Source organism: Ranitomeya variabilis, chromosome 4 (genome assembly GCF_051348905.1).
Source record: "Ranitomeya variabilis isolate aRanVar5 chromosome 4, aRanVar5.hap1, whole genome shotgun sequence".
NCBI classification, from domain to species: domain Eukaryota; kingdom Metazoa; phylum Chordata; class Amphibia; order Anura; family Dendrobatidae; genus Ranitomeya; species Ranitomeya variabilis.
In genome coordinates this window covers 322993754-323137932 of record NC_135235.1, presented here as the reverse complement: position 1 = coordinate 323137932, position 144179 = coordinate 322993754, and the positions used below count along the sequence as shown (strand labels likewise).

At 46.5% G+C, this 144179-nt stretch overlaps 1 protein-coding gene across 1 annotated transcript; it reads right to left on the bottom strand.

Moving 5' to 3' along the window:
• Positions 1-54946: 54946 nt before the first annotated feature.
• Positions 54947-104184, bottom strand: LOC143767868 (uncharacterized). The gene is made up of 5 exons (XM_077256391.1): positions 103423-104184; positions 102653-102798; positions 58177-58262; positions 55990-56143; positions 54947-55898 (listed from the first exon to the last, which is right to left on the bottom strand). The coding sequence occupies exons 1-5, from the start codon at positions 104182-104184 to the stop codon at positions 54947-54949; spliced, it is 2100 nt and encodes a 699-aa protein (XP_077112506.1).
• Between the last annotated feature and the right edge of the window lie 39995 nt (positions 104185-144179).

Sequence of the window (144179 nt, the reverse complement as noted above, 5' to 3'; positions counted from 1 at the left end):
GAAGCGGGGTAGAGGGAAGAGTGCCAGGGAGGCTAGTCCTGATCTGGCACACCCCAATAAGTTTGCTAAGTTGACAGATGAGGGGGGTGCCAGTACAGGGGTAGCACTGCTGTAGCCAGGCATGTCCTCTGAAAGCCGTGGAGTGACAGCTACAGTAAGGAGGAAAACAGGAGAGCAGGGCAGGCCAGACAGGTGCTGGTAGTGGGGGACTCAATTATTAGGGGAACAGATAGGGCTATCTACAAAATAATAATAATGACACACTGGCGCTAAGAGTGAGTGGATTAAAGCTGCTGATACCGGACAGGCGCCGGGCCACCCCTGTCTCACCTACAGAGACCTATAGTCTTTCTTGGTCCAGTACACCGGGGGTTAACAGGTTAACTACTTTGGACGGCTATATATGGCAATCGGCAGGAAAGGGGAGGTAACCCTGACGAAGAGGGATGGAGTCCCTCGAAATGTGTTGGTTAGCTTTTTGCCCCAGTTAGGCTCCGTAGCCTCGTGACGTCACATGCTGCAGATCACTGTCGGCCATTTTTTTCAGCCGCGCATCCAGGGACGCCACCGGCCGGGGCGCTTCTGGCTCTGCGTGTCCTCTTACTACTCCAACTACTCCAATTACTCCTGTCGTCTGGTCATTTGGAACCCCCAGCAACAACTCCTGCAGGTATTTATACCAACTGGCATTATCTTTTACGACCTAGGCAAAGAGTGTTTATTACTATTTCTACACACGATTGATATGAGGATTGGTAGTCTCAGCACTAGTCGTTCATGGGCACACCTTAGTTTTTAGCATTTATAGTCTGTTGTAGCTGTTCTAGCGCGATACCTCACTTTTTAGATTTTCTTTCATTCACCTTGTAGGTGAGACAGGGGTGGCACGGCGCCTGTCCGGTATCAGCAGCTTTAATCCACTCACTCTTAGCGCCAGTGTGTCATTATTATTATTTTGTAGTTTTTTTCCGTTCTGTGCCTCACACACAGGCAGCTTTGATATGGCCCTCAATGCATTAAAATCTGATAGGGACCACCGATATGCTTTTATCAAACAAAGATTCACTCTCACTAGTCCCCCCTTGACAAATTCAAATAAAGCTAGAGATTTGCTTAAATCTCTAGAGAAATTATTAATGACGGAAATGAGGGACATGTGGGAGATTGCCTCATTGGAGAAATATGCGCAGGCCCACATAGCCCCTAAAGGACTGGTGGTTCAAAAGCATTTGGCAGCCGATTTTGGGGATCCTAGTATTCGAGAGGAATGGGATAAGATGTTCCATGATTTTTCTATGAAGGCATTACAATTTATCATAGATAAACGGGCCTTAAACTTGGACCAGATTAATCACCAAATTAATCGAATCTTTGATGAACTTAAAACGTGCAACCTTACAGTGGACAATCAAGATCTTGTTGACAGCATTTTACATAGGTTAAGAGAGAAAGAGAAGGACATCATAAATAAGAAAATGAGGAAGTTCTATAGAGATAACATACCGCAGGATTTATTAATTGATACCCCCACTCCTAATGTCTTACCAACTGTATCAGGCACGAGTACACAATCTATGAATAACCAGTTTATAGTTCTAGATGAAATCAGTGGTACGTCCAACCCAATTGATCACGATATTTCAATGGAGTTCTCTATATATGCAAACTCCAATTCCACACAATATACACCAGTCTCTACTCATATAAGAGATAGGGTAATGGTGGAAGATTCACTAATATTCACTAATTACGGTAGAAACCCTGGGGGATGGCCAGACACCAAATAACATGGATTGTAATTCGGATAATCATCCCAGAGACTACATAGAGCCTACCATAGAGATCAGTAATAGATATATACCCCTGTGTTTGGATGATAATAGGGAGCTCTCGAATGAGCAACAACCCAATCCAATCACCACCCAGACTCCCAAACCTATCCAACGCAAAAGTAATGCGTTAGGTTCCTCCACAATAATTAGAGGAGGAAGGGGACTCAATCAAACCCTGGTTAATGAGAACATCAGTAGAAGACCTAATCTAACACATAGGGGAGGAAGGGGGTCAGTTAGTCGCCCACAAATCAATCAGGATTTTTTACGGGTCAGACCTTTAAAACAAAAAGAGGCAAAAGAGGGGGGAAATTCACAAAAAAAAAAAAAAATGCCGAAACTGAAGCCCCACAGAAAATATACAATCTTAGCTCGCACCAGTTATCGGTTGGTGAGATGTCTCTTTTGCAAAAGGGTCTTAAGTTTGCACCCACTAAAGGAGCACAACCATTCAATCTATACATTACCATGAAAAAATACCTACGCAATCTCGCGCTCAAGAAATATTTCATCACAAAGGGACCATCTACTGTAGGTTGTACGCATCATGAAGCTTCAGGCCATACCAGTTTAGCCAACCCTTCAACGTTTAATCCGGTTCAGGAATATTCTAGTGCTTTCCACACATTTGACATGCTTGTATCTAAGGATATAAGGAAACTTAATCCTAGAAAACCAAGATATGCCCCACATAACCTCAATTCTCAGGAGAAGAAGGCAATTAAAGATCTCCAGGCCAACCAGGATATTATCGTACGGCCTGCAGATAAAGGGGGTGGTATTGTGGTTCTCGACCGATCCATGTACCATGAGGAATCAGTTCGACTTCTGCAAGATCGAGTGACTTATAGGCAATTGACGGGTGATCCCACTTCACATTACATTAGTAAACTTAATGTCTTAGCACAAAAAGGTAAATCCATGGGCATTTTGAACACGAAGGAATTTAAGTTTATAATGAATAAGAATCCAAGTAGGGCTTTATTTTACCAAATTCCTAAGCTTCACAAGAGCATGACTCGTCCTCCTGGTAGACCCATAATATCGGGCATTAACAGCTTAAAGGCCAACCTGTCCCGATATGTTGATGTACACCTACGGAAATGCATGACAATGATACCATCATATTTAAAAGACACAGGCCACACTTTACAGATTTTAGACACCATCAAGTGGGAAAAAGATTATATAATAGGTACATTAGATATTAGGTCATTGTACACGGTCATCGATTGGGACAAAGGTTGCCAAGCGGCCGAACACTTTCTTATGGCCCTTGACATATACACAAGTGAACAGACTCACTTTATTGTGGACTGTATCAAGTTCATTTTGCAATACAACTATTTCATATATGAAGGCCAATATTACCTCCAAACATGGGGCACCGCCATGGGCACGCGCTTTGCCCCTAGTTATGCTAATATTTATGTTGCAAAATGGGAGGAGTCTCACATATATAATGCGGGTAAATTATATCCTGGTCTGGTTATGTGGCGTCGGTTTATTGATGAAATTTTGTTTATATGGGAAGGCTCCCAAGTTGAGCTTAGCACCTTTCTTTTGGGGCTCAACAACAATTCCTATGGCCTGGAATTTACATCCCGCACAAGTCCTGTTGAGGTAAATTTCTTGGATCTCACTATCTATGTGGAGAACGACCAATTGTGCTCTAAATGCCACCGGAAGGAGGTTGATTCTAATAGTTTTATACACCTCACCAGCTGCCACCTTCCGGTTTGGCTTACAAATATACCAAAAGGGCAATTTACTAGGATTAGGTGCAATTGCTCAACGATTGAGGACTATAACATGGAAGCCAATTTTTTAACCAAGAAATTTCTGGAAAAGGGGTACCTTTACAGCAAAATAAAGTGATAGGGGAGCTTCTTCCCGTCCACCCAAGGTTCGTATATAGAAGAGCCCAGGGAGGGTATTCATTTTATAGGAGGGGAAGATAATGCTGATAGAGACCTGGGCACAAATAAGGAAGTTGGGGTGGCGGTGGCATGGGGTGTGGGGTTAGGACAATTATTATTTAAGAAAGAATATAGGTGCAGAGAGATACATAAAATGTATGTATACTAATGCCAGAAGCCTCGCCAACAAAATGGACGAATTAGAACTAATGTTGTTGGAGCATAATTATGACATGGTGGGGATATTTGAAACATGGCTGGATGAGAGCCATGAATGGGCTGTTAACTTGCAAGGCTATAGTCTGTTCAGAAATGACTGAATGGATAGGCGAGGGGGAGGGGTGTGTCTATATGTAAAATCATCCTTAAAACCCATCCTGCGTAATAATATAGGTGAATCTAATGAAAATGTAGAGTCCCTGTGGGTGGAGATAAGGGGAGGGGAAAAAAATAATAAATTACTGATAGAGATTTGTTATAAGTCTCCAAAAACAATGGAAGCAACGGAGAATATCCTCATAAAGCAAATAGATGAAGCAGCGACTCAAGAAGAAGTCATTATTATGGGGGACTTCAACTACCCTGAAATAAATTGGGGAACAGAAACCTGCAGTTCCAGCAAAGGTAATCGTTTTTTGACAACTATGAGAGACAATTAGCTTTCACAATTGGTTCAGGACTAGTGTTGAGCGATACCGTCCGATACTTGAAAGTATCGGTATCGGAAAGTATCGGCCGATACCGGCAAAGTATCGGATCTAATCCGATACCGATACCCGATACCAATACAAGTCAATGGGACTCAAGTATCGGGCGGTATTCCTGATGGTTCCCAGGGTCTGAAGGAGAGGAAACTCTCCTTCAGGCCCTGGGATCCATATTAATGTGTAAAATAAAGAATTAAAATAAAAAAAATTGCTATACTCACCTCTCCGACGCAGCCTGGACCTCACCGAGGGAACCGGCAGCGTTGTTTGCTTAAAATGCGCGCGTTTCCTGCCTCCCGCAACGTCACGGCTTCTGATTGGTCGCGTGCCGCCCATGTGGCCGCGACGCGACCAATCACAGCAAGCTGTGACGTAATTTTGAGGTCCTGGAAGCTTAATTCTAGACATTCAGGATTTTAAAATTACGTTCCGGCTTGTGATTGGTCACGTCGCGGTCACATGGGCGACGCGACCAATCACAAGCCGTGACGTCACGGAAGGCAGGACACGCGCGCATTTTAAAATTACGTCACAGCTTGTGGTTGGTTGCGTGCCGCCCATGTGGCCGCGACGCGACCAATCACAGCAAGCCGTGACGTAATTTCAGGTCCTGATGCCTATTTCTGCATTGAGGACCTGAAATTACGTCACGGCTTGCTGTGATTGGTCGCGTCGCGGCCACATGGGCGGCACGCAACCAATCACAAGCCGTGACGTAATTTTAAAATGCGCGCGTGTCCTGCCTCCCGTGACGTCACGGCTTGTGATTGGTCGCGTCGCCCATGTGACCGCGACGCGACCAATCACAAGCCGGAACGTAATTTTAAAATCCTGAATGCCTAGAATTAAGCTTCCAGGACCTCAAAATTACGTCATGGCTTGCTGTGATTGGTCGCGTCGCGGCCACATGGGCGGCACGCGACCAATCAGAAGCCGTGATGTCGCGGGAGGCAGAAAACGCGTGCATTTTAAGCAAACAACGCTGCCGGTTCCCTCGGTGAGGTCCAGGCTGCGTCGGAGAGGTGAGTATAGCAATTTTTTTTATTTTAATTCTTTATTTTACACATTAATGTAGTATTTTACACATTAATGTTGTTTCGATACCGATACCCGACACCACAAAAGTATCGGATCTCGGTATCGGAATTCCGATACCCGCAAGTATCGGCCGATACCCGATACTTGCGGTATCGGAATGCTCAACACTATTCAGGACCCAACAAGAAGGGGGGCACTGCTAGACCTAATACTAACCAACAGGCCAGACCGCATATCAAATATAAGGGTTGGGGGTCACTTGGGGAATAGTGATCACAAAATAATAAGTTTTCAGGTATCTGTTAATAAGATGTGTAATAGAGGGGTACAAGGACACTAAGCTTCAGGAGGGCAAATTTCCAACGGATGAGACATGATCTTGGTGCAATTAACTGGGACGATATCCTGAGACATAAAAATACACAAAGAAAATGGGAGACGTTTATTAGCATCCTGGATAGGACCTGTGCACAGTATATACCGTATGGGAATAAACATACTAGAAATAGGAGGAAACCAATATGGCTAGATAGAGCTGTAAGGGGCACAATAAGTGACAAAAAGAAAGCATTTAGAGAATTAAAGGAAGTAGGTAGTGATGAGGCATTAAATAAATACAAAAAATTAAATAATTTCTGTAAAAAGCAAATCAAGGCAGCAAAGATTGAGACAGAGACTCATTGCCAGAGAGAGTAAAAATAATCCCAAAATATTATTTAACTATATAAATAGTAAGAAACTAAAACATGATAGTGTTGGCCCCCTTAAAAAATAGTCTGGGTGAAATGGTGGATGAGGATGAGGAAAAGGCCAATATGCTAAATTACTTTTTTTCATCAGTATTTACACAAGAAAATTCCATGGCAGACAATATGATCAGTTATAACAAAAATTCCCCATTGAGTGTCACCTGCTTAACCCAGCAGGAAGTACGTCGGTGTCTAAAAATCACTAAAATTGACAAATCTCCGGGCCCGGATGGGATACACTCCCAAGTACTACAGGAATTAAGTACAGTTATTGATAGACCATTATTTTTAATCTTCAAAGAGTCCATAATAACAGGGTCTGTACCACAGGACTGGCGTATAGCAAATGTGGTGCCAATATTCAAAAAGGGGACAAACTGAACTCGGAAATTATAGGCCAGTAAGCTTAACCTCTACTGTGGGTAAAATCCTGGAGGGTTTTCTAAGGGATACTGGAGTATCTGAAGAGGAATAACCTCATGACCCAATATCAACATGGGTTTACTAGGGACCGTTCCTGTCAGACAAATCTGATCAATTTCTATGAAGAGGTAAGTTCCAGACTGGACCAAGGGAACCCAGTGGACGTAGTGTATGTGGACTTTTCAAAAGCTTTTGATATGGTGCCACACAAAAGGTTGATACATAAAATGAGAATAATGGGGATAGGGGAAAATATGTGTAAGTGAGTTAAGAGCTGGCTCAGGGATAGGAAACAAAGGGTGGTTATTAATGGAGCACACTCGGACTGGGTCGCGGTTAGCAGTGGGGTACCACAGGGGTCAGTATTGGGCCCTCTTCTTTTTAACATATTTATTAATGATCTTGTAGGGGGCATACAGAGTAGAATTTCAATATTTGCAGATGACACTAAACTCTGTAGGGTAATCAATACAGTGGAGGACAATTTTATATTACAGGATGATTTATGTAAACTAGAAGCTTGGGCTGATAAATGGCAAATGAGCTTTAATGGGGATAAATGTAAGGTCATGCACTTGGGTAGAAGTAATAAGATGTATAACTATTTGCTTAATTCTAAAACTCTGGGCAAAACCGTCAATGAAAATGACCTGGCAGTATGGGTAGATGACAAACTCACATTTAGCGGCCAGTGTCAGGCAGCAGCTACAAAAGCAAATAAAATAATGGGATGTATTAAAAGAGGCATAGATGCTCATGAGGAGAACATAATTTTACCTCTATACAAGTCACTAGTTCGACCACACTTAGAATACTGTGCACAGTTCTGGTCTCCAATGTATAAGAAAGACATAGCTGAAATGGAGCGGGTGCAGAGAAGAGTGACCAAGGTTATAGAGGACTGGGGGTCTGCAATACCAAGATAGATTATTACACTTGGGGCTATTTAGTTTAGAAAATAAAGGCTAAGGGATGATCTTATTTTAATGTATAAATATATGAGGGGACAGTACAAAGACCTTTCTGATGATCTTTTTAATCATAGACCTGAGACAGGGACAAGGGGGCATCCTCTACGTCTGGAGGAAAGAAGGTTTAAGCATAATAACAGACGCGGATTCTTTACTGTGAGAGCAGTGAGACTATAGAACTCTCTGCCATATGATGTGGTTAAAAACGTTACAGGGTATATATACTAGATTCAGTGTTAGGGTGTTGATCCAGGGAACTAGTCTGATTGCTGTATGTGGAGTCGGGAAGGAATTTTTTTCCCCAGTGTGGAGCTTACTCTTTGCCACATGGTTTTTTTTGCCTTCCTCTGGATCAACATGTTAGGGCATGTTAGGTTAGGCTATGGGTTGAACTAGATGGACTTAAAGTCTTCCTTCAACCTTAATAACTATGTTACTATTTTACTATGTTACTAAATGACAATTGGAACAGAATGTGTATGAGGCCCTACTTTATGCCTAATACTGGGTGTATCCGAGTGTCTCTTCCATCAATCTTTTGGCAGTTCTTGCTTCCTTCATAAGTTACACTGACATTTCCAATTGTTTAAGAAAGATTAAAATTTTGGCTTACGTATATTATAATTCTTTAAATCCTTTTTATATTTAGCCTTATATACAATTCATTATACAGGAAAGAATGTTTCATAACAAGTTTGTTCCTGTTAATTCCAATTTCTTGTTTATTTTGATCTGGGAGGCAGAGATAGTGATGATAGAGTGTTTTCGCTACTCCAGTTTTCCGAGCATGCTCGGGTATTCTCCGAGTATCTTGGGTGTGCTCGTAAATTATGTTTGAGTCCCCACAGCTGCATGATTTGCAGCTGCTAGACGGCCTGAATACATATGGGGATTCCCTAACAAACAGGCAATCCCTGCATGTTTTCAGGTTATCTAACAACTGCAAATCATGCAGCTGCGGGGACACAAACATAATCTATGAGCACGCCCAAGATACTCAGAGAACACCTATGCATGCTCGGAAAACTCCAGAAATGAGCAAACTCACTCATCACTAGTTAGAGATGCTTCTGGGGTCTTCCCCATGCAGTTCTACTTCCTTTCAGCAATTTTTCCATCTATTTAAACATTTTCACAGCCACCTAGACCACCTTGTAAGGTCTTTTGGAAAAATGCTTGGGATTCCTATTGACTCGCTTATTCTCATTACTCGAACCGAGCATCCGAGCATCAGGAATTGCTTAACTGAAGTATCGAGCATCTGAGCAATTCAGTGCTTTCTCATCCCTAATCGAGCACTAAAACGCTCGAATGCTCATTACTTGAATTGAGTAGTTCAGATGCTCGGACAAGCTCGACTTGAGTAACAAGTCAATGGGAAACTCAACCATTTTTCTGCAGACCCTAACAGGAGGGCAGGGGTGTCAGGGAAATTGCTGAAATGGTTGGAAACAGTGCTGAAATATAATGGGTACAGCATGGTGAAGATCGCTGCTGAGAAGTAAATAAATAAACAATTGAAAAAAATGAAATGGGGTACTCCCCATTTTTGATAACCAGCCTAGGTAAAGCAGACAGCTGGGGGCTGATATTATCAGGCTGGGAAGGTCTATTGATGTTGGCCACTTTCCAGCCTAAAAATATCAGCCCACAGCCACTCCAGAATTGACGCATCCATTGCATAGCTGACATCAATCCAAAAATATCACATCAATCAGACAAATGGGAAGAGCTGGGCTAATGTGATCCGTGTTCTGGGGTGGCTGCGGGCTAATATTTTTAATCTTTGGGAAGAGCCAATTACCAGGGAACTTCCCAGCCTGATAATATAAGCCAGCAGCTGTCTGCTTTATCTTGGCTGGTTATCAAATATAGGGGTGATCCCACGTCATGTTATTTAAAACTATTTATTTATTTTTAAACCAATGCTCTCCCTCCTATAACAACTCTCCTTGAACTTCTTACTGAGAACAGTGTGCCGGGAATCACATCTCCGGGACCCTTGTAAGACTCTATCACATGATACAGCTCACCATTCATAGTAATGCACTAGCCAACATGGCTACAGCATTACTATGTATGGCGGGCAATTCCTGTATGTGTATTGGATGTCTAACAGCTGTGAAACATGCGGCCCAGGGACTCAATTATTGCACTCAAGCACTCACTACTCGATTAAGTTACAAACGAACACCCCGATGCTTGATCGAGTACCGAGCAGTGCCAAGCATGCTCACTCATCACTAATTGTTACATAAGTGAGATAGGAGATGACAGTTGCTGCTGATGAGATTGTATGTGAGTGGGAGTGGAGGAGGAGATAGAGGCAGAGCCCCTCTCTTCTACCTTTTCCCCTCTACAGACAATCTTATCAGCACCAGCTTCCATCTCCTATTTTTAGTAATGGGAAAATCTCTCTTCATTGAATACAGATTTGACTAGTGAACTGAAAATTTTGAAAGTGAATGATCAGTCCTGGAAAGAAGCAAATTTCTCTGCTAAAATAGATTACAAAGAGTATTACTTTTATGTGTGCTACTGAATTATGAAATAAAAATTAAAACTATGGTTATGTTTTAAGTTTTCTTAACCCCTTAACGACTGCCAATTCGCCTTTTAATGGCGGCAGTTAAGGGTACTTATTCCTCAGCGCCTCTTTTTCATGACGCCGAAAAATAAAGCTATAGCACCCCCAAGCGTCGTAAAATCTCTGAAAACCCTCGGTAGCTGAGACCCCGGAGAACATGATTTGGGTCGGTTTTCATCGTCCCCAGTGTTGCGATCACCATTATTCAGGGAAAAACGCCAACCGCAAAAACCATAAAAGTCTGATTTCCCATTTATTTCTCTCTCATCTGATATGATCTAGTACATCAGAGGAGAGAGAAATGAGGTCCCCCAGCCACCCCAGTACCTCCGGTACCTCTGGCCCCTCCTGCATCCTTGGTCCTGTCCCCGGCCCTCGGTGTCTTCTTCCAGGAACCTATTACAGTGATCAAAATAAAAAATTGTAAATCAAACACCCTTTACCACACTCTTAGTTAGGTACAATAATAAAATTAAAAAAATATATTTTTTGCCATTTTTCCATTAGTGTTAGGGTCGGAACTAGGGTTAGGTTTGGGGCTTGGGTTAGGGTTGGGGATAGGTTTAGGGTTGGGGTTAGAGCTATGGTTAGGGTTGGCACTAGGGTTAGGATTAGGGTTGGGGTTAGAGCAAGGGTTAGGATCGAGGCAAGGGTTAGAGTTGAGGCTAGGGTTAGAGCTAAGGTTAAGGTTGGGCTAGGGTTATAGCTAGGGTTAGGGTTGAGCTATGGTTAGGTTTTTGGCTAGGGTTAAGATTGGAGCTAGGGTTAGGGTTGGGTCAGGGTTAGGGCTAGGGTTAGGGTTGGGCTGTTTTTAGGGTTGGGCTAGGGTTAGGATTGGGGCTAGGGTTTCGGGTTGGGGCTATAGTTGGTGTTAAGTTTAGGGCTAGGGTTAGGGTTGGGCTATGGCTAGGATTGGGCTAGGGTTAGGATTGGGCTAGGGTTAGTATTGAGGCTATAGTTGGCATTAGGGTTGTGCTGGGGTTAGAGTTGTGGTGTTGGGGTCATGATTGTGGTTAGGGTTATGGTTAGGGTTGGGATAAGGGTTAGGGTTGGGACTAGGGTCAGAGCTAGGCTTAGGGTTAGGCTACAGTTAGGGTTGGGGCTAGGGTTGGGGTTAGGGTTGTGTTGGGGTTAGAGATGTGGTGTTGGGGTTAAGGTGGTTGGGGTTTGGGTTCTGGTTAGGGTTGGGATAAGGATTAGGGTTTGGGCTAGGGTTAGAGCTAGGCTTAGGGTTGTGCTAGGATTAGGGTTGTGGCTAGTGTTAGGGTTGGGGTTAGGGTTGTGTTGGGGTTAGGGTTGTGGTGTTGGGGTTAGGGTGGTGTTGGGGTTACGGTTGTGGTTAGGGATATAGTTAGAGTTGGAATTAGTGTTAGGGGTGTGTTGGGGTTAGGGTTGGGGTTAGGGCTGTGTTAGTGTTGGAGTTAGAATTGAGGAGTTTCCACTGTTTAGATACATCAGGGGGTCTCCAAATGTGAAACGGTGACCACCATTAATTCTAGCCAATTTTGCGTTCAAGGCGTCAAACGGTTCTTCCTCCCTTTTGAGCCCTGCAATGCTCCCAAACAGTGGCTTTCCCCAACGTACGGGGTATCGGCGTACTCAGGAGAAATTGCACAACAAATTTTGTTGTTCATTTTCTCCTGATACTCTTGCGAAAATAAAAAAAACTTGGCTCCAAAGTAATTTTTTTGTGGAAAAAAGTAAAATGTTCATTTTTTTCCTTCCACATTGCTTTATTTCTCATGAAGCGCCTGAAGGGTTAATAAACTACTTGAATATGGTTTTGCGCTCCGTGAGTTGCGCAGTTTTTAGAATGGTGTCACTTTTCGGTATTTTCTGTTATATTGACCACCAAACTCACTTCAAATGTGATGTGGTCCCTAAAAAAAATGGTTTTGCAGATTTTATTGGAAAAATGAGAAATCACTGGTCAAATTTTAACCCTTATAACGTTCTAACAAAAAAAATTATGTTTCCAAAATTGTGCTGATGTAAAGTAGACATGTGGGAAATGCTATTTATCAACTATGACTCTCTGATTCAAGGGCACAAAAATTAAAAGTTTGAAAATTGCAAAATTTTCAAAATTTTTGCCAAATTTCCATTTTTTTCATAAATAAACGCAAGTGATATAGAAGAAATTTTACCACTACCATGAAGTACAATATGTCACGAAAAAACATTCTCAGAATAAGTGGGATCCATTGAAGCGTTCCAGAGCTATAACCTCATAAATTGACAGTGGTCAGAATTGTAAAAATTGGCCTGGTCATTAAAGGGAGGGTGCCGTGATTTTAGTTTTTGTATTAATAATTATTGATTATAAAATCAATTATTTTTAATACAAAAGTAAATGTACTACTTTCATACTTTTTTATTTATTCACTTTTACTGTTACCACTGGAGGCCGCCATTTTCATTAGTGTGGGTGTAAGTGTCTGGGCACGACACTTGCACACCTCACTTACGGCAGCCATGGACATAGGAGCCAACAGTCGGGCTCCGACTGCATCTCCTCCTGCCGCTCAGCTGTGACTTGGGCACGCCCACTGAGCTGCTACGTCACAGCTGTGAGAGGAGATCGCGGACATCTTGTTTATTTTCCTCTGACCTCTGTCATCGCACACAGCTCAGTGCGTGCGATGTCAGTTTGTGCCAGGGAGAAGCTGCTGCTGGGAAGCGAGGGTCCGAGGTGAGTATCTGCAGCGAGGAGCGGTGATTGCAGCCTGTACTTAGTATTACATTACAGGCTGCAATCACTACCGACCTGTTCAGAGCAGAGCAGGGAGATCGTCACACTGCTCTGCCCTGAACATGACTCAGCACTTCCTGAGAGAGGATGGAAGGTAAGTACAGGGTTTTTTTTTTCTTATGCATCTACCGCTGCTACCAGCCCCTATATACCACCTACCACTGCTGCCTGCCCCTATATACCACTGCTGCCTGCCCCTATATACCACCTACCACTACCTGCCTCTATATACCACTGCTGCCTGTTTTATATACCACCTACCACTGCTACCTGCCTCTATATACCACTGCTACCTGCCCCTATATACCACCTACTACTGCTGCCTGCCCCTATATACCACCTACCACTGCTACCTGCCTCTATATACCACTGCTACCTGCCTCTATATACCACCTACCACTGCTACCTGCCCCTATATACCACCTACCACTGCTGCCTGCCCCTATATACCACCTACCACTGCTGCCTGCCCCTATATACCACTGCTACCTGCCCCTATATACCACCTACCACTGCTGCTTGCCCCTATATACCACTGCTACCTGCCCCTATATACCACCTACCACTGCTGCCTGCCCCTATATACCACCTACCACTGCTGCCTGCCCCTATATACCACTGCTGCCTGCCCCTATATACCGCCTGCCCCTATATACCACCTACCACTGCTGCCTGCCCCTATATACCACTGCTGCCTGCCCATATATACCACCTACCACTGCTGCCTGCCCCTATATACCACCTACCACTGCTTCCTGCCCCTATATACCACCTACCACTGCTGCCTGCCCCTATATACCACTGCTGCCTGCCCCTATATACCACCTACCACTACCTGCCTCTATATACCACTGCTGCCTGTTTTATATACCACCTACCACTGCTACCTGCCTCTATATACCACTGCTACCTGCCCATATATACCACCTACTACTGCTGCCTGCCCCTATATACCACCTTCCACTGCTACCTGCCCCTATATACCACTTACCACTGCTACCTGCCTCTATATACCACTGCTACCTGCCCCTGTATACCACCTACCACTGCTACCTGCCCCTATATACCACCTACCACTGCTGCCTGCCCTTATATACCACCTACCACTGCTGCCTGCCCCTATATACCACTGCTACCTGCCCCTATATACCACCTACCACTGCTGCCTGCCCCTATATACCACTGCTACCTGCCCCTATATACCACCTACCACTGCTGCCTGCCCCTATATACCACTGCTGCCTGCCCCTATATACCACCTACCACTGCTGCCTGCCCCTATATACCACTGCTGCCTGCCCCTATATACCACCTACCACTGCTACCTGCCTCTATATACCACTGCTGCCTGCCCCTATATACCACCTACCACTGCTACCTGCCTCTATATACCACTGCTACCTGCCCCTATATACCACTGCTGCCTGCCCCAATATACCACCTACCACTGCTACCTGCCTCTATATACCACTGCTACCTGCCCATATACCACTGCTACCTGCCCATATACCACTGCTACCTGCCCATATACCACTGCTACCTGCCTCCATATACCACTGCTACCTGCCTCCATATACCACTGCTACCTGCCTCCATATACCACTGCTACCTGCCTCCATATACCACTGCTACCTGCCTCCATATACCACTGCTACCTGCCTCTATATACCACCTGCCACTGCTACCTGCCTCTATATACCACTGCTACCTGCCTCTATATACCACTGCTACCTGCCTCTATATACCACTGCTACCTGCCTCTATATACCACTGCTACCTGCCTCTATATACCACCTACCACTGCTACCTGCCTCTATATACCACCTACCACTGCTACCTGCCTCTATATACCACCTACCACTGCTACCTGCCTCTATATACCACTGCTACCTGCCTATATACCACTGCTACCTGCCCATATACCACTGCTACCTGCCCATATACCACTGCTACCTGCCTCCATATACCTCTGCTACCTGCCTCCATATACCACTGCTACCTGCCTCCATATACCACTGCTACCTGCCTCTATATACCACTGCTACCTGCCTCTATATACCACTGCTACCTGCCCATATACCACTGCTACCTGCCCATATACCACTGCTACCTGCCCATATACCACTGCTACCTGCCTCCATATACCACTGCTACCTGCCTCCATATACCACTGCTACCTGCCTCCATATACCACTGCTACCTGCCTCCATATACCACTGCTACCTGCCTCCATATACCACTGCTACCTGCCTCTATATACCACTGCTACCTGCCTCTATATACCACTGCTACCTGCCTCTATATACCACTGCTACCTGACTCTATATACCACTGCTACCTGCCTCTATATACCACCTACCACTGCTACCTGCCCCTATATACCACCTACCACTGCTACCTGCCTCTATATACCACCTACCACTGCTAGCTGCCTCTATATACCACATACCACTGCTACCTGCCTCTGGATACCACTGCTACCTGCCTCTGGATACCACTGCTGCCTGCCTCTGGATACCACTGCTGCCTGCCTCTGGATACCACTGCTGCCTGCCTCTGGATACCACCTACCACTGCTACCTCTGTCCTGTGTAGCTAATCTAGTCCTGTGTAGCTAATCTAGTCCTGTGTAGCTAATCTAGTCCTGTGTAGCTAATCCTGTACTGTGTCCTCAGCAGTCAGTATCACACAGGACAGGATTAGATACACGGCTCAGCAGTTGGTATCACACAGGACAGGATTAGATACACGGCTCAGCAGTTGGTATCACACAGGACAGGATTAGATACACGGCTCAGCAGTCGGTATCACACAGGACAGGATCAGATACACGACTCAGCAGTCGGTATCACACAGGACAGGATCAGATACACGGCTCAGCAGTCGGTATCACACAGGACAGGATTAGATACACGGCTCAGCAGTCGGTATCACCCAGGACAGGATCAGATACACGGCTCAGCAGTCGGTATCACACAGGACAGGATCAGATACACGGCTCAGCAGTCGGTATCACACAGGATAGGATTAGATACACGGCTCAGCAGTCGGTATCACACAGGACAGGATCAGATACACGGCTCAGCAGTCGGTATCACACAGGATAGGATTAGATACACGGCTCAGAAGTCGGTATCACACAGGATAGGATTAAATACACGGCTCAGCAGTCAGTATCTAATCCTCTCCTATGCACTCCTCTCGCCCCTGCGTGTCTTTCCCCATTGCGGTTTATTATTTTTGTTGTGGGAGATGAGGGAGTCGAGGATTATGCATTCGGTATGGTTTAAAAAAGATTAATAAAGGACTTTATTCTGGCCGAGTCTTTATTTGCAATACAACTATAGGATTAGTAATGGATGGGTGCCTTATAGACGCCTCTCCATTACTAAGCCGTGGGCTTGATGTCACCGGACAATATGAAGGTGACATTAACCCCACAAATATGAACCCCACTTGCTACTGCTACAGGGCAAGTGGAAATTGCCAGGCAAAGTGCCAGAAAAGGCGCATGTAAAAGGCGGCTGAGAGCTGATGTTTTTAGCCTGAGGGGGACAATATCCATGGCCCCTTCCTAGGCTATTAATGTCAGCCTGCAGCTGTCTGCATAGTATTTGATGATTATTAATTATAGGGGGCCCCACGTCTTTTTTTGGGGGTGTCCCCCATTTTAATAGCCAGTAAAGGCTAAGTATACAGTTGGGAGCGTGTGAGTGTGAGCACACCCTCCCCCCCCCATAGACCAGTACACTGCTCTCCTGAAATACTCTGTGCTCCTGTCACCCTGCTCCTTCCACCATACGTCTCTTTGACCTCCCTAGAGCAGCACAATACCATATGGATCACGTATAATGACGCTATGTATATTTATCACATAATACTCCATAAAGACCACACATTATGCCGAGATATAATATATATATAATATCACACATTATGCCAAGTATTGTGTCATCTATGTGACGGTATTATATGTGATCTATATGGCGGTATTATGTTTGATCAGTGTTGTGGAATGATGTAAAAACTATATGACGGTGGTATATGAGAACTATATTGTGGGATTATGTGTGATCTATGTGGCAGTACTAGGTGAGAATTATATGGCGGTATTATGTGTGATCTATATGGTGGTATTATGTGAGAACTGTATGACAGTATTGTGTGATCTATTTGATAGTATTGTGTGATCTTTATGGCGGTATTATGTGTGATCTATATGGTGGTATTATGTGAGAACACTATGGCAGTATTATCTTCAGAAAGTGGACCCATTTTAGGGTGGTTCTGGTTGAGCAGCTGCACACGGATCTGGGGTAATAGAGGGGGCAGTCAGGGCTCCTCCAGTTAGGTGCAGTCAGGGCTGGTGAGGCAGCTGAAGAGAGGGGTCTCATTTTTATCGTTACTATATGGCTAGATTTCCTTCCCAGCGTCACCCCAGACTGCGCTTGTCGCCTCGCTTTCACACATCGCCAGGACAGGATGGAGAAGACAGGATGTGAGGAGGGGAATGGGGTCTCTGCATGCAATGTCTGGATCAGAACAGGCCATCAATCCGCAGAAATGTTTCCTGGATTTCTGTGGAGCAGACGGTCCATCCATGTGTATAAAAGACAGCGTTCTATGTACAATCCCTGGCTGCTCCGCGCACTGAACAGGGTGCCCCCCATAGACCAGCACACTGTTCTCCTGAAATACTCTGTGCTGCTGTCACCCTGCTCCCTCCACCACATATTTCCCAGAATCCTTGCTGCCTGCCATCCTCGGTGACTGTCTACTTGTCAGTACAAGGCTGCCGTCACACATTCAGTATTTGGTCAGTATTTTACCTCACTATTTGTAAGCCAAAACCAGGAGTGGGTGATAAATGCAGAAGTGGTGCATATGTTTCTATTATACTTTTCCTCTAATTGTTCCACTCCTGGTTTTGGCTTACAAATACTGATTTAAAATACTGACCAAATACTGCTAGTGTGACGGCAGCCTTACTCTGCAGTCACCAACAAAATGGCTGCTCACTGTGTTCCTGAATATCATCCTCTCTTATCCCTTAGCAAACACCCAGAAGGGGAGGAGAGGAGACATCACACACGTCAGTAGACTCCGCCCATAATTACTGCAGTGCAGTAATGTGAGCTAGTTGTACACTAGGTTTTTCTGAAATTTCAGCAGCTGCTCCCCCTAGTGTTTAAAAGTGGAAATTCCAAAACTTTTCAAATTATTTTTCATATTTTACTAAATTATAAACAAATGATAATATTTTTTAAGAAAATTTAAACATTAATTCTTTACATTTTTACAATTGCTGTAAAAAAAATTTTTTGATGGCACCTTCCCTTTAAGGACAAAATTGGCGCTTTCACTAAGGGGTTAAAGACAAATCCAAGGCATGCCTAAAATACTGTATAGGTTAGCTGTATCACCAAAGTGAAGTAGAAGATTCTGAAAGCTTAATTTTATAGGTAAGTCTAGTGGTTTCCATACTTGTGGAACGCTCAACTTTGTAAAAGGAATCTGTCACCAGTAGGGTTGAGCGACTTTTACTTTTTCAGGATCGAGTCAGGTTTCGCGAAACCTGACTGTGTCAAAAGTCGGGTCGGGTGAAATCGGCCGATCATTGCGAAAAGTCAGGGGCCGACTGAAACACGAAACCCAATGCAAGTCAATGGGGAATAAAAGTCGGCAGTGAGTGGAGGACAGAAAAACACCTACCGAGCCCATTTTAATGTCAAAAACATCAATTATTGTTACTTAAAGGGAAGGTGCCATAAAAAAAAATTTTTTTACAGCAATTGTAAAAAATGTAAAGAATTAATGTTTAAATTTTCTTAAAAAATATTTTCATTTGTTTATAATTTAGTAAAATATGAAAAATAATTTGAAAAGTTTTGGAATTTCCACTTTTAAACACTAGGGGGAGCAGCTGCTGAAATTTCAGAAAAACCTAGTGTACAACTAGCTCACATTACAGCACTGCAGTAATTATGGGCGGAGTCTGCTGACGTGTGTGATGTCTCCTCTCCTCCCCTTCTGGGTGTTTGCTAAGGGATAAGAGGATGATATTCAGGAACCCAGTGAGCAGCCATTTTGTTGGTGACTGCAGAGTAAGGCTGCCGTCACACTAGCAGTATTTGGTCAGTATTTTACCTCAGTATTTGTAGCCAAAACCAGGAGTGGAACAATTAGAGGAAAAGTATAATAGAAACACGTCACTACTTCTGTATTTATTACCCACTCCTGGTTTTGGCTTACAAATACTGAGGTAAAATACTGACCAAATACTGATAGTGTGACTGCAGCCTTATACTGACAAGTAGACAGTCACCGAGGATGGCAGGCAGCAAGGATTCTGGGAGATATATGGTGGAGGGAGCAGGGTGACAGCAGCACAGAGTATTTCAGGAGAGCAGTGTGCTGGTCTATGGGGGTCACAGAGGGAGATATGTGGTGGAGGGAGCAGGGTGACAGCAGCACAGAGTATTTCAGGAGAGCAGTGTGCTGGTCTATGGGGGTCACAGAGGGAGATATATGGTGGAGGAGCAGGGTGACAGCAGCACAGAGTATTTCAGGAGAGCAGTGTGCTGGTCTATGGGGGGCACCCTGTTCAGTGCGCGGAGCAGCCAGGGATTGTACATAGAGCGCTGTCTTTTATACACATGGATGGACCGTCTGCTCCACAGAAATCCAGGAAACATTTCTGTGGATTGATGGCCTGTTCTGATCCAGACTTTGCATGCAGACCCCATTCCCCTCCTCAGATCCTGTCTTCTCCATCCTGTCCTGGCGATGTGTGAAAGTGAGACGACAGGCGCAGTCCGGGGTGATGCTGGGAAGGAAATGTAGCCATATAGTAACGATAAAAATGAGACCCCTCTCTTCAGCTGCATCACCAGCCCTGACTGCACCTAACTGGAGGTCATGCTGCCCCCTCTATTACCCCAGACCCACGTGCAGGTGCTCAGCCACAACCACCATAGAATGGGTCCGCTTTCTGAAGATAATACTGCCATAGAGTTCTCACATAATACCGCCATAGTGTTCTCACATAATGCCACCATATACACTCACCGGCCACTTTATTAGGTACACCATGCTAGTAACGGGTTGGACCCCTTTTGCCTTCAGAACTGCCTCAATTCTTCGTGGCATAGATTCAACAAGGTGCTGGAAGCATTCCGCAGAGATTTTGGTCCATATTGACATGATGGCATCACACAGTTGCCGCAGATTTGTCGGCTGCACATCCCAAAGATGCTCCATACAAGGCAGGATGGATCCATGCTTTCATGTTGTTTACGCCAAATTCTGACCCTACCATCCGAATGTCGCAGCAGAAATCGAGACTCATCAGACCAAGCAACGTTTTTCCAATCTTCTACTGTCCAATTTCGATGAGCTTGTACAAATTGTAGCCTCAGTTTCCTGTTCTTAGCTGAAAGGAGTGGAACCCGGTGTGGTCTTCTGCTGCTGTAGCCCATCTGCCTCAAAGTTCGACGCACTGTGCGTTCAGAGATGCTCTTAGGCCTACCTTGGTTGTAACGGGTGGCGATTTGAGTCACTGTTGCCTTTCTATCAGCTCGAACCAGTCTGCCCATTCTCCTCTGACCTCTGGCATCAACAAGGCATTTCCGCCCACAGAACTGCCGCTCACTGGATTTTTTTTCTTTTTCGGACCATTCTCTGTAAACCCTAGAGATGGTTGTGCGTGAAAATCCCAGTAGATCAGCAGTTTCTGAAATACTCAGACCAGCCCTTCTGGCACCAACAACCATGCCACGTTCAAAGGCACTCAAATCACCTTTCTTCCCCATACTGATGCTCGGTTTAAACTGCAAGGAGATTGTCTTGACCATGTCTACATGCCTAAATGCACTGAGTTGCCGCCATGTGATTGGCTGATTAGAAATTAAGTGTTAACAAGAAGTTGGACAGGTGTACCTAATAAAGTGGCCGGTGAGTGTAGATCACACATAATACCGCCATATACATCACGCACAATACTATCAAATAGATCACACAATACTGTCATACAGTTCTCACATTACACCATATAGATCACAAATAATACCGCCATATAATTCTCACCTAGTACTTCCACATAGATCACACATAATCCCACAATATAGTTCTCATATACCACCGTCATATAGTTTTTACATCATTCCACAACACTGATCAAACATAATACTGCCATATAGATCTCATATAATACCGTCACATAGATCACACAATACTTGGCGGCATAATGTGTGATATTATATATATATTATAATATCCCGGCATAATGTGTGGTCTTTATGGGAGTATTATGTGATAAATATATATAGCGGCATTATACGTGATCCATATGGTATTGTGCTGCTCTAGGGAGGTGAGAGACGTATGGTGGAAGGAGCAGGGTGACAGGCGCACAGTATTTCAGGAGAGCAGTGTACTGGTCTGTGGGTGGGAGGGTGTGCTCACACTCACACGCTCGCAACTGTACTTATAGCCTTTACTGGCTATTAAAATGGGGGACACCCCCAAAAAAAGACGTGGGGCCCCCTATAATTAATAACCATCAAATATTATGCAGACAGCTGCGGGCTGACATTAATAGCCTAGGAAGGGGCCATGGATACTGTCCCCCCCCCCCCAGGCTAAAAACATCAGCTCTCAGCCGCATTTTACATGCGCCTTTTCTGGCGCTTTGCCTGGCAATTTCCACTTGCCCTGTAGCGGTAGCAAGTGGGGTTCATATTTGTGGGGTTAATGTCACCTTCATATTGTCCGGTGACATCAAGCCCACGGCTTAGTAATGGAGAGGCGTCTATAAGGCACTCATCCATTACTAATCCTATAGTTGTATTGTAAATAAAGACTCGGCCAGAATAAAGTCCTTTATTAATCTTTTTTAATCCATACCGAATGCATAATCCTCGACTCCCTCATCTCCCACAACAAAAATAATAAACCACATTGAGGAAAGACACAAGGGGGGGAGAGGAGTGCATAGGAGAGGATAAGATACTGACTGCTGAGCCGTGTATCTAATCCTGTCCTGTGTGATACCGACAGCTGAGCCGTGTATCTAATCCTGTCCTGTGATACCGACTGCTGAGCCGTGTATCTAAGGCAGTGGTATACGCAGGCAGGCAGTGGTATACGCAGGCATGCAGTGGTATACGCAGGCAGGCAGTGGTATACGCAGGCAGGCAGTGGTATACGCAGGCAGGCAGTGGTATACGCAGGCAGGCAGTGGTATACAGAGGCAGGCTGGCAGTGGTATACAGAGGCAGGCTGGCAGTGGTATACAGAGGCAGGCTGGCAGTGGTATACAGAGGCAGGCTGGCAGTGGTATACAGAGGCAGGCAGGCAGTGGTATACAGAGGCAGGCAGCAGTGGTATACAGAGGCAGGCAGGCAGTGGTATACAGAGGCAGGCAGCAGTGGTATACAGAGGCAGGCAGTTGTATACAGAGGCAGGCAGTGGTATACAGAGGCAGGCAGGCAGTGGTATACAGAGGCAGGCAGACAGTGGTATACAGAGGCAGGCAGACAGTGGTATACAGAGGCAGGCAGACAGTGGTATACAGAGGCAGGCAGACAGTGGTATACAGAGGCAGGCTGGCAGTGGTATACAGAGGCAGGCTGGCAGTGGTATACAGAGGCAGGCTGGCAGTGGTATACAGAGGCAGGCAGACAGTGGTATACAGAGGCAGGCTGGCAGTGGTATACAGAGGCAGGCAGCAGTGGTATACAGAGGCAGGCAGGCAGTGGTATACAGAGGCAGGCAGACAGTGGTATACAGAGGCAGGCTGGCAGTGGTATACAGAGGCAGGCAGCAGTGGTATACAGAGGCAGGCAGGCAGTGGTATACAGAGGCAGGCAGACAGTTGTATACAGAGGCAGGCTGGCAGTGGTATACAGAGGCAGGCAGACAGTGGTATACAGAGGCAGGCAGACAGTGGTATACAGAGGCAGGCAGACAGTGGTATACAGAGGCAGGCAGACAGTGGTATACAGAGGCAGGCAGACAGTGGTATACAGAGGCAGGCTGTCAGTGGTATACAGAGGCAGGCTGGCAGTGGTATACAGAGGCAGGCAGCAGTGGTATACAGAGGCAGGCAGCAGTGGTATACAGAGGCAGGCAGGCAGTGGTACACAGAGGCAGGCAGGCAGTGGTACACAGAGGCAGGCAGGCAGTGGTACACAGAGGCAGGCAGGCAGTGGTATACAGAGGCAGGCAGGCAGTGGTATACAGAGGCAGGCAGCAGTGGTATACAGAGGCAGGCAGGCAGTGGTATACAGAGGCAGGCAGGCAGTGGTATACAGAGGCAGGCAGCAGTGGTATACAGAGGCAGGCAGCAGTGGTATACAGAGGCAGGCAGGCAGTGGTATACAGAGGCAGGCAGGCAGTGGTATACAGAGGCAGGCTGGCAGTGGTATACAGAGGCAGGCAGCAGTGGTATACAGAGGCAGGCAGGCAGTGGTATACAGAGGCAGGCAGACAGTGGTATACAGAGGCAGGCTGGCAGTGGTATACAGAGGCAGGCAGCAGTGGTATACAGAGGCAGGCAGACAGTGGTATACAGAGGCAGGCAGACAGTTGTATACAGAGGCAGGCAGACAGTGGTATACAGAGGCAGGCAGACAGTGGTATACAGAGGCAGGCTGGCAGTGGTATACAGAGGCAGGCTGGCAGTGGTATACAGAGGCAGGCAGCAGTGGTATACAGAGGCAGGCAGCAGTGGTATACAGAGGCAGGCAGGCAGTGGTATACAGAGGCAGGCAGGCAGTGGTATACAGAGGCAGGCAGGCAGTGGTACACAGAGGCAGGCAGGCAGTGGTACACAGAGGCAGGCAGACAGTGGTATACAGAGGCAGGCAGGCAGTGGTATACAGAGGCAGGCAGCAGTGGTATACAGAGGCAGGCAGCAGTGGTATACAGAGGCAGGCAGGCAGTGGTATACAGAGGCAGGCAGGCAGTGGTATACAGAGGCAGGCAGCAGTGGTATACAGAGGCAGGCAGCAGTGGTATACAGAGGCAGGCAGGCAGTGGTATACAGAGGCAGGCAGGCAGTGGTATACAGAGGCAGGCAGGCAGTGGTATACAGAGGCAGGCAGACAGTGGTATACAGAGGCAGACAGTGGTATACAGAGGCAGGCAGTGGTATACAGAGGCAGGCAGACAGTGGTATACAGAGGCAGGCTGGCAGTGGTATACAGAGGCAGGCAGCAGTGGTATACAGAGGCAGGCAGTGGTATACAGAGGCAGGCAGCAGTTGTATACAGAGGCAGGCAGCAGTGGTATACAGAGGCAGGCAGTTGTATACAGAGGCAGGCAGTTGTATACAGAGGCAGGCAGTGGTATACAGAGGCAGGCAGGCAGTGCTAGGTGGTATATAGGGGCTGGTAGCAGTGGTAGATGCATAAGAAAATAAAAACGCTGTACTTACCTTCTTTCCTCTACCAGGAAGTGCTGAGTCATGTTCAGGGCAGAGAAGTGCGACGATCTCACTGCTCTGCTCTGAACAGGTCGGCAGTGATTGCAGCCTGTAATGTAATACTAAGTACAGGCTGCAATCACAGCTCCTCACTGCAGATATTTACCCTGGAGCCTCGGCAGCAGCTTCTCCCAGCAGCAGCTTCTGCCATCGCACGCACTGAGCTGTGTGTGCGATGGCAGAGGGAAATAAACAAAATGGCCGCGATCTCCTCTCACAGCTGTGACGCGGCAGCTCAGTGGGCGTGGCCAAGTCACAGATGAGAGGCAGGAGATGCGGTCGGAGCCCGACCGTTGGCTCCTATGTACATGGCTGCCGTAAGTGAGGACTGCAAGTGTCGTGCCCAGACACTTACACCCACACTAATGAAAATGGCGGCCTCCAGTGGTGAATGTAAAAGTGAATAAATAAAAAAGTATGAAAGAGGTACATTTACTTTTGTATTAAAAATAATTGATTGTATAATCAATAATTATTAATACAAAAACTAAAATCACGGCACCCTCCCTTTAAGCTTGTCAATCTTAATTTACCTTATAATAATAGTTAGCCATTGAAAATTTGGGGGTAATTTGGCAACAGTTGTGGGGGGAGTAGGGCTGGCTCAAGTTTTTCGTGGGCCCAGGAAACGCGGACTACGTCACGGCGGTGGAGCAGGGAGAGGTAAGTATTTCAACTTTGCAAGTGCTGTGATCATGAGCAAGCAGGGGGGGCACACTCGTTCGCATTGCCACTGGCACAGGGCCCCTCAAAGTACAGCGTTGTGTTTGATGGCGGGGGCGCCTCCCACCGGCAGTGACACTTTTGCGTACTATGACGGGCCCTGTGACAGTGACGTCGGCAACGAGTATGCCCCCTGTTGTGAACTCTGTTTTCAGGCTCCCTCTTGTGGTCACAGGTGGTATTGTGTGACTTTTGTTTTGGGCTCCCCCTGGTGGCTTTGTTTGTTATCCTGCGGGTCTGTGGCTGATCAGCTGCCTCGTTATTCACTTGGGAGTTTCCTATTTAGCTCTGTTTCACTTCCACTTGTTGCCGGCTGTCAATGTACTCAGTGCTATTCTGATTACTCCTGATTATCTTCGGTTTCAGTCTCTTCAGGAGAAGCTAAGTTCTGTTTAATTATTTTTTGCTCATCAGTCTGCAATATGATTTCTGTGTATGATGAGTTTAGTCCAGCTTGCTAATATGTGATTTCTTCTGCTGGTTTGCTCTGGGATACAGAGTTGCTTCCCCCGCACCGTTAGTTGGTGCAGGGGCTCGAGCTATCTCTGCGTGGATATTTTGAATAGGGTTTTTAATTGACCGCACAGTTCCCTTTCTATTTTCTGCTTTCTAGTGTTAGCGGGCCTCATTTGCTATATCTAATTTCACCTCTGCGTTTGTGCTTTCCCCTTAACTCACCGTTAATATTTGTGGGGGGCTATTCTATATCTTTGGGGTCATTTCACTGAGGCAAGTGAGGACTTTCGTTCCCTCTAGGAATAGTCAGTTTCTCAGGCCGTGAAGAGACGTCTAGGATTTTCAGGTCACGTTCCACGGCTGCCTATAGTTGTTTGCGGATAGGATCAGGTTGCGGTCAATTCAGTTACCACTTCCCCAGAGTTTGTAGTCGGTTTAGTTACTTAGCTAGTCCTACTTGTGATCCTTGCCACTAGGATCATAACAGTACAGCCGGCCACTAAAGTGTTAATTGCATGGCAGAAGCAGGAGAAAAGAAGCCTTGAGAATTTTTTTTTTTTTTTTTTTGCCGTGTGTCTAGCTGCTGTGTGTCTAGCTTCTCTCCTCCTCTTAATCTTGGTGTGGCTCTGAACTCAGCTGCTGATATGGATATTCAGAGTTTGGCCTCCAGTGTAGATCATCTTGCTGCAAGGGTACAAAGTATTCAGGATTTTGTTGTTCACAGTCCTATGTCAGAGCCTAGAATACCTATTCCGGAGTTGTTTTCTGGAGATAGATCTAGGTTCCTGAATTTTAAGAACAATTGTAAATTGTTTCTTTCTTTGAAACCTCGTTCCTCTGGTGATTCCGTTCAGCAAGTTAAAACTATAATCTCTTTCTTGCGTGATGACCCTCAAGATTGGGCCTTCGCATTGGCGCCAGGGGATCCGGCATTGCTCAGTGTTGATGCGTTTTTTCTGGCCCTTGGATTGCTCTATGAGGAAACTAATCTTGAGAACCAGGCTGAAAAAGCGTTGTTGGCCCTCTCTCAGGGGCAAGAAGAAGCAGAGGTGTACTGCCAGAAATTTTGGAAATGGTCGGTGCTTACTCAGTGGAATGAGTATGCCCTGGCTGCAAATTTCAGAAAAGGTCTTTCTGAGGCCATTAAGAATGTCATGGTGGGGTTCCCTACGCCTGCAGGTCTGAATGAGTCAATGACTCTGGCCATTCAGATTGATCGGCGTTTGCGGGAGCGCAAACCTGCGTACTATTTGGAGGTGTCTTCTGAACAGACACCTGAGTCTATGCAATGTGATAGAATTCTGACCAGAAGTGAATGGGAAAATTATAGACGGCAAAATGGGTTGTGCTTTTACTGTGGTGACTCAGCTCATGTTATCTCAGCATGCTCTAAGCGCAAAAAAAAGGTTGATAAATCTGTCACCATTGGTACTTTACAGCCTAAGTTCATTTTGTCTGTTACCCTGATTTGTTCCTTGTCATCTTACCCGGTTATGGCTTTTGTAGATTCAGGTGCTGCCCTGAGTCTCATGGACTTGTCATTTGCCAGGCGCTGTGGTTTTGTTTTGGAGCCTTTAAAATTCCCTATTCCACTAAGGGGAATTGATGCTACGCCATTGGCTACGAATAAACCTCAGTACTGGACACAAGTGACCATGTGCATGACTCCTGTTCATCAGGAGGTGATTCGCTTTCTTGTGCTGCATAATTTGCATGATGTTGTCGTGTTGGGTCTGCCATGGTTGCAGACTCATAATCCAGTCCTGGATTGGAAAGCAATGTCTGTGTCAAGTTGGGATTGTCAGGGAATTCATGGCGACGCTCCTGTGGTGTCAATTGCTTCATCCCCTCCTTCTGAAGTCCCTGCGTTTTTGTCAGACTACCAGGATGTATTTAATGAGCCCAAACTCAGTTCTCTACCTCCTCATAGGGATTGTGATTGTGCTATAAATTTGATTCCTGGTAGTAAGTTTCCTAAGGGACGACTTTTCAATTTGTCAGTGCCGGAGCATGCTGCCATGCGGAGTTATATAAAGGAGTCCTTGGAGAAAGGACTTATTCGCCCCTCCTCCTCCCCTCTTGGTGCGGGGTTCTTTTTTGTGGCTAAGAAGGATGGTTCTCTGAGACCTTGTATTGATTATCACCTTCTAAATAAAATCACGGTCAAATTTCAGTATCCTTTGCCATTGTTATCTGATCTGTTTGCTCGCATTAAGGGGTCTAGTTGGTTCACCAAGATAGATCTTCGTGGTGCGTATAACCTTGTGCATATTAAGCAGGGTGATGAATGGAAAACTGCATTTAATACGCCAGAAGGCCATTTTGAGTACTTGGTGATGCCTTTTGGACTTTCTAACTCTCTTTCTGTCTTTCAGTCTTTTATGCACGACATCTTCCGCGAATATCTGGATAAATTTATGATTGTGTATCTGGATGATATTCTGTTTTTTTCTGATGATTGGGAGTCCCATGTTAAGCAGGTCAGGATGGTGTTTCAGGTCCTGCGTGTCAATGCTTTATTTGTGAAGGGCTCAAAATGTCTTTTTGGAGTCCAGAAGGTTTCTTTTTTGGGTTTCATTTTTTCTCCTTCTACTATTGAGATGGACCCAGTCAAGGTTCAGGCTATTCATGACTGGACACAGCCTACATCTGTTAAGAGTCTTCAGAAGTTCTTGGGTTTTGCTAATTTTTACCGTCGCTTCATCGCTAATTTTTCTGGTGTTGTTGAGCCTTTGACGGATTTGACCAAGAAAGGTTCTGATGTTACTAACTGGTCTCCTGCGGCTGTGGAGGCCTTTCGGGAGCTGAAGCGCCGGTTTTCTTCGGCTCCGGTCTTATGTCAGCCAGATGTCTCTCTTCCTTTCCAGGTCGAGGTTGATGCTTCCGAGATTGGAGCGGGGGCTGTTTTGTCGCAGAGAAGCGCCGATGGCTATGTGATGAAGCCATGTGCTTTCTTTTCAAGAAAGTTTTCGCCTGCCGAGCGGAATTATGATGTCGGTAATCGGGAGTTGTTGGCTATGAAGTGGGCATTTGAGGAGTGGCGACATTGGCTCGAGGGAGCTAAGCATCGTGTGGTGGTCTTGACTGATCACAAGAATCTGATTTATCTCGAGTCGGCCAAGCGGCTGAATCCTAGACAGGCTCGTTGGTCGTTGTTTTTCTCTCGTTTTGATTTTGTGGTCTCGTACCTGCCTGGTTCGAAGAATGTAAAGGCTGATGCTCTTTCTAGGAGTTTTGTGCCTGACTCTCCTGGAGATTCAGAGCCGGCTGGTATTCTCAGAGAAGGGGTGATTTTGTCTGCCATCTCCCCAGATTTGCGATGAGTGCTGCAGGAGTTTCAGGCAGATAGACCTGACCGTTGTCCACCGGAGAGACTGTTTGTCCCGGATAGATGGACCAGCAGAGTTATTTCCGAGGTTCATTCTTCGGTGTTGGCGGGCCATCCTGAAATATTTGGTACCAGAGATTTGGTGGCCAGGTCCTTTTGGTGGCCTTCCTTGTCGCGGGATGTGCGTTCCTTTGTGCAGTCTTGTGGAATTTGTGCTCGGGCTAAGCCTTGCTGTTCTCGTGCCAGTGGTTTGCTGTTACCTTTGCCTGTCCCGAAGAGACCTTGGACGCACATTTCCATGGATTTTATTTTGGATCTCCCTGTCTCTCAGAGAATGTCTGTCATCTGGGTGGTGTGTGATCGTTTTTCTAAGATGGTCCATTTGGTGCCCTTGCCTAAGTTGCCTTCCTCCTCCGAGTTGGTTCTGCTGTTTTTTCAAAATGTGGTTCGTTTGCATGGGATCCCTGAAAATATTGTTTCCGACAGAGGATCCCAGTTTGTGTCTAGATTTTGGTGGTCCTTTTGCGCTAAGATGGGCATTGATTTGTCTTTTTTGTCGGCCTTCCATCCTCAGACGAATGCCCAAACCGAACGAACTAATCAGACCTTGGAAACCTATTTGAGATGTTTTGTTTCTGCTGATCAGGACGACTGGGTGACTTTTTTGCCATTGGCCGAGTTTGCCCTTAATAATCGGGCTAGTTCTGCTACTTTGGTTTCTCCTTTTTTTTGTAATTCGGGGTTTCATCCTCGTTTTTCCTCGGGTCAGGTGGAGCCTTCTGACTGTCCTGGAGTGGATGTTGTGGTGGATAGGTTGCATCAGATTTGGAATCATGTTGTGGACAATTTGAAGCTGTCACAAGAGAAGGCTCAGCGCTTTGCCAACCGCCGTCGCTGTGTGGGTCCCCGACTTCATGTTGGGGACTTGGTGTGCTTGTCTTCTCGCTTTGTTCCTATGAAGGTCTCCTCTCCTAAGTTCAAGCCTCGGTTTATCGGTCCTTATAAGATTTTGGAAGTCCTTAACCCTGTGTCATTTCGTTTTGGACCTCCCAGCATCGTTTGCTATTCATAATGTGTTTCATTGGTCGTTGTTGCGGAGGTATGTGGTGCCTGTGGGTCCTCCGGTTGAGCCTCCTGCCCCTGTGCTGGTTGAGGGAGAATTGGAATACGTGGTGGAGAAGATCTTGGATTCTCGTATTTCTAGACGGAGGCTTCAGTATTTGGTTAAATGGAAGGGCTATGGTCAGGAGGATAATTCCTGGGTTGTCGCTTCTGATGTTCATGCGGCCGATTTGGTTCGTGCCTTCCATGTGGCTCACCCTGATCGCCCTGGGGGTTTTGATGAGGGTTCGGTGACCCCTCCTCAAGGGGGGGTACTGTTGTGAACTCTGTTTTCAGGCTCCCTCTTGTGGTCACAGGTGGTATTGTGTGACTTTTGTTTTGGGCTCCCCCTGGTGGCTTTGTTTGTTATCCTGCGGGTCTGTGGCTGATCAGCTGCCTCGTTATTCACTTGGGAGTTTCCTATTTAGCTCTGTTTCACTTCCACTTGTTGCCGGCTGTCAATGTACTCAGTGCTATTCTGATTACTCCTGATTATCTTCGGTTTCAGTCTCTTCAGGAGAAGCTAAGTTCTGTTTAATTATTTTTTGCTCATCAGTCTGCAATATGATTTCTGTGTATGATGAGTTTAGTCCAGCTTGCTAATATGTGATTTCTTCTGAAGGTTTGCTCTGGGGTACAGAGTTGCTTCCCCCGCACCGTTAGTTGGTGCGGGGGCTCGAGCTATCTCTGCGTGGATATTTTGAATAGGGTTTTTAATTGACCGCACAGTTCCCTTTCTATTTTCTGCTTTCTAGTGTTAGCGGGCCTCATTTGCTATATCTAATTTCATCTCTGCGTTTGTGCTTTCCCCTTAACTCACCGTTAATATTTGTGGGGGGCTATTCTATATCTTTGGGGTCATTTCACTGAGGCAAGTGAGGACTTTCGTTCCCTCTAGGAATAGTCAGTTTCTCAGGCCGTGAAGAGACGTCTAGGATTTTCAGGTCACGTTCCACGGCTGCCTATAGTTGTTTGCGGATAGGATCAGGTTGCGGTCAATTCAGTTACCACTTCCCCAGAGTTTGTAGTCAGTTTAGTTACTTAGCTAGTCCTACTTGCGATCCTTCATATGCACCTTCCTCTTTGTCCCCGTGTAAGGTGGTATAGTATGCGGGAAGGGGGACCTGACTTTCAGCAGGGTCAGATTCTGGCTGTGTAGAGTGCAAGGGGAATGTAGTGGTCTGGGTCAATGTACCAGCAGACCCATCAAGCAGTGGCTGAGTAATAGGCAGGATGAGGAGGAAACACAGATATAGGCCCAAAATAAAAAAAGGAGGCTAAAAGCTGGAAAAAAATGGTTACAGGAGTAAACAGGCAGCATTGCTTTGTTCAGTGGAGGACAACAACAAGCAGCAGCAGACACCGTTAGTAGGGCCCAACCAAACTAGTAGGCCAAATACAGTTTCAAATTCTAAATATAGGCCGAAAGCCTGTAGATTGAAACTCAGCTTTGTTTCTTTGAGGAAACCAAGAGGCAGCAGCAGACATAACTAGACCCAAAACAAGAACCAGGCCAAATGCAGTTTCATATTGTTGATAGAGGCTAAAAGCCTGTAGATTCAAACGCAGCTTTGTTTCTTTGAGGAAACCAAGAGGCAGCAGCAGACATAACTAGGCCCAAACCAAGCACCAGGGCAAATGCAGTTTCATATTGTTGATAGAGGCCGAAAGCCTGTAGATTCAAACTCAGCTTTGTTTCTTTGAGGAAACCAAGAGGCAGCAGTAGATGTAACTAGGCCCAAACCAAGCACCGGGGCAAATGCAGTTTCATATTGTTGATAGAGGCTGAAAGCCTGTAGATTCAAATGCAGCTTTGTTTCTTTGAGGAAACCAAGAGGCAGCAGCAGACATAACTAGGCCCAAACCAAGCACCAGGGCAAATGCAGTTTCATATTGTTGATAGAGGCCGAAAGCCTGTAGATTCAAACTCAGCTTTGTTTCTTTGAGGAAACCAAGAGGCAGCAGCAGATGTAACTAGGCCCAAACCAAGCACCAGGGCAAATGCAGTTTCATATTGTTGATAGAGGCTGAAAGCCTGTAGATTCAAACGCAGCTTTGTTTCTTTGAGGAAACCAAGAGGCAGCAGCAGATGTAACTAGGCCCAAACCAAGAACCAGGCCAAATGCATTTTCATATTGTTGATAGAGGCCGAAAGCCTGTAGATTCAAACTCAGCTTTGTTTCTTTGAGGAAAACAAGAGGCAGCAGCAGATGTAACTAGGCCCAAACCAAGCACCAGGGCAAATGCAGTTTCATATTGTTGATAGAGGCTGAAAGCCTGTAGATTCAAACGCTTTGTTTAGTAAAGGTAGAGTGGGCGCACCCACCTGTCCAGGCAAACGGCACTTGCACGGGTGCTTGCGCCAAGTGGTTACCACGGTCCTGTGGGGGGGAGTCAGCCCATTTAGGGAGGTATAAAAATGGCCTATGATGGACATTCAGCAGCTGCAAATGGAGGAATTGGCAAAGTCAGTAAGAGGTGGGCAAAAGCGAGTCATTTATCACCCAAGCTAGGTGTCAGCAGGGGAAGGTGGGGCAAAAGAATTGCCAATCCATGATTGGTTCATTTTAATGAAGGTTAGATCATCTACATTTTGGGTAGCCAAACGTGTCCTTTTTTCGGTCAGTATTGAACCAGCAGCACTGAAGACTCTTCCTGAAAGCACACTGGCAGCAGGGCAAGCGAGCTCCTGTAAAGCATATTCTGCCAATTCGGGCCAGGTGTCTAGTTTAGATGCCCAGTAATCAAAGGGGAATGACCTGAGAGGGAGAACATCGATAAGGGATGAAAAATAGTTTGTAACCATACTGGACAAATGCTGTCTCCTGTCACTTTTAATAGATGCAGCAGTCCCTGTTGTGTCAGCGGTCATTGAAAAATCACTCCACAACCTTGTCAGAAAACCCCTCTGTCCAACGCCAATTCGGATTTCGGCACCTCTAGCACCTCTGTCATGTTGCCCCCTACGGCAAGTGTGAGGACCATCACCGCCTCTGTGTGCTGGGAATGCCTGAACCAAACGGTCTACAAGAGTGGCTTGTTTGGTAGCCAATATTTGCTCAAGGTTCTCATGTGGCATGATGTTTTGCATTTTCCCTTTATAGCGTGGATCCAGGAGGCAGGCCAACCAGTAATCGTCATCGGTCATCATATTGACAATGCGGGGGTCCCTTTTAAAATACGCAAGGCATACTCAGCCATGTGGGCCAATGTTCCTGGTGTCAATTCACTGGTCCTGCTGGGTTGAGGAGCACTTTCTTGGAAATCCACATGACAAGTGTCCCGCAAGAAACCTGTACCTGACCTTGCAATGCCACCAGTTTCAAGTGGCCCCTGAGAAGCATCCTCCTCCCATACATAGTCATCCCCATCATCCTCCTCCTCATCCTCTTCAACCACCTCCTCGTCCTGGAAAGTTCCCTGACCAGACAATGGCTGACTGTCATCAAGGATTCCCTCCTCCTCGGCTGCAGACTCCAGCTCCTTGATGTGCATCAAACTTTGCATCAGCAGACGCATAAGTGGGATGCTCATGCTTATGATGGCGCCGTCTGCACTTGCCAGCCATGTGCATTCTTTGAAACACTGAAGGAGTTGACAGAGGTCTTGTAGCTTGGACCACTGCACACCAGACAACTGCATGTCAGCCATCCAACTGCCTGCCCGTGTATGCGTATCCTCCCACAAATACATGACAGCACGCCTCTGTTCACACAGCCTCTGAACCATGTGCAGTGTGGAGTTCCACCTTGTTGCAACGTCGATAATTAGGCGGTGCTGTGGAAGATTGAGCAATCGCTGATGGTTCAGCATACGGCTGGAGTGTACGGGCGACCGGCGGATGGGCGAGCAAAGTCTTCGCACCTTCAAGAGCAGGGCTGGTAACTCCGGATAATTTTTAAGAAAGCACTGCACCACCAGGTTCAAAGTGTGAGCCAAGCAAGGTATGTGTTTGAGTTGTGAAAGGGCTGTGGCAGCCATAAAATTCCTTCCATTATCACTGACTACCTTGCCTGCCTCAAGATGTACACTGCCCAGCCATGACTGAGTTTCTTGCTGCAAGAACTCGGCCAGAACTTCCGCGGTGTGTCTGTTGTCGCCCAAACACTTAATTTCAAACACAGCCTGCTGACACTTCCCACTAGCTGTTCCGTAATTGGACACATCGTGTGCAACACTGGCAGCTGCAGATGGAGTGGTCGTGCGACAGCACTCTGTTGACGAGCTTTCGCTTCTGGAGGAGGAGGAGGAGGTGGGGTGGCGAACATCTACAGCCAACTGTTTCCTAGATCGTGGGCTAGGCAGAACTGTCCCACTATTGCTGTCCCCTGTGGACCCTGCATCCACGACATTAACCCAGTGCGCCGTGATGGACACGTAATGTCCCTGGCCATGCCTACTGGTCCATGCATCTGTTGTGAGGTGCACCTTCCCACTGACAGACTGCCTCAGTGCATGGACAATGCGGTCTTTGACATGCTGGTGGAGGGCTGGGATGGTTTTTCTCGCAAAGAAGTGGCGACTGGGTAGGTCATAGCGTGGTACTGCGTAGGCCATCAGGGCTTTGAAAGCTTCGCTTTCAACCAACCGGTAGGGCATCATCTCTAACGAGATAAGTCTGGCAATGTGGGCGTTCAAACCCTGTGTACGTGGATGACAGGATGAGTACTTTTGTTTCCTAACAAGAGTCTCTTCTAGGGTGAGCTGGACTGGAGAGCTGCCTATGGTGGAACTAGCGGTGATGTTGGTTGTGGACATGGCAGATTGAGAGTGAGTTGGTGATGTTGGCCTACATACGGTGCTTCCTACCAATAACCTTCTGACTCCCTGACTGCTTTGGCCTAGCGACAATCCCTCCACATTTGCTGCTGCTGGTGTCCTAATCGGTGGGCTTACAGTGAGGGAAGCAATGTTGCGGTGCTGACTACCTTCATTCAGACCTGGTGCACCAACGGTACGGGACGTTACGTAGTTAGTCCAGGCTTGCAAGTGCAAGTGCAATGTCTATGCATGCACGTTGTATTTAAATTGTTAAGAATCTTCCCTCTGCTAAAGGTCTTTGAGCATTTTCTACAGATCACTTTTGACTGATCATTGGGATCTTGGTCAAAAAAATGCCACACTGCACTCTTCCTACTATGGAATTCCTTTTCAGGCATTGCACGCTGTGCAACTTTCACAGGATGGCCACGCTGTCCTAAAACTGGTTTTGTCAAACGTTTTTTGCCTGATACGGGCCTGCCAGATGACAGCTGTTGCGATGTAGATTGGTGCTGCTGCGGATAACCCTCCTCCGCTTCTGAGCTACGGGCAGCACCACCCTCTTCCCCCAATGGCTCATCAGGGTCAGATTGTGGCTCAGCAAACTGCGAGGGCAATGTAGTGATCTGACTCAATGGAACAGCATCATAATCTAGCTGTGGCTGTGCATCAGTGCACTCCATGTCCGATTCTTCTTGTAATGGGCAGGGTACAATTTCCCTTTCTAACCCAGGCATGGTATGTGTAAAGAATTCCATGGAGTAACCTGTTGTGTCGCCTGACGCATCCTTCACTTTTGGTTTGGGAGAAGGACACAAGGAAACGTCTTGTTCCTGACCGGGAGCATCCACTGACGACTGGCTGCTGTGACATTTCGAACTTTGGGAAGAGGAGGCCAAAGAGCTAGAGGCTGAGTCAGCAAGGGAAGCCAAAACTTTTTCCTGCTGCTCTGGCTTTAAAAGCTGTTTTCCTACTCCCAGGTAAGGGAGCCTTCGAGGCCTTGTGTAGCCAGACGATGACTCAGGCTCAACACCTCCAGCCTTAGGTGCTACTGTGCTCTTGCCACTACCACCAGATGCAGCACCACCATCAGTACCAGCTGACAACCCCCGCCCACGGCCTCTTCCACCAGACTTCCTCATTTTTTGGGGGGAGACACAGAACCACAACTCTGGCCCAGTGGTATAACTGTAAACTATGAACGTGGCAGAAAGTGGCTGCCTGATATATACAACACACTAGCAGTACAGCAGAATATACACTGTGTGCGAATTTTAATCTCCCTTTTTTTTGGGGGGAGACACAGAACCACAACTCTGGCCCAGTGGTATAACTGTAAACTATGAACGTGGCAGAAAGTGGCTGCCTGATCTATACGACACACTAGCAGTACAGCAGAATATACACTGTGTGCGAATTTTAATCTCCCTTTTTTTGGGCGGGAGACACAGAACCACAACTGTGGCCCACTGGTATAACTGTAAACTATGAATGTGGCAGAAAGTGGCTGCCTGATATATACGACACACTAGCAGTACAGCAGAATATACACTGTGTGCGAATTTTAATCTCCCTTTTTTTGGGGGGGAGACACAGAACCACAACTCTGGCCCAGTGGTATAACACAACACTATGAACGTGCCAGAAAGTGGCTGGAATTATTATTTACAAAAAAAAAAGGAAGCTCCCTACAATGAGCTCAGGACAAGTATGGCAGCAATAAAAAGGACTGCTGAACACAAAAATGTGGACAAATAAACAAGATAGGTAACTGTGCAGAAAGGAGCAACAGGAATTTTGCTTTTAAAAAAGCAGTTGGTTTGCACAGCACCGTGCACACAGCTATGCAGCTGCTGCACTAAAATACGACCTCCACTGTCCCTGCACAAAAAGGTGGTGTGGGACAGTGAAAATCGCTCCAGCACAAGCGGTTTGAGGGTTTATATTTCCTCCCTAACTCTGTCCCTGCTTCTGACTAACTGCAGCAAACTCTCCCTATGCTCAGATCGGCAGAAGTAAGATGGCGGTTGGCGTGCATGGCCCTTTATAGCCCCTGTGACGCCGCAGACAGCAAGCCAATCACTGCCATGCCCTTCTCTAAGATGGTGGGGACCGAGACCTATGTCATCACGCTGCCCACACTCTGCGTCCTCCTTCATTGGATGAAAAATGGCGGTGACAGCGTCATATAAAACGCGACTTTGGCGCTCTGATCGTGTACCGCATGGCCGATCCCACACTAGGATCGGTTCAGGTTTCATGAAACCCGACTTTGCCTAAAAATAGGCGATTTCTGAAAATGACCGATCCGTTTCGCTCAACCCTAGTCACCAGGCTTTTACTTGCATTTCTTACTGAACTGCTTAGTATTGAATATATAAAATCATTTTTTTTTATCAGCAGGAGATTATGACTAGAGGACTTCTTGACCTGTTACTATGTAGTCCAATCTCACCACTGATTGACAGTTTTCAGTTTATGCACAGTGTACACAAAGATGTCAATCAGTGCTGTGTGTGGGATAATACAGAGCTCAGCATTCAGAGGACCTGAAGATCTGTAGCTGATACAATAGTTTTTAATCAAAACTGCAGCAAATAGTAAAGTGGCGGATCACTGGAATTAAGGTCTTTGTAACTATCTCATGCTTCTTTCAAATAGGGTTGCAAAAACATAGTAACAGATTCTGCTTACATCTGGGCTACCCACATATGACTCTTCTAAGCGTTGCTGAATCAGCAGCTGAATAGCATGAAATCAACTGTTAGAGATTGCCAAACTCCAGAGAAGAAAGAGATGATTTACTACATTCCCTACCTTCCTTATCATCTGTGTAACAGCTATGAAGGCGTGCTGCGCATACAGCTTAGGAACCAATAATAGCACTTCCTTCTCCCCGCCTAGAAAACCTATGATTGATAGGACCCAGGAAGGTGTGGGAGCTACTGGTTACTAGCAAACCCAGATCTATTAGAGATTATCTAATCTTTTTAAATTTAAATTTGCCAGCTTTGACAAATGAAAAAAAAATTATATTGTACTGAAAATCCTTTAATTGCCCAAAAAATATGTATAACAGTCTAAGATCTGCTGGGCCTGTATTTAACCACTTTCAAGCACTTTAATACCAACACAGTTTTAGAAAATTTTTAGTTACCTTTAGCGTATCTGGCTGTGGGTAACTGGATGATAGCCAGTAGTAACCAATAGCCTGTGTAGAAACAAAATGCACTAATAGACTTTTCAGGCTTTTTAAATTGTAAAAAGTTCCAAAAATCATCCCTTTTTGTATTTAAACAAAATTGATGTACATAGAAGAATCCATGACTTTTTCATAAGCAATGGTATAAAAATTATCCCTCTTTGGGATGTAGCTTCTTATAGGGTTTGATGTTTTTCGAGAAGCAATAGCTTTTTATTAAGTCTTCTAAAAATTATCCCTATTTTGTGATTGGCAACAAATTACCCTAGCTGTTTTGGAAAGAAAGGAAGCAATAGCATCTTCAAGAGTCATGAAAACATCTTTATTGTTTTGGGTTGAGCAAGAAGTTTGCCCTTTGCAAAATTAAGAAACAAGCCATCCAATAATGATCTTTTTTTGTTAACAGGAATAGAGTTTCTATTTTGAAAGTAAAGAAGCAATGGCTTCTAAAAATGCCCTGCAACAAAGCATTCCTATTGTGGGAACTGTATCAGCCTCAGTCTTATTTACCCTAACCAGGGTAACCAAGCTGCAATACAGTATAGCTATAGAACACCTTGGACAGGCAAGGGATGTGTGTGGCTATGTATCAGTAGTGTCTTTGGATGTGGAAGCTGTTTATAGTCCTTTTACTAGGCACTGCTCCTTATAGCCAGTTTCCTACTCCACACTGATGAGGGGCAAATACCCCGAAACAGCTGTCTGTGGATGGATACCATGTTTTGGCATAGGTGGTTTTCCTTTTTGGATGCTGCCCTTCCCGTGGTTGTTCCTTCCCGGTGAAAGACCTGGCTATTTATTGCTTGCGTTGAGAATTACGTGATGGTGTCTCCGCGGCTTTTCTACATGCAATTGGATGTGGAAGCGACAGCAGCCACAAAGTAGGAGAGGATATAAATCCTACACAAAACCATAATTGAAACAGACAAAATTAATAAAAATGTATTCTATTGAAATCACGAAATACAAAATATGAAAAATAGTTTAAAGGAAATGTTCAAGGGCTTGTCCTGCCCAAATCTGTAAGTCTGCAGTCACTCTGTGTGACTGTACACTTATGAATCACTCCCGCACTGTGTGCTGGGGGGATTCATTGGTTTCTGAGCTGTGACCGAAGCCTATGCATTCACTATATAAACTCCTGGCCAGAGCCCATCCAGTGGGTGTGGCCTCACTCCATACACTTGTCATGGCCAGTAGACAGCCACCCCACTAGTCAGGGAGCAGCCTCGCTCAATACAAGTCTATACAGCAATGCCGCGCCCACTAGTTGGGCTCTGGCCGGGAGTATGTACAATTCATACATACCCTCCTGCTCCAGCTCAGAAACTGGCGAACGCTAGCAGCACACAGTGCGCGCACTGGACGGATTCATAAGTCTGAAGTCACACAAAATGACTGAAGACTTATTAATTTGGACTGGACAACGCCTTTAAAACAGAGGTGGACTCCACTCTGTGCATCTATACAAATAAGTTGACTGCTGCCAGTCCATGTACATAACACCATGCCATATTCTATGTTAGGCCGGGGACACACTTAACGTATAAAAAAACGGTCCATTTTTCACGGCCGAGAATCGCACAAATGTTTCAAAAACAGTGATCCGTGTGCAGTGCGAGGATGCGATTTCCTCGCATCAAATGATCCGTGTGACATCCGTGTGTCATCCGTATGGCATCCGTATGCCGAGATTTTCTCGCAAGCTTGCAAAATGGACATATAACGGTTTTGCCACCTGGAAAAATTTAAATCATCACCCAGAACATTATTTAAGGGCCATAAAACAGGTGGCAGCCACCAATCAAGGCAGCAGAGTCCCTGCTTGTGTTGGTGCACTTCTGCTTGATGAGCAACATGTCGGATCTACTGACTTTTAACACCACAGAGCGTGTGCTTTACAACTGGGTACTTTCCCATCGTTTTGGAGAGCCATACCCAGTAGGGTTGAGCGACTTTCATTTTTTTAAGATCGAGTAGGGTTTTGGGAAACCCGATTTTGTCCAGAGTCGAGTCGAGTGCAGTCGGCCGATTATCGCTAAAAGTCGGGGATCGACCGAAACACGAAACCCAATGCAAGTCAATGGGGAAGCATAGTCGGCAGTGAGTGGAGGCCAGGAAAACACCTACAGTGCCCATTTTAATGCCAAAAACATCCATTCTTGTTTCTGAAGCTTGCCAATCTTAATTAACTGTATAATAATAGTTGGGCATAGGGAATTGGGTGAAAGTTGTGGGGGGAGTAGGGCTGGCTCAAGTTTTTCGTGGGCCCAGGAAATGCGGACTACGTCACGGCGGTGTTGCAGGGAAAGGTAAGTATTTAAAAGTTGCAAGTGCTGTGATCCTGAGCAAGCAGGGGGGGGGCCCACTCGTTCGCATTGCCACTGGCACAGGGCCCCTCAAAGTACGGCGGTGTGTTTGCATGGCGGGGGCGCCTCCCACCAGCAGCGACACTTTTGCGTACTCTGAGGGGCCCTGTGCCAGTGACGTCGCCAACGAGTATGCCCCCCCACCTGATGAAGGAACCTGCACTTTCATCTGCACCTTCCTCTTTGTCCCTGTGTAAGGTGGTATAACATGCGGGAAGGGGAACCTTACTTTCAGCAGGGACAGATTCTGGCTGTGTAGAGTACAAGGGGAATGTAGTGGTCTAGGTCAATGTACCAGCAGACTCATTTAGCAGTGGCTGGGCAATGGGCAGGATGAGGAGGAAACAGATATAGGGCCAAAGAATAAAGTAGGCTACATGCAGTTCAAAATTGGTAACAGGACTAAACAGGCGGCATTGCTTTGTTCAGTGGAGTAGCAAACCCAAGAGCAGCAGACACTGTTTCAAGGGCCTAACCACACTAGTAGGCCAAATGCAGTTTAATATCTGATAGTATAGGGCGAAAGCCAGAATGTGGAAGCTCAGCTTTGTTCAGTTGAGGACAACACCAGGGAGGGGCAGACACCTTTAGTAGGCCGGAAAAGCCTATTGCATTTTTTAAAATGGTAATTTGGAGCAGAAGGTTGAAGCTCAGCTTTATTTACTTGAGGGCAACACCAGGGAGGGGCAGAAGCCGTTAGTAGGCCCTAACCACCATTTTTTTTTTTTAAACCACATAATGAGAGCCGGAAGGTTGAAGCTCAGCTTTATTTAGTTGAGGACAACACCAGGGAGGGGCACACAGACAGACACCTTTAGTAGGCCTGAAAAGCCTATTGCATTTTTCAAAATGGTAATTTGGAGCAGAAGGTTGAAGCTCAGCTTTATTTAGTTGAGGGCAACACCAGGGAGGGGCAGAAGCCGTTAGTAGGCCCTAACCACCATTTTTTTTTTAAAACCACATAATGAGAGCCGGAAGGTTGAAGCTCAGCTTTGTTCAGTTGAGGACAACACCAGGGAGGGGCAGACACCTTTAGTAGGCCGGAAAAGCCTATTGCATTTTTTAAAATGGTAATTTGGAGCAGAAGGTTGAAGCTCAGCTTTATTTAGTTGAGGGCAACACCAGGGAGGGGCAGAAGCCGTTAGTAGGCCCTAACCACCATTTTTTTTTTTTAAACCACATAATGAGAGCCGGAAGGTTGAAGCTCAGCTTTATTTAGTTGAGGACAACACCAGGGAGGGGCACACAGACAGACACCTTTAGTAGGCCTGAAAAGCCTATTGCATTTTTTAAAATGGTAATTTGGAGCAGAAGGTTGAAGCTCAGCTTTATTTAGTTGAGGGCAACACCAGGGAGGGGCAGAAGCCGTTAGTAGGCCCTAACCACCATTTTTTTTTTTAAAACCACATAATGAGAGCCGGAAGGTTGAAGCTCAGCTTTATTTAGTTGAGGACAACACCAGGGAGGGGCACACAGACAGACACCTTTAGTAGGCCTGAAAAGCCTATTGCATTTTTTAAAATGGTAATTTGGAGCAGAAGGTTGAAGCTCAGCTTTATTTACTTGAGGGCAACACCAGGGAGGGGCAGAAGCCGTTAGTAGGCCCTAACCACCATTTTTTTTTTTTAAACCACATAATGAGAGCCGGAAGGTTGAAGCTCAGCTTTATTTAGTTGAGGACAACACCAGGGAGGGGCACACAGACAGACACCTTTAGTAGGCCTGAAAAGCCTATTGCATTTTTCAAAATGGTAATTTGGAGCAGAAGGTTGAAGCTCAGCTTTATTTAGTTGAGGGCAACACCAGGGAGGGGCAGAAGCCGTTAGTAGGCCCTAACCACCATTTTTTTTTTAAAACCACATAATGAGAGCCGGAAGGTTGAAGCTCAGCTTTGTTCAGTTGAGGACAACACCAGGGAGGGGCAGACACCTTTAGTAGGCCGGAAAAGCCTATTGCATTTTTTAAAATGGTAATTTGGAGCAGAAGGTTGAAGCTCAGCTTTATTTAGTTGAGGGCAACACCAGGGAGGGGCAGAAGCCGTTAGTAGGCCCTAACCACCATTTTTTTTTTAAAACCACATAATGAGAGCCGGAAGGTTGAAGCTCAGCTTTATTTAGTTGAGGACAACACCAGGGAGGGGCAGAAGCCGTTAGTAGGCCCTAACCACCATTTTTTTTTTTAAAACCACATAATGAGAGCCGGAAGGTTGAAGCTCAGCTTTATTTAGTTGAGGACAACACCAGGGAGGGGCAGAAGCCGTTAGTAGGCCCTAACCACCATTTTTTTTTTTAAAACCACATAATGAGAGCCGGAAGGTTGAAGCTCAGCTTTATTTAGTTGAGGACAACACCAGGGAGGGGCACACAGACAGACACCTTTAGTAGGCCTGAAAAGCCTATTGCATTTTTCAAAATGGTAATTTGGAGCAGAAGGTTGAAGCTCAGCTTTATTTAGTTGAGGGCAACACCAGGGAGGGGCAGAAGCCGTTAGTAGGCCCTAACCACCATTTTTTTTTTAAAACCACATAATGAGAGCCGGAAGGTTGAAGCTCAGCTTTATTTAGTTGAGGACAACACCAGGGAGGGGCAGAAGCCGTTAGTAGGCCCTAACCACCATTTTTTTTTTAAAACCACATAATGAGAGCCGGAAGGTTGAAGCTCAGCTTTATTTAGTTGAGGACAACACCAGGGAGGGGCAGAAGCCGTTAGTAGGCCCTAACCACCATTTTTTTTTTTAAAACCACATAATGAGAGCCGGAAGGTTGAAGCTCAGCTTTATTTAGTTGAGGGCAACACCAGGGAGGGGCAGAAGCCGTTAGTAGGCCCTAACCAAAGTTGAAGGCCAAATGCAGTTTAATTTCTGATACTATAGGCCGAAAGCCAGAAGGTGGAAGTTCCGATTTAGACAGTGGAGGACAATTTGAATTAGGGACTGCAGACAGACTTAGTAGGCTGTCCCCTGTGGACCATGCATCCACCACATTAACCCATTGCGCCGTAATGGACACGTAATCTTCCGTGGCCATGCCTACAGGTCCATGCGTCTGTTGTCAGGTGCACCTTTGTACTCACAGATTGCCAGAGTGCATGGACAATGCGGTCTTCTACATGCTGGTGGAGGGTTGGGATGGCTTTTCTCGCAAAAGAAGTGTCGACTGGTTAGCTTGTAGCGTGGTACAGCGTAGTCCATCATGGCCTTATTAATAGTAAATAAAATATATAACTAGGCTCTATGAACTTTTAAATAGGTTCCAGGGGTACACGGGCAGCATTGGTGTGGTCAGTGGAGGAGTATTGCAAGTAGGGGCTGCAGACAGGCTATCAAAGGCCTAAAATAACAAACAGTAGGCAGTCATGGCAGTTTTACATCGGTTACATGGATACACAGGCAGGCACTCCAGGCAGCATTGTGGTCAGTGGAGGAGTATTGCAAGTAGGGGCCGCAGACAGGCTATCAAAGGCCTAAAATAACAAACAATAGGCTCATGGCAGTTTTACAGCGGTTACATGGATACACGGGCAGGCAGCTTGGTGGTCAGTGGAGGAGTATTTAAAGTAGGGACCGCAGACAGGCTTCAAAGGCCTAACATAAGAAAATGGGCTGGCTGTAGGCACTTTATAATTGGTTCCAGGGGTACACGGGCAGCAGTGGTCTGGTCAGTGGAGGAGTATTTAAAGTAGGGACCGCAGACAGGCTATCAAAGGCCTAACATAACAAACAATAGGCTCATGGCAGTTTCACAGCGGTTACATGGATACACGGGCAGGCAGCTTGGTGGTCAGTGGAGGAGTATTGCAAGTAGGGGCTGCAGACAGGCTATCAAAGGCCTAAAATAACAAACAGTAGGCAGTCATGGCAGTTTTACATCGGTTACATGGATACACAGGCAGGCACTCCAGGCAGCATTGTGGTCAGTGGAGGAGTATTGCAAGTAGGGGCCGCAGACAGGCTATCAAAGGCCTAAAATAACAAACAATAGGCTCATGGCAGTTTTACAGCGGTTACATGGATACACGGGCAGGCAGCTTGGTGGTCAGTGGAGGAGTATTTAAAGTAGGGACCGCAGACAGGCTTCAAAGGCCTAACATAAGAAAATGGGCTGGCTGTAGGCACTTTATAATTGGTTCCAGGGGTACACGGGCAGCAGTGGTCTGGTCAGTGGAGGAGTATTTAAAGTAGGGACCGCAGACAGGCTATCAAAGGCCTAACATAACAAACAATAGGCTCATGGCAGTTTCACAGCGGTTACATGGATACACGGGCAGGCAGCTTGGTGGTCAGTGGAGGAGTATTGCAAGTAGGGGCCGCAGACAGGCTATCAAAGGCCTAAAATAACAAACAATAGGCTCATGGCAGTTTTACAGCGGTTACATGGATACACAGGCAGCTTGGTGGTGAGTGGAGGAGTAGTGCAAGGAGTGTCTGTCCCAGTACTCCCAAAATATAAATAGATGTTAATGTCTCGCAAAACAACCAAAACAAAAAAAAAAGGTGGCATACTTAGGTACAGGGGTGGGCTCATCTACTGAGTTTCTGACATAGTAATTTGGCAGTAACTATTTAATGGTGCCAATATAGGACACAGACACAGACTACTTTAAGTTGCATCATAGATGTCTACAAATTTGTATTGTCAGTGCCAGACATTGAATGATGTCAGCGAATAGACTAAAGATTGGTGGAGCTGTGCGACATAATTTTGCACGTGGTAGAGCACATTTTGAGCTGGGGTAGGGGGGAACTCTCTTGAGGCCGGCGGGACCGCCCCAGGGCCCCTCATGTTACAACGGTGTGTCTGACGTTGGGTGCGCACCACCACCGCCAGAGACACTACATTGTACTATGAGGGACCCAGTAGCAATGCCGTCAACCAAAAGCGAGCACACCCACCTCTTCAGACAAACAGCAGTCTCACGGGTGCTTGCGCCAAGTCGCGATACCACGGCCCCGTGTGGGGAGTTTTGCCATTTAGGGAGGTGTAAACATGTCGTATGCTGTACAATCAGCTGCAGCAAATTAGACATTAGAAAAGTAATTCACAGGCAAGAGCTTTTCATAGGAAAGCTAGGTGTCGGCCGGGCAAGGTGGGGCAAAAGATTTCGAAATCCAGTTGTGGTTCATTTTAATGAATGTTAGATCGTCAACATTTTGGGTAGCCAGACGAGTCCTTTTTTCGGTTAATATTGAACCTGCAGCACTGAATACTCTTTCTGATAGGACACTTGCTGCCGGGCAAGCAAGCTCCTGCAATGCATATTCTGCCAATTCTGGCCAGGTGTCTAATTTGGAGGCCCAGTAATCAAATGGGAATGACGGTTGAGGGAGAACATCGATAAGGGATGAAAAATAGTTAGTAACCATACTGGACAAATGTTGTCTCCTGTCACTTTCAATTGATGCAGCAGTACCTGTCCTGTCTGCGGTCATAGCAAAATCACTCCACAACCTGGTCAGAAAACCCCTCTGTCCAATGCCACTTCTGATGTGTGCACCCCTAACACTCCTAGTCTGCTGCCCCCTGGAGCTCGTGTGAGAACGATCACGTGCGCTGTGTGCTGGGAATGCCTGAAGCAAACGGTCAACAAGAGTTGATTGTTTGGTTGCTAATATTAGTTCCAAGTTCTCATGTGGCATAATATTTTGCAATTTGCCTTTATAGCGTGGATCAAGGAGGCAGGCCAACCAGTAATCGTCATCGTTCATCATTTTCGTAATGCGTGTGTCCCTTTTTAGGATACGTAAGGCATAATCCGCCATGTGGGCCAAAGTTCCAGTTGTCAAATCTCCGGTTGTGATTGGTTGAGGGGCAGTTGCAGGCAAATCTACGTCACTTGTGTCCCTCAAAAAACCAGAACCCGGCCGTGACACGCAACCAAATTCCTGTGCCCCCGGGAAAGGTTCGGCATTAAAAATATACTCATCCCCATCATCCTCCTCGTCCTCCACCTCCTCTTCGCCCGCTACCTCGTCCTGTACACTGCCCTGACCAGACAATGGCTGACTGTCATCAAGGCTTTCCTCTTCCTCTGGTGCAGACGCCTGCTCCTTTATGTGCGTCAAACTTTGCATCAGCAGACGCATTAGGGGGATGCTCATGCTTATTACGGCGTTGTCTGCACTAACCAGCCGTGTGCATTCCTCAAAGCACTGAAGGACTTGACACATGTCTTGTATCTTAGACCACTGCACACCTGACAACTCCATGTCTGCCATCCTACTGCCTGCCCGTGTATCCTCCCACAAATAAATAACAGCACGCCTCTGTTCGCACAGTCTCTGAAGCATGTGCAGTGTTGAGTTCCACCTTGTTGCAACGTCTATGATTAGGCGATGCTGGGGAAGGTTCAAAGACCGCTGATAGGTCTGCATACGGCTGGCGTGTACAGGCGAACGTCGGATATGTGAGCAAAGTGCACGCACTTTGAGGAGCAGGTCGGAGAACCCAGGATAAGTTTTCAATAAGCACTGCACCACCAGGTTTAAGGTGTGAGCCAGGCAAGGAATGTGTTTCAGTTGGGAAAGGGAGATGGCAGCCATGAAATTCCTTCCGTTATCACTCACTACCTTGCCTGCCTCAAGATCTACTGTGCCCAGCCACGACTGCGTTTCTTGTTGCAAGAACTCGGACAGAACTTCCGCGGTGTGTCTATTGTCGCCCAAGCACTTCATAGCCAATACAGCCTGCTGACGCTTGGCAGTAGCTGGCCCATAATGGGACAACTGGTGTGCAACAGTGTCATCTGCCGATGGAGTGGTTGGCAGACTGCGTTCTGTGGAAGAGCTGTAGCTTCTGCAGGAGGACGAGGAGGAGGAGGAGGAGGGGGTGCGAACGCCTACAGCCAACTGTTTCCTAGACCGTGGGCTAGGCACAACTGTCCCTAAATTGATGTCGCCTGTGGACCCTGCATCCACCACATTCACCCAGTGTGCCGTGATGGACACATAACGTCCCTGGCCATGCCTACTGGTCCATGCATCTGTAGTCAGGTGCACCTTTGTACTCACAGATTGCCTGAGTGCATGGACGATGCGCTGTTTAACATGCTGGTGCAGGGCTGGGATGGCTTTTCTGGAAAAAAAGTGTCGACTGGGTAGCTCGTATCGTGGTTCAGCGTACTCCATCAGGGCTTTGAAAGCTTCGCTTTCAACTAACCGGTAGGGCATCATCTCTAACGAGATTAGTCTAGCTATGTGGGCGTTAAAACCCTGTGTACGCGGATGCGAGGATAAGTACTTCCTTTTTCTAACCAGAGTCTCATGTAGGGTGAGCTGGACTGGAGAGCTGGAGATCGTGGAACTTTCGGGTGTGCCGGTGTACATGGCAGACTGAGAGACGGTTGGAGACGGTATTGTTTCCGCCGGTGCCCTAGATGCAATATTTCCTCCTACAAAACTGGTGATTCCCTGACCCTGACTGCTTTTGGCTGGCAAAGAAACCTGCACAGATACTGCCTGTGGTGCGGAAAATGGTGGCCTTACAGTGACGGAAGGGATGTTGCGTTGCTGACTAGCTTCATTGGCCGAGGGTGCTACAACCTTGAGGGACGTTTGGTAGTTAGTCCAGGCTTGAAAATGCATGGTGGTTAAGTGTCTATGCATGCAACTAGTATTTAGACTTTTCAGATTCTGACCTCTGCTTAAGCTAGTTGAACATTTTTGACAGATGACTTTGCGCTGATCAGTTGGATGTTGTTTAAAAAAATGCCAGACTGCACTCTTCCTAGACTCGGATCCCTTTTCAGGGATTGCAGACTGAGCTTTAACCGGATGGCAACGCTGTGCTCCAACAGGTTTTGGCTTTGACACGCGTTTTGGGCCAGATACGGGCCCGGCAGATGTAACCTGTTGCGATGTTGATGCCTGCTGCGGCCCCTCCTCCACCTCCGCTTCTGAACTACTGCCGCCTGCACCCTGTTCCCCCAATGGCTGCCAATCGGGGTCAATAACTGGGTCATCTATTACCTCCTCTTCGAGCTCGTGTGCAACTTCGTCTGTGTCACTGTGTCGGTCGGTGGTATAGCGTTCGTGGCGGGGCAACATAGTCTCATCAGGGTCTGATTGTGGATCTGTACCCTGAGAGGGCAATGTGGTGGTCTGAGTCAAAGGAGCAGCATAGTACTCTGGCTGTGGCTGTGCATCAGTGCACTCCATGTCAGAATATACTTGTAATGGGCATGGCCTGTTAAATGTTTCACTTTCTAAGCCAGGGACGGTATGTGTAAAGAGCTCCATGGAGTGACCCGTTGTGTCGCCTGCTGCATCCTTCTCTCTTGTTGTAGTTTTTGCTGAGGAGGACAAGGAAGCGACTTGTCCCTGACCGTGAACATCCACAAGCGACGCGCTGCTTTTACATTTACCAGTTTCGGAAGAGGAGGCAAAAGAGCTAGAGGCTGAGTCTGCAATGTAAGCCAAAACTTGCTGTTGCTGCTCCGCCTTTAAAAGCGGTTTTCCTACTCCCAGAAAAGAGAGCGTTCGAGGCCTTGTGTAGCCTGACGACGAAACTGGCTCCACAGCTCCAGACTTAGGTGGAATATTTTTATCCCCACGACCACCTGATGCTCCTCTACCACTACCATCATTACCAGCTGACAATGAACGCCCACGACGACCTCTTGCACCAGACTTCCTCATTGTTTTAAAATCTTAACCAAAGTAACTTTATTTGTTGCTGTCAAACAACTTACACGGTGAGCTATAACTTCAGTATGATTTCAATATCCCTTAACAGGTTGGTGAGACCACAAGGAAAATCAGGCACAATGTTACACACTCTGTTTTCTGTGGCACAAAATCACAGAGATGACACACACGCAGGACTGTCACTCAAGCACTAATGTCAATATTAATCTCCCACCTAATTTATTTTTTTTTTTTTCTCAGGCAGACTTTAGAAACCAAATAATATTAAAAAAAAAAAAAAAAAAGGCTTTCTATGGCCCACAATTAGAGAGAGAGAGGTGGCACACCCAGGAGTCAAGACTGGCACACAAGCTGAGAGGGCAATATTACTCTCCCACTGTTTTTTTATGTATTTTTTGTTTTTTCAGGGAGACTTTAGAAACCCAATAATATTTTAAAAAAAAAATAAATAGGCTTTCTATGGCCCACTGAATGAGAGGGAGAGAGGTGGCACACCCAGGAGTCAAGACTGGCACACAAGCTGAAAGGGCAATATTACTCTCCCACTGTTTTTTTAGGTTTTTTTTTTTTTTTCAGGGAGACTTTAGAAACCCAATAATATTTTAAAAAAAAAATAAATAGGCTTTCTATGGCCCACTGAATGAAAGGGAGAGAGGTGGCACACCCAGGAGTCAAGACTGGCACACAAGCTGAAAGGGCAATATTACTCTCCCACTGTTTTTTTATGTATTTTTTGTTTTTTCAGGGAGACTTTAGAAACCCAATAATATTTAAAAAAAAAAATAAATAGGCTTTCTATGGCCCACTGAATGAGAGGGAGAGAGGTGGCACACCCAGGAGTCAAGACTGGCACACAAGCTGAAAGGGCAATATTACTCTCCCACTGTTTTTTTAGGTTTTTTTTTTTTTTTCAGGGAGACTTTAGAAACCAAATAATATAAAAAAAAAAAAAAAAAATAGGCTTGCTATAGCCCACTGAATGAGAGATAGCACACACAGCAGTGGCACACAAGCCCTGACTGAGGCCAATATTTTTCTCCCACTGATTGATGTAGTGTTTTTGTGTTGAGGTAGAATTTAGAACACAAATCACGGAAAAAATAAATAGGCTTTCTATGGCCCACTGAATGAAAGGGAGAGAGGTGGCACACCCAGGAGTCAAGACTGGCACACAAGCTGAAAGGGCAATATTACTCTCCCACTGTTTTTTTATGTATTTTTTGTTTTTTCAGGGAGACTTTAGAAACCCAATAATATTTAAAAAAAAAAATAAATAGGCTTTCTATGGCCCACTGAATGAGAGGGAGAGAGGTGGCACACCCAGGAGTCAAGACTGGCACACAAGCTGAAAGGGCAATATTACTCTCCCACTGTTTTTTTAGGTTTTTTTTTTTTTTTCAGGGAGACTTTAGAAACCAAATAATATAAAAAAAAAAAAAAAAAATAGGCTTGCTATAGCCCACTGAATGAGAGATAGCACACACAGCAGTGGCACACAAGCCCTGACTGAGGCCAATATTTTTCTCCCACTGATTGATGTAGTGTTTTTGTGTTGAGGTAGAATTTAGAACACAAATCACGGAAAAAATAAATAGGCTTTCTATGGCCCACTGAATGAAAGGGAGAGAGGTGGCACACCCAGGAGTCAAGACTGGCACACAAGCTGAAAGGGCAATATTACTCTCCCACTGTTTTTTTATGTATTTTTTGTTTTTTCAGGGAGACTTTAGAAACCCAATAATATTTAAAAAAAAAAATAAATAGGCTTTCTATGGCCCACTGAATGAGAGGGAGAGAGGTGGCACACCCAGGAGTCAAGACTGGCACACAAGCTGAAAGGGCAATATTACTCTCCCACTGTTTTTTTAGGTTTTTTTTTTTTTTTTCAGGGAGACTTTAGAAACCCAATAATATTTTAAAAAAAAAATAAATAGGCTTTCTATGGCCCACTGAATGAGAGGGAGAGAGGTGGCACACCCAGGAGTCAAGACTGGCACACAAGCTGAAAGGGCAATATTACTCTCCCACTGTTTTTTTAGGTTTTTTTTTTTTTTTCAGGGAGACTTTAGAAACCCAATAATATTTAAAAAAAAAAATAAATAGGCTTTCTATGGCCCACTGAATGAAAGGGAGAGAGGTGGCACACCCAGGAGTCAAGACTGGCACACAAGCTGAAAGGGCAATATTACTCTCCCACTGTTTTTTTATGTATTTTTTGTTTTTTCAGGGAGACTTTAGAAACCCAATAATATTTTTAAAAAAAAATAAATAGGCTTTCTATGGCCCGCTGAATGAGAGGGAGAGAGGTGGCACACCCAGGAGTCAAGACTGGCACACAAGCTGAAAGGGCAATATTATTCTCCCACTGTTTTTTTAGGTTTTTTTTTTTTTTTCAGGGAGAATTAGAAACCAAATAATATTAAAAAAAAAAAATAAATAGGCTTTCTATGGCCCACTGAATGAGAGGGAGAGAGGTGGCACACCCAGGAGTCAAGACTGGCACACAAGCTGAAAGGGCAATATTACTCTCCCACTGTTTTTTTAGGTTTTTTTTTTTTTTTCAGGGAGACTTTAGAAACCAAATAATATTAAAAAAAAAAAAAAAAAAAAAAAAAATAGGCTTGCTATAGCCCACTGAATGAGAGATAGCACACACAGCAGTGGCACACAAGCCCTGACTGAGGCCAATATTTTTCTCCCACTGATTGATGTAGTGTTTTTGTGTTGAGGTAGAATTTAGAACACAAATCACGGAAAAAATAAATAGGCTTTCTATGGCCCACTGAATGAAAGGGAGAGAGGTGGCACACCCAGGAGTCAAGACTGGCACACAAGCTGAAAGGGCAATATTACTCTCCCACTGTTTTTTTATGTATTTTTTGTTTTTTCAGGGAGACTTTAGAAACCCAATAATATTTTTTAAAAAAAATAAATAGGCTTTCTATGGCCCACTGAATGAGAGGGAGAGAGGTGGCACACCCAGGAGTCAAGACTGGCACACAAGCTGAAAGGGCAATATTACTCTCCCACTGTTTTTTTAGGTTTTTTTTTTTTTTCAGGGAGACTTTAGAAACCAAATAATATTAAAAAAAAAAAAAAAAAATAGGCTTGCTATAGCCCACTGAATGAGAGATAGCACACACAGCAGTGGCACACAAGCCCTGACTGAGGCCAATATTTTTCTCCCACTGATTGATGTAGTGTTTTTGTGTTGAGGTAGATTTTAGAACACAAATCACGGAAAAAATAAATAGGCTTTCTATGGCCCACTCAGTGAGAGATGGCACACACAGGGATGGCACTGTAGCAGAAATGCCAATCTTAATCTCCCACAAAAAAAAAAAAAAAAAAAAAAAAAAACTGTCCTACAATTACTATCTCCCTGCAGTAATGTAAGCCAGGTATGGCAGGCAGCAATAGGAGTGGACTGATGCACAAATTAAATAAAAAGTGTGGACAAACAAAAAAGATAGCTGTGCAGAAAGGAAGGAACAAGAGGATATGTGCTTTGAAAAAAGCAGTTGGTTTCCACAGTGGCGTACACACAGCAATACAGCTATCACGGAGCCTTCTAGGGCAGCCCAATGAGCTACAGCGCTGAGGGGAAAAAAAAAAAAAAATAGCTTCCACAGTCCCTGCACACCGAAGGTGGTGTTGGACAGTGGAAATCGCTGCAGCACAAGCGGTTTGGTGGTTAGTGGACCCTGCCTAACGCTCTCCCTGCTTCTGACGAAGCGGCAGCAACCTCTCCCTAAGCTCAGATCAGCAGCAGTAAGATGGCGGTCGGCGGGAACGCCCCTTTATAGCCCCTGTGACGCCGCAGACAGCAAGCCAATCACTGCAATGCCCTTCTCTAAGATGGTGGGGACCAGGATCTATGTCATCACGCTGCCCACACTCTGCGTTCACCTTCATTGGCTGAGAAATGGCGCTTTTCGCGTCATTGAAACGCGACTTTGGCGCGAAAGTCGCGTACCGCATGGCCGACAAGCACAGGGGTCGGATCGGGTTTCATGAGACGCCGACTTAGCCAAAAGTCGGCGACTTTTGAAAATGATCGACCCGTTTCGCTCAACCCTAATACCCAGTAATTGTTGATCCGAGGAGGCGGAGACGGATGTGGGTACATCCACTTATGAAGCAACGGATCAAGAAAGGACATTTCAAACGTCTGTATGCTGCTCTGAGGACCAATCCAGACAAGTTCTTCAACTATTGTCGGATGCAGATACAAACGTTTGATATTTTGTTGGAGATTTTGCGACCGGGGATTACCAAGAAGGACACCAGGATGCGACAATCCATTTCCGCAGAGGAGCGCCTTATCCTTACTTTACGGTATGTATCAATCCTCTGTTTCTAAAAAAAGATTTGTGTGTAATGCTATTACCCATTGTGAAAAGTAGCTACTTATAGGGTTCCTAAACTTCAACATACCCGTATTTTCCGGCGTATAAGACGACCCCCGATTTTTTCAAAGATTTTCAGGGGTTCAAAATTAGTCTGATACTTCTGAAAATACCGTAATTTATGATAAAGTTGGACTATTTAAGCAAATCTAACCTCAAAGCCATCGCATGTCCTTAATGTTTGAGGAATCATGCCATATTATTTAGCTAATTGTAGTTTTGGCCCAGAGAACACTGTAATGTTTTAAATTTGTATTGTAAACAAATTATCTGGTTTCTTTTAGCTTCCTTGCCACTGGACTATCATATGCGGCCCTGCATTTAGAGTTTTTACTCGGGAAATCTACAATTTCTGGAATTGTGCGGGATACATGCACGGAAATATGGAGAAGACTCCATCAAGAGGTGATGCCTGAGCCGAAAAGGTCCGATTGGTTACGGATTGCCCAAGGATTTCAGGACACCTGCCAGTTTCCGCACTGTATTGGGGCTCTGGACGGAAAGCACATCCGTGTGCGTAAGCCGCCGGGCTCAGGGACCCAATTCTATAATTATAAACAGTTTTTCTCTGTAGTGCTGTTGGCCCTGGTCGACAGCAACTACAGGTTTATAATTGTCGATATTGGGGCCTATGGGAGAACTGGAGACTCTAGAGTCTTCAGTTCTTCCTTAATGGGTCGGCGGCTGCGCACCAATGATTTGGATCTCCCACCCCCAAGTAACCTACCAGGGGCGAATTTAGATGCGGTGCCTTACATGATGGTAGCAGATGAGGCGTTTCAATTATCCAGGAACGTCATGAGGCCATATCCACGGAGAGGCCTGGACTACCGGCGTAGAATTTTTAATTTGCGCCTTTCACGTGCCCGCCGTCTGGTAGAGTGTTCATTTGACATTCTCACTGCTAAATGGCGGGTACTTCAGTCCGCAATACAACTGAGTGAAGGCAATGTCAATGGTGTCATCAAAGCATGTGTTGTTCTTCACAACTTTACTAGATACCATGATTGCCCATCATCTGCTGCTGTTGAAATTGATTATGCTAATACTGTATTGCCTACTCCACGTATTCTTCCTTCTCGTCGTCAGCCCTCAGGCCTAAAAGTTCGTGATGTGTTAACAAATTATTTTGTGTCACCAGAGGGAGCGACTGATTGGCAAGACAATGCTGTTGTGCTTTAAATTTTCTTTATATTGTTAGTTAATAAATAGCTTAATGTTCATGTGTGAATTGTATATTATGTTTCTACTTTTCCTTTCCCAAAAAGTTTTGAAGTTGCCACATCATCTTTGTAGTCCTAAGAAGACACAACACTTATATTTTGACCAACATTTTTACTGATCAAAGCATATATATCTTTGCCCAAAACATATTAACATCATATGTAATTTTCGGCCTAATAACCAGAGTCAACCAGAACAAAGAACAGGCAAATGGCGCCAAAAACAAAAAGAAATAACATAAATGACCTCCCGAAACTTTGGGAACCGAACTTACAGGTTCTGGTAGGTTGGGGGTGGCGATGGTGATGGCGGGTGTCCAGCATGTGCTGAACTTGGCCTAGGTGGTGGACCAACCAGACTGTCAACCTGTGGTATGGCAGATATATATGAAGGGTGTTGGTGCAAGTTTCGATCCTGAGTGTGCGGTACAACTGGATGTTGAGGGTAGAACGGCATAAAGTCCTGTGTACTGTATTGACCCATTTGGTCATACCCCCCAATATGGCCATGTCGAGCAGACACATGTTGGGACCAGCCTCCAAACATGTGTCTGTTCAAGTGGTCAGATTGGGCAGTGGATGGATATTCATTAATTGGCCTGTTTGGTTGTTGTTGGGTGTTTTGGGCAGGCTGTTGTTGTGGAGCTATACGTGGCAAGGGGGGTGCTGCAACTGTTGGGTTGGGTTCCTCTGGAAGGTCTTGCACCGCCAGAACATTTGTAGGTGACATTTGCCACTGTTCTAGGTAGTTGAACAAACGAATGGGGTTGTTTGGGGGTGTGGCCGCATCAATAACAATTTGGATACAACCTCTGGTCCACAGCCTGAGCGAGCGTGGAATGGGCCGTAAATAGCGGGCAAGACTGCGGAAGTACGCTTCCTCCCCATCGTCATGTGCAGCCCTTGACAAATAGTCCAACACCCCTGTATCCACTTGCCTCCTGGTGCCAGTGTTAGAAGCCACCCTTCTGCGCCGCCCACGGTTTGGTCTGGTAGTAGGCTGTGGTGATGTATCCAGAGCCAAGGTTGGACTGCTGCTCTGGCCTCCTTCCTCAACCTCTGGATTGGCCTCCTGTGTGGCAGAAGATGCTGCTGCTGGTTGTGGTTGGTTGCTGCTTGGTGCTTGCCCTGATGGTCCAGCCATTTCGGAATCTTCACCAATGGGGTCAATCACCACCTCCGAGTCAGATGCAGTCTCTCTTTCTGTCAGATTGGACTCTGTTCTGTATTTCACAAATGATTAGAGAGGAAAAAATTATAAACATATTCACGTTAGAAGATGTGTATAAGTTTTTGGGACATGCATCCACTTACGGTCTGAGCTCCATCACCGGGGCAAGAAAATTCAGCCTATCAAAATACAGATATTTTCTTTTTTTCGGTGCTGCATCACCACTCCCCCCAGAAACTTGACGTTCCCGCCGGTATTGATCCCGGCAACTCCGCCAGCGTCTAGTGACATCATTCACTGCAAAGAAGCAAAAGTTGTTTGTGGAATACCAAATAATAATAAAGAATCTTTAGTTTTACATAACGATAACATATTCAGCAGTTTGTAAAAAACATTAGCATTGCTGTCACCAATGTGGCTCCCAATATAAATTCCCGATGAGTATGTCTTTGGATTGTGGGAGGAAAGCGGAGTGCCCAGAGGAAACCCACGCAAACACGGAGAGAACATCCAAACTCTTTGCATATTTTGTCCTTGGTGGAATTTGAACCCAGGACTCATATCCACTGAGCCACCATGCTGGCCAAGCACATAACTACAACAGGTCCAGGGTTTGCAAGCACACACAGGCCCTGGAGCCTAAGGGGACATAAAACTCCCTTGGTAAGATCTGAAAGGACTCTAGCTAATATATTGGAACCATATTGGTGTGTCTTGTTAATGTTTTTGTATCCTCAACCAAGAGCTTGTAACATTTACATCACTCCTAAACACACCACATATGATGTGTTCATGCCTATTTTTCTCAAGACAAAAATGTTACAGCACATTTTTGGGTAAAGGATGGTACTTACAAATTTCTTGCTGAACCTCTTGAGGTCGCTCATCAAAATCGGGGAACATGTGGCGACAGATTGCCCTCCATGCTGCGTCTTTTCGTGCGCGGTCAGCATAATGTGCGTCGCGTTGGTCCCATAACTCTGGTCTATCATGGACCAGAGCAATCAGCATCTCAACATTTATATGCCTGGCCATGCTCCTACACAGTACACTCCGTGGAGGCGTGCTTCCTGCTTTGCAATCCAGCATGGGCCATAAATTAGCATGCCAAAGCTTCCTGATGATGGATGATTCAATTTCCTGTCACCTGGAGAAGTCTTCCATATTTCTCGCAATGCACACGCATGGTCCGTGTGTAATCCGATTTTTTCTCGCACCCATAGACTTGCATTGGCGAGTCTCGGCCGAGATACGCTGACAATCGCAGCCTGCTGCGAGTTCCCTCGGATCCGAAATACGGTGGAGAAAATATCGGATGATGGGAGCTGGAGCATAGATTAACATTGGGCCGAGTGCTATGCGATTTTTTATCGCATAGCACTCGTCCGTATTACGGTCTAGTGTGACCCCGGCCTTAGAATCCAATACGCAAATGTAAAACATACAGCTCTGGAAGAAATTAAGAGACCACTGCAAAATGTTCAGTTTGTCTGACTTTTCTCTTTATAGGTATATTTTTGAGTAAAATGTAAATTGTTCTTTTTTTCTATAAACTTCTGACAACATGTCTCCGAATTTCCAAGCAATACATTTCGTATCTTTTTCTGAAAAGGAGAAATGATCAAAATAAAAAAAGATAACCAGTGCTTTCAGACCTCAAATAAAGCAAAGAAAACAAGTTCATAATCATTTAGAAACAACAATACAAATGTTTTACTCAGGAAGAGTTCAGAAATAAATATTTTGTGCAATAACCATGATTTTTAATCACAGCTTTCATGCGTCTTGGCATGCTTTCCACCAGTCTTTCACACTGCTCCTGGCGCAAAAATGTAATCAGTTCCTTGTTTGATGGCTTGTGACTATCCATCATCCTCTTGATTACATTCCAGAGGTTTTCAATGGGGTTCAGATCTGGAGATTGGGCTGCCCAAGACAAGGTTTTGATGTGGTGGTCTCTTAATTTTTGCCAGAGCTGTTTGTGGTGAAAAACCTCTCAAGAAAATACCATCAAATAATGGATCAAAAGATTCAGCCAATATAGCTCAAAACCAATACCCTATGAATAAGGGCAAACAGGGCAAAAACAAGGTGATGGAAATGAGATGAAACCAGAGTGAATCGAGTTGGACGTATGCATGCAAAATTAAATAAACAGTGTCAACTAATCGATAATATATGCAAAAATGTCTGTATATAGGTAAGAAAATGAATGGCTCCCATAGTGTATAGGGCCCTTAGGAGACACTCAGGATTTATATGCAGGCTAGTACTTTGAGAAATATCGGCAAGAACATTTCATAGCAAAAGTGAAGGTTGAAGAGACAAACCAATGTGGATGTCCAGCCAGTAGAACACCCCTGACCCACGCTTTGTGTTCGGCTTCTTCCGAGGGGTGATCTGGAAAGGTGCCGACCTGGGAAGTGAGTATGAGTGTTTATATTTTAATGAGGGCAGAAAGTCAGAGTGAGAAAAGGTGCTCCTACTAGCGGACAACCCCGTTAACTGCAAAATATTTAAGAACAATAAACGTGAAGCAACCATGAGCCCATCATCCTCTTGTTCTGTCATATTCCAGAATTGCATCTCCACTGGAGTGCTCAAAAGTGAACAAAGTCCAGCTCACCATGATCGACATCCTTGGAAACTCAGAGTACGGAACCGCTGTGTCAAGGCGTGGAGAAGTCAAGGAAGAAATAAGGAATCCAGCTCAACGAGGTAGTGAAAAAACTCTTTTCTTTATTCACTTGAAAAATATGTTCAGTGGAGGATGAACCTCCACTGAACATATTTTTCAAGTGATTAAAGAAAAGAGTTTTTTCACTACCTCGTTGAGCTGGATTCCTCATTTCTTCCCTGAGTGCTCAAAATACAAGGTGTTCATAGACATGTGGTATACACCTAGGTGTATGCAGGTACGCGCTGGACTAATAGCACAACAAAATGAGAGCTATAAGTGTACTTGAGGACTGGCCACCTATATATATCCCATTCGGTGCCAGTATGATAACCGGATAGGTACCAGTATATCCTCAATGTACTGACCTCATATAGTCAAGGAGTTAGTATAGCAGAAGTCTTCCTACCTCCAAGTGATGAAATAGAAGACTGTAGCGATGCTCCTGTGTTTCCAGATATTCTCAGGTAGAGAGGGTATAATGAGCAGGTGGCTGCCCCGGCCGGCAGCAAGCCACCACTAACTAACCTCCAGATGAAGACGGGATCCAGTGGAGCCGACGCCGCATGTGTTTCTCAGAAGTAAGTGCGGGCGGTGCGCAGGACCTGTGTGACGTAGTAGGTCACGTGACCGTAATCCCCGGGAAGTGAGTACGATGTGCAGCTAGGACATAATCAACCAACGCGTTTCAGAGACACCTGTCTCCTTCTTCAGAGTTCAACCCTATCCGGTTATCATACTGGCACCGAATGGGATATATATAGGTGGCCAGTCCTCAAGTACACTTATAGCTCTCATTTTGTTGTGCTATTAGTCCAGCGCGTACCTGCATACACCTAGGTGTATGCCACTGTTTATTTATTCGTTTACAAACCATTTGTGGAGGTTTGTTGGTATCGCCGCAGGAATTTACATTAGTGGTGACACCTTGCGCCACCATTTTTAAGATTTTATGTTCATAGACATGGCCAAGGTAAGGAAGGCTGAAGCCCAACCACCAATGAACACTCATGAGTTGGGACATCAAGACTACTACAATAAATATTTGACAGATATTTTAAAGGTTTTATGGTCTGATGGAATGAGATTGACTCTTAGACAGACCAAAAGGTTGGATCCGTGGCTCCACTTTAACTCATAGGCCAGTTGGGAAGAGGTGGGATTCAGTTGTGGACTGGTATTATTCAAGATGAGCTAGTTGGACTTTTAAGGTTTAGAATGAACTCAAAATCAGCTCCTAAACCTAGATTTTAGAAAACACTTTCTTCAAGCAGTGGTACAAGAAAAAGGCAGCATCTTTCAAGAAAACCATGATGTTTATCCAGTACAGTGCTCAATTGCAGCATTGATTTTTCCAGGGTTGCCAGTAAAGGGCTTAAAAATGAAAGAATAATATCATTGCCCCTTCCACACGTGATCCAAAACCTATTAAGAACTATTGTGCCCACCTTAAACAGGAGATGTGAGATTTATGGTCAAGGAAAACAATACACGCCTCTCAACAGTGTCTGGGATGCTGTAATGTAAAGAACAAGGCGTGCACTCTGGGATTTATGAAATTGGTGCTGGTTGAACCCGGAGAAATCCAGATGATTCAGAAATAGAAGAAAACAACCGCACTCAAAATATGCTTTTGGGTAATAAATGTGAAGATTTTAATAGGAACACCACAGTGACAATATCAAAAGGTTGAGGTAACCTTTCGACCCTTACATGGGCCTTTATTAAACCTCACTTATAGGGTGGAGGACAGGGGAGGTGAGCAGTGTCAAGAGAGAACACAGCGGTTTACACCACCGCCGACCATCCTGCCTCTGGACCCACAGTTCCTACAGGGACCCCATCCCCTGTCCGTGCTATACCGGATGTACTCTTGTTTCTCCTGTCCCAGTGGAGCCGCTGTGTTCTCTCTTGACACTGCTCACCTCCCCTGTCCTCCACCCTATAAGTGAGGTTTGATAAAGGCCCATGTAAGGGTCGAAACGTTACCTCAACCTTTTGATTTTGTCACTGTGGTGTTCCTATTAAAATCTTCACATTTATTACGCAAAAGCATATTTTGAGTGTGGTTGTTTTCTTCTATTTCTGGGATGCTGTAGTTTGTGCTGCCCAAAATGTTGATCATTGATTGCTAGCTTCCTGAGTGCACTGTGCATAGGCAGAAATGTGCCAGTCAGTGATGAGGATGGTGTTATACAGAGCTCATGAATATGGAGGACTAACTGGAAGTAAGTTTACTAGTCTTTTAGTGATAATCTCTTTCTGACAAAACTGTAATTGTATCAAAATTACAGCTAGCAAAACTGTAAATGACACAACACAGGAATCAAGGTCTCGGTGTCTACAACATACTGTTCTCAGATTAGGTGTTGGAAACCAGTCCCAGATGAATGAATCCCACCTTCTACATTACTTTGAAATAAATTGAAACAGTGGGGTGCAGCATTTAGCAGGGACATATCAGGGTAGGATGAAGTTGTCAAATATCTTTGCATTCAGACCACAAACAAATTTGAATCCATGTGCAAAGTATACTTTTTAAACCTTGACATTCTAATTTATCCACATAGCATTATGGGGGCAGTGTCAAATGCCTTTGAAAAGTGAAAAAATGCAATAGCCACAGTTATAGATAGATCTATAGATAGATAGATAGATGATAGATAGATAATAGATAGATAGATCTATAGATAGAAAGATAATATATATATATATATATATATATATATATATATATATATATAGCTATAGATAGATAATTGATAGATAGATAGATCAATAGAAAGATAGATCTATAGATAGATGATAGATAGATCAATAGATGGATATATACTGTAGATAATAGGTAGATAGATAAATAGATAGATAGATCTATAGATAGATAATACCAAGATCGATGTTTAGTAATAAACATAATAAAATAGTACATAAACAGATAAATAAAGACACACACAAAATCTGCATCAGTCCGGGGTCACACGTGTGAGAAAATCGCACGATTCTTCCACCTCAGTACCCAGTACTCGGACCGGAGCATTCAGCTACATAGAAATACATGCAGCTGCACACTCCGGTACCGAGTACCGGCGGCAGTGCTGGGTACTGAAGTGTGAGACTCATGCGAGTTTCTCACAAGTGTGACCCCGGCCTTAAATGCAATATCTGTTTAATTTAATAAAAATTTGAAAAAAAAATGCTTTGGCTCCCGTGCAATTTTCTGCGCCAGAGAGGGAAAGCCAGCGACTGGGGGCAAATGTTTATAGCCTAGGAAGGGGTTAATTCCCATGGATCTTCCCAGGCTATGAATACCAGCCCACAGCTCTATATTTAGCCTTTACTGGCTATTAAAATAGGGGGACCCCCAAAAAAAATGACGTGAGGTCCCAATATAATTAGTAGCCAGAAAAGGCTATGAAGACAGCTGCGGGATGATATTCACAGAATACAAAATCTTAGGCACAGACCACATAATAAAAGAAGTGGTGTACGGCTACTTGCCACAACCACTCATTGCAATAGCTATGGATATACTCCCATCAAATTGTAGACATTCTCAAAAAAATAGAGTAGTGCATCCAAATTGAATTTATCACAAATAGGGTTGAGCGAAACGGATCGTTCATTTTCATAAGTTGCCGACTTTTGGCAAAGTCGGCGTCTCATGAAACCGATCCGATCCCTGTGTGGGGTCGGCCATGCGGTACGCGACTTTCGCGCCAAAGTCGCGTTTCAATGACGCTAAAAGCGCCATTTCTCAGCCAATGAAGGTGGACGCAGAGTGTGGGCAGCGTGATGACATAGATCTCAGTCCCCACCATCTTAGAGAAGGGCATTGCAGTGATTGGCTTGCTTTCTGCGGCGTCACAGGGGCTATAAAGGGGCGTTCCCGCCGACCGCCATCTTACTGCTGCTGATCTGAGCATAGGGAGAGGTGCTGCCGCTTCTTCAGAAGCAGGGATAGTGATAGGCAGGGTACATAAAGCTACAAACCGCTTGTGCTGTAGCGATTTCCACTGTCCAACACCACCTTTTGTTTGCAGGGACAGTGGAAGCTACATTTTTTTTTCCTCAGCGCTGTCGCTCATTGGGCTGCCCTAGAAGGCTCCCTGACCCTGATAGCTGCGTTGCTGTGCCTGTGTGTGTACGACGCTGTGCAAACCAACTGCTTTTTTCAAAGCACAAATCCTGTATTTCCTTCCTTTCTGCACAGCTATCTTGTGTGTTTGTCCACACTTTTGTGTTCAGCAGTCCTTTTTCTAGCTGCCTGCCATACTTTTCTGAGATAACTGCAGGGAGATAAATATTGGCAAGTCTGCCTCCGTGCCATTGCTGTGGGTGGCATCTCTCTCTCATTGTGTGGCACCGAAAAAACCACTGTGATACTTGGCCATTTTTTTTTTTTTGGCTAAATTCTCCCTTTTCAAAAAAAATAAAAATTAGTGGGAGATAAATATTGGCAAGTCTGCCTCCGTGCCAGTCCTGTGTGTGGCATCTGTCTCTCATTGTGTCCCACCGAAAAGCAGTGTGTATACTGGGCCTTTTTGTTTTTTGGGGTAAATTCTCCCTTTTCAAAAAAAAATAGTTAGTGGGAGATAAATATTGGCAAGTCTGCCTCCGTGCCAGTCCTGTGTGTGGCATCTGTCTCTCATTGTGTCCCACCGAAAAGCAGTGTGTAATACTGGGCCTTTTTGGTTTTTTGGGGTAAATTCTCCCTTTTCAAAAAAAAATAGTTAGTGGGAGATAAATCTTGGCAAGTCTGCCTCCGTGTCATTGCTGTGGGTGGCATCTCTCTCTCATTGTGTGGCACTGAAAAAACCACTGTGTGATACTTGGCCATTTTTTTTGGGGGGGGGTAAATTCTCCCTTTTCAAAAAAAAATAGTTAGTGGGAGATAAATATTGGCAAGTCTGCCTCCGTGCCATTGCTGTGGGTGGCATCTCTCTCTCATTGTGTGGCACCGAAAAAACCACTGTGTGATACTTGGCCATTTTTTTTTTTTTTTTTGGCTAAATTCTCCCTTTTCAAAAAAAATAAAAATTAGTGGGAGATAAATATTGGCAAGTCTGCCTCCGTGCCAGTCCTGTGTGTGGCATCTGTCTCTCATTGTGTGGGACCGAAAAAAACACTGTGTGATACTTGGTCATTTTTTATTTTTTTTTGGCTAAATTCTCCCTTTTCAAAAAAAATAAAATTTAGTGGGAGATAAATATTGGCAAGTCTGCCTCCGTGCCAGTCCTGTGTGTGGCATCTGTCTCTCATTGTGTCCCACCGAAAAGCAGTGTGTAATACTGGGCCTTTTTGTTTTTTTGGGGTAAATTCTCCCTTTTCAAAAAAAAATAGTTAGTGGGAGATAAATATTGGCAAGTCTGCCTCCGTGCCAGTCCTGTGTGTGGCATCTGTCTCTCATTGTGTCCCACCGAAAAGCAGTGTGTAATACTGGGCCTTTTTGGTTTTTTTGGGTAAATTCTCCCTTTTAAAAAAAAAAATAGTTAGTGGGAGATAAATATTGGCAAGTCTGCCTCCGTGCCAGTCCTGTGTGTGGCATCTGTCTCTCATTGTGTCCCACCGAAAAGCAGTGTGTAATACTGGGCCTTTTTGGGTTTTTTGGGTAAATTCTCCCTTTTCAAAAAAAAATAGTTAGTGGGAGATAAATATTGACAAGTCTGCTTCCGTGCCAGTCCTGTGTGTGGCATCTGTCTCTCATTGTGTCCCACCGAAAAGCAGTGTGTAATACTGGGCCTTTTTGTTTTTTTGGGGTAAATTCTCCCTTTTCAAAAAAAAATAGTTAGTGGGAGATAAATATTGGCAAGTCTGCCTCCGTGCCATTGCTGTGGGTGGCATCTCTCTCTCATTGTGTGGCACCGAAAAAACCACTGTGTGATACTTGGCCATTTTTATTTTTTTTTGGCTAAATTCTCCCTTTTCAAAAAAAAAAAAATTAGTGGGAGATAAATATTGGCAAGTCTGCTTGAGTGCTGCTCCTGTGTGTGCCATCTGTCTTAAATTATTGGGGCACAGAAAACCGAGTGTGTAACATTGGGCCTGATTTTCCTTTCAGTGTCAGGCACCTATAAAGGTATATATAAATTCTACAGAAGTTTGAGTTCACCTTATAAGTTGTTTTACAGTAACAAATAGCGTTACTTTGGTTACGTTTTGCAAACAATGAGGAAGTCTAGTGGAAGAGGTCGTGGCCGTGGGCGGTCATTGTCAGCTGGTAATGATGGTAGTGGTGGTGGAGCATCAGATGGTCGTGGTAAAAGCAGTACAGCACCTAAGTCTCGAGTTGTTGAGCCAAAAACGTCATCTGCCTACACAAGGCCTCGAACGCTCTCTTTTCTGGGAGTAGGAAAACCACTTTTGAAGCCGGAGCAGGAGGAACAAGTATTGGCTTTCATTGCTCACTCTGCCTCTAGCTCTTTCGCCTCCTCCTCGGAAAGTGCCAAATGTCAGAGCAGTGCATCATCAGTGGATGCTCCCGGTCAGGAACAAGTCGCTTCCTTGTGTCCTTCACCCAGAACAACAGTGAAGGATGCGTCAGTCGACACAACAGGTTACTCCATGGAGCTCTTTTCACATACCGTTCCTGGGTTAGACAGTGAAACAGTTAACAGGCCATGCCCATTAGAAGTTGAATCGGACATGGAGTGCACAGATGCACAGCCACAGCCAGATTACTATGCTGTTCCTTTGACTCAGACAAGAACATTGCCCTTGCAGTGTACTAAGGCAGAATCAAACCCAGCGGAGACTATGGTGCCCCGTCACGAACGCTATACCACCGGCTTACACGGTGACACAGACGAAGTTGCACACGACATAGAAGAGGAGGTCATAGATGACCCAGTTGTTGACCCCGATTGGCAGCCATTGGGGGAACAGGGTGCAGGCGGCAGTAGTTCAGAAGCGGAGGAGGAGGAGCCGCAGCAGGCATCAACATCACAACAGGTTCCATCTACCGGACCCGTATCTGGCCAAAAACGCATGGCAAAACCAAAACCTGTTGGAGGACAGCGTGGCCATCCGGTTAAAGAAGCTCAGTCTGCAATGCCTGAAAAGTTATCCGATAGTAGAAAGAGTGCAGTCTGGCATTTTTTTTAAACAACATCCAAATGATCAGCGCAAAGTCATCTGTCAAAAATGTTCAACTACCTTAAGCAGAGGTCAGAATCTTAAAAGTATAAATACAAGTTGCATGCATAGACATTTATCCACCATGCATTTGCAAGCCTGGAATAACTACCAAATGTCCCTAAAGGTTGCAGCACCCTCGGCCAATGAAGCTAGTCAGCAACGCTACATCCCTTCCCTCACTGTAAACCCACCATTTCCCGCACCACCGGCAGTACCTGTGCAGCTTTCGTCGCCAGGCCAAAGCAGTCAGGGAATCACCAGGTTTGCAGTAGGAAACACTGCATGTAGGGCACCGGCAAGAATACCATCTCCAACCCTCTCTCAGTCTGCCATGTCCACCGGCACCACCGCTAGTTCCACGATCTCCAGCTCTCCAGTCCAGCTCACCCTACATGAGACTCTTGTTAGGAAAAGGAAGTACTCATCCTCGCATCCGCGTACACAGGGTTTGAACGCCCACATTGCTAGACTAATCTCATTAGAGATGATGCCCTACCGGTTAGTTGAAAGCGAAGCTTTCAAAGCGCTGATGGACTACGCTGTACCACGCTACGAGATACCCAGTCGGCACTTCTTTTCTAGAAAAGCCATCCCAGCCCTCCAACAGCATGTTAAAGACCGCATCGTCCATGCACTCAGGCAGTCTGTGACTACAAAGGTGCACCTGACAACAGATGCATGGACCAGTAGGCATGGCCAGGGACGTTACGTGTCCATCACGGCACACTGGGTGAATGCGGTGGATGCAGGGTCCACAGGGGACAGCAATATTGGGACAGTTTTGCCTAGTCCACGGTCAAGTTAGCCCCACCTCCTCCTCTTCCTCCTCCTCATGCAGAAGCGAGAGCTCGTCCACACACCGCAGTCGCACATCCACTCCATCCGCAGCTGCCACTGTTGCACACCAGGTGTGCCATTATGGGACAGCTAGTAGCAAGCGTCAGCTTGCTGTATTGGCAATGAAGTGTTTGGGTGACAACAGACACACCGCGGAAGTTCTGTCCGAGTTCTTGCTGAATGAAACTAAGTCATGGCTGGGCACTGTACATCTTGAGGCAGGCAAGGTTGTGAGTGATAACGGAAGGAATTTCATGGCTGCCATAGCCCTTTCCCAACTGAAACACATTCCTTGCCTGGCTCACACCTTAAACCTGGTGGTGCAGTGCTTCCTGAAAAGTTACCCGGGGTTACCAGACCTGCTCCTCAAAGTGCGCAGACTTTGCTCGCATATCCGCCGTTCGCCCGTACACTCCAGCCGTATGCAGAACTATCAGCGGTATTTGAACCTTCCCCAGCATCGCCTAATCATCGACATTTCAACAAGGTGGAACTCCACACTGCACATGCTTCAGAGACTGTGCGAACAGAGGCGTGCTGTTATGTTTTTGTGGGAGGATACACATAAACGGGCAGGCAGTTGGATGGCAGACATGGAGTTGTCAGGTGTGCAGTGGTCGAAGCTACAAGACCTGTGTCAAGTCCTTCAGTGTTTTGAGGAATGCACACGGCTGGTTAGTGCAGACAACGCCATAATAAGCATGAGCATCCCCCTAATGCGTTTGCTGATGCAAAGTTTGACGCACATAAAGGAGCAGGCGTCTGCAGCCTTGGAAGAGGAAAGCCTTGATGACAGTCAGCCATTGTCTGGTCAGGGCCGTGTAGAGGACGCGGTAGCGGGCAAAGAGGAGGAGGAGGACGAGGAGGATGATGGGGATGAGTACTTTTTGAATGAGGAAGCTTCTCCTGGGCCAACAGAAATTAGTGGCGTTGCAAGGCCGGGTTCTGTTTTTTTAAGGGAGACAAGTGACGTAGATTTGCCTGTAACAGCCCCTCCAACCAGCACAACCGCAGATTTGACAACTGGAACTTTGGCACACATGGCGGATTATGCCTTACGTACCCTCAAAAGGGACACACGCATTATTAAAATGATGAGTGATGACGATTACTGGTTGGCCTGCATCCTTGACCCTCGCTATAAAGGCAAATTGCAAAATATTATGCCACATGAGAACCTCGAACAAATATTAGCAATCAAACAAGCTACTCTTGTAGACCGTTTGATTCAGGCATTCCCAGCACACAGCGCCGGTGATGGTTCTCACACAAGCTGCAGGGGGCTACAGGGCAGAGGTGTTAGAGGTGCACAGATCAGAAGTGGCGTTGGACAGAGGGGTTTTCTGACCAGGTTGTGGAGTGATTTCGCAATGACCGCAGAGAGGACAGGTACTGCAGCATCTATTCAAAGTGACAGGAGACAACATTTGTCCAGTATGGTTACTAACTATTTTTCATCCCTTATCGATGTTCTCCCTCAACCGTCATTCCAATTTGATTACTGGGCATCCAAATTAGACACCTGGCCTGAATTGGCAGAATATGCGTTGCAGGAGCTTGCTTGCCCAGCAGCTAGTGTGCTATCAGAAAGAGTATTCAGTGCTGCTGGTTCAATATTAACCGAAAAAAGGACTCGTCTGGCTACCCAAAATGTGGATGATCTCACCTTCATTAAAATGAACCACTCCTGGATTTCAAATTATTTTGCCCCACCTTTCCCGGCTGACACCTAGCTTTCCTATAAAAAGGTCTTGCTTGTGGACTGGTCTTACTGAGTGTTCAAATCTCTTAATTTTCAGCAGCTGTTTGACCAGCATACGACATGTTTACACATCGCCCAATGGGAAAACTCCCCCCACGGGGCCGTTGTCTCACTCTCGACACTTGGCGCAAGCACCCGTTAGTTACAGTGCTGTTTGTCAGAAGAGGTGGGTGTGCTCGCTTTTGGTCGACGGCACTGCCACTGGGTCCCTCATAGTACAATGTAGTGTCTCTGGCGGTGGTGGTGTGCACCCAACGTCAGACACACCGTTGTAACATGAGGGGCCCTGGGGCGGTACCGCCGGCCACAAGAGAGTCCCCCCCCCCCAGCTCAAACTGTGCTCTACCACGTGCAAAATTATCTCGCACAGCTCCACCAATGTTTAGTCTATGCACTGACATCATTCAATGCCTGGCACTGACAAACAATACCAATTTGTTTGCATCTATGATGCTAGTTAAAGTAGTCTGGGGCAGTGTCCTATATTGACACCAGTAAATACTAATTTACTGCCAAATTACTTTGTCATAAACTCTGCAGATGAGCCCACCCCTGTACCTAAGCATGCCACCCTTTTTTTACTTATTGTTGTTTTGCGAGACATTATTTATTTATTTTTTTTGGAGTACTAACTGTGTCAGACACTCCTTGCAATCCTCCTCCACTGACCACAATGCTGCCTGCCTGTGTATCCATGTAACCGATGTAAAACTGCCATGAGCCTATTGTTTGTTATTTTAGGCCTTTGATAGCCTGTTTGCAGTCCCTACTTCCATTACTCCTCCACTGACCACAATGCTGCCTGCCTGTGTATCCATGTAACCGATTTAAAACTGCCATGAGCCTATTGTTTGTTATTTTAGGCCTTTGATAGCCTGTCTGCGGCCCCTACTTGCAATCCTCCTCCACTGACCACAATGCTGCCTGCCTGTGTATCCATGTAACCGATGTAAAACTGCCATGAGCCTATTGTTTGTTATTTTAGGCCTTTGATAGCCTGTCTGCGGTCCCTACTTGCAATACTCCTCCACTGACCACAATGCTGCCTGGAGTGCCTGCCTGCGTATCCATGTAACCGATTTTAAACTGCCATGCCTGCCTATTGTTTGTTATTTTAGGCCTTTGATAGCCTGTCTGCGGCCCCTACTTGCAATACTCCTCCACTGACCACACCAATGCTGCCCGTGTACCCCTGGAACCTATTTAAAAGTTCATAGAGCCTAGTTATATATTTTATTTAGTATTAATAAGGCCATGATGGACTACGCTGTACCATGCTACAAGCTAACCAGTCGACACTTCTTTTGCGAGAAAAGCCATCCCAACCCTCCACCAGCATGTAAAAGACCGCATTGTCCATGCACTCTGGCAATCTGTGAGTACAAAGGTGCACCTGACAACAGACGCTTGGACCTGTAGGCATGGCCACGGAAGATTACGTGTCCATTAAGGCGCAATGGGTTAATGTGGTGGATGCATGGTCCACAGGGGACAGCCTACTAAGTCTGTCTGCAGTCCCTAATTCAAATTGTCCTCCACTGTCTAAATCGGAGCTTCCACCTTCTGGCTTTCGGCCTATAGTATCAGATATTAAACTGCATTTGGCATTAAACTTTGGTTACGGCCTACTAACGGTGTCTGCCCCTCCCTGGTGTTGCCCTCAACTGAATACAGCTGAGCTTCTACCTTCTGGCTTTCGGCCTATAGTATCAGATATTAAACTGCATTTGGCCTTCAACTTTGGTTACGGCCTACTAACGGTGTCTGCCCCTCCCTGGTGTTGCCCTCAACTGAATACAGCTGAGCTTCAACCTTCTGGCTCTCATTAAGTGCTGTTTTTAAATAAAAAAATGGTGTTTAGGGCCTACTAACGGTGTCTGCCCCTGCCTGGTGTTGACCTCAACTGAATACAGCTGAGCTTCTACCTTCTGGCTTTCGGCCTATAGTATCAGATATTAAACTGCATTTGGCCTACTAGTGTGGTTGGGCCCTTAAAACAGTGTCTGCTGCTCTTGGGTTTGCTACTCCACTGAACAAAGCAGTGCCGCCTGTTTAGTCCTGTTACCAATTTTGAACTGCATTTAGCCTACTTTATTCTTTGGCCCTATATCTGTTTCCTCCTCATCCTGCCCATTGCCCAGCCACTGCTAGATGAGTCTGCTGGTACATTGACCCAGACCACTACATTCCCCTTGCACTCTACACAGCCAGAATCTGACCCTGCTGAAAGTAAGGTTCCCCTTCCCGCATGTTATACCACCTTACACAGGGACAAAGAGGAAGGTGCAGATGAAAGTGCAGGTTCCTTCATCAGGTGGGGGGGCATACTCGTTGGCAACGTCACTGGCACAGGGCCCCTCAGAGTACGCAAAAGTGTCGCTGCTGGTGGGCGGCGCCCCCACCGTGCAAACACACCCCTGTACTTTGAGGGGCCCTGTGCCAGTGCCAATGCGAACGAGTGGGCCCCCCCTGCTTGCTCAGGATCACAGCACTTGCAACGTTGAAATACTTACCTCTCCCTGCTCCACCGCCGTGACGTAGTCCACGTTTCCTGGGCCCACTAAAACCTTGAACCAGCCCTACCCCCACAACTTTTGCCAAATGACCCCCAAGTTCCAATGCCCAACTATTATTATAAAGTTAATTAAGATTGACAAGCTTCAGAAACAAGAATTGATGTTTTTGGCATTAAAATGGGCACTGTAGGTGTTTTCCTGGCCTCCACTCACTGCCGACTATGCTTCCCCATTGACTTGCATTGGGTTTCGTGTTTCGGTCGATACCCGACTTTTAGCGATAATCGGCCGACTGCACTCGACTCGACTCTGGACCAAGTCGGGTTTCACAAAACCCGACTCGATCTTAAAAAAATGAAAGTCGCTCAACCCTAATCACAAATATTTTTATTATAATACATCAATTACAAAAAATGCGCAATATATTACTGTATATATATAAAAGCCAGTAGCGCTTGCACACTCTAAAAGACTGCAGCAAATAGTGTTACGTAACACCCGTCCGTAACTCAAATAGTTGTAAAAAGAAACAAAAAAGAACTATCTGCGCTGTGTTCAGAGTTTTTATGTGAAAAACCTAAATAAATGCCTGTTAGAAATCAATCACTTTATAGGGGGAATCAATGTTTAAATGAATGTCAACAATCAAGAGAAGAAAGGGTTAAAAAGTGGTTAAAAGATATAAAAAAATATATATATATAAATCCTGCTTCCACTATAAAATTCAGTAGTGGTGCACTTACGTGGCCCGGACGAGGATGGCGATATCAAAAAGGTGCCGTGTGCTAGCTTCAATCTTTGTCAGGTGAAGCTGTAGTGGCAATATGTTACTGGCAAATTTGCCCATTGACCGAATTTGAAAAAAAGGGAAAAACAGGTCCAGCAAAAGTGCAGCACCACTAAGCAAGGGTAAGAGGAAAATATATATATATAAATATTTCTCTATGTCCATCCGAGTCAGAATAAAGAGACAGTGCAATAATAAATCCAATACATATACAATAAAGTGACAGTGCAAAATTGGATCAAAAAAGCATCCAATGCGGTTGTCAGTGTAAATGTAATGAAAAATTCCAGTGATTATTTTTTATAAATGTAGACAATAGCTGAACATTAGACCACAATCAATAATTACAAATAAATCCTCTTACCAATGACTCTAATGGGTGCCACACGCTCCGCCCTGACGCGCGTTTCACGTGGGCTTCTTTCCGGGGCCTACTGCTATCCCGGAAGAAGCCCACACGAAATGCTCATCGGGGCGGAGCGTGTGGCACCCTTTAGAGTCATGGGTAAGAGGATTTATTTGCAATTATTGATTGTGATCTAATGTTCAGCTATTGACTACATTTATAAAAAATACTCACTGGAGGTGACATGACCGCATTGGATGCTTTTTTGATCCAATTTTGCACTGTCACTTTATTGTATATGTATTGGATTTATTATTGCACTGTCACTTTAGTCTGACTCGGATGGACATAGAGAAATATTTATATATATATATTTTCCTCTTTCCCTTGCTTAGTGGTGCTACACTTTTGCTGCACCTGCTTTTCCCTTTTTTTCAAATTCTGTCAATGGGCAAATTTGCCAGTAATATATCGCACATTTTTTGTAATTTATGTATGATAATAAAAATATTTGTGATAAATTAAATTTGGATGCACTACTCTATTTTTCGGGATGATATTCATAGCCTAAAAAGGCTCTCTTCCCACTGCCCTGTAGTTGGGGTGTGGCACCCCTGGGGTCCAGTCACCACAGAGATACTGCACCTCATCCAGAGGTGTGGTATTCTGTTCTCAGGTAAGGAGGGGGCACTGCACAGAGCCCTAACACCAGCATCCAACACTAGACACTTCAGTCAGGGAATCTGGGTGTACCCTTAGGGAGGATGGCCTCATCCCAGTCTGGAGAGGGTAAATAGGTAAAGGGTGTGGGTGGAGAAAGCAGAGATGTCATGGAAACAGTAGGCTGATATTTATAGCCTAGAAAGGCACTTAGCCTCTCTCTTCCCACTACCCTGTATTTCTGGTGTGGCACCCCTGGGGTCCAGTCACCACAGAGATACTGCACCTCATCCAGAGGTGTGGTATTCTGTTCTCAGGTAAGGAGGGGGCACTGCACAGAGCCCTAACACCAGCATCCAACACTAGACACTTCAGTCAGGGAATCTGGGTGTACCCTTAGGGAGGATGGCCTCATCCCAGTCTGGAGAGGGTAAATAGGTAAAGGGTGTGGGTGGAGAAAGCAGAGATGTCATGGAAACAGTAGGCTGATATTTATAGCCTAGAAAGGCACTTAGCCTCTCTCTTCCCACTACCCTGTATTTCTGGTGTGGCACCCCTGGGGTCCAGTCACCACAGAGATACTGCACCTCATCCAGAGGTGTGGTATTCTGTTCTCAGGTAAGGAGGGGGCACTGCACAGAGCCCTAACACCAGCATCCAACACTAGACACATCAGTCAGGGCATCTGGATGTACCCTTAGGGAGGATGGCCTCATCCCAGTCTGGACAGGGTTAATGGGTAGAGGGTGTGGGTGAAGAAAGCAGAGTTGTCATTTAAACAGTAGGGTGAGTCAGGAAAGATCTAGAAAGTTATTGAGTAAGTGAGAGGAAGTGAAAAGAAGCAGACGTGCTGAGAAGGAGGGAGCTAGAGAGAGAAAAAGCTGAAGGAAAGTGAAACTACAGAATGAAGAGAAGGAAGAGGTCCTAGAGGCATGGGTAGTGAGAAGTCCACCTGTGGGGATCGAATTCACGCTGACCAGAGTCAGGTGGAGTAACCAGGTCGCAGTCAGGGGACCGGCCCCATTCTAGTGGAGAAACTAAGGACTCAGCTAGATAACAGAGGCTGTGGCTTTTGCAAGAAGCACAGGCACATCTGCACACATTCGCTGCAAAGGCAGCCGTATAGGATCCAGGGGGACTAGAGCTCACCCCCCAACAACATCCGTGGCTGCTGGCTTGTGGAAGGCGTAGGGCAGGAGAGGCGAAGCCAGCGCAGAGAGACGGCCAGAAAAGGACATAAGAAAGAGGGTTCTGGAAAGTATACCCAAATTGCTTAAGAGCTGGCTGGACCACCTACTCGGAGGACACAGCACCCTGGCTGGGGCAACTAAGAACTGTGAGTAAAGCATTGGAAACTGCACCCTGCTGTGTCCTCAAACGTATTTACTGCGCCATCCCCCTGCACCACATCCACTATCAACATCTTCATTTTTTACAACCTAAGTGCCCTGGGACTAAAGCTCTGCCTGTAGAGAGCTGTACCAACTCTGCTGCATCACCATCAGCCCCAGCAGTCTCTTTAAGCAGTGTCGGCTAGCATCACCTTTATTGCTGAATACCACAGGTGGCATCACGAACATTTACAATTCCCCTTTTATTTCATTTACTCTTTTATTAGATGCCCAGGGTCACGGACCAGGTCACTGCTGCCGTGACCACTTCCCCTTAAGAACTGGCCCAGTACCGAGTATCCCCGCAGCCCTGGCAGGCGCTCCAGTGGCATACGGGGTAATAGGGGGTTAATGTCACCTTTGTATTGTAAGGTGACATCCAGCCGGCTTAGTAATGGAGAGATGTCAATAAGAAACCTATCCATTACTAATCCTATATTTGTTATAGGTTAAATAAAGACACAACAAGAGTAAAGTATTTTAATGAAATAAAACACTACACACATTTTTCCCATATTTATTGTTCTGCTAATCCAAGTGACGCCCTCGATCTCCTGCAAAAAAATAAAATAATAAACCAACACAAATACTCCCTGTTTCGACACAGTTCATCTAATAATGACTGTCCCACGATGATCTTCCTTATAGGCCTCCAGTGACACACTGACGGGAGAAAATGGCTTCTGCAGTGTTATCACTGAAGAGGTTACTGAGTTCAGGCTCTCACTTTATGGCAATGCTGTGTGAGAATTTTCACACGTAGCATTGCCGGTGACAGCGACCTCTAACGGCGGAGTGATACACTGTGGAAGGATACCTTCCGTAATTGTATCACTGGAGCACCTGGACAGCGGTCACATCTGCCAATGTGACAGCTCTCCATGGGAGATCATTGTGGGACACTTGTTATTAAATGGATTAGGTCAGAACATAGAGTATACTGTTGGCTTATTATTTTTTTTTTTTTACAGGTGATCTAGGGCGCCGGGGATTAGCTATGTGGAGAGTATGTACTGTATATGTGTGTATGTATTTTTTTTTTACACAGTAGCACCCAACTCCGCAGCAACACCGCAGATCTTTTTAAACCTGTGGTTTTTGCTGCAGATTTGACTGAATCAATGGAAGTCAATGGGTGCAGAAGCGCTGCAGATCCGCAAGAAGAATTGACATGCTGCGGAAAAAAAAACGCTGCAAATCCGGGTGTTTTTTTCCGCAGCTTGTGCACACCAATTGTCAATTTCCCATTGTCTAACATGGCTTGTGCACTACACTGTATTTGTTGCAATTCTGGGCATCCAAAAACGCTGTGGAAACACATCAAATCCGCAACTTGTGTACATAGCCTTAGTGTAATCATGGTGGACACTGTGCATAGGCAGATAGCTGCCAATCAGTGATGGGGTGGAGGTTATACAGAGTTCATGAATATGGAGGACTACCTGGTAAGACATTTAATACACTGTGTGCAGAATTATTAGGCAAGTTGTATTTTGATCAAATGATACTTTTTATACATGTTGTCCTACTCCAAGCTGTTCAGGCTTAAGAGCCAACTACCAGTTAAGTAAATCAGGTGATGTGCATCTCTGTAATGAGGAGGGGTATTGTGTAATGACATCAAAACCCTATATAAGGTGTGCTTAATTATTAGGCAACTTCCTTTCCTTTGGCAAAATGGGTCAGAAGAGAGATTTGACGAGCTCTGAAAAGTACAAAATTGTGAGAGGTCTTACAGAGGGATGCAGCAGACTTGAAATTGCCAAACTTTTGAAGCGTGATCACCGAACAATCAAGCGTTTCATGGCAAATAGCCAACAGGGTCGCAAGAAGCCTGTTGGGCAAAATATGCGCAAAATAACTGCTGATGAATTGAGAAAAATCAAGCGTGAAGCTGCCAAGATGCCTTTTACTACCAGTTTTGCCATATTTCAGAGCTGCAACGTTACTGGAGTAACAAAAAGCACAAGGTGTGCGATACTCAGGGACATGGCCAAGGTAAGGAAGGATGAAAAATGACAACCTTTGAACAAGAAACATAAGATAAAACGTCAAGTCTGGGCCAAGAAATATCTTAAGACAGACTTTTCAAAGGTTTTATGGACTGATGAAATGAGAGTGACTCTTGATGGCCAGAGGCTGAATCAGTAAAGGGCAGAGAGCTCCACTCTGACTCAGATGCCAGCAAGGTGGAGGTGGGGTACTGGTATGGGCTGGTATCATCAACGATGAACTTGTGGGACCTTTTCGGGTTTAGGATGGAGTTAAGCTCAACTCCCAGACCTACTGCCAGTTTCTGGACAGCAACTTCTTCAAGTAGTGGTACAGGAAGAAGTCGGTATTGTTCAAGAAAAACATGATTTTCATTCAGGACAATGCTCCATCACATGCCTCCAACTACTCCACAGCGTGGCTGGCCAGTAAAGGTCTCAAAGAAGAAAAAATAATGACATGGCCCCCTTGTTCACCTGATCTGAACTCCATAGAGAACCTGTGGTCCTTCATAAAATGTGAGATCTACAGGGAGGGAAAACAGTCCACCTCTCGGAACAGTGTCAGGGAGGCTGTGGTGGCTGCTGCATGCAATATTAATCGTAAACAGATCAAGCAACTGACAGAATCTATGGATGGAAGGCTGTTGAGTGTCATCATATAGAAAGGTGGCTATATTGGTCACTATTTTTTTTTGGGGGGGGGGTTGCATGTCAGAAATGTTTATTTCTAAATTTTGTGCAGTTATATTGGTTTTCCTGGTGAAAATAAACAAGTTAGATGGGAATATATTTGTTTTTTATTAAGTTGCCTAATAATTCTGCACAGTAATAGTTACCTGCACAAACAGATATCCTCCTAAGATAGCCAAATCTGAAAAAAAACCACTCCAACTTCCAAAAATATTAAGCTTTGATATTTATGAGTCTTTTGGGTTGATTGAGAACATAGTTGTTGATCAATAATAAAAATAACCCTCTAAAATACAACTTGCCTAATAATTCTGCACACAGTTTAGTTATTTAGTTATAATCTCCTGTTGATAAAACAGTGATTATATCAAGCTTACAGCAAACAGCCCAGTAAGTGACATATATTGCTTGAATCAGGGTCTGTGTCTCTATGTTAAGCTTCTCTCAGATTAGGTAGCAAAACCCAGGTGACAGATTCCCTTTAATTCTTATAATTATTCATACAGGTATAAAATTCAATAAAAAAAAATGTTGCTGGAAAACGTAAGAATCTATACATGTAAAGATATCAAGTCTTAACTAAAACCTAAAATAAAATTCTGAAAACATGTATTCGATGAAAATATGATCATCAGTTTCCTTTCATATTTCAATCTTTAATACTGTAATATACAACATTCTGTAATATGTTCTCAGTTGTGCCCTGCTACAAATTGTGTTATGCAAATATTGCAGTGCATTTATTAGATTTGCAACTTGCAGAGGGATTACGATGTTTCCATCCTTCATTAGCCACTTCCGTCATCGGTAAAGAGAATCCTTCAGACTGTCCCGGATGTAAGTCTATGCAGAGCGCTGGAAGGAAAACAGCAAACTTTCAATGCCGCAAGTCTCACTGTGAAAATCTAATCAGTAACTTGTGGATGAACTAGTGGGAAGTCCTGATTATTTGCAAATAAATATTGAGAAAAGAGTTGAAACATGAAAGTATAGATAAGATACGGTTTGTATTATGTAGTTAGACAGTCTTGGAGGGCAGCACACAATAAGTATGGGGATAAACCTGAAGTCAATACAAAAGAGACAAGACTAATATAGAGAAAAAGCTGTAGACCACACCAGGAATCACTGCAAAATGCAAAAATAATTTTATTGGATACAAACAAACAATTACCAATTAAAAACCATTAAAAGTTATAGACAGGACATATATCAAACCCTATAGGCTCATAATAGAGCCATAAGCTACCCCACAATAAGGCAAACAGAATAACAGTTTGAGTGGTTATAGATTAGATACAAGTGTATTAAAGAGTGTATCCCTATGTGCCATATATATACCAATATCACAATGAAACAGTATAATTGGAACAGTAAAAACTGCCCATGCAAGATACAATCATCAAAATGAAGGGTTTAAATATACAAATGAATCCTTCACTAAATCTATACACATATAATGTCACTCATGTGTTGGAGTAAACCACATAATATACCACTAAAACTAAAGTAATGGTCTATTAAAGGTCAAAATGGATACAGAAGTCCACGGTGTAGAGGAGCTAATGCTCCAAAAATACACCTGGGCAAAACGTAAACGATAGTAGCCCAAAAAAAGGTGAAATACCCTAAGGACACCGCTTTAGATATTGCATACTGACCTGGTACACTGCCACCAATATGGCCCTTAGTTGGGGGAGCTTGTGGAGATGCCCGACGCGTGTCACCACCGCAAGGTGTCTTCATCAGGGGCTGAAGGTAAAGTCTGAAAGATGTCCCTTCAATATAAGTTATCAATCAGTAAATACAAAGCAGCTGTGGCAATTACCTGTTATGCCACACGTGCTTGAAGGCAGAGAACACGGCTTCAGGGACGCCGTACGAAGACGTGTGTGATTCCACCATGATGGCGACGCAAACACTTCCGCGGTCCTCCAAACTGCAGGGAGCCCGTGCTCAAATGGCAACTGCGCATGATCGCTGTAACCGTACACAATGCGCTTGCGCAATATAAAAAGATATCTCTATGGTAACATCTGACGCTATGTCGATTTTAGAAGCGGAAATGCTTTGGCCGACGGATTCCATAGCAACGAGTTACACACTCAAATAGCCACTGCGCATGATCACAATGACCGTGCACAGTGCGCTTGCACAATATAAAAGGCTATCCCTATGGTACCATCTAACGCTATGTGGATTTTAGAGGCAGACATACATAGACCGGCGGGTTTCATAGCAACAGGCTATACACAACCTGAGCTGGATAAAGCCCTGGAAGCTCAAAGAGTTAAGATAGTCTCACAGAACTTTGTAGCATAGTGTATAGACTTCATGGGAGCTTAGGCGGAGAATTCAACAACACCTCTCCAACATCAATACAGCCAAAATTATTTTTGTATTTTGCGGTGATCCCTGGTATGGTCTGCAGCTTTTTCTATATATTGGTTTTCATTATGTAACTGCGAAGCTTATGTACATATTCTAGATCTTCTCTTTTAATATCCTGTGAGCATATAGAGTACTCTGGTTTGTAGTCCCCTAAGATTGCAAGCTTCCAATGCACAGAAATCATTACTTCCAAACTTTTAAGTGTGCAGATGTAAAAGGAATAATTCATGTTGTAACAAGCTCAGAGCACCAGTTGTCAATACAGCCTTGACTAAATAAGAAACAAACATTTCCTAACAGCAGGCCTGAATCAATCCGAGATTCTAGAAGACATGTCCTGCTGACCCTTGTGTAACTTGATCACACATTTTAATTGTGTTCCCTGTTGGACAAAATCAGTGAACAATAGTCTAATTAAAATGAACAGATACAATTATTTCCTAAACAAGTCACATTAAGACATCCTCATGGGCTTAATTAGATTTTCAGATGATCAGTGTAGTCTCCTATAACTTTAGGGTACCTTCACACTGGTCGATTCTGCTACGATTACGACGCATTTGCGTCATATTCGACATCGCAGTACGAGCTCGTTAGGCTACAGACACATAATCGAAATACTTAGAAATATCCATGCAGGTTTCCATAAGGACAGGTCTCATCCACATGCTGCTGAAAAATATCTACATGTGAATTGACATGCTGTACAGTAAATTTGCAGAATTGTTTCTGTATTTTCTCTCTGCAATTTGCAAACGTCATAGAATCATCGAAAATTAGAGTTGGAAGTGACCTCAAGGGTCATCGTGTCCAAACACTTCTTCTTTAAATCGCATGATTCACTAAACCATCTCAGACAGATGTCTGTCCAGCCTCTATTTGAAGACTTCCTTTGAAGGAAAACTCACCACCTCTCTTGGCAGCCTCTTCCACTCATTGATCACCCTCACTGTCAAAAAGGTTTTTCTGATATCTAATCTGTATCTTCTCCCTTTCAGTTCCATTCCATTTCTTCTCATATTTCCATGTGCAAATGAGAATAATAATGATGCCTCTACACTGTCACATCCCTGCAGATATTTGTAGACCGCTATTAAGTCTCCTCTTAGCCTTCTTTTTTGCAAGCTAAACATTCCCAGATCATTTAACCATTCCTCGTAGGACATACTTTGCAGTCCATCTTAGTAGCTCTTCCCTGAATTTTCTTCAGTTTTTCAATGTCTTTTTTAAATTGTGGTGCCCAGAACTGGACATAGTATTCCAGATGAGGCATGACTAAGGAGGAGTAGAGGGGGATAATTGCTTCATGTGATCTAGACTCTATGCTTCTCTTAATATATCTCAGAACAGTGTTTGCTTTTTTGCTGCTGCATCACACTGTTGACTTGTGTGTAGTCTGCGATCTATTACTATACCCGTCTTTTTCACATGCACTGTTGCTTAGTTCTTTTTCTCCCATTCTGTAGGTGTAATTTTTTTTTTCTTGCTCATATGCAAATTTGATCAATTTACCTTTAGTTCTCTTATCTAGATAATTTATAAAAATGTTGAACAACACTGGGGCCTGGACAGAGCCTTTTGGAACCACACTTGAAACACTTGCAATTGGATGTGCAACAATTTATTACAAACTCTTTGAGTACGATCACTGAGCCAGATATGAATCCACCTAACCAAATGCTTGTCAATCCCAAGCTTGGTCATTTTTTCAATATGGATAGTATGAGATACTTTATTAAATGATTTGCTGAAGTTGAGATATCTACTGCATTTCCCTGATCCACCAAGTCAGTGATTCCTTCATGGATGGAAATTAGATTAATCTGGCATGACTTGTTTGTTACAAATCCATGATGGCTCTGGTTAATTACTGTATTCTTATTTAAGTACTTACATACATGCTGTTTAATAATTTCTTCAAAGGTATAGAAGTAAGGCTCACTGGCCTGTCATTCCTTGGCTCCATCTTCTTTCCTGAATGGGTGTGACAATTGATTTCATACATACTCATTAATTCTACAGAGTCATTAATACAGGAAATTGCATAAACATTGATATGGTCAGAAATTTGCAATGTATATAATGATGTGCGGTATATATCTTTAATGTAACGCTGGGAGCGTCACTCTGTCCGAAGCCTTTATAGACTGCGTAGTCTATGCGCAGAGTGATGCAGCCCAGGAGATCATGGTATGCGTAATGGTACGTTCACATTTGCGTTGTGCGCCACAGCGTCGGCGCCGCAACGCACAACTCAAACCAAAACGCAGCAAAACGCATGCACAACGCTACGTTTTGCGCCGCATGCATCCTTTTTTTCATTGATTTTTGATGCAGCAAAACGACGCGGGCGCCGCAGGGACGCATGCGGCGCAAAACGCAAGTGCGACGCATGTCCATGCGCCCCCATGTTAAATATAGGGGCGCATGACGCATGCGGCGACGCTGCGGCGCCCGACGCTGCGGCGCACACCGCAAATGTGAACGTAGGGTAAGTACAGAACGCATACCGCGATCTCCGATGGAGAAGCAGGGACGTGCCAGAAGGGGGTGAGTATATGTATTCACCTGTCCCCGTTTCACCGCTGTGCGCAACTCTGTCTTCCGCATTCTCTGGCTGTGATGTTAAGGTCAGAGGGCACGATGACGTGGTTAATGCGCGCCCCCTGACTGAACAGTCAAAGCCAGAGGACCCGGAAGACAGAGTGGCGCACAGCCATGGAACGGGGACAGGTGAATATCACAAGTGCCGGAGCCCTGAGGCAGCGGCGACACCAGCACCTGACCCCCATAGAGCGCCAGTGTCCCCACCTGTTCAGGCCACCAACACTCAGTGCCCAGCGACGAGTGGTGAGTATGTTATTTTTTTAATCTCAGCAGCATACGGGGCATATTGTGCTATGGAGCATCTTATGGGTCCATCAACCTTTATGGAGCAGCATACAGGGCATATTATGCTGTGAAGCATCTTAGGGGGGCCATCAACCTTTAAGGAGCAGCATACGGGGCATATGGATGTGAGCAGAACATGACAGAATGGGGGCACAGGATGGGAGCAGCACATTACACAATGGGAGCGCAGGATGAGAGAAGCACATGACAGGATGGGGGCACAGGATGGGAGCAGCACATGACAGAATGGGGGAGCAGGATGGGGTCAGCACATGACAGGATGGAGCGCAGGATGGGAGCAGCACATGACAAAATGGGGCGCAGGACGGGAGCAGCACATGACAGAATGGGATGCAGGATGGGGGTAGCACATGACAGGATAGGGGCGCAGAGTGATTGCAGCATATGACAGAATGGGGGCGCTGGATGGGAGCAGCATATTACAGAATGGGGGTGCAGAATGGGTGCAGCACCATACAGAATGGGGCTCAGGATGAGAGCAGCACATGACAGGATGGTGGCGCAGGATGGGTACACTACATTAGAGAATGGGGCACAGGATGGGAGCAACACATTACAGAATGGAGCACAGGATGGGATCAGCACATTACGGGATGGGGCGCAGGATGGGAGCAGCATATGACAGGATGGGGGCACAAGATGGGAGCAGCACAAGACAGAATGGGAGCACAGGATGAAAGCAGCACATTACAGAATGGGGGCACACAATGGGAGAAGCACATTAGAGAATGGGGTGCAGGATGGGAGCAGCATATGACAAGATGGGGGCACAAGATGGGAGCAGTACATGACAGAATGGGGGCGCACAATGGGAGCAGCATATTAGAGAATGGGGTGCAGGATGGGAGCAGCACATTATAGAATAGAGGAGCAGGATGGGAGTAGCACATGACATAATGGGGGCACAGGATGGGAGCAGCACATTACAGAAGCGGGGTGCAGGATGGGAGTAGCACATGACAGCATGGGGTGCAGGATGGGAGCACCACGTGACATGATGGGGCGCAAGGTGGGAGCACCACATGACAGGATTGGGGCTCAGGATGCGAGCACATGGCTGGATTGGGGTGCAGGAAGGGAGCACATGATAGGATGAGGGCGCAGGAAGAGAGTAACACATGACAAGATGGAGGCACACAAAACAGGATGATGCTGCAGGCTGAGAGCTGCACATGACAGGAAGGGGCGCAAGATGGAGCAGCATATGACAAAATGGGGGCGCAGGATGGGGGCACAGGATGGGAGAAGCACATGACAGGATGGGGGTGCATGATGAGAGCAGCACATGACAGGATGGGGGCGCAGGATGGGTACACCACATTAGAGAATAGGGAGCAGGATGGAAGCAACATATTACAGGATGGGGGTGCAGGATTGGAGCAGCATATGACAGGATGGGGGCGCAGGATGGGAGCAGCACACGACAGAATGGGGGCACAGGATGAAAGCAGCACATTACAGAATGGGGGTGCACAATGGGAGAAGCACATTAGAGAATGGGGGTGCAGGATGGGAGCAGCATATGACAAGATGGGGGCACAAGATGGGAGCAGTACATGACAGAATGGGGGCGCAGGATGGGAGCAGCACATTGCAGAATGGGGGCGCACAATGGGAGCAGCATATTAAAGAATGGGGTGCAGGATGGGAGCAGCACATTAGAGAATAGAGGAGCAGGATGGGAGTAGCACATGACATAATGGTGGCGCAGGATGGGAGCAGCATATGACAAGATGGGGGCACAAGATGGGAGCAGTACATGACAGAATGGGGGCGCAGGATGGGAGCAGCACATTACAGAATGGGGGCGCACAATGGGAGCAGCATATTAGAGAATGGGGTGCAGGATGGGAGCAGCACATTAGAGAATAGAGGAGCAGGATGGGAGTAGCACATGACATAATGGGGGCGCAGGATGGGAGCAGCACATTACAGAAGCGGGGTGCAGGATGGGAGTAGCAAATGACAGCATGGGGTGCAGGATGGGAGCACCACGTGACATGATGGGGCGCAAGATGGGAGCACCACATGACAGGATTGGGGCTCAGGATGCGAGCACATGGCTGGATTGGGGTGCAGGAAGGGAGCACATGATAGGATGAGGGCGCAGGAAGAGAGTAACACATGACAAGATGGAGGCACACAAAACAGGATGATGGTGCCGGCTGAGAGCTGCACATGACAGGAAGGGGCGCAAGATGGAGCAGCATATGACAAAATGGGGGCGCAGGATGGGGGCAGCACATGACAGGATGGGGGCACAGGATGGGAGAAGCACATGACATGATGGGGGTGCATGATGAGAGCAGCACATGACAGGATGGGGGCGCAGGATGGGTACACCACATTAGAGAATAGGGAGCAGGATGGAAGCAACACATTACAGAATGGAGCACAGGATGGGAGCAGCACTTTACAGGATGGGGGCGCAGGATTGGAGCAGCATATGACAGGATGGGGGCGCAGGATGGGAGCAGCACATGACAGAATGGGGGCACAGGGTAAAAGCAGCACATTACAGAATAGGGGTGCACAATGGGAGAAGCACATTAGAGAATGGGGGTTGCAGGATGGGAGCAGCATATGACAAGATGGGGGCGCAAGATGGGAGCAGCACATTACAGAATGGGGGCGCACAATGGGAGCAGCATATTAGAGAATGGGGCGCAGGATGGGAGCAGCACGTTAGAGAATAGAGGCGCAGGATGGGAGTAGTACATGACATAATGGGGGCGCAGGATGGGAGCAGCATATTACAGAATGGATTTGCAGGATGGGAGTAGCACATGACAGCATGGGGTGCAGGATGGGAGCACTACGTGACATGATGGGGCGCAAGACGGGAGCACCACATGACAGGATTGGGGCTCAGGATGGGAGCACATGGCTGGATTGGGGTGCAGGATGGGAGCACATGACAGGACGAGGGCGCAGGAAGAGAGTAACACATGACAAGATGGAGGTGCACAAAACAGGATCATGGCGCAGGCTGAGAGCTGCACACGACAGGAAGGGGGCACAAGATGAAGCAGCACATGACAGTGTAATAATTATAGGGGATAACTCAGGAGACTCTTTGCGTGGAACAAGACAAATACAGGACACAGTTTTATAAGTGGTAAAGTCTATATTATCACATGGTGATTCAAACAGGTGCAGAGAGAAACTCAAGTCCACAACACTTGGTGCAAATAATAAATGCAGCTTAGCAGTCTTCAGAGAAAAATGCAATCAAGCAGAAAGTCTATGAAGCACAGTTATTCTTGAGGATACTTGACATGAATAAATCCTTGTCTTTGTCCAGACACAGATAGATATGGTTATAGGCAGTTCAAATCTTAGCTCAACCAGGGAGGCCTGGTTAATAGTCTCAGGTTATAGCAAAGCAGCAGCAGCTTACATATCCAGCAAATGCAGATGAAGAAAGCACGAGCAGCAGATGAAGGAGGATTACTGGAAACTTGTGTATGCAGCAGGAACTCAGAGCAGAGTAGCAGGATCACCTCACAGGTTCACAGGAGCATGTGTATAGCCAGGGAGTAAGCAGAGGTCAGGAGCTGGATGCAAGGCAGAATACTCTAGCACAAACTGAAGGCTGGGGTGGAGTTTTATAGCAGGAAGACACAGTGCACATGAGACCAAAGATGCCATCTTGGAAGAGGGCAGTAATGCATAAAAGGTAAAAAATGTTCAGAATCCCGACAGACATGATGGGGTCGCAACATGGTAGCAGCACATGACAGAATGGGAGTGCAGGATAGGAGCAGCACATGACAAAATGGGGGCGCAGGATGAGAGAAGCACAGGACAGCTTGGGGGTGCAGGATGAGAGCAGCACATGACAGGATGTAGGCACAGGATGGGAGAAGAACAGGACAGAATGAGGGTGCACAATGAGAGCAGTACATGACAGAATGGGGCGCAGGATGGGAGCAGCACATGAAGGAATGGGGGCGCAGGATGGGAGCAGCATATGACAGAATGGGGGCGCAGGATGGAAGCAGCACATGACAGGATGGGGGCGCAGGATGAGAGCAGCACATGACAGGATAGGGGCGCAGGATGCAAACACATGACAGGATAGGAGTGCAGGATGGGAGCACATGGCAGGATGAGGGCACAGGAAGAGAGTAGCACATGAAAAGATGGAGGCACACAAAACAGGAAGAGGGCACATAAAGGGGGCTGCACATGACAGGAAGGGGCGCAGGATGGGAGCAGCATATGACAGAATGTGGCACAACAATGCAGCAGCACTTGACAGAATGGGGGAGCAGGATGAGAGCAGCACATGACAGCATGGAGGCACAGGATGAGAGCAGCACATGACAAGATGGGGGCACAGAATGAGAGCAGCACATGACAAGATGGGGGCGCAGGATGGGAGCTGTTATGATCCGGTGACCCTGGAGCCGCATGAGACTATCTCTGGAGTAGGTGGTACCTGTACTGACCGCAATCCTAATACTGACACCGCAACTAGAAGTAGCCGTGGGATGTACCTAACCAGGCCTAGACACCTCGACACAGCCGGAGGACTAAATACCCCTAAAGATGGAAATGGGAAATCCTATCTTGCCTCAGAGAAGAGCCCCAAAGAATAGGCAGCCCCCCACAAATATTGACTGTGAGTTTAAGAGGAAATACGTACACAGGCAGAAAAGACAGAGTTTAGCAAAAGAGGCACTTCTAGCTAAATAGAAAAGGATAGGACTGAGTTCTAAGCGGTCAGTATTAAAACACTAGAAAAACCCACAGCAGAATATACAATATACTACATCTAACTAAAGACATAGGATGTATATCTGCATCTCCAGAGAAACCAGCATGACAGAAAAATCCAAACAAAGTCTAAGCTGGACAAAAACACAATAGATTGCACTGCACATAAAAGCACACTGCATGCGTGCTAAAGAGAACCAAAACAAGACACTTAGCTGAAATGACAGCAGGGCAAGTGGAGCCAGACAGAGATCCAATCCCTCCAAGATACAATGGACAACTGGCAGGGATTGATGGATCCTACAAACCTAAATACCTAATAGAGCTGCAATAAGCAGAAACACCTGCCCGGCCTATAATCCAGAGACCACTGTACTACCACTAACAACCACCGGAGGGAGCCCAAGAGCAGAATTCGCAACAGAGAGCAGAACATGTCAGAATGGGGGTGTAGAATTAGAGCAGCACATGACAGAATAGGGGCACAGGAAGGGAGCAGCACATGACAGGATGGGGTTGCAGCATGAGAGCAGCACATGACAGGATGGGGTGCATGGTGGGAGCACATGACAGGATTGGGGTGCAGGATCGGAGCACATGACTGTATGAGGGCACAGGAAGCACTTGACAAGATGGAGGCACCCAAAACAGGATAAGGGTGCAGGATGAGGTCTGCACATGACAGGAATGGGGCGCAGGATGGGAGCTGCATATGACAGGATGAAGGCGTAACTTGGTAGCAGCACATGACAGAATGGGCGCAGGATGGGAGCAGCACATGACAAAATGGGGCGCAGGATGAGAGAAGCACAGGGCAGCTTGGGGGTGCAGGATGAGAGCAGCACATGACAGGATATGGGCACAGGATGGGAGTAGAACAGGACAGAATGGGGGTGCACAATGGGAGCAGCACATGACAGAATGGGGTGCAGGATGGGAGCAGCATATGACAGAATGGGGGCGCAGGATGGAAAAAGCACATGACAGGATGAGGGCGCAGGATCTGAACACATGACACGATTGGAGTGCAGGATGGGATCACATGGCAGGATGAGGGCACAGGAAGAGAGTTGCACATGAAAAGATGGAGGCACACAAAACAGGAAGAGGGCACAGGAAGGGGGCTGCACATGACAGGAAGGGAGCGCAGGTTTTGAGCAGCATATGACAGAATGAGGAGCAACAATGTAGCGGTACATGACAGAATGGGGCGCAGGATGAGAGCAGCACATGACAGCATGGAGGCGCATGATGAGAGCAGCACATGACAAGATGGGGGCACAGAATGAGAGCAGCACATGATAAGATGGGGGCGCAGGATGGGAGCAGAACATGTCAGAATGGGGGCGCAGGATGGGAGCAGCGCAAGACAGGATGGGGGTGCAGGATGAGAGCAGCACATGACAGGATGGGGGCGCATGGTGGGAGCACATGACAGGACTGGGGTGCAGGATGGGAGCACATGACAGGATGAGGGCACAGGAAGCACATGACAAGATGGAGGTGCACAGAACAGGATGAAGGCGCAGGATGAGGTCTGCACATGACAGGGAGCAGCATATGACAGGATGAGGGCGTAACTTGGTACTAGCACATGACAGAATGGGCGCAGGATGAAAGCAGCACATGACCGAATGGGTGCGCAGGATGAGAGCAGCACATGACAGCATGGGGCGCAGGATGGGAGCAGCATATGACAGAATGGGGGCGCAGGATGGAAAAAGCACATGACAGGATGAGGGCGCAGGATCTGAACACATGACACGATTGGAGTGCAGGATGGGATCACATGGCAGGATGAGGGCACAGGAAGAGAGTTGCACATGAAAAGATGGAGGCACACAAAACAGGAAGAGGGCACAGGAAGGGGGCTGCACATGACAGGAAGGGAGCGCAGGATGGGAGCAGCATATGACAGAATGAGGAGCAACAATGTAGCGGTACATGACAGAATGGGGCGCAGGATGAGAGCAGCACATGACAGCATGGAGGCGCATGATGAGAGCAGCACATGACAAGATGGGGGCACAGAATGAGAGCAGCACATGACAAGATGGGGCGCAGGATGGGAGCAGAACATGTCAGAATGGGGGCGCAGGATGGGAGCAGCGCAAGACAGGATGGGGGTGCAGGATGAGAGCAGCACATGACAGGATGGGGGCGCATGGTGGGAGCACATGACAGGACTGGGGTGCAGGATGGGAGCACATGACAGGATGAGGGCACAGGAAGCACATGACAAGATGGAGGCGCACAGAACAGGATGAAGGCGCAGGATGAGGTCTGCACATGACAGGGAGCAGCATATGACAGGATGAGGGCGTAACTTGGTACTAGCACATGACAGAATGGGCGCAGGATGAAAGCAGCACATGACCGAATGGGTGCGCAGGATGAGAGCAGCACATGACAGCATGGGGCGCAGGATGGGAGCAGCACATAGCAGATTGGGGGTGCAGGATGGGAGCAGCACATGACAGAATGGGGACACAGGATGGGAACAGCACATGACAGAATGGGGGCGCAGGATGGGAGCAGCACATGACAGGATGGGGGCGCAGGATGATAGCAGCACATTTCAGGATGGGGGCACAGGATGGGAGCAGAACATGATAGAATGGTGGCGCAGGATCTTGTTGATCCAGGGGAAGGCAAAAAAAACCCATGTGGCAAAGAGTAACTCCACCATGGGGAAAAAAATTCCTTCCCGACTCCACATACGGCAATCAGACTAGTTCCCTGGATCAACGCCTTATCAAGGAATCTAGTGTATATACCCTGTAACATTATACTTTTCCAGAAAGGTATCCAGTCCCCTCTTAAATTTAATTAATGAATCACTCATTACAACATCATACGGCAGAGAGTTCCATAGTCTCACTGCTCTTACAGTAAAGAATCCGCGTCTGTTATTATGCTTAAACCTTCTTTCCTCCAGACGTAGAGGATGCCCCCTTGTCCCTGTCTCAGGTCTATGATTAAAAAGATCATCAGAAAGGTCTTTGTACTGTCCCCTCATATACTTATACATTAAAATAAGATCACCCCTTAGTCTTCGTTTTTCCAAACTAAATAGCCCCAAGTGTAATAACCTATCTTGGTATTGCAGACCCCCCAGTCCTCTAATAACCTTGGTCGCTCTTCTCTGCACCCGCTCCAGTTCAGCTATGTCTTTCTTATACACCGGAGACCAGAACTGTGCACAGTATTCTAAGTGTGGTCGAACTATTGACTTGTATAGAGGTAAAATTATGTTCTCCTCATGAGCATCTATGCCTCTTTTAATACATCCCATTATTTTATTTGCCTTTGTAGCAGCTGCCTGACACTGGCCACTGAATATGAGTTTGTCATCCACCCATACACCCAGGTCTTTTTCATTGACGGTTTTGCCCAGAGTTTTAGAATTAAGCACATAGTTATACATCTTATTACTTCTACCCAAGTGCATGACCTTACATTTATCCCCATTAAAGCTCATTTGCCATTTATCAGCCCAAGCTTCTAGTTTACATAAATCATCCTGTAATATAAAATTGTCCTCCCCTGTATTGATTACCCTGCAGAGTTTAGTGTCATCTGCAAATATTGAAATTCTACTCTGAATGCCCCCTACAAGGTCATTAATAAATATGTTAAAAAGAAGAGGGCCCAATACTGACCCCTGTGGTACCCCACTGCTAACCGTGACCCAGTTCGAGTGTGCTCCATTAATAACCACCCTTTGTTTCCTATCCCTGAGCCAGCTCTCAACCCACTTACACATATTTTCCCCTATCCCCATTACTCTCATTTTATGTAACAACCTTTTGTGTGGCACCGTATCAAAAGCTTTGGAAAAGTCCATATATACTACATCCACTGGGTTCCCTTGGTCCAGTCCGGAACTTACCTCTTCATAGAAGCTGATCAAATTAGTCTGACATGAACGGTCCCTAGTAAACCCGTGCTGATACTGGGTCATGAGGTTATTCCTCTTCAGATACTCCAGCATAGCATCTCTTAGAATGCCCTCCAGGATTTTACCCACAGTAGAGGTTAAGCTTACTGGCCTATAATTACCGAGTTCAGTTTTTGCCCCTTTTTTGAATATTGGCACCACATTAGCTATACGCCAGTCCTGTGGTACAGACCCTGTTATTATGGAGTCTTTAAAGATTAAAAATAATGGTCTATCAATGACTGTACTTAGTTCCTGCAGTACTCGGGGGTGTATCCCATCCGGGTCCGGAGATTTGTCAATTTTAGTTATTTTTAGACGCCGCTGTACTTCCTGCTGGGTTAAGCAGGTGACATTTAATGGGGAATTTTTATCTCTAGTCATTTTGTCTGCCATGGGATTTTCTTTTGTAAATACTGATGAAAAAAAGTCATTTAGCATATTGGCTTTTTCCTCATCCTCATCCACCATTTCACCCAGACTATTTTTAAGGGGGCCAACACTGTCATTTTTTAGTTTCTTACTATTTATATAGTTAAAGAATATTTTGGGATTATTTTTACTCTCTCTGGCAATGAGTCTCTCTGTCTCAATCTTTGCTGCCTTGATTTGCTTTTTACAGAATTTATTAAATTTTCTGTATTTATTTAATGCCTCCTCACTACCTACTTCCTTTAATTCTTTAAATGCTTTCTTTTTGTCCCTTATTGCGCCCCTTACAGCTCTATTTAGCCATATTGGTTTCCTTCTATTTCTAGTATGTTTATTCCCATACGGTATATACTGTGCACAGGTCCTATCCAGGATGCTAATAAATGTCTCCCATTTTCTTTGTGTATTTTTGTGTCTCAGGATATCGTCCCAGTTAATTGCACCAAGATCCTCTCTCATCCGTTGGAAATTTGCCCTCCTGAAGTTTAGGGTCCTTGTCACCCCCCTACTACCCATCTTATTAAAGGTTACATGAAAACGTATTATTTTGTGATCACTATTCCCCAAGAGACCCCCAACCCTTATATTTGATATGCGGTCTGGCCTGTTGATTAATATTAGGTCTAGCAGTGCCCCCCTCCTTGTTGGGTCCTGAACCAGTTGTGAAAGGTAATTGTCTCTCATAGTTGTCAAAAACCGATTACCTTTGCTGGAACTGCAGGTTTCTGTTCCCCAATCTATTTCAGGGTAGTTGAAGTCCCCCATAATAATGACTTCTCCTTGAGTCGCAGCTTCATCTATTTGCTTTACGAGGATATTCTCCATTGCTTCCATTAGTTTTGGAGATTTATAACAAACCCCTATCAGTAATTTATTTTTTTTTCCCCCTCCCCTTATCTCCACCCACAGGGACTCTAAATTTTCATTAAATTCACCTATATTATCACGCAGGATGGGTTTTAAGGAAGATTTTTCATATAGACACACCCTTCCCCCTCGCTTATCTGTACGGTCATTTCTGAACAGGCTATAGCCCTGCAAGTTAACAGCCCAGTCATGACTCTCATCCAGCCACGTCTCAGATATCCCCACCATGTCATAATTATGCTCCAACAACATTAGTTCTAATTCATCCATTTTGTTGGCGAGGCTTCTGGCATTAGTATACATGCACTTGATGTTACTCTCTGTACCTCTATTCTTTCTTAAATTACTAACTGTTCTAACCCCACCCCCCATGCCACCGCCACCCCCAACTTCCTTATTTGTGCCCAGGTCTCTATCTGCACTATCTTCCCCTCCTATAAAATGAATACCCTCCCCCCAATCCCTAGTTTAAACACTCCTCCAACCTTCTAACCATTTTCTCCCCCAGCACAGCTGCACCTTCCCCATTGAGGTGCAGCCCATCCCTAGCGTAGAGCCTGTAGCCAACTGAGAAGTCGGCCCAGTTCTGCAGGAACCCAAACCCCTCCTTCCTACACCAATTCTTGAGCCACTTATTAACCTCCCTAATCTCCCGTTGCCTTTCTGGCATGGCACGTGGTACAGGCAGTATTTCGGAAAATACCACGTTGGAGGTCCTTGCTTTCAGCTTGCAGCCTAATTCCCTGAAATCATCTTTAAGGACCTTCCACCTACCTCTAACTTTGTCATTTGTGCCAATGTGCACCATGACCGCTGGGTCCTCACCAGCCCCTCCCAGTAATCTGTCCACCCGATCAGCGATGTGTCGGACTCGAGCGCCAGGTAGGCAGCACACTGTCCGACGATCCCTGTCTTTGTGACAGATTGCCCTATCTGTTCCCCTAATAATTGAGTCCCCCACTACCAGCACCTGTCTGGCCTGCCCTGCTCTCCTTTTTCCCTCCTTACTGGAGCAGTCACTCCTCCGGCTTTCAGAGGACATGCCTGGCTGCAGCAGTGCTACCCCTGTACTGGCACCCCCCTCATCTGCCAACTTAGCAAACTTATTGGGGTGTGCCAGATCAGGACTAGCCTCCCTGGCACTCTTCCCTCTACCCCGCCTTCTATCTGTCACCCAGCTAACTGCCACACTGTCCTGCAGCTCCATCCTACCATCCCCCTCCTCATCTATCCCATTGAGCGTCTGCTCTGTGAGCAGAAGACTCCTCTCCATATTGTCTATGGATCTCAGTGTTGCCAGCTGCACATTTAGATCCAGTATCTGGGTTTCCAAATGCACAATGTGCTCACATCTCGCACAGCAGTATGCACCCTCGACCGGCTGGTCAAGGACTGCATACATGTGGAAATGGGGGCTCAGGATGGCAGCAGCACATGACAGAATGGGGCACAAGATGGGAGCAGCACATGACAGGATGGGGGTGCTTGATGAGAGCAGCGCATGACAGGATGGGGGCACAGGACAGGAGCACAGGACAGGATTGGGGTGCAGGATGGGAGCACTTGACAGGATGAGGGCACAGGAAGCACTTGACAAGATGGAGATGCATAAAACAGGATGAGGGCGCAGGACGAGGTCTGCACATGACAGGAATGGGGAGCAGGATGGGAGCAGGTCATGACAGTATGGGGGCGCAGGATGAGAGCAGCACATGAGAGAATGGGGGCGCAGGATGAGAGCAGCAAATGAGAGCACGAGGGTGCAGGATGAGAACAGCACATGACAGGATGGGGCGCAGGATGGGAGCAGAACGTGACAGAATGGGGGGCAGGATGGGAGCAGCATATGACTAGATGGGGTGCAGGATGAGAGCAGTACATGTCAGGATGGGGGTGCAGGATGAGAGCAGAACATGACATGATGGGAGTTCAGGATGAAGCAGCACATGACAGAATGGGGTGCAGGATGGGATCAGCACATGACAGGATGGGGGCACTGGATGAGAGCAGCACATGACAAAATGGGGGTGCAGGATGGAAGAAGCACATGACAGAATGGGGGTGCTAAAGTGGAGTAGAACATGACAGAATGGGGGCGCAGGATCAGAGCAGCACATAAAAGAATGGGGGCGCTGGATGGGAGCAGCACATGACAGGTTGGGGGCGCAGGATAAGAGCAGCACATGTCAGGATGGGGGTGCAGGATGAGAGCAGAACATAACAGAATGGGGGCACAGGATGGGAGCAGAAGATTACAGAATGGGGCGCAGAATGAGAGCAGCAAATGACAGGATGGGAGCAGCATGTGACAGGATGGGGCACAGGATGAGAGCAGCACATGACAGACTGGGGACGCAGGATGGGAGCAGCACATGACAGGATGGTGGCGCATGGGTGGCACGCGACCAATCACAAGCCGTGACGTAATTTTCAAATCCTGAATGCCTAGAATTAGGCATTCAGGACCTGAAATTACGTCACGGCTTGTTGTGATTGGTCGCGTCGCGGTCACATGGGCGGCACGCGACCAATCACAAGCCGTGACGTAATTTTCAAATCCTAAATGCCTAGAATTAGGCATTCAGGACCTGAAATTGCATCACGGCTTGTTGTGATTGGTCGCGTCGCGGTCACATGGGCGGCACGCGACCAATCAGAAGCCGTGACGTCACGGAAGGCAGTAAACGCGCGCATTTTAAGCAAAGAAGGCTGCCGGTTCCCTCGGTGAGGTGCAGGCTGCGTCGGACAGGTGAGTATAGCAATATTTTTTATTTTAATTCTTTATTTTACACATTGCTATTAATCCCGATACCGATTCCCAATATCACAAAAGTATCGGATCTCGGTATCGGAATTCCGATACCCGCAAGTATCGTCCGATACCCGATACTTGCGGTATCGGAATGCTCAACACTAATTACAGGACATATAATAGTGTTAATAATTAATAATATAATTAATAAATAAATATATAAATAACCCACAATATGATTAAAAGGTGAATTGATGCTGAAAAACGTAGGATAAATAATAATAGGAATGTAAACATCCATAATAGAGAAAAGTAAAGCCGCACAGCTGCCCCACGATCCGAGACCGACTGCGGTCTATCCAAGGCTTGTCACACAAGAGCCTGATATCCAGGTAGAGGTGCCCGCATGAGTAAGAAGTGCAATCATCAGAGAAGATACAGTGAAATGCGGCAACACTCACCAGTCCAAGTGTGGTTCAATTCCTTTATTTAAGCATGTAAAACACAGCCGTCCTATTCATGGTCCGGGATGGTGAAACAGAGAATGAGGTGAGCAGGATGTGACAACAGCTGTGTTGCGCCTACAATAGCGCTTCCACAGGTCTGAGGTGCAGGGGAATGACGGAGACATAAGTAGGCGGGTAGGAGTAACACTCCCCTCCCCCTACCATCCCTCGTCCATTAACCCCAGCACCTCCAAACAAGATACACCATGTGTAAGACACTAAACATATTACAAATGTTATTACAAATGTTTTAAAAGTATATATCAACAATACATTAAAAACCGGAAACAAACCCAGTAACACCCGACCCACTGCATACAAGCTCCCAAAAAAAGAAAAAGATAATGATAATAACTTGACAGAACCTCCGGGGTTACTATACAGACCCAAGAGATATCCACCCACCCCAACCACAGCATGCAGGACACACACCTTTCCATGGATTCCTCCTGTAGACATCTTGCTGCAGGGTTATACTTACACCAAGAGGGAAAAAACATATAAATAGAGCTCAAATACAGAGGTCAAGGTCCCAACCAGCCTCCCTAGAAATTACAAGAAAACGGACATATCCAACCTGTCATTCAATCTAGCTGGACCCATCACGCGCGCGTGCGCATGATCCACCTGGCTTCCTTTCTCAACAGTAATTTCTGTAAATCACCACCTTGCGCAGGTAAAACCACTCTCTCGACCCCCGCAAACAAGAAGACCTCTGGATCCCCTTGATGTGTGTCCCTAATATGATCGATCAACCTTGGTACACCTTTACCTGTCCGAATTGATCTAAAATGCTCTCTAAAATGAACACACAATTGGCGTATGGTTTTCCCTATATAAAACCTCTTACAGGGACAAAAAACCACATACACTACAAAATCGGTTTTGTGTTGTGAACTCTGTTTTTGGGCTCCCTCTTGTAGTCACAAGTGGTACTGTGTGAGTGCTGTCTTTGGGCTCCCTCTGGTGGCTCTTTGTGTCATTCTGCAGGTCTGAGGCTGGTTCAGCTGTCTCGTTATCTGTTAGCTGGTTTCCTATTTAGCTCACCTGGACTTTCAGTGGTTGCCTGCTGTCGATGTATTCAGTGCTATTTTGATCTCTCCTGAATCCCTTCGTTATCAGTCTCTCCGAGAGAAGCTAAGTTTCTGTTTGGTTATTTTTTGCTCATCAGTGTTCAATATGTTTCTTGGTTATTTATTTGTCCTTGTCCAGCTTGCTAATATGTGATTTCCTTGCTTGCTGGTAGCTCTAGGGAGCTGAGTTTCTCCCCTCACACCGTTAGTTGGTGTGGGGGTTCTTGTATTCTCAGCGTGGATATTTTGTATAGTTTTTTTTTTACTGACCGCACAGTTCCCTGCCTGTCTTCTGCTATCTAGTATTAGTGGGCCTCATTTGCTGAATCTGTTTTCATTTCTACGTTTTGCATTTTCCACTTACCTCACCGTTATTATTTGTTGGGGGCTTCCTATATCTTTGGGGTCATTTCTCTGAGGCAAGTGAGGTCTTACTTTCTCTATAGGGGTAGCAAGTTTCTCAGGCTGCGTCGAGACGTCCAGGAATTTAGGCACGTTCACCGGCTACCTTCAGTGTGTTTGGTTAGGATCAGGTTTTGCGGTCAGTCCAGTTACCACCTCCCTAGAGCTCGTTCTATGTTCAGTAACTTAGCTAGTTTATTCAGTGATCCTCAGCCACTAAGGATCATAACAGTACAGCAGGCCAAAAAAGTGTTTAATGCATCGCAGAAGTGGGATAAGAGAAGTCCTGAGTACAATTTTTAATTTTTTTTTCCTCTCCCTTTTCTGCAGTCTGTCCAGCTTCTTTCATCCCCTTAGTCTCTGGGTGGCTTTGAGCTCAGCTGCAGACATGGATATTCAGAGTCTGACTTCTAGTGTGGATCGTCTTGCTGCAAGGGTGCAAAGCATTCAGGATTTTGTTGTTCACAGTCCTATGTCTGAGCCAAAAGTACCTATTCCTGAGTTGTTTTCTGGAGATAGATCTAGGTTTCTGAATTTTAAGAATAATTGTCAATTATTTCTTTCTTTGAGACCTCGTTCCTCTGGTGATTCCGCTCAGCAAGTTAGAATTGTTATCTCCCTGTTACGTGGTGACCCTCAAGATTGGGCTTTCTCCCTGGCGCCAGGAGATCCTGCATTGCTGAATGTGGATGCGTTTTTTCTGGCGCTTGGATTGCTTTATGAGGAACCTAATCTTGAGAACCAGGCAGAAAAGGCCTTGCTGGCTCTCTCTCAGGGCCAGGATGAAGCTGAGGTGTATTGTCAAAAATTTCGGAAATGGTCGGTGCTTACTCAATGGAATGAGTGTGCCCTGGCTGCAAATTTCAGAGAAGGTCTTTCTGAAGCCATTAAGAATGTTATGGTGGGGTTCCCCACGCCTGCAAGTCTGAATGACTCAATGGCTTTGGCCATTCAGATTGATCGGCGTTTGCGGGAGCGCAAATCTGCGCACCATCTGGCGGTGTTTTCTGAACAGAGACCTGAGTCTATGCAATGTGACCGAATTCTGACCAGAATTGAGCGGTAAAATCATAGACGTCAAAATGGGTTGTGCTTTTACTGTGGTGATTCAACTCATGTTATCTCAGCATGCTCTTATCGCGTTAAAAAAATTGCTAAATCTGTCACCGTTGGTACTATACAGCCTAAATTCATTTTGTCTGTTACTTTAATTTGTTCTTTGTCTTCCTATTCGGTTATGGCTTTTGTGGATTCAGGTGCTGCCCTGAACCTGATGGATTTGTCGTTTGCCAGGCGCTGTGGTTTGGTCCTGGAGCCTTTGGAATTCCCTATTCCACTGAGGGGAATTGATGCTACACCATTGGCTGAGAATAAGCCTCAGTATTGGACTCAAGTGACCATGTGCATGACTCCTGTACATCAGGAGGTGATTCGCTTTCTTGTGCTGCATAATTTGCATGATGTTGTCGTTTTGGGTCTGCCATGGCTGCAGGCTCATAATCCAGTTCTGGATTGGAAAGCTATGTCTGTTTCAAGTTGGGGTTGCCAGGGGATTCATGGCGATGCTCCGTTGGTGTCTATTGCTTCTTCCACTCCTTCTGAGGTCCCTGAGTTTTTGTCTGACTTCCAGGATGTATTTGATGAGCCCAGGTCCAGTGCCCTGCCCCCTCATAGGGATTGTGACTGTGCTATAAATTTAATTCCTGGTAGTAAATTCCCTAAGGGACGACTTTTTAATTTGTCTAAACCAGAGCATGCCGCGATGCGGAGTTATATAAAGGAGTCTTTGGAGAAGGGACATATTCGCCCATCCTCTTCCCCTCTTGGTGCAGGATTCTTTTTTGTGGCCAAGAAGGATGGTTCTCTGAGACCTTGTATAGATTATCGTCTTCTAAATAAAATCACGGTCAAATTTCAGTATCCTTTGCCATTATTATCTGATCTGTTTGCTCGGATTAAGGGGTCCAGCTGGTTCACCAAGATAGATCTTCGTGGTGCGTATAACCTTGTGCGTATTAAGCAGGGGGATGAATGGAAAACAGCATTTAATACGCCCGAAGGCCATTTTGAGTACTTGGTGATGCCTTTTGGACTCTCTAATGCTCCTTCTGTGTTCCAGTCCTTCATGCATGACATCTTCCGAGAATATCTGGATAAATTTATGATTGTGTATCTGGATGACATTTTGGTCTTTTCTGAGGACTGGGAGTCCCATGTGAAGCAGGTCAGGATGGTATTTCAGGTCCTGCGTGCTAATGCCTTATTTGTGAAGGGCTCAAAATGTCTCTTCGGAGTTCAGAAGGTTTCCTTTTTGGGTTTTATTTTTTCTCCTTCTACTATTGAGATGGACCCAGTCAAGGTCCAGGCTATTCATGACTGGACTCAGCCTACATCTGTTAAGAGTCTTCAGAAGTTCTTGGGTTTTGCTAATTTTTACCGTCGCTTCATTGCTAATTTTTCTGGCGTGGTTAAACCCTTGATGGATTTGACCAAGAAGGGTTCTGATGTGACTAATTGGTCTCCTGCGGCCGTGGAAGCCTTTCGGGAGCTGAAGCGCCGGTTTTCTTCGGCTCCAGTTTTGTGTCAGCCTGATGTCTCTCTTCCTTTTCAGGTCAAGGTTGATGCTTCTGAGATTGGAGCAGGGGATGTTTTGTCGCAGAGAAGCTCTGATTGCTCTGTTATGAAACCTTGTGCTTTCTTTTCAAGAAAGTTTTCGCCTGCCGAGCGGAATTATGATGTTGGTAATCGGGAGTTGTTGGCTATGAAGTGGGCATTTGAGGAGTGGCGACATTGGCTCGAGGGAGCTAAGCATCGTGTGGTGGTTTTGACTGATCACAAGAATCTGATTTATCTCGAGTCTGCCAAGTGGCTGAATCCTAGACAGGCTCGTTGGTCGTTGTTTTTCTCCCGTTTCGATTTTGTGGTCTCGTACCTGCCTGGTTCGAAGAACGTGAAGGCTGATGCTCTTTTTAGGAGTTTTGTGCCTGACTCTCCGGGAGTTTCAGAGCCGACTGGTATCCTCAGAGAGGGAGTGATTTTGTCTGCCATTTCCCCAGATTTGCGACGAGTGCTGCAGAAATTTCAGGCGGATAGACCTGACCTTTGCCCACCAGAGAGACTGTTTGTCCCAGATAGATGGACCAGCAGAGTTATTTCCGAGGTTCATTCTTCGGTGTTGGCAGGCCATCTTGGGATTTTTGGTACCAGAGATTTGGTGGCTAGGTCCTTCTGGTGGCCTTCCTTGTCGCGGGATGTGCGTTCCTTTGTGCAGTCCTGTGGGATTTGTGCTCGGGCTAAGCCTTGCTGTTCTCCTGCCAGCGGTTTGCTTTTGCCTTTGCCTGTCCCGAAGAGGCCTTGGACGCACATTTCCATGGATTTTATTTCGGATCTTCCAGTCTCTCAGAGAATGTCTGTCATCTGGGTGGTGTGTGATCGTTTTTCCAAAATGGTCCATTTGGTGCCCTTGCCTAAGTTGCCTTCCTCCTCCGATTTGGTTCCTCTATTTTTTCAGAATGTGGTTCGCTTGCATGGCATCCCTGAAAATATTGTGTCTGACAGAGGATCCCAGTTTGTGTCCAGATTTTGGCGGATCTTTTGTGCTAAGATGGGCATTGATTTGTCTTTTTCTTCGGCCTTCCATCCTCAGACGAATGGCCAAACCGAGCGAACTAATCAGACCTTGGAAACTTATTTAAGATGTTTTGTTTCTGCTGATCAGGATGATTGGGTGACTTTTTTGCCATTGGCCGAGTTTGCCCTTAATAATCGGGCTAGTTCTGCTACTTTGGTTTCGCCTTTTTTCTGCAATTCTGGTTTTCATCCTCGTTTCTCCTCGGGTCAGGTCGAGCCTTCTGACTGTCCTGGGGTGTATTCTGTGGTGGATAGGTTGCAGCAGATTTGGAACCATGTGGTGGACAATTTGAAGTTGTCACAGAAGACAAGGTGTGGGTCCCCGACTTCGTGTTGGGGATTTGGTATGGCTGTCTTCTCGGTATGTTCCTATGAAGGTCTCCTCTCCTAAATTCAAGCCTCGCTTCATCGGTCCTTATAAGATTTTGGAAATCCTTAACCCGGTGTCATTTCGTTTGGACCTTCCAGCGTTGTTTGCCATTCATAACGTGTTCCATAGGTCTTTGTTGCGGAGGTATGTGGTGCCTGTGGTTCCTTCTGTTGAGCCCCCTGCCCTGGTGCTGGTTGAGGGCGAAATTGGAGTACGTGGTGGAGAAGATCTTGGATTCTCGTGTTTCTAGACGGAGGCTTCAGTATTTGGTTAAGTGGAAGGGCTATGGTCAGGAGGATAATTCCTGGGTTGTCGCCTCTGATGTTCATGCGGCCGATTTGGTTTGTGCCTTCCATGTGGCTCATCCTGATCGCCCTGGGGGTTTTGATGAGGGTTCGGTGACCCCTCCTCAAGGGGGGGTACTGTTGTGAACTCTGTTTTTGGGCTCCCTCTTGTGGTCACAAGTGGTACTGTGTGAGTGCTGTCTTTGGGCTCCCTCTGGTGGCTCTTTGTGTCATTCTGCAGGTCTGAGGCTGGTTCAGCTGTCTCGTTATCTGTTAGCTGGTTTCCTATTTAGCTCACCTGGACTTTCAGTGGTTGCCTGCTGTCGATGTATTCAGTGCTATTTTGATCTCTCCTGAATCCCTTCGTTATCAGTCTCTCCGAGAGAAGCTAAGTTTCTGTTTGGTTATTTTTTGCTCATCAGTGTTCAATATGTTTCTTGGTTATTTATTTGTCCTTGTCCAGCTTGCTAATATGTGATTTCCTTGCTTGCTGGTAGCTCTAGGGGGCTGAGTTTCTCCCCTCACACCGTTAGTTGGTGTGGGGGTTCTTGTATTCTCAGCGTGGATATTTTGTATAGTTTTTTTTTTTACTGACCGCACAGTTCCCTGCCTGTCTTCTGCTATCTAGTATTAGTGGGCCTCATTTGCTGAATCTGTTTTCATTTCTACGTTTTGTATTTTCCCCTTCCCTCACCGTTATTATTTGTTGGGGGCTTCCTATATCTTTGGGGTCATTTCTCTGAGGCAAGTGAGGTCTTACTTTCTCTATAGGGGTAGCAAGTTTCTCAGGCTGCGTCGAGACGTCCAGGAATTTAGGCACGTTCACCGGCTACCTTCAGTGTGTTTGGTTAGGATCAGGTTTTGCGGTCAGTCCAGTTACCACCTCCCTAGAGCTCGTTCTATGTTCAGTAACTTAGCTAGTTTATTCAGTGATCCTCAGCCACTAAGGATCATAAGTTTTGCATGAGATAAACTGCTGAACGGTATGTCTAATGGGACCTATATTGAGTACTTGCCCAGTGACATGATGTTTGCAAGAGAGACAATGGCCACAACGATAGTTACCTCTAGGGACCAATTGCTCCAATCACGTCGCCCTAGGACTAGAAATACGATTGCGGACCAAAACGTCCCTGACCCTTCTACTACCTCTGTTTGAAATAAGTGGCCCCCCAAATACCCTATCCGAGAGGTCCTTATCTCTGGCCAACACATGCCAGTGCCTCCTGATAGACGCCCTTATCTCCTGGTCCATCGGACCATAACGGAAACAGAAGGTGAATCGCTGCCCTAAGGGGGCCCTCGTGTCATTAGCCCCACGCAATGCCTGCTCATTAACCCGCTCCACAGCCCCCTGCAGAACGGTACCCGGATACCCCCTCTCATGGAGCCTAGCATATAGATCTTTAGACTGGTCCTCAAACCCCTTCTGCATATTATTGATCCTCCTCATACGGAGAAGCTGACTATATGGCAACGAACGCTTGGTGTGCCCCGGATGGAAACTGTTAAAATGTAACAGTGCGTTTGCTGAGGTAGATTTTCGATGGACAGAGGTACAAACCCCTCCATCCTGAATCCTAACTGCTACATCCAAGAATTCCAAACTGGAACCCCCAAATATGGAAGTGAAGGACATCCCCATGGAATTGGAGGTATTCAAATAATGAACAAATAACTCAAAGTCTCCCTCTGTCCCATCGCACACCAGGAACACGTCATCCACAAACCTGAGAAAAAGTTTGATATGCTTGAGAAATTTATTATTCGAAGAGTACACATAAACCTCCTCAAATACCGCCAAATACAAATTAGCGAAAGTGCATGCAGCCGGGGTCCCCATGGCAGTCCCAGTGGTCTGGACATACCAGGTATCCTGAAAAGTAAACGCATTATGGGTCAGTATAAACCTCAACCCATCGCATACAAAATCGACGAAGGTCTGACCCTTATCAGTAGTGTTCAACACACGCCTGATGGTGTCCACCCCCAACAATTGAGGGATCCTGGTATACAAATTGACCACATCAATGAACGCCAGGGAGAACCCCAGCTGCCATGTAAAGCTCTGGATGTGGTCCAAAAAAGAATTTGTGTCCCTGATGTAGGAGGGGACAGAACGGAGTAAGGGTCGCAATAACCAATCCATATACTGAGAGAGAGGTTCAGTCAATGAGCCCACCCCCGACACGATCCGTCTGCCTGGGGGTTGGGTGACAAATTTATGCACCTTAGGGAAGTAATACCAATGGGGTCTAATAGGGAATTCTGGGAACAGTTTTTCCGCTGTTTTCTGTGTGATGACCCCCAATTCCACCGACGCCCTCAAAAAAGAATGTAGCTCAACCTTGTACTTATTAATCGGATCCCCAGACAGCTTTTTATATGTATCCACATCCGACAATTGCCGTGTTGCCTCTACAAGGTATGCTTCCCTCGGTATCAAAACGACCTTACCCCCTTTATCAGCTGGTCGCACAATCACGTCCGTCCAACCCACCAAAGCCTCCATGTCCTTCAATACCAAAGCCTCAAACAGGTTCACCATGTTAACCGGGGAGGTGACCGGCATATAAGTAGAGGGAACACCACCTATAAAAGGGGCTACTGGAGTGGGCACATTCACACTGGGACCATCACCGTTAAGGCTCAGTAATAAGGCCGCGTCCTCATGGGTATCCACCAGCGTTTCCCCAGCAGATCCTACCAGGAAGCCAAGTGGCCCTATGGCACAAGGTCGCTCCCCTTCCAAAATCACAGTGTTGGTCATACTTGAAGAAAAGGCTTTATGAAGATGAATCTTTCTTATAGCCTTAAAAAGATCGATTTGAAACTCGGAAAAATCAAAATCATCAGGAATACAATAGTTGAGGCCTTTAGATAACAATGTCAAATACGAGGGTTCTCGAACGCGATTTGTCAAATTTATTATGCAATTATCAGGCAACCGCCCACCACCCGCCCCTATCTCCAAGACACATTCTTCCTCTTGTGTCTCCAGGCGGGAACATGACCGCCGCTTCCCCCTTTGGGTTCTCTTCCTAAAGGGATAGGAGTAGTAGTTCATGGTTGACGCAGAAGCCTCCAACATAGAACCGTCCCTTGCATCTATGCTCGTCATCGTGCCTTCACTGAGACTCGAGTCTGACTCAGTGGTCAAATAATCCTTACGGCGGTACTGATTCCGTTTCTTGGTCTTACGTTTCTTATTATTATGCATTTTACCCCCAGTAAACTGAGACAGGTGATTATCTTTGTACATCTTTTGCCAAGAAAACACCTGCCCTGGGTCATAATCTCCTTTGTACGGAATAAACTTGTCCCTTTTTTTCTGTTTTATTTCTGCTTGAATGGGAACAAGCCTATTATCCAACTTCTTATTCAGCGCTGTCCGTTGACTCTCAGTGAGCCTGCTCTTTAGTTCAGATTGTGTTTTACCAATATCTGCATTCACTAGTGTTGAGCATTCCGATACCGCAAGTATCGGGTATCGGCCGATATTTGCTGTATCGGAATTCCGATACCGAGATCCGATATTTTTGTGGTATCGGGTATCGGTATCGAAACAACATTAATGTGTAAAATAAAGAATTAAAATAAAAAATATTGCTATACTCACCTCTCCGACGCAGCCTGCACCTTACCGAGGGAACCGGCAGCGTTGTTTGCTTAAAATTTGCGCGTTTCCTTCCTTACGTGAAGTCCCGGCTTGTGATTGGTTGCGTCGCCCATGTGGCCGCGACGCGACCAATCACAGCAAGCCATGACGTAATTTCAGGTCCTTCAGGATTTTAAAATTACGTTCCGGCGTTGTGATTGGTCGCGTCGCGGTCACATGGGCGACGCGACCAATCACAAGCCGTGACGTCACGGGAGGCTGGACACGCGCGCATTTTAAAATGCGCGTTTGTCCTGCCTCCCGTGACGTCACAGCTTGTGATTGGTCGCGTCGCCCATGTGACCGCGACGCGACCAATCACAACGCCGGAACGTAATTTTAAAATCCTGAAGGACCTAAAATTACGTCACGGCTTGCTGTGATTGGTCACGTCGTGGCCACATGGGCGGCAAGCGACCAATCACAAGCCGGGACTTCACATAAGGAAGGAAAAGCGCGAATTTTAAGCAAACAACGCTGCCGGTTCCCTCGGAGAGGTGAGTATAGCAATATTTTTTATTTTAATTCTTTCTTTTACACATTAATATGGATCCCAGGGCCTGAAGGAGAGTTTCCTCTCCTTCAGACCCTGGGAACCATCAGGATACCGTCCGATACTTGAGTCCCATTGACTTGTATTGGTATCGGGTATCGGTATCGGATTGGATCCGATACTTTGCCGGTATCGGCCGATACTTTCCGATACCGATACTTTCAAGTATCGGACGGTATCGCTCAACACTAGCATTCACCAATTCATAATTTTGTATGTTGGATTTTAACACCAATGACAGTAAGTCCTGGGAGCACTTCAACATAATACTCTCCCATTCGGATTTAAAGGTAGCATCGCTGCTGAAGTGGGATATATCTTTCCACACCCGGAGTCCCCTCGGGACACGTCCATTATCTTTATATGACTGGAGAGAATTATTCGTCCAAAGCAATCTGATTTCTCTCTCAGACAAATTCATAAGCTTGTACTCCAGGGTCTTGGTACTTAACATGTGTACCTCATCCACCTGCTCACACTCCTTAAAATAATTCATTACATCCTCCCGGCCGGCTTGCAAACCCACACGTACAGAGGAACAATCAGGATCCATGGTTCGGTATAAACGTTTTCTCAACACGGATAAGAGATCAAAAACCACACCACGCATTCAGATCCACAGCGTGCTGGCTCAAAAAACAATGTAAACGTCCATAATAGAGAAAAGTAAAGCCACACAGCTGCCCCACAATCCGAGACCGACTGGGGTCTATCCAAGGTGTGTCACACAGGAGCCTGATATCCAGGTAGAGGTGCCCGCATGAGTAAGAAGTGCAATCATCAGAGAAGATACAGAGAAATGCGGCAACACTCACCAGTCCAAGTGTGGTTCAATTCCTTTATAGAAGCATGTAAAACAGAGCCGTCCTATTCATGGTCCGGGATGGTGAAACAGAGAATGAGGTGAGCAGGATGTGACGACAGCTGTTTTGCACCTACAATAGCATTTCCACAGGCCTGAGGTGCAGGGGAATGACGGAGACATAAGTAGGCGGGTAGGAGTAACACTCCCCTCCCCCTACCATCCCTCGTCCATTAACCCCAGCACCTCCAAACAAGATACACCATGTGTAAGACACTAAACATATTACAAATGTTATTACAAATAATCACCCGGCTCAGTTTACTGGGGGTAAAATGCATAATAATAAGAAACGTAAGACCAAGAAACGGAATCAGTACCGCCGTAAGGATTATTTGACCACTGAGTCAGACTCGAGTCTCAGTGAAGGCACGACGACGAGCATAGATGCAAGGGACGGTTCTATGTCGGAGGCTTCTGCGTCAACCATCGTTACTACTCCTATCCCATTAGGAAGAGAACCCGAAGGGTGAAGCGACGGTCATGTTCCTGCCTGGAAACACAAGAGGAAGAACGTGTCTTGGAGATATGGGCGGGTGGTGGGCGGTTGCCTGATAATTGCGTAATAAATTTGACTAATCGCATTGTAGAACCCGCGTATTTGACATTGTTATCTAAAGGCCTCATCTATTGTATTCCTGATGATTTTGATTTTTCCGAGTTTCAAATCGATCTTTTTAAGGCTATAAGAAAGATTCATCTTCATAAAGCCTTTTCTTCAAGTATGACCAACACTGTGATTTTGGAAGGGGAGCGTCCTTGTGCCATGGGGCCACTTGGCTTCCTGGTAGGATCTGCTGGGGAACGCTGGCAGATGCCCGTGAGGACGCGGCCAAATTACTGAGCCTTAATGGTGATGGTCCCAGTGTGAATGTGCCCACTCCAGTAGCCCCTTTTATAGGTGGTGTTCCCTCTACTTATATGCCGGTCACCTCCCCGGTTAACATGGTGAACCTGTTTGAGGCTTTGGTATTGAAGGACATGGAGGCTTTGGTTTACAGACAGGCCCTGCATTATTTGACTGACTCAGAGAGGGTGGCACTGAAGGAGATGGTGGGTTGGACGGACGTGATTGTGCGACCAGCTGATAAAGGGGGTAAGGTCGTTTTGATACCGAGGGAGGCATACCTTGTAGAGGCAACACGGCAATTGTCGGATGTGGATACATATAAAAAGCTGTCTGGGGATCCGACTAATAAGTACAAGGTTGAGCTACATTCTTTTTTGAGGGCGTCGGTGGAATTGGGGGTCATCACACAGAAAACAGCGGAAAAACTGTTCCCAGAATTCTCTATTAGACCCCATTGGTATTACTTCCCTAAGGTGCACAAATCTGTCACCCAACCCCCAGGCAGACGGATCATGTCGGGGGTGGGCTCATTGACTGAACCTCTCTCTCAGTATATGGATTGGTTATTGCGACCCTTACTCCGTTCTGTCCCCTCCTACATCAGGGACACACATTCTTTTTTGGACCACATCCAGAGCTTTACATGGCAGCTGGGGTTCTCCCTGGCGTCCATTGATGTGGTCAATTTGTATACCAGGATCCCTCAATCGTTGGGGGTGGACACCATCAGGCGTGTGTTGAACACTACTGATAAGGGTCAGACCTTCGTCGATTTTGTATGCGATGGGTTGAGGTTTATACTGACCCATGACGCGTTTACTTTTCAGGATACCTGGTATGTCCAGACCACTGGGACTGCCATGGGGACCCCGGCTGCATGCACTTTCGCTAATTTGTATTTGGCGGTATTTGAGAAGGTTTATGTGTACTCTTCGAATAATAAATTTCTCAAGCATATCAAACTTTTTCTCAGGTTTGTGGATGACGTGTTCCTGTTGTGGGATGGGACGGAGGGAAACTTTGAGTTATTTGTTCATTATTTCAATACCTCCAATACCATGGGGATGTCCTTCACTTCCATATTTGGGGGTTCCAGTTTGGAATTCTTGGATGTAGCAGTTAGGATTCAGGACAGAGGGGTTTGTACCTCTGTCCATCGAAAATCTACTGCAACAAACTCACTGTTACATTTTAACAGTTTCCATCCGGGGCACACCAAGCATTCGTTGCCGTATAGTCAGCTTCTCCGTATGAAGAGGATCAATAATATGCAGAAGGGGTTTGAGGACCAGTCTAAAGATCTATATGCTAGGCTCCGTGAGAGGGGGTATCCGGGTACCGTTCTGCAGGGGGCTGTGGAGCGGGTTAATGAGCAGGCATTGCATGGGGCTAATGACACGAGGGCCCCCTTAGGGCAGCGAATCACCTTCTGTTTCCGTTATGGTCCGATGGACCAGGAGATAAGGGCATCTATCAGGAGGCACTGGCATGTGTTGGCCAGAGATAAGGACCTCTCAGATAGGGTAGTTTGGGGGCCACTTATTTCAAACAGACGTAGTACAAGGGTCAGGGACGTTTTGGTCCGCAATCGTGTTTCTAGTCCTAGGGCGACGTGGTTGGAGCAATCGGTCCCTAGAGGTAACTATTGTTGAGGCCATTGTCTCTTTTGCAAACATCATGTCACTGGGCAAGTACTCAATATAGGTCCCATTAGACATACTGTTCAGCAGTTTATCTCATGCAAAACCGATTATGTGTTTTTTTGTCCCTGTAAGAGGTTTTATATAGGGAAAACCATACGCCAATTGTGTGTTCGTTTTAGAGAGCATTTTAGATCAATTCGGACGGGTAAAGGTGTACCAAGGTTGATCGATCATATTAGGGACACACATCATGGTGATCCAGAGGTCCTCTTGTTTGCGGCGGTCAAGAGAGTGGTTTTACCTGTGCAAGGGGGTGATTTACAGAAATTACTGTTGAGAAAGGAAGCCAGGTGGATCATGCGCACGCGCGCGCGATGGGTCCAGCTGGATTGAATGACAGGTTGGATATGTCCGTTTTCTTGTAATTTCTAGGGAGGCTGGTTGGGATCTTGACCTCTGTATTTGAGCTCTATTTATATGTTTTTTCCCTCTTGGTGTAAGTATAACTCTGCGGCAAGATGTCTACAGGAGGAATCCATGGAAAGGTGTGTGTCCTGCATGCTGTGGTTGGGGTGGGTGGATATCTCTTGGGTCTGTATAGTAACCCTGGAGGTTCTGTCAAGTTATTATCATTATCTTTTTCTTTTTTTGGGAGCTTGTATGCAGTGGGTCGGGTGTTACTGGGTTTGTTTCCGGTTTTTAATGTATTGTTGATATATACTTTTAAAACATTTGTAATAACATTTGTAATATGTTTAGTGTCTTACACATGGTGTATCTTGTTTGGAGGTGCTGGGGTTAATGGACGAGGGATGGTAGGGGAAGGGGAGTGTTACTCCTACCCGCCTACTTATGTCTCCGTCATTCCCCTGCACCTCAGACCTGTGGAAGCGCTATTGTAGGCGCGAAACAGCTGTCGTCACATCCTGCTCACCTCCTTCTCTGTTTCACCATCCCGGACCATGAATAGGACGGCTGTGTTTTACATGCTTCAATAAAGGAATTGAACCACACTTGGACTGGTGAGTGTTGCCGCATTTCTCTGTATCTTCTCTTCTTAAATAATAATAGGTGAACATGGAACGGTGAAAAACATCCAATATGGTATTAAAAAAATATAATAACAAAATATATTGTTTGAAATTTGCAAAAGTGCATCAAACATTAGCATATAAGCAGATAATAAAATAGTGTATCAATAAATAAAGTGCACAAGTGCCACAACAAACATAAGGTGATCACACCGGTCCAGTATAAATACCAGAGCCAGTATAATTATCAGAGCCACTGCTCTGCCAAAACCAAGATCAGTGATTAGAAAGATAACAATATACACATACAGGATACCTTTAAGGGTTAATGTCCGTGTGCACAATGCGCTCCGATGCGCGTTTCGGTAGAATTTCCATTGTCAGGGGTAGTGGATTATGGTATAAACGCCAAGTATATGTAGTGTATGTGCAATTGATAATTAGACGTGGTCTGGGTGCAATCGGCGCATGCGCCGTTGGGAGGTCCCGGAAGTCCCAGAGCACCGCGTCACGTGACCGGATGCACGGCATTGGAAATCCGGTGTTGCCAAGGCCACAGTGACGCGATGCCCCAGAGCCCAGGGACACAGACCGCGCACGCGCACAACCAGGAGCGCACCATCATCAAGTACAGGGGGACAAGAATAAGCGCAAACAATAGGAGCATAAGGGAAAAATGTTAATAGATATATCAGCACTTAAAGGGGAAGCCTATGACAATATCAGAATTGGCTGATTAACTCGATAGTTAATAGCAAATCAGGGCAAAAAAATAATAATAAATAAACCATGGGGACTACATAAAAATTCCCCATTAAGTGTCACCTGCTTAACCCAGCAGGAAGTACGGCGGCGTCTAAAAATCACTAAAATTGACAAATCTCCGGGCCCGGATGGGATACACCCCGAGTGCTGCAGGAATTAAGTACAGTCATTGATAGACCATTATTTTTAATCTTTAAAGAGTCCATAATAACAGGGTCTGTACCACAGGACTGGCGTATAGCAAATGTGGTGCCAATATTCAAAAAGGGGACAAAAACTGAACTCAGTAATTATAGGCCAGTAAGCTTAACCTCTACTGTGGGTAAAATCCTAGAGGGTTTTCTAAGAGATGCTATACTGGAGTATCTGAAGAGGAATAACCTCATGACCCAGTATCAGCACAGGTTTACTAGGGACCGTTCATGTCAGACTAATTTGATCAGCTTCTATGAAGAGGTAAGTTCCAAACTGGACCAAGGGAACCCAGTAGATGTAGTGTATATGGACTTTTCAAAAGCTTTTGATATGGTGCCACACAAAAGGTTGATACATAAAATGAGAATAATGGGGATAGGAGAAAATATGTGTAAGTGGGTTGAGAGCTGGCTCAGGGATAGGAAACAAAGGGTGGTTATTAATGGAGCACACTCGGACTGGGTCACGGTTAGCAGTGGGGTACCACAGGGGTCAGTATTGGGCCCTCTTCTTTTTAACATATTTATTAATGACCTTGTAGGGGGCATTCAGAGTAGAATTTCAATATTTGCAGATGACACTAAACTCTGCAGGGTAATCAATACAGGGGAGGACAGTTTTATATTACTGGATGATTTATGTAAACTAGAAGCTTGGGCTGATAAATGGCAAATGAGCTTTAATGGGGATAAATGTAAGGTCATGCACTTGGGTAGAAGTAATAAGATGTATAACTATGTGCTTAATTCTAAAACTCTGGGCAAAACCGTCAATGAAAAAGACCTGGGTGTATGGGTGGATGACAGACTCATATTCAGTGGCCAGTGTCAGGCAGCTGCTACAAAGGCAAATAAAATAATGGGATGTATTAAAAGAGGCATAGATGCTCATGAGGAGAACATAATTTTACCTCTATACAAGTCACTACTGTAGTTCGACCACACTTAGAATACTGTGCACAGTTCTGGTCTCCGGTGTATAAGAAAGACATAGCTGAACTGGAGCGGGTGCAGAGAAGAGCGACCAAGGTTATTAGAGGACTGGGGGGTCTGCAATACCAAGATAGGTTAACTTATTACACTTGGGGCTATTTAGTTTGGAAAAACGAAGACTAAGGGGTGAATGTATAAATATATGAGGGGACAGTGCAAAGACCTTCCTGATGATCTTTTTAATCATAGACCTGAGACAGGGACAAGGGGGCATCCTCTACGTCTGGAGGAAAGAAGGTTTAAGCATAATAACATACGTGGATTCTTTACTGTAAGAGCAGTGATACTATGGAACTCTCTGCCGTACGATGTTGTAATGAGTGATTCATTACTTAAATTTAAGAGGGGACTGATACCTTTCTGGAAAAGTATAATGTTACAGGTTATATACACTAGATTCCTTGATATACATATATGCACACATATATGCACAGATATTCACATACATGGACAAGAAGGAAAAAGAATGCTATAATAATAGTAATATTAGAATAATACATAAAGAAAAATAATACTGGAGAGAATATAAGGACAAAAACAAAATAAATAATATAATGTAATACAAAATAGGGAAAAATAACTGAACACTGGGGAACAATTTGAAAAAAAATTTCTGTTGAGTTAGGTTTTTGAGCTGATTTATACTAAAATTGGCATGCTGATTCCAAAAATGTAGTCAGTTTTTTTCTAGCACATCAAGTTTTTCCTCCACAACTTACCTGCCAGAGAAGCACAATTGCACTGATATCTGTAATAAGACTTGTTATCTGATTACAATTCGACAATTCGATATTATATATCCTTTGTAAAAAACATGATAGTGTTTAAAAACATATTTGTCATGCCTATTTCTTATATATTTCATTTTTTGTTCATATTTGTACTATTTAAAAAAAAAAAAAACACTTTTTAGGTACAGTAGTTTACATATTTTTGAGAAGACAAATATCCTATTGTTCAAAAACTTGACGTGATAGAGAAAAACTGAGATCATTTCTGGATTCAGCATCCAAAAATTAATTAAGAACAGTTGTCTGACCTAACTCTTAAAAAATTGTGTTCCCCAATATTAAAAAGAAATAATACAGTAAAGTGGAAGAAACTATATTGCATTTGGCCTTGGAAAAAGGTCAAACACAATAAGATATATCACATAGTGAATCAAATAAATTCAACATGTAGCATATACTATATCATTGTGACCGTACACAAATAGTGATTATTATAATCCATAGAACGAAGTGTATATCCAAGATGGTCAAAATATGATGGGGTCCAACATCAAAGAGTATTTAATGTCCATGTACAGCTGAAGATTGATAGATATGTCAGATAGAAGTAGGCATCCGTGATGATCACAGTGTAATGGAGTCCATCTTCAAACAATAGTAGTCGACAGTAACTAATAAAATTAAAAATTAAAAATATAAAATCATGGCGTTAAAACATATTAAAAAATAATAATAAGAGTAATAAAAGAATATGACAGTGTGCAAGAGGGCCATATAAAAGGGTTATAAAAAGATCATAGAAAAGGGGCAAAAGATAGATGTTCATTTAATCCGTTGGGGGAGACAGTATCAAGTGTCCAAATCCACTTAGTTTCCATCATAGCCAAACGTGAGCTAATCTTCCCACCGCGTTCGCTTGGTTTGATTACATTAATACCAGTTACTTTCAGGAGAGACGCATCACAGTTATGGAAAATTTTAAAATGTTTGGGTAGAGTTTTCAAAATAGGAGTATCATCAATTTCCTTGGCCGCTTGAATGCCCAGGACATGTTCGCGGGTGCAGACTTTTAGTTGCCTTGCTGTCATCCCTACATAAAGATTAAGGCACAGGATGGAAGCAGCACATACCAGGATGGGGACAATATACCAATATAAATGCTCGCAACCCGGGCGTAGAACGGGTTCAATAGCTCTCTCTCTCTCTCTCTCTATATATATATATATATATATATATATATATATATATATATTCTTTTTGAGTGCCTGAAAGTGGGCATAGTAATGAGTGTGCCCAGGAGCGAGAGAGGATGCATTACTGATGATGTGGCACTCAGCCCTGGATGCGGAAAATGCTGCATGCAATAATGAAATTGTGGCAGATGACATGCTTGCAAGTGATTTCTCCACATCCTAACAATAACCCAATCTCTACCTAACTCAGATCAGTGAAAATCATGAGCGTAGTATGTGAAATGTGGCTATTACTGATGAGCGAATATACTCGTTACTCGAGATTTCCCGAGCACGCTCAGGTGTCCTCCGAGTATTTGTAAGTGCTCGGAGATTTAGTTTTCCTCACCTCAGCTAAATGATTTACATCTGTTAGCCAGCTTGATTACATGTGGGGATTCCCTAGCAACCAGGCAACCCCCACATGTACTTATGCTGGCTAGTAGCTGTAAATCATTCAGCTGTGGCAATGAAAACTAAATCTCCGAGCACTAACATATACTCGGAGGACACCCGAGCGTGCTTGGGAAATCTTGAGTAACGAGTATATTCTCTCATCACTAGTGGCTATATGTCTAAATAAGGCACTGGATTTCTATACCTCCACCATTGCCAATATGAATTGTAGCTAGTCATGTTGCTGGTTCTTTTCCCTAAATACTCTCCCAGATGAAGTGCATATAGTAGGGAAACCCATGTGAGTGTTGAGGGATTGTGAAGGGCACTTGATATCTGCATTTTAGTAATTTTTGTTAGAACTGAGAAAAAAAGATTAAATATTTACAAAACAAGCAAGAGTAAGGGTACCGTCACACTCTGCAACTTTCCAACGATCACGACCAGCGATACGACCTGGCCGTGATCGTTGGAAAGTCCTTGTGTGGTCGCTGGAGAGCTGTCACACAGACAGCTCTCCAGCGACCAACGATGCCGAAGTCCCCTGGTAACCAGGGTAAAAATCGGGTTGCTAAGCGCAGGGCCGCGCTTAGTAACCCGATGTTTACCCTGGTTACCATTGTAAATGTAAAAAAAAAAAACACATACTCACATTCTGGTGCCTGTCACATCCCCGGGCGTCTGCTTCCCTGCACTCCTCCTGCATCCTGTGTAAGCACAGTCGTAAAGCTGAGCGGTGATGTCACCGCTGTGCTCTGATGTACGGCCGGCCGGCGCTGACACAGGATGCAGGAGGAGTGCAGGGAAGCGGACGCCCGGGGACGTGACAGGCACCAGAATGTAAGTATGTAGTGTTTTTTTTTTACATTTACAATGGTAACCAGGGTAAACATTAGGTTACTAAGCGCGGCCCTGCGCTTAGTAACCCGATATTTACCCTGGTTACCAGTGAAGACATCGCTGGATCGCTGTCACACACGCCGATACAGCGATGTCAGCGGGTGATCCAGAGACGAACTAAAGTTTCAAACGATCTGCTACGACGTACGATTCTCAGCGGGGTCCCTGATCGCAGTAGCGTGTCAGACACAGCGAGATCGTAACGATATCGCTGGAACGTCACGGATCGTGCCGTCGTAGCGACCAAAGTGCCACTGGGAGACAGTACCCTAAGTGTTAATAATGTTAACAAATGGATTTTGCTTTACTAATAATAATGGGATAAATTAAATAAATATATAATTAAAGAGTGAACATAAATAAATAAAATGGATATGGATAACTGAAGGCTGAGAAGTACTGAGAAGTAAATACCCGGATGGTAATGAAAGGAAAGCTTAATCAATAAGAGAAATTATATTAATCTAAAAAATACAGAGATATTTGAGTGAAAATACGTGATTTACAGTTCCTGATTGTGAATATTTTCTACACATCTCTTAATCTATAAGACTCACAATAGGTCATACTTCTACCGTAACTGGATAATTTAATCACCAGCATATTTATGTTCAAGTCTATCTTATTACTTGAAGGGTCTGTGTCATTACATTATCTATAGTCCTCTATATAATAAAGAATAAATTTGAATTTACGGCTTTGCTTTAATATACCCTCTGCAACATTGAAAAGAAGACATGTAAAATAATGGCATATATTTACAGCACTGTTATGGGCTGACATACTAAAATACACATTACACTTTATTATGAAATAATATTTTCGATGTAATTTAAAATAAAGGTTATGTTTTAACCCCTTAAGCCCCGAGGGTGGTTTGCACGTTAATGACCGGGCCAATTTTTAAAATTCTGACCACTGTCCCTTTATGAGGTTATAACTCTGGAACTCTTCAACGGATCTTGGCGATTCTGACACTGTTTTCTCGTGACATATTGTAATTCATGGTAGTGGTAAAATTTCTTTGATATTACCTCTGTTTATTTGTGAAAAAAATGGAAATTTGGCGAAAATTTAGAAAATTTTGCAATTTTCCAACTTTGAATTTTTATGCAATTAAATCACAGAGATATGTCACACAAAATACTTTATAATTAACATTTCCCACATATCTACTTTACATCAACACAATTTTGGAACCAAATTTTTTTTCTGTTAGGGAGTTATAAGGGTTAAAAGTTGACCAGCAATTTCTGATTTTTACAACACCATTTTTTTTTAGGGACCACATCTCATTTGAAGTCATTTGTTTGAGGGGTCTATATGATAGAAAATAACCAAGTGTGACACCAGACTGCGGAGACCCGTGTGTCGTAACTAGTGCCTTCCCCCCTACCACCAATCCCGAAAAGACAACACGAACAGGCTCGGGTGGGTTGAACTAGTCGGTCACAGTTTATTAATTTAATAAGCAGGGAGGGGCAAATTACATTTCGCAACGGGTTCACAGCCGTGGGCCCAGTCTACGACCGACAGGCGGCTAGCCAATGAGCGGCTACGAAGCTTCGCCCCTCCCTCCATTTCCGCTGTGACTTAAAAATAACAGTATTATCTTCGTCAGCATTAAATTTCAAGTAATAAAAACATAAAACGTCATAAACACATTAGCAAATATGTAGGGGAGGGAGGGTGGGACAAATGCTTCCAGAGGGTCAGCCGGGGAGAAAGAGGAAGGAACTGACCCCGGCACCTGGATTTAACCCTTGTGGGTGTGGTCAGACGCCCCTTTCTCTCTCTTCCCGTTGGTCAGCTGGGCGTCCCAATTAGTGCATCACCTGGGGGAGTAGTGGGAGGGGGGAATTGGCACTGCACGGTGTTTCCTATTAACTTCATCTATAAGGGGCTCAGCAGTCAGAGGCACATTCCCTATGCGGTACCGTGCCTGCCAGACTGCGGAGACCCGTGTGTCGTAACTAGTGCCTTCCCCCCTACCACCAATCCCGAAAAGACAACACGAACAGGCTCGGGTATGTTGAACTAGTCGGTCACAGTTTATTAATTTAATAAGCAGGGAGGGGCAAATTACATTTCGCAACGGGCTCATAGCCATGGGCCCAGTCTGCGACCGACAGGCGGCTAGCCAATGAGCGGCTACGAAGCTTCGCCCCTCCCTCCATTTCCGCCACGGAGGATCATGTGTACTACCTACACGTGACTCCGACCCCCACCCTTCAGCCTTAGGGCCTGTTCGCTACTTGTAGACCTGACAAAAATATATCGAGACCAGTGTCCATGAGATGAATGCCGTCGGGCCTCCGCAGTCCTGGTAGGTCGCCTTCCATTTGGTGGTGGCGAACCACAATGCCGAATTTTGATTTTACGAATCTTGCCATTCTCAGGTTGATCTTTTTTCTTGATTGTTCTAAGCCTCTTGGGTCCGACCACAACAATATCATATCAGGTAACAGGTGGAAGAAACGCACGATATCAGCTGTCATCGTTGAACTGATGTCAATACATCTCCGTTTTCCCAGATCGTTGCCACCAGCGTGCAAGACTAGTATCACCGGCCCTTTGGCCCTTTTAGCGATGTCGATGGCTTCAGGGAAGATTTTTGGCCACTGTAAGCCTCTTATCCCTCTCCAGTTGACCACTACGTTCCTGAAGCCTAGATTCGCACCCCCGGGCCGATGTTCGGCCCGCTTCTTTGCCCAGTAGATGTATGAATGTCCTACCACCCAAACTGCAGGTTTTTTAGCGCCTGGAAAAAACAAGATATGTTACTTAAGCAGGTCGGGTCTTATGTATCTGGCGAAGCATGCGGATTTCCACCGACCCAAACGCTGCACTTCAGCTTCGGGGATGCCGGCCTTAGCCGCCTCGGTGGCAGCCCCTATACGGAAAGAATGTGTACCGTATTCCGACGGATCGACGCTGACGGCTTCGAGACACCGATTAAAAATTGTGTGGAACTGGTATTTGGTAAGGGGGGAGCCATCTGCCTGTGCCAGAAAGAATCTACCCACACGTTTCATTTCCGTGTATCTTTTTTACTACGTTTAGTGGGCATACGGGGCCATCCGACGACTTAACGAGGACCCACGTCCCTCTCCCGGCGGGGTCGCATTTGGATTTGCGCACCCTAATGCGCAGCGCATCGTTACATATGATGAGGTCTTTGTTGATTAGCCCATCATCTAGTGAGATTTTTGAACGCGGTACCAGGTTGCTGATCCGAAGCGCTCCGAAAAAGGCGATGGCAACGCGGCTGACGCTAGGACTGACTCGTAGTGAGGGAGGTGCACACCGATGGGGAAAAAGTGATAATATCGTGTAGTAAACTCAAAGAAATGGGGGGACGACACTCCTGGCTTTGTTGGAGCCTTTTCCAGCCTTTAACGGCTTGTCTGATGAAAAAATATTTCGTCACGTCTGCCCACCCCAAAAGCTGGAAGAGAAAGGCTAATCCCGAGAGATGTCGCTGCGCCGATGTTCCCGATGTGCCTCTTTGCCTGAGCAAATTCAAAAGATCGACCTGCACCTCGCATCTCGCCCGATCGCACCTATCGACTGGTCTTCCGTGAATTAGTGAGCACCACTCATCCCACGCTTTACCATAAACCTGCCGGGTAGCCGGTGTAACTGATGCGCGGATCCGTGGCATCATTGATAGGCTACCGTGTCCAAAAGGAGTGTTGGACACTGGACACCCGATGGTTGCGCGGTCGGAAGGAGAGCTTTGAAAGCCTGCCAATCGGAGAATAACAGAGCGTTAACAAGGTTATCATCAACAGACGTAACTGTGGCACGACACCAGATGTTGTGCTTCAAGCGTAGTAATGCCAGGCGGCGTAGCAGCGTGAGTAAAATGTGGGGATGCAGATGCCATGCTGTTCAGGCTCTTTGCTGTGTGAGGTGATGGATTAACCGATATTTTCCCGGATCTTTTTTAGGGATGATGCCCAGAGGTGAGATTCTAAAAATTCTTGAATGGCAGTGACGTAACTGGGCCCACCATCCTGCCTAGTTCTACCTCTTTTTGAACTTTTTCCCGTAAGATCTCGGGAAATTCGCGAGTGGATTTAAGATTATTTGCCGATTACGTTTTGTGACTAAAGTTAAAGGGGATAAAGAAACCGAATTTAAAGCTGAGATCGAGTTGCTGCGCGGCTTCTTTATTGGGGCAGCGGTTTAGCCAGGACCCATTGCGGTAACGTTCACCGGGGTTATGCCGTGCAGGTGCTTGGCGCGTACATCTCGCTGCGGGGTGTCCGCCACCGCAGGCGGAGCAGTCGTGTTTGTATCTACAGGAACCGTGAAAGCGGCAGTACCCCTCGTTGTACAGCAAGCAGGCCCCTGGTCTCTGTATGACCACTGAATTTTGGCCTGCGGTGGCTGGGTAATTAGTGGCCGACGACGAAAAGGGGGGGCTGTTTTTGGGATAGTATAAGATGCAGCCAAACATCCGTCACTTTTACGCCCCAGCCCAGTTCGGGTTGCATAGCAAGCCGCCTGCGGAATTCTTCGTCGTACCGCCTCCACGCTGACCCGCCGTGAGACTTATATGAGTTATATACTAGGTCTTGGTATATGAAGAGCTCGGAACAGCGTTCCGGGTGTTTTTGACCCATGATGCTGCCTAAGACTGCAAAGGCCTGAAGCCAGTTATTCATGGTTTGGGCGATCTTAGGTCTGTTTCTTTCGAGTCCTGCCCTCCGCTCCTTATCTACGGATTGTTGGTCTTCTGACAATAGCGACCATATATCCACGTAATCGTTATCCCATATTTTCTGCTTTATCTCTGGATCCACGTGTGTACCTAGGGGACTAATACCGCAGAAAAATGCATCTTTGTGAAGGCTAGCTGATTGAGCTGTCCTCGTGTCAGCTAATCCGGCGGGGCGAGTCAGCTGGTGGACCAGCGCCCTGATAGTGGATGCTATTTCCCCTTCCCCTGTGATGTGTATGGCGTGATGCTCGCCAAATTCAGGGGTCTTACCGTTGTCTGACGCAGGCCGAGTGTCTCCCGGTAGTGGAGGTACTCCGACTCCCGTCGTAGATATAACTTGTTGGCAGGAAGCCCAGGGGGGTAGATTGGTAGCCCAGGGACATGAGGGTAGGTATCCCCTGCCGGTAGCCGAGGCTAGAGACGTTGACGGCAATGGCTCGTCATGTGGCTGAGCGGTTACCGCTAGTGGTGTCGCTCCCGCCATGTTGACGTGTGGCTGAGCCATTACCGCTGATGGTGTCGCTCCCGCCATGTTGACGTGTGGCTGAGCCGTTACCGCTGATGGTGTCGCTCCCGCCATGTTGATGTGTGGCTGAGCCGTTACCGCTAATGGTGTCGCTCCCGCCATGTTGACGTGTGGCTGAGCCGTTACCGCTAATGGTGTCGCTCCCGCCATGTTGACGTGTGGCTGAGCCGTTACCACTAATGGTGTCGCTCCCGCCATGTTGACGTGTGGCTGAGCCGTTACCGCTAATGGTGTCGCTCCCGCCATGTTGACGTGTGGCTGAGGCGTTACCGCTAATGGTGTCGCTCCCGCCATGTCGACGTGTGGCTGAGCGGTTACCGCTGTAGGCGTCGCTCCAGCCCTGATGGATCCTCGGGGTGAGCGCTGCCTTCTACGGTAGCGCCTCTCGCTGGGCTCGGAACTGTCAGACTGTCCCGACGTGGATGGCGAGCGCCACCTAGCGGACTGGGATCTGCGGCGATACGTATGCGCGCAGCGTCTATAGGGGGAATAGTGGGGATTTGGGGGACCGTGGATGTAATATTGGGAGTCTTCGGAGTATGGGGACGGTCTGCGGCGTATACACCTGTGACTGTCGTGGTTAGGGGATGAGACTGGGGCGCGCTGGCTGTGTGTTATAGCTGGAGGTGTGGGGCATGGTGACAGCGTTGGCAATAAGGCGACACCGTTAGCCGCCAGGGGTGTGCTGGAAAGGAATGGGGAGGGTGTATGAAATGGATCGGTTTGCATCTGGGTGTATGGGGGTGTCGGCGGTGCACCGTTAATACTGGTGTGTTCGTGTTGCGTGCGACCGTGCTTGTGCTACACTGTACCAGCCGCGGAGCGCGCCGGTCAGTCGAGATGGACAGATCGGCGCGCTCCGCGACCGCGTTCCTGGGTGGAAGGCCTGACTCCATGGCCCCCTGTGCAGGCATTGCGGGAATGCCTGCCGGGAGGACGCTGTGGGCCAGGCCACAGCTGGCGGATGCTATGTGCTGGGGCGGCGGGTGTGGCAGCGTGACCTGGCTTGGGGGGTAAGACAGTGCTGCCTGTGAGGCGCCCCTCAGCACGACTTGGTGGGCTGGGGCCCCACTGGCTAGCGCTGTGCTAGCAGTGCGACCAGGGGCAAAAGTGGGCGGGGCTTGGCGGTGCCAGGCAGGCATCAGGGAGGGGATGCTCTCCGGAGCTTCGGGGCACCTGCAGCGTGCCTGGGCCGACTGGCCGCGCCGCCCCCCGGACCTGATGAGCGGCTGGAGTGCCGCAGGAGATACGGAGGTGGCGGGCAGTTGCCCGGCGCTCCGGGCCTGAATGAAGGAGGAGCCAGAAGTGGGCGTTCCTATCCCGGCCCGTGCTGCACTCTGGGTGGCAGGGCGGGCTTGATCTGTGTTACTGGGCGGGGCTTCCGCCATGTGCGTTGGGCCCCGGTCTGTGGAGCAGGGACCGGAAGCGACCGGGGTCCAGGCGGATTCTGTGTATGGCGCCTGACACCGGCAGGCAGCGGTGCCCGGTACTGCGGTCGCGACGCCTGCTGCGTCCCCCGAAGCCGCACGTGGGGCAGAGGACGGAGCATGACGAGATGGAGGCGCCCGCTCCCCTCCGACGCACAGGCGCTCAGGAGGACGAGAAGAGCGCCCCGAGCGTCTGCCCGGAGGCGCCGCTGCACTGGCGTGACCCGAGGTGGCTGGGGACGGGAGCACCGGATAGCCTGATATGGGTGAGTTGACCCCGGCATTTGTAGTGGACGGGGCCGATCCCACCGGCAGGGGAGGGGAGATTAGCAGCCCTGGGGCGGCGGGAGAGGACGAGGCCCTGGGGGAAAGTGTATGGGGGGATGGGGCCCTGGGGCACGACGATGGGGAGGCTCACCTTCCTGTGCAGCTCTCCGTTCTATGGCCTCGATCGTGGGGTCAGACATGGCAGGCGGGATATCCGGGACAAATGCTTCCAGAGGGTCAGCCGGGGAGAAAGAGAAAGGAACTGACCCCGGCACCTGGATTTAACCCTTGTGGGTGTGGCCAGATGCCCCTTCCTCTCTCTTCCCGTTGGTCAGCTGGGTGTCCCAATTAGTGCATCACCTGGGGGAGTAGTGGGAGGGGGGAATTGGCACTGCACGGTGTTTCCTATTAACTTCATCTATAAGGGGCTCAGCAGTCAGAGGCACATTCCCTATGCGGTACCGTGCCTGCCATTCTAAAAACTGCACCCCTCAAGGTGCTCAAAACCACATTCAAGAAGTTTATTAACCCTTCAGGTGTTTCACAGGAATTTTTGGAATGTTTAAATAAAAATGAACATTTAACTTTTTTTCACAAAAAATTTTTTCAGCTCCAATTTGTTTTATTTTACCAAGGGTAACAAGAGAAAATGGTCCCCAAAAGTTGTTGTACAATTTGTCCTGAGTACGACAACACCCCATATGTGGGAGTAAACCACTGTTTGGGCGCATGGCAGAGCTCGGAAGCGAAGGAGTGCCATTTGACTTTTCAATGCAAAATTGACTGGAATTGAGATGGGGCGCCATGTTGCTTTTGGAGAGCCCCTGATGTGCCTATACATTGAAACCCCCCACAAGTGACACCATTTTGGAAAGTAGACCCCCTAAGGAACTTATCTAGATGTGTGGTAAGCACTTTGACCCATTAAGTGATTCACAGAAGTTTATAATGCAGAACCGTAAAAATAAAAAATCATATTTTTTCACAAAAATGATCTTTTCGCCCCCATTTTTTTCCCAAGGGTAGGAGAAGAAATTGGACTCCAAAAGTTGTGCAATTTGTCCTTAGTACGATGACACCCCATATTGGGGGTAATCCACTGTTTGAGCACATGGGAGAGCTCGTAAGGGAAGGAGCGCCGTTTGACTTTTCAATGCAAAATTGACAGGAATTGAGATGGGACGCCATGTTGCATTTGGAGAGCCACTGATGTGCCTAAACATTGAAACCCCCCACAAGTGACACCATTTTTTAAAGTAGACCCCCTAAGGAACTTATCTAGGTGTGTGGTGAGCACTTTGACCCATTAAGTGATTCACAGAAGTTTATAATGCAGAGCCATAAAAATGAAAAATCATATTTTTTCACAAAAATCATCTTTTTGCCCCCAATTTTTTTTCCCAAGGGTAAGAGAAGAAATTGGACCCCAAAAGTTGTTGTACAATTGGTCCTGAGTACGCTGATACCCCATATGTGAGGGTACACCACTGTTTGGGCGCATGGGAGAGCTTGGAAGGGAAGGAGCGCCGTTTGACTTTTCAATGCAAAATTGACAGGAATTGAGATGGGACGCCATGTTGCGTTTGGAGAGCCACTGATATGCCTAAACATTGAAACCCCCCACAAGTGACACCATTTTGAAAAGTAGACCCCCTAAGGAACTCATCTAGATGTGTTGTGAGAGCTTTGAACCCACAAGTATTTCACTACAGTTTATAACGCTGAGCCATGAATATAAAAAAAATTTTTTTTCCACAAAAATTATTTTTTAGCCCCCAGTTTTGTATTTTTCCAAGGGTAACAGTTGAAATTGGACCTCAAAAGTTGTTGTCCAATTTGTCCTGAGTGCGCTGATACCCCATATGTGGGGGGAAAACACCATTTGAGCGCATGGCAGAGCTCGGAAGGGAAGGAGCGTAATTTGGAATGCAGACTTAGATGGATTGGTCTGCAGGCGTCACATTGCGTTTGCAGAGCCCCTAATATACCTAAACAGTAGAAACCCCCCAAAATTGACCCCATATTGGAAACTAGACCCCCAAGGAACTTATCTAGATGTGTTGTAAGAACTTTGAACACCCAAGGGTTTCACTACAGTTTATAACGCAGAGCCGTGAAAATAACAAATATTTTTTTTCCCACAAAATTTTTTTTTTAGCCCCCAGTTTTGTATTTTTCCAAAGGTAACAGTTGAAATTAGACCCAAAAAGTTGTTGTCCAATTTGTCCTGAGTATGCTGATACCCCATATGTTGGGGGGGAAACACCGTTTGTGCGCATGGCAGAGCTCGGAAGGGAAGGAGCGTCATTTGGAATGCAGACTTAGATGGATTGGTCTGCGGGCATCACATTGCGTTTGCAGAGCCCCTAATGTACCTAAACAGTAGAAACCCCCCACAAGTGTCCCCATATTGGAAACTAGACCCACAAAGGAACTTATCTAGATGTGTTGTGAGAACTTTGAACCCTCAAGGGTTTCACTACAGTTTATAACGCTGAGCCGTGAAAATAAAAAAATCCTTTTTTTCCACAAAAATTATTTTTTAGCCCCCAGTTTTGTATTTTCCCAAGGGTAACAGGAGAAATTGGACCTCAAAAGTTGTTGTCCAATGTGTCCTGAGTAAGCTGATACCCCATGTGTTGGGGTAAACCCCTGTTTGAGCGCACGAGAGAGCTCGGAAGGGAAGGAGCACTGTTTTACTTTTTCAACGCAGAATTGGCTGGAATTGAGATCGGATGCCATGTCGCGTTTGGAGAGCCCCTGATGTGCCTAAACAGTGGAAACCCTCCAATTATAACTGAAACCCTAATCCAAACACATCCCTAACCCTAATCCCAATGGTAACCCTAACCACACACCTAACCCTGACACACCCCTAACCCTAATCCCAACCTTATTCCCAACCATAAATGTAATCCAAACCCTAACCCTAACTTTAGCCCCAACCCTAACCCTAACTTTAGCCCCAACCCTAACTGTAGCCTTAACCCTAGCCCAAACCCTAACCCTAGCCCTAACCCTAGCCCTAACTCTAGCCCTAACCCTAAACCTAGTCCTAACCCTAACTCTAGCCCTAACCCTAACCCTAGCCCTAACCCTAGCCCAACCCTAACTCTAGCCCTAACCTTAACCCTAGCCCTAACCCTAGCCCTAACCCTAATGGGAAAATGGAAATAAATACTTTTTTTAAAATTTTTTCGCTAACTAAGGGGGTAATGAAGGTGGGTTTGATTTAGTTTTATAGAGGGTTTTTTAGCTGATTTTTATGATTGGCAGCCGTCACACACTAAAAGACGCTTTTTATTGCAAAAAATATTTTAGATCAGATATACAGGGGACAGAGTGTGAGCAGTCTCTTCCTACCTGAGCACCCCTCGTATCTCCAATATAGGATCAGATAGACAGGGTGGACAGCAGTGTGAGCAGTTCCCTTTTACCCCAGCACCCTGGTATCTCCAGTATTAGATCAGATAGACAGGGTGGACAGCAGTGTGAGCAGCCTCCTCTTACCTTTCCACCCTGGTATCTTCGATATTAAACCAAAATGTTGACTGAGAACACATCTTTCTACAGATGAAGGAGGGGTCAAAGCTTTCTAGTACAAATTCTCAGAGGTACCTTTCCTATTATCATCCCAGGACATGTTTCATTCGGTGTAACCAGATGTTAGGTGTTGAGTTCCCACCGCTGCACAGGGGGAATTTCGAACCATGTACGCTGCAGTCTCCCATTCTCCTTCAGCTGCAGAGGAGCCTGCTCAGCAGAGATGTCGCTCCCAGCATCTGGCTCAAGCAGATACTGTGCATTTGGTTACAGCTGCCATTCCAGGCTCAACCTTTGTAACCAGCATTGATCAGCTGTGAGCAGACATTCCAGGGACTAAGTCCTGATTTTCTTCTACTGAGCATGCCCACGGGACGACCTCTCATTGGTGGTCAGGGGTCACATGCTTAGGTCCTGTAGCATCTCCGATTGGAGCACTAGGAAGGTTCTGGAAGGCTACAGATATAAAAGGTTCACATGGCCGCTCTGCCATGCGCTAGTATAAATCAGTTTTTGTGTGTGTGTGGATGTATGCCTGTTCTGGGAAAGTTCCGAATCATTCCCATCCCTAGTGTTGATGAATGCTCACGAATGTTGGAGCTGTCTAGCGCCAGTTAGTGCCATCCAGCACCAGGCACAATCTACAGCATCTATCTGCAGCCTTAGCCAGTGTGGCAACAAGCGCAACCAGTGCGCTTACCCATCTCTAGTTAGGACAGTTAGTGGTGTTCGCCAAAGCGGCGCTGCACGCACCCAGTGCTCTAAACCTATTTTAGTTTAGTTTACTCCTGACACCACTGTAGCGGTGTCGAGCACAGGAGGGACTCTGACCTTGAGTCTTGGGGCAGAGTTCTGTGACTCCTTGCTTGCGCTCTCTGTGTGGTATTGCGGCCCTGTGACGCAACCGAGTTCGCTTCCTTCATACCGGGTGAAGCTAACCCATGTGTGTTTTCTCTTAATGCCGCCATATAGTCCACTATAACCGAGCAGCAGGTGTCTTCTCTGCACGCTGGACCCCGGACTGCGAACGCATCTTATATCGCCTCTTATTTATATTTGGTACGTTTTGCCAGCCCTAATATTATACTAGCGCCAGGGTCTGGCTAGTAAAGGCAGACGAACAGCGACTACAGCGGTACATCCAGCAGCTGGAGGGCAGGTTGGCGGCTCTCGAGTGTTCAACCTCAGCTGTAGATGTTACCGCAGTAGCTGTTCAGGCTGCTAGCGTGGCTGCAGCTAGTTTGTCCACTGCCACCCCTGCTCTGACATTATCCCATCTCCCATTGCCAGACAAGTTTGCTGGTGACAGTAAGCTGTGTCGGAGATTCATGAGCCAGTGTGCTATACATCTTGAGCTCTTGGCTGCTACGCCGCTGTGTGTGAGCTATGATCATGTGGTGGAGAGTGGTCCGCGGGTCTTGAGCACTCTGAAGCAGGTCTTTTTGGGACCTCGTGTCACCCTTGATACGGCGCTCCAACTGCTGGCATTGACACAGGGTTCATCCATGGTCAGCCATTTTGCAGACTTTGGCATCTGAGCTGGAGTGGCCGGATAAAGTCCTCATCCCGGTATTCTGGAATGGACTAGATGACCATGTGAAGGATGCCTTGGCCCTTAGGGAAATTTTTGCCACACTGGAGGAGCTAATAGAAATATCTACCCGCATCAACCTTTGTTTTAACAACTGAAGGTTGGAGTGAGCCCAGTGTAGGCAGAGGTTTTGGCTGGCTCCCAACTTCACCAAACCTCTGGAATCTCCAGTCCAGCCGTCCGAGCCACAGGATTCCATGGAGGTGTCACGAGCGGGGTCAAAGTCCCGGACCGCTCATGTGCTCAAGGTATGTCCTGTCTGCCAGCAGTCGGGACATTATGCCATAAAATGTCCCCAGCGGTCGGGAAAATGTCAGTGTCTAGTGGTTGTATGAGGAGGTAGACTAGACACGGTGACATTTTCCTCCAACTTGTCCTTCAAGGGAACAATTACCATGGGCCCATCCAATCCCACGGTAGAGCTTTGCGTGAATTCTGGGGCAGAGGGCAACTTCATGTCTTCTGTCTTCTCAACAGCATGCAATACCCCTAGTGATGCTCGCCAAACCAGTGACTGTACGAGTTGTGAATGAGTCAACACTGCCCTCACAGATAACACACCAGACCATCCCATTTACTCTATTTATGTCGCCATCCCATCAGGCGATTATCTCTTTACTTGTCATTCCTGAGGGAATTGATGAGGTCCTGTTTGGGATACCTTGGCTACGGTACCACTCCCCTCATATTGAGTGGTCCACAGGGAGAATTTGGGGATGGAGTGAATCTTGTGAGGGTAGATGTCAGAGGGAGTGCGTTCAGGTTGCTACTACTGAAATACCGGCAGATCATTCCTCTCTCCCCAAGCACTATTGGCCCTATGCGGATGTGTTCAATAAGAGGGCTGCAGAGACCCTTCTGCCCCACCGCCCCTATGACTGTCCTATTGACCTCTTGCCTGGTGCAGAGCCTCCCCGGGGTCGAGTCTATCCCTTATCTCTCCCGGATACGGAGGCGATGACCCAATACATCCAGGAGAATCTGGCAAGAGGATTCATTAAGAAGTCACATGCAGGGTCAGGGTTCTTCTTCATGCAGAAGAACAGAGATTTAAGTCCATGCATAGATTACAGGGGTCTTAGCGCCATCACCTTTAAGAACAAGTATCCTCTGCCCCTGATATCTGAGCTCTTCGATAGGTTGTGGGGAGCGAGGGTATTTACTAAGCTTGAGCTGCAGGCTGCTTACAACCTGATTCGCATCCGTGAGGGAGATGAATGGTAGACGGCAGTTAATATCAGGGATGGGCACTATGGATACCTGGTGATGCCTTTTGGGCTTTGTAACGCTCCTGCCATTTTCCAAGACTTTGTGGACAATATCTTCCGGGATATGCTCTCCACCTCGGTCGTAGTCTATCTGGATGGTATTCTATTCTACTCTCCAGATATAGACTCCCACCGAAGAAATGTTTGCAAAGTCTTTGACCTCCAACGGGCAAACTCCATCTATGCCAAGTTGGAGAAGTATGTGCTTGAGTAGGAGTACTTGCCTTTCTTGGCCTATATCAACTCCGCCCAGGGATTGGGTATGGATCCTGCCAAGCTACAGGCTGTGATGGACTTGCAAGAACCCCATTTCTTCAAAGCGGTGCAACGCTTTATGGGGTTCATTAACTATTATCGCCAGTTCATTCCCCACTTCTCAACTTTGGTAGCTCCCTTGGTAGCTCTCACCAAGATGGGAGCAAATCCAAATTGTGGACGGAGGAGGTCTCCAAGGCCTTCCTCTCTCTTAGATCCCAGTTTGCTAGTGCTCCCATTCTACATGGCCCCAATGTAGATAAACCTTTTATAATGAAGGTAGATGCCTCATTCGTCGGTGCTGGAGCAGTCCTATTCCAAAAGCATGCTCAAGGTCAGAAGTATCCTTGCTTCTTTTTCTCTAAGACCTTCACACCGGCTGAGAGGAATTATTCCATTGGGGACAGAGAGTTGATAGCTATGAAGTTGGCCTTCTCGAAGTGGAGATACCTCCTGGAAGGGGCTCATTTTCCTTTCCAAGTCTATACCGACTAGGTGATCCTTGTTCTTTTCCTGTTTCCAGTTCACTCTCCATTATCTTTCTGGGGAGAAGAACATCCATGCTGATGCTCTCTCCTACTCATCTGTGTAGGAGGACCCTCTGTTAATTGTCCCTTCGGAGACTCTGAGGACTGTGGCCCCGGTTTTCCTAGAGTCTGTGCCCCTGGGAAAGAATTTTGTGCCATCTAATTTGTGACCTGAGGTGCTCTCTTGGGCTCACTCATCCAGGGTGGGTGGCCATTTTGGGACAAAGAGGACATCTGAACTTCTGGCGAGGAAGTACTGGTGGCAGCATATGGCCCGTGATGTCAGAGACTATATTCAGGCGTGTGTCTCCTGCACCAAGAATAAGTCTCCTTGAAAATGGCCTGCTGGGTTGCTTTACCCCCTGCCAGTGGCAGACAGGCCCTGGGAAATATTCGGGATGGACTTCGTGGTGGGCTTACCCAAGTCCCGTAACTGCATCATTATTTGGGTAGTCACCGACCACTTTTCCAAAATGGTGCACTTGGTGCCTCTTCCATGGCTACCTTCTGCACTGGCTTTGGCAGCATTGTTTATCAAGCGTATTTTCCACCTACATGGTATGCCAGACAAAATTGTCAGTGACCAGGGTCCCCAGTTTGCATCTCGGTTCTGGAGAGAGCTTTGTCGTCTTCTCAGCATCGAATCTCTCTTCAGCATACCATCCAGAGACAAATGGGTTGGTAGAGAGGGCCAGCCAGACCATGGTCACATACCTGCGACATTGTAATAATTATAGGGGATAACTCAGGAGACTCTTTGCGTGGAACAAGACAACTACAGGACATAGTTTTATAAGTGGTAAAGTCTATATTATCACACGGTGATTCAAACAGGTGCAGAGAGAAACTCAAGTCCACAACACTTGGTGTAAATATAAAAAGCAGCTTAGCAGTCTTTAGGAAACTTCAGAGGAAAATGCAATCAAGCAGAAAGTCTATGAAGCACAGTTATTCTTGAGGATACTTGACACGAATAAATCCTTGTCTTAGTCCAAACACAGATAGATATGCTATAAGGCAGTTCAAATAATATCTTTGAACAACCAGGGAGGTCTGGGTAATAGTCTCAGGTTCTTGCAGAGCAGAAACAGCTTACATGTCCAGCAAATGCAGATGGAAGTAAACACGAGCAGCAGATGAAGGAGGATTACTGGAACTGGTGTATGCAGCAGGAACTCAGAGCAGAGTAGCAGGATAACCACACAGGTTCACAGGAGCAGGTATATAGCCAGGAAGTAATCAGAGGTCAGAGGTCAGGAGCTGGATGCAAGGCAGAATACTCTAGCACAGACTGAAAGCTGGGGTGGAGTTTTATAGCAGGAAGACACAATGCACATGAGACCAAAGACGCCATCTTGGAAAAGGGCAGTAATGCACAAAAGGTAAAAAATGTTCAGAGTCCTGACATTACTACCTCCATAGAAGCAGCCTCAGGGCTTTAGTAAATATACATGAAAAACTGGGTGTACCTTCATAGTCCTAGGCAGCTTCAGCCGGCAGGCCACAGAGCTCACAATACCGTTGATCTTGAAAGGGCCAATGAATTTCTGTCCAGGTTTTTGTGAAGGAACGTTTAACTTCAGATTCTTAGTTGCTAACCACACGGAATCTCCTATCTTGAACATGGGTGCAGGTTTACAGAATCTATCAGCCGATCTCTTATAACGTTCTTGAGCTGTGGTCAGGGATTCCTTCAGAACCTCCAGATTTTGTCTCATCGCAGTCAGCCTTTCCTCCACTGCCGGAACCGGAGAATTAATTGGAGACCTGGGTAAAATACACGGATGATAACCCAGATTGGCAAAGAAAGGTATAAATTTAGTGGAGGTGCTCTGAGAATTATTATATGAAAATTCGCCTAACGGCAGCAATTCCAACCAATCATCCTGGAGATGACTGACATAGCATCTTAGATATTGTTCCAGCGTCTGGTTGGTACGCTTAGTCTGACCATTTGTCTGGGGACGGTAAGCAGAAGAGAGACAGACATTAATATTGAGTGCAGAGCAAAACCCCTTCCAGAATCTTGAAGTGAACTGTACTCCATGGTCAGAGATGATCTCATCCGGGACCCCATGCAACCAAAAGACATTCTGTATAACCAAGTTCACTGTATCTTTAGCTGAGGGGAGGCCGGTGCATGGAACAAAATCAGCAGCTTTAGTCAGGCAATCAACTACCACCATGATTGTATTCATGCCCCACGATGTAGGCAGCTCCACAATAAAGTCCATTGATATAGACCCCCAAGGGCGGGACGGAACAGGTAATGGTTGTAGAAGACCCTTAGGTGCCACATGAGGAGTCGTAATGGGCACATACCTCGCAAGAGAGAAAATAGTCCTTGGTATCCTTCAGGTAAGTTGGCCACCAGAAGAATCGGCTCAGGAACTCTTGTGTCTTCTGGCCATGCGCAGTGCATATCTTCACCTCAGGCTCTCACTCATCTCCCTCCGCCTTCTTAAGACTGTGCGCCGTCAGCTGATCCCTAATAGCATGCCACGGCCGGGACGCCGCACAGTCTGAAGAAGCCGGAGGGAGGGGAGTGAGAGGCGAGGATATGCACTGCGCATGCCCATGGATCCCAGGCCCGCAGTGGGATTACATAAGATGACACTGCGAGGCGGGATCTCGGGCAGCGCGGCCGCACAGGCGCAGCCAGCCTGAAACCAAATGATGTCAGAAGACGGGCAGCGCTAAGTGCACCTGGCCAAGGGATAACATAACTGCGCAGACTCCGGGACAGAATCAAACAACGCTGAGGAGGCGACGCACGGCACCAAGGGGGTAGGAATGATGGCTGTGCTGCGTCCTATTAAAGAAAACCGGCTAGAATATTGAAAGGATATATTAAGTTGAAAAACCAGAAAAAACGTACTATCCTTAAAACGATATTTTATTATTAAATTGTCTAAAATCCCAATAGATAAAACTCAAATGTATGCAATCAACATCAGCCAACTGGGTTGGGTAAGCTAGAAAAATAGGGAGAAAATAGCAGATATGCCTGACACAGTCCCTGTAGGTGGCCCTAAAGTGTCTTAAACCTACCTACCAGCGGAGGTTGGCACCCTAGATTTCGATATGGCGCCCCCGCTCACCGTCGACTGTCCCTCCTTACCCTAGTAGGGTCCTACTTGCTACCCACACCCAGGTACCCACAGACATACACACACAAATTGACCAATAGGTCACACTAACCAAAAAACGTGAAAAAGTGAAAAAAGAAAAAAGTGAACGAAAAATTCTAAAAACACTGCAGACATTGCTGCATAAATGCACTAAATAGCATGTACCCCACAGTTACCTCAAAAAGATTTTTTTGAAAAAATAGATAGTGCAGAGCTATGGGGTACAGCCGGGCACAGTTGGAGTGTGCTCAGTAAAATATTCGGAGGTCATAAGTAGTGAAACCTCTAATAGATGTAACAATAGGTCACTGTCTTTGTTAGTGGTTGATGACCTAAAAATCTTAGACAGACCAATAAAGCTAATGTACAGAGTGGATCCCTAAGCAAGATAGCACCCCTCCGAAAAGGTTAGCAGATATATGAGTACACTCAATGGATGTAAATATGTTGTTGGGTGATATAGATATTACACCCTAAATTGTCCAAAAATAAACAGAACAAAATATTCAACAAAAACCAAAAAACAAAATAAACCCAAATGAAAAGATTATCTGCCTTATAGGGTATCACATGTAGTATTTCTCATTTAGTTTAAGGGCTAATGCACATCAGTATACAGAAACGACTGAGAACCATCCCTATATTAGATGATCTGGTAAACTTTTATTGTTATGAGTAGCATAATAGTCTGCACTCTAGATGCCATCCGAGTTCCGCATCTTATACCATAGAAAAAATCAGCAAAATATTGAACAAAATCAGAAAAAAAGAAAAAAACACAAAACAAATTGGTATCACATATAGTGTCTCTCAATTGCGTTAGATTAGTGCATCTACAAGCCCAAAAAAATATAAGGCCAATCCCATTATAGGATATCACATATAGTATTTCTCATTTGGTTTAAGGGCTAATGCACGTCAGAGTACAGAAACAGCTGAGAGCCATCCCTCATTACCCTCTCTATAATGGATAATCTGATACACTTTTGTTCGTGTCAGTAACACATTAGTCTGCACTCTAGATGCCATACGAGTTCCGCATCTCATACCAAAGGAAAAATTTTACCAAAATATAACAAAATCAGAAAAAAGAAAGAAACACAAAATAAATTGGTATCACATAAAGTGTCTCTCAGTAGCGTTAGATTAGTGCAACTACAAGCCCAAAATATCTGAGGCCAATCCCTCATTGCTGTCCTATAGGCAAGTGCTGTACTTGGTCTGTCTTGACAAAAAAACTTATCTAAGTAGGTGACATGTTCAGTCCAATCTCGCCATCCCATAAGTGTTTAGTTCTGTGTTTGCAAGGAGCATAATTAAAAGAGCCACCTTTTCCTTTTGCATCCTTAGTGCTGCACAAGATGGCTCTTTCAGCTACAAACGCCTTGGGGGGTTAAAGGTTCCCTTTTGACTTGCTCCAATCAGGCTTCGGCCTACACTGCGTTCCTCTGCTCCTCCTGCTGTCCCTGGGCTCTAACACCGCCAGTTGGTGCCTGGAAGTGCTGTGCGCACAGTTAACACTTGCTGCCGTGTTATTGGGGTTCAGTAACATCAGCTGTTCCCCAGCTGTGTGTGCGGTAATACCTCCAATCTGCTCCTCCTGCTGTCCCTGGGCTCTAACACCGCCAGTTGGTGCCTGGAAGTGCTGTCCGCACAGTTAACAGTCACTCCTCTGTTATTGGGGTTCAGTAATGTCAGCTGTACCCCAGCTGTGTGTGGTGGCAATACCTCCAATCTGCTCCTCCTGCTGACCCTGGGCTCTAACACCACAAGTTGGTGCCTGGAAGTGCTGTCCGCACAGTCAACAGTCGCTCCTCTGTTATTGGGGTTCAGTAACGTCAGCTGCTCCCCAGCTGTGTGTGCGGCAATACCTCCAATCTGCTCCTCCTGCTGTCCCTGGGCTCTAACACCGCCAGTTGGTGCCTGGAAGTGCTGTCCGCACAGTTAACACTTGCTGCCGTGTTATTGGGGTTCAGTAACATCAGCTGTACCTCAGCTGTGTGTGCGGCAATACCTCCAATCTGCTCCTCCTGCTGTCCCTGTGCTCTAACACCGCCAGTTGATGCCTGGAAGTGCTGTCCGCACAGTCAACAGTCGCTCCTCTGTTATTGGGGTTCAGTAACATCAGCTGCTCCCCAGCTGTGTGTGCGGCAATACCTCCAATCTGCTCCTCCTGCTGTCCCTGGGCTCTAACACCACCAGTTGGTGCCTGGAAGTGCTGTCCGCACAGTCAACAGTCGCTCCTCTGTTATTGGGGTTCAGTAATGTCAGCTGCTCCCCAGCTGTGTGTGCGGCAATACCTCCAATCTACTCCTCCTGCTGTCCCTGGGCTCTAACACCGCCAGTTGGTGCCTGGAAGTGCTGTCCGCACAGTCAACAGTCGCTCCTCTGTTATTGGGGTTCAGTAACGTCAGCTGCTCCCCTGCTGTGTATCCTGCAATGTGTCATGCGACCGCCATGCTGGCACACTAACAGACATTTACATTCCTCCAGTGCAGGCTTTCGCCTACACTCTGCTCCTCTTGCTGTCCCTGGGCTCCAACACTGCTGGTTGCTGCCCGGAAGTGCTGTTTGCACAGAGCCAGACACCTCGCCAATGTGTTAGTGGGGTTCAGTAACGCCTGCTGCTCCCCTGCTGTGTATCCGGCAACGTGTCATGCGCCCGCCACGCTGGCACAACTATAATTTAAGGGAACCTGCCCCCCCAGGCATTAGTTACTGAAAGAACCACATTGTGCAGCAGTAATGCTGCACAAGGAAAAGGTGGCTCTTTTCGTTGTGCTCCTTGCACACGCTGAACCTAACACTTATGAAATGTGTCTCCTCACACCGTTAAACCGTCCCGGAGGTGGGACTTTCCTTTGTAATGTGACGCAGCACAGCCGTCATTCCTACCCCCTTGGCACCGTGCGCTGCCTCCTCAGTGTTGTTTGATTCTGTCTCGGAGCCTGCGCTGTTATGTTATCCCTTGGCCAAGCACACTTAGCGCTGCCCGTCTTCTGACGGCATTTGTTGTCAGGCTGGCTGCGCCTGTGCGGCCGCGCTGGCCGAGATCCCGCCTCGCAGTGTCTTCTGATTTCATCACACTGCGGGCCTGTGATCCATGGCCATGCGCAGTGCATATCTTCACCTCAGGCTCTCACTCATCTCCTTCCGCCTTCTTCAGACTGTGCGCCATCAGCTGATCCCTAATAGCATGCCACAGCCGGGACGCCGCACAGTCTGAAGAAGCCGGAGGGATGGGAGTGAGAGGCGAGGATATGCACTGTGCATGCCCATGGATCCCGGGCCCGCAGTGGGATTACATTAGTCGACACTGAGAGGCGGGATTCCGGGCAGCGCGGCCGCACAGGCGCAGCCAGCCTGACATCAAATGATGTCAGAAGACGGGCAGCGCTAAGTGCGCCTGGCCAAGGGATAACATAACAGCGCAGGCTCCGGGACAGAATCAAACAACTCTAAGGAGGCGGCGCACGGCACCAAGGGGGTAGGAATGACGGCTGTGTTGCGTCACATTACGAAGGAAAGTCCCACCTCCGGGACGGTTTTACGGTGTGAGGGGACACATTTCATAAGTGTCTAGTTCAGCGTTTGCAAGGAGCATAATTAAAAGAGCCACCTTTTCCTTTTGCAGCATTAGTGCTGTACAAGATGGCTCTTTCAGCAACAAACGCCTGGGGGGGGTAAAGGTTCCCTTTCAACTTGCTCCAGTGCAGGCTTCGGCCTACACTCTGCTCCTCCTGCTGTCCCTGGGCTCTAACACCGCCAGTCGGTGCCTGGAAGTGCTGGCTGCACAGAGAAAAACACCCGCCAATGTGTCAGTGGGGTTCAGCAACGCCAGCTGTTCCCCCGCTGTGTAGCTGGCAAAATGTCCTGCAAACGCCACGCAGACACAAAGCTGCCGCCAGTGCAGGCTTCGGCCTACACTCTGCTCCTCCTGCTGACCCTGGGCTCTAACACCGCCAGTTGGTGCTCGGAAGTGCTGGCTGCACAGAGAAAAACACCAGCCAATATGTCAGTGGGGTTCAGCAACGCCAGCTGTTCCCCTGCTGTTTAGCCGGCAACGTGTCCTGCAAACGCCACGCAGACACAACAACTGAAATTGAAGGGAACCTGTCCCCCCCAGGCGTTTGTATGTATAACAGCCACCTTGTACAGCAGTAATGCTGCATTTGTACAAGGTGGCTCATTCAGTTATTCTCCTTGCACACGTCGAACTCAACACATCAAAAATGTGTCCCCTGAGACCATTAAACCGTCCCTGAGGTGTGACTTTCCTTTGTAATGACACGCAGCAACCCCCATGGTAGCGCTGCCCATCTTCTGACATCATTGGTTGGCTGGCTGCGCCTCTGCGGCCGCCCTGCCTGACACAACGCCCCTCAGTGTCTTATTTATTTTGACTGCGAGGGTGTGATTGATGGGCATGAGCAGTGCATATGTTCACCTGTCACTCATCTCCTTCCGCCTTCTTCAGACTGTGCGGCTTCATGGCCGTGGCATGCGATAAGGGATCAGCTGACGCCGCACAGTCTGAAGCAGGTGTAAGGACATGAGTGAGAGGCAAACATATTTACAGCACAAGGCCATGAATCCCAGCCCCGCAGTGTGAATTAATGAAAAGACACTGTGGGGCTGGGATTCATGGGCATCGCGAACCGCACCGGCCGACATGAAATGATGTCAGAAGACGGGCAGCGCTAACAGCGCAGGGCCAAGGGATAACACAACAGCGCAGACTCCTGTACAGCAAAATGCGACGCTCAGGAGGCCGCGCCAAGCACCAAGGTGGTTTTTTTGACAGCTGTGCTGTGTCTCATTAAGAAGGGAACTCACGCCTACAAGACAGTTTTGACTGTATAAGGGGCTAAATTTTATACGTGTTTCATTCAGCGTGTGCAAGGAACAAAATTAAAAGAGCAACCTTTGACTTGTGCAGCATTACTGCTGCACAAGTTGGCTTTTCTAGTTTGTAACACCTGAAGGGGGGGTTAAAGGTTACCTTTAAAATTGGTTCAATTAGGCTTCGGCCTACACTCTGCTCCTCCTGCAGACCCTGGGCTCTAACACCGCCAGTTGGTGCCCGGAAGTGCTGGCTGCACAGAGAAAAATGCCCGTCAATGTGTCAGTGGGGTTCAGCAATGCCAGCTGTTCCCCCGCTGTGTAGCCGGCAACGTGTCCTGCAAACGCCACGCAGACACAAAGCTGCCGCCAGTGCAGGCTTCGGCCTACTCTGCTCCTCCTGCTGAACCTGGGCTCTAACACCGCCAGTTGTTGCCCAGAACTGCTGGCTGCACAGAGAAAAACACCCGCCACTGTGTCAGTGGGGTTCAGCAATGCCAGCTGTTCCCCCGCTGTGTAGCCGGCAACGTGTCCTGCAAACGCCACACAGACACAACAACTGAAATTGAAGGGAACCTGTCCACCCCCCAGGCGTTTGTATGTATAACAGCCACCTTGTATAGCATTAATGCTGCATTTGTACAAGGTGGCTCATTCAGTTATTCTCCTTGCACACGTCGAACTCAACACGTCAAAAATGTGTCCCCTGAGACCATTAAACCGTCCCTGAGGTGAAACTTTCCTTTGTAATGACACGCAGTAACCCCCTTGGTAGCGCTGCCCATCTTCTGACATCATTGGTTGGCTGGCTGCACCTCTGCGGCCGCCATGCCCGACACAACGCTCCTCGGGGTCTTATTTATTTTGACTGCGAGGGTGTGATTGATGGGCATGAGCAGTGCCTATGTTCGCCTGTCACTCATCTCCTTCTGCCTTCTTCAGACTGTGCGGCTTCATGGCCGTGGCATGCGATAAGGGATCAGCTGACGCCGCACAGTCTGAAGCAGGTGTAAGGACATGAGTGAGAGGCGAACATATTTACTGCACAAGGCCATGAATCCCAGCCCCGCAGTGCGAATTAATGAAAAGAAACTGCGGGGCTGGGATTCATGGGCATCGCGAACCGCACCGGCCGACATGAAATTATGTCAGAAGACGTGCATAGCTAACAGCGCAGGGCCAAGGGATAACACAACAGCGCAGACTCCTGTACAGCAAAATGCGACGCTCAGGAGGCCGCGCCAAGCACCAAGGTGGTTTTTTTGACAGCTGTGCTGTGTCTCATTAAGAAGGGAACTCACGCCTACAAGACAGTTTTGACTGTATAAGGGGCTAAATTTTATACGTGTTTTATTCAGCGTGTGCAAGGAACAAAATTAAAAGAGCAACCTTTGACTTGTGCAGCATTACTGCTGCACAAGGTGGCTCTTCTAGTTTGTAACACCTGAGGGGGGGTTAAAGGTTACCTTTAAAATTGGTTCAATTAGGCTTCGGCCTACACTCTGCTCCTCCTGCAGACCCTGGGCTCTAACGCCGCCAGTTGGTGCCCGGAAGTGCTGGCTGCACAGAGAAAAACACCCGTCAATGTGTCAGTGGGGTTCAGCAACGCCAGCTGTTCCCCCGCTCTGTAGCCGGCAATGTGTCCTGCAAACGCCACACAGACACAAAGGTGCCGCCAGTGCAGGCTTCTGCCTACACTCTGCTCCTCTGCTCCTCCTGCTGAACCTGGGCTCTAACACCGCCAGTTGGTGCCCGGAACTGCTGGCTGCACAGAGAAAAACACCCACCACTGTGTCAGTGGGGTTCAGCAACGCCAGCTGTTCCCCCGCTGTGTAGCCAGCAACGTGTCCTGCAAATGCCACACAGACACAATAGACCTAAAACTGCCTCCAGTGCAGGCTTCGGCCTACACTCTGCTCCCTCTCCTCCTGCTGTCCCAGGGCTCTAACACCGCCAGTTGGTGCTCGGAAGTGCTGGCTGCACAGAGAAAAACACCCGTCAATGTGTCAGTGGGGTTCAGCAACACCAGCTGTTCCCCTGCTGTGTAGCCGGCAACGTGTCCTGCAAACGCCACGCAGACACAAAGCTACCGCCAGTGCAGGCTTCGGCCTACACTCTGCTCCTCTGCTCCTCCTGCTGAACCTGGGCTCTAACACCGCCAGTTGGTGCCCAGAACTGCTGGCTGCACAGAGAAAAACACCCGCCACTGTGTCAGTGGGGTTCAGCAACACCAGCTGTTCCCCCGCTGCATAGCCGGCAACGTGTCCTGCAAATGCCACGCAGACACAACAGACCTAAAACTGCCACCAGTGCAGGCTTCGGCCTACACTCTGCTCCCTCTCCTCCTGCTGTCCCAGGGCTCTAACACCACCAGTTGGTGCCCGGAAGTGCTGGCTGCACAGAGAAAAACACCAGCCAATGTGTCAGTGGGGTTCAGCAACGCCAGCTGTTCCCCTGCTGTGTAGCCGGCAACGTGTCCTGCAAACGCCACACAGACACAACAACTGAAATTGAAGGGAACCTGTCCACCCCCCAGGCGTTTGTATGTATAACAGCCACCTTGTACAGCAGTAATGCTGCATTTGTACAAGGTGGCTCATTCAGTTATTCTCCTTGCACACGTCGAACTCAACACGTCAAAAATGTGTCCCCTGAGACCATTAAACCCTCCCTGAGGTGTGACTTTCCTTTGTAATGAAACGCAGCAACCCCCTTGGTAGCGCTGCCCATCTTCTGACATCATTGGTTGGCTGGCTGCGCCTCTGCGGCCGCCCTGCCCGACACAACGCCCCTCGGTGTCTTATTTATTTTGACTGCGAGGGTGTGATTGATGGGCATGAGCAGTGCATATGTTCGCCTGTCACTCATCTCCTTCTGCCTTCTTCAGACTGTGCAGCTTCATGGCCGTGGCATGAGATAAGGGATCAGCTGACGCCGCACAGTCTGAAGCAGGTGTAAGGTCTTGAGTGAGAGGCGAACATATTTACTGCGCAAGGCCATGAATCCCAGCCCCGCAGTGTGAATTAATGAAAAGACACTGCGGGGCTGGGATTCATGGGCATCGCGAACCGCACCAGCCGACATGAAATGATGTCAGAAGATGGGCAGCGCTAACAGCGCAGGGCCAAGGGATAACACAACAGCGCAGACTCCTGAACAGCAAAATACGATGCTAAGGAGGCCGCGCCAAGCACCAAGGTGGTTTTTTTGACAGCTGTGCTGCGTATCATTAAGAAGGGAACTCACGCCTACAAGACAGTTTTGACTGTATAAGGGGCTAAATTTTATACGTGTTTCATTCAGCGTGTGCAAGGAACAAAATTAAAAGAGCAACCTTTGACTTGTGCAGCATTACTGCTGCACAAGGTGGCTCTTCTAGTTTGTAACACCTGAGGGGGGGTTAAAGGTTACCTTTAAAATTGGTTCAATTAGGCTTTGGCCTACACTCTGCTCCTCCTGCAGACCCTGGGCTCTAACACCGCCTACTGGCTGCACAGAGAAAAACACCCGTCAATGTGTCAGTGGGGTTCAGCAACGCTGTGTAGCCGGCAACGTGTCCTGCAAACGCCACGCAGACACAAAGCTGCCGCCAGTGCAGGCTTCGGCCTACACTCTGCTCCTCTGCTCCTCCTGCTGACCCTGGGCTCTAACACCGCCAGTTGGTGCCCGGAAGTTCTAGCTGCACAGAGAAAAACACCCACCAATGTGTCAGAGGGGTTCAGCAACGCCAGCTGTTCCCCTGCTGTGTGTAGCTGGCATCATGTCCTTCAAATGCCATGCAGACACAAAGCTGCCTCCAGTGCAGGCTTTGGCCTACACTCTGCTCCCCCTTCTGACCCTTTGCTCCAACACCGCTAGTTGGGGCTCTAGGAAGACAATCTTGAATATGTCCCCATCCTGGTTCCAGTACCGTCAGCTGGTTCCAGGTAGAGCCTTTGGCTTAGGTGCCTCCTTCTGGGTATCCGAGTTCCACCAACATCAGGTAGTCCTTGGTAGTGCTTTCAGGCACGGGTACCTCCTGCTTAGTAACCGGGTTCCAGCAACGTCAGCTGGTCCTCGGTAGTTCCATTGGCTCTTGGACCTTCGGCTACCCATCCGGGTTCCAGTACCATCAGCTGGTTCTCGGCAGTGTCTTTTGCTCTTGTACCTTCTGCTCCCCATTCTGGTTCCAGTACCGTCAGCTGGTTCCGGGCAGAGCCTTTGGCTTAGGTGCCTTCTTCTGGGTATCTGAGTTCCGCCAACGTCAGGTGGTCCTTGGTAGTGCTTTCTGGCACAGGTACCTCCTGCTTAGTAACCGGGTTCCAGTAACGTCAGCTGGTCCTCGGTAGTTCCATTGGCTCTTGGACCTTTGGCTACCCATCCGGGTTCCAGTACCGTCAGCTGGTTCTCGGCAGTGTCTTTTGCTCTTGTACCTTCTGCTCCCCATCCTGGTTCCAGTACCGTCAGCTGGTTCCGGGCAGAGCCTTTGGCTTAGATGCCTCCTTCTGGGTATCCGAGTTCCACCAACGTCAGGTGGTCCTTGGTGGTGCTTTCTGGCACGGGTACCTCCTGCTTAGTAACCGGGTTCCAGTAACATCAGCTGGTCATCGGTAGTTTCATTGGCTCTTGGACCTTCGGGTAGCCATCCGAGTTCCAGTTCCATCAGCTGGTTCTCGGCATTTTCTCAGCCTTCTTGTACCTTCTGCTTCATTTCCAAATTCAAGACCCTAAAGACGACGACCCGGAAGACCACCCCTAAGATGACGACAACACCAGAGACGACAACCACTGAGATGACGACGGCCCTGGAGACGATGACCCTGAAGACCACCCCGATGACGATGACGACGACCCCGGAGGCGACGACATGGAAGACCGGGAAGCAGAAGAACAAGAGGCTGCAGGACAAAGAGCAGAAGAACATTAAGCATAACACTAAATATCAGAGCAAAGGATATTACCTAAATTATAAGCAGAAGAATACTAAGCAGTGTATGGGGGTGAGTCCATTCCTCCTCGTGGTGCCCCTGGATAAAGCCTGATGCTGCAGGCCAAACTGAAAGCGGACAAATGTAACTCTTTTGTGACAGGCAGAATGGAAGGTGTAATCTTCAAACTTTTATAGATAACAACTACAGGAATGCCTGTCACAAATAATAATATGATGAAGAAGTAGAATATGAAGAAGAATAATAGTTGAATAAAAAGAATATGAAGAATGTAACAAAAAAAAAAAGGTAGAAGATGAAGAAGAAGATGAATAAGGTGAAGAAGAAGTTGATGTCAAAGATGCTGATGATGATGATGAAGAAGAAAGTGTGGGAGAAGTAAAAAAAAAAGGTGAAGGGCGTGGAAGTTGTGAAACATCAATATCTGACAAAATAAAAAAATTCTTAACATAGTCAATATCTTTGTAACGCCGAACATCTTAAAAAAAAATAAAATTCCTGCTATTCTATTTGATTGAGCTAAACCTCTATGCCTTTAATGTCTCCGCCACCTCCCCCAATACATCCTACATTATTCTTAGTTGTTTTCCTTCATGTAGAATGAACCTACAAGGAAAGAAAGGGTTTATTTTAATTCCGATATTTTCGTCCCATTAACTTGCATTGGTATCGGGTATCGGCGAGATCCGATATTTTGCCGGTATCTGCCGATACTTTCCGATACCGATACTTTCCAATATCGGAAGGTATCGCTCAACACTAGCGGTGAGTAGTCGTTCCAGGGACTAAGTCCTGATTTTCTTCTACAGAGCATGCCCACGAGATGACCTCTCATTGGTGGTCTGGGGTCAAATGCTCAGGTCCTGTAGCAGTTCCGATTGGAGCACTAGGAAGCTCCTGGAAGGTTACAGATATAAAAGGTTTACATGGTTGCTCGGCCATGCACTAGTATAAATCAGTTTTTGTGTGTGTGTGGATGTAAGCCTTTTCTGGTGAAAGTTCTGAATCATTCCCCTACCTAGTGTTGATGAATGATCGCAAATTTTGGAGCTGTCTAGCGCCAGTTAGTGCCATCCAGCACCAGGCACAATCTACAGCATTTATCAGCAGCGTTAGCCAGTGCAGCACCAATCGCAACCAGTGAGCTTACCTGTCCCTTGTTAGGGCGGTTAGTGGTGTTCGCCAGAGCAATGCTGCACACACCCAGTGTGCTAAACCTATTTTAGTTAAGTTTACTCCTGACATTACTGTAGTGGTGTCGAGCGCAGGAGGTCTTGAGGGACTCTGATCCTGAGTCTTGGGGCAGAGTTCTGTGACTCCTTGCTTGCTCTCTCTGTGAGACGCAACAGGGTTCGCTTCCTTCATACCGGGTGAAGCTAACCCGTGTGCATTTTCTCTTAATACCACCATATAGTCTGCCGTTACTGAGCAGCAGGTGTCTTCACTGCATGGTGGATCCTGGACTGCAAACGCATCTTACATCACCTCTTATTTATATTTGGTGCATTCCACCAGTTCTAACACTAGATGATAACAGTTATAATGTATTTTAATCATTTTTTACCTTATAATGAATACGTTCCCATTTTATTTTACCCCCAGAGAACATGCATGTTTGCAGTTCTTTTGCAGCAGAGAACGTGTATAGATCACCTGGATTGTCATTATGATTTTAAAAAAAAACTGTAGTTTGACAATAAATGGCTTCACCCAACCACTAACCATGAGTGGAGAAAAGTTTTGGTGTTATCATTCATATTCTCTGAAAAAATGCCAAGAAACCAAAAATTCTGCCCGGGTATGTAAACTTTTGAGCACAACTGTATGTATGTATATACAGTGGCGTATCCAGAGGGGGCAGCCGGGGCATGTGCCCGGGGCGCAGCCGACAGGGGGTGCCAGCAGGCTGCCTGATGTGGCGGTCCAAGGAGGAGGCTTCTGCCGCCCCCACACTGAGATTCTTCCGTTCTCTGAGCCGCCTCTCAAATTGACAGCCTGCTCAGAGAAAGTGCTGCGCATCGGTTCCCAAGGATGTACTCCCTTGATCTATGCCCTGACTGCCGCCAGCACTTCCGCATCAGTGAAGCGCCAGCAAGCAGCAGCGTGATCAGGTAACATGATCACGCTTCTGACGTCACTCGCCGGCTCTTCACAAGCAGCCTTGCGGTTTGTGGTAAGTGCTCCAGCTCCAGATGGCTGAGTAATGGAGGCTGGAGCTGAAGACACCGAAGGCTTAATGTTGGAAATTTAAGGGGGCTGCTAAGTACCCGGCTAGGAAGGGATGGTTGTGGTCAGCGGGGACGTTATTTGGCAGCAGACATCACGTAAGCTCGCAAGGATAGGGAGGGAGCAGGGCAGGGGGGAGAAAATTGTGTGAGAGCTGAAGAAAGGCCAGGAGGCTGGATGGGTGCAATG

Excerpts from the sequence above, each read along its gene's own strand:
- LOC143767868 (XM_077256391.1), bottom strand. The coding sequence starts at position 104,184 with ATGTACAAAGATAATCACCTGTCTCAGTTTACTGGGGGTAAAATGCAT. Across the intron at positions 102,799-103,422 it reads TGAAGGACATGGAGGCTTTG|GATACCTGGTATGTCCAGAC; the intron begins GTGGGTTGGACG and ends TTTACTTTTCAG. Across the intron at positions 55,899-55,989 it reads CCGGTGATGGAGCTCAGACC|AACAGAGTCCAATCTGACAG; the intron begins GTAAGTGGATGC and ends TGTGAAATACAG.